The following is a 121896-nucleotide window of genomic DNA, read 5'->3' on the forward strand; positions in this document are numbered from 1 at the left end:
TCTCTTATACTACATGAGGAATGGCGTCAAAAATAAAACCAATTCTTCACCTGCTGCAGATTTGTTAATTCTGTCTCCCAGAGATCGCAGTAAGGCTTGGTTCACATTTATCCTGCGCTGTACGCTGAGTGCTTACACCAGGGTTTCCGTGTAAATCTCTGAAATACGTGATTCAGACGAAATCCCCGGTGGAAGATTCCCTGTAATGAGACAAATGGAGGCATTGTGGACGCGTCTGGCCTATGATCCGGCGGTGTCCGTCTTTTTAGGCGTGCATCAAAGTGCTGTCAGCCACAGTTTTGTACGCCTCTGAAAAGGACACCACTAAACAGAGGCCAGATGGAGTCCAGAGTAACTCTGCTGCCATACACAGTAATGCAGTAGCCATGTTGGATACTGGCATTACCTGTCATTGGACGGCATCATCACGTTATTGGGTTTTATACTTGGCTCCGTACACCTTGTACACGCGCGGCTCCGCTCCGTACGCCTCGTACACGCGCGGCTCCGCTCCGTACGCCTCGTACACGCGCGGCTCCGCTCCGTACGCCTCGTACACGCGCGGCTCCGCCCCGTACGCCTCGTACACGCGCGGCTCCGCCCCGTACGCCTCGTACACGCGCGGCTCCGTTCCGTACACCTCGTACACACGCGGCTCCGCTCCGTACACACACGGCTCTGCTCCGTACACCTCGTACACACACGGCTCCGCTCCGTACACCTCGTACACACACGGCTCTGCTCCGTACACCTCGTACACACGCGGCTCCGCTCCGTACACCTCGTACACACGCGGCTCCGCTCCGTACACCTCGTACACACGCGGCTCTGCTCCGTACACCTCGTACACACACGGCTCTGCTCCGTACACCTCGTACACACGCGGCTCCGCTCCGTACACCTCGTACACACGCGGCTCTGCTCCGTACACCTCGTACACACGCGGCTCTGCTCCGTACACCTCGTACACACGCGGCTCTGCTCCGTACACCTCGTACACACACGGCTCTGCTCCGTACACCTCGTACACACGCGGCTCCGCTCCGTACACCTCGTACACACGCGGCTCTGCTCCGTACACCTCGTACACACGAGGCTCCGCTCCGTACACCTCGTACACACGCGGCTCTGCTCCGTACACCTCGTACACACACGGCTCTGCTACATCCACACTGTAAACCCCTCCTGACCCCACACATAAACTTCAGCTCATCCAGCACCATGACAACCAGCACAGCAGAGTCCTGCATCCACTGAGGCCCCTGATCATGTGACCCCTGACTCCTCCCCTCCTGTGACCTCATCACAGGTCCTGTGTGCACAGAACAGCCATATATGTGGTGGCGGCTCTGCAGGTGGAGGTATGTGGAGAGCCCTCATTACTGGGCGCAGGGGGCATTAACCCCTTCAGCACGGAGACTCTTTTGGGGTCTTGTGTTGCCCCTTTATAAGAATCATAAGGTTTTTGTTCTGTTTCCTGTAATAGATACATACGACCCAACTATGGAGACAGGAAGGGAGGAAACGTATTGTTCTCATAGTACAGGGCCCCATTACTGGTCCCACAGTGTAATGCCCCCATTATGCCCTTTATACAGTATGTATGATGCCCCCCACAGTGTAATGCCCCCATTATGCCCCTTATGCAGGATTTATGATGCCCCCATTATGCCCCTTATGCAGTATGTATGATGCCCCCACAGTGTAATGCCCCCATTATGCCCCTTATGCAGGATTTATGATGCCCCCATTATGCCCATTATGCAGGATGTATGATGCCCCCCACACAGTGTAAGGCCCCCATTATGCCCCTTATACAGGATGTATGATGCCCCCACACAGTGTAATGCCCCAGTTATGCCCCTTATACAGGATGTATGATGCCCCCCACACAGTGTAAGGCCCCCGTTATGCCCCTTAGGGCAGAGCCATACGGCCGGCCGTATTTCTCTTGTGAAGATCGCATCATGCTGTCCGGCACCTCTTCTGACCTGAGCTTGACAGCTGCATTGAAATCCATCATGGTCGGATCAGGATAGGTGTCGGGCCAGTCCATTCAGTGCGATGTGATCATTGCAAGAGAAATACAGCAGTGTGTATCTTACCTTAGGCAATATGTATGATGCCCCCACACAGTATAAATTTCCCACAGTACTGCCACCCCTCACATACAATATAATGTTACCACAGTACCAGCATCCCACCACACAGTATAATATTCCCACGGTACCGTCACCCTCCCCCATACAGTATAATGTTCCCACAGTACCTCCATCCCCTCACACATAGTATAATGTTTCCACGGTACCTCAATCTCCCCACACACACTATAATGTTCACGCAGTAGCTTCGACACCCACACACTGTATAATGTTCCCACAGTACCGCAATCCACCCACACAGTATAATGTTCCCACAGTACCAACATCCACACACACTGTATAATCCCACAGTACCGCAATCCCCCCCCCCCACACACACACAGTACAACCCCTGGCAAAAATTATGGAATCACTGGGCTCGGAGGATGTTCATTCAGTTGTTTAATGTTGTTGAAAAAAAGCAGATGACAGACATGACACAAAACTAAAGTCATTTCAAATGGCAACTTTATGGCTTTAAGAAACACTAAAAGAAATCAAGATTAAAAATGTGGTACTCAGTAAGGGTAATTTTTTTCAGACCAAGCAGAGGGAAAAAATTATGGAATCACTCAATTCTGAGGAAAAAATTATGGAATCACCCTGTAAATTTTCATTTACAAAATTAACACCTGCATCAAATTAGATCTGCTGTTTAGTCTGCACCTAAAAAGGAGTGATCACACCTTGGAGAACTGTTGCACCAAGTGGACTGACATGAATCATGGCTCCAACACGAGAGATGCCAATTGAAACAATGGAGAGGATTTTCAAACTCTTAAAAGAAGAAGAATCGTCATGCAATGTTGCAAAAGATGTTGGTTGTTCACAGTCAGCTGTGTCTAAAATCTGGACCAAATACAAACAACATGGGAAGGTTGTTAACCCCTTTACAACCCAAGGTGGTTTGCACTTTAATGACCAGGCCAATTTTTACAATTCTGACCACTGTCACTTTATGAGATAATTACTCTGGAATGCTTCAACGGATCCCCCTGATTCTGAGAATGTTTTTTCGTGACATATTGTACTTCATGATTGTGGTAAAATTTCTTCGATATCACTTGCGTTTATTTGTGAAAAAAACTGAAATTTGGCGAAAATTTTGCAATTTTCAAAATTTGAATTTTTATGCCCTTAAATCAGAGAGATATGTCACACAAAATAGTTAATAAATAACATTTCCCACATGTCTACTTTACATCAGCACAATTTTGGAACCAAAATTTTTTTTTATTGTGGAGCTATAAGGGTTATAAGTTGACCAGCGATTTCTCATTTTTCCAACAAAATTTACAAAACCATTTTTTTAGGGACCACATCATATTTAAAGTCACTTTGAGGGGTCTTTATGACAGAAAATACCCAAAAGTGACACCATTCTAAAAACTGCACCCCTCAACGTGCTCAAAACCACATTCAAGAACTTTATTAACCCTTCAGGTGCTTCACAGGAATTTTTGGAATGTGGAAGAAAAAAATTAACATTTAACTTTTTTCACAAAAATGTTACTTTAGACCCAATTTTTTTTATTTTCGCAGGGGTAACAGGAAAAAATCGACCCCAAAATATGTTGTGCAATTTCCTCTAGGCACGCAGATACCCCATATGTGGGGGAAAAACACTGTTTGGGCGCACGGCAGGGTTCGGAAGGGAAGGAGCGCCATTTGACCTTTTAAATGTAAAATTTGCTTGAATAATTAGCGGACACCATGTTGCATTTGGGGAGCCCCTGATGTGCCTAAACAGTGGAAACCCCCCACAAGTGACACCATTTTGGAAACTAGACCCCTCAGGGAACTTATCTAGATGTGTGGTGAGCACCTTGAACCCCCAAGTCCTTTACAGAAGTTTATAACATTGAGCCGTAAAAATAAATGTTCACATTTTTCCCACAAAAATGTTTTTCAGCCCCCACTTTTGCATTTTCATAAGGGTAACAGAAGAAATTGCACTATGCAGTTAGTTGTGCAATTTCTCCTGAGTTAGCAGATACCCCATATGTGGGGGAAAACCACTGTTTGGGCGCGCGGCAGGGTTCGGAAGGGAAGGAGCGCCATTTGACTTTTTGAATGTAAAATTTGCTTGAATAATTAGCGGATGTGACCCTGATGTGCCTAAACAGTGGAAACCCCCCACAAGTGACACCATTTTGGAAACTAGACCCCTCAGGGAACTTATTTAGATGTGTGGTGAGCACCTTGAACCCCCAAGTCCTTTACAGAAGTTTATAACATGGAGCTGTGAAAATAAAAAAAATCAAACTTTTTCCACAAAAATGATGTTTTAGCCCCAATTTTTTTATTTTCACAAGGGTAAGAGGAGAAAATGGACCCCAAAATCTATTGTGCAATTTCTCCTGAGCACGCCAATACTCCATTTGTGGGGAAAATACAGTGTTTGGGCGCACGGCAGAGTTCAGAAGGGAAGGTGCACTGTGTGACTTTTTGAACGCAAAATCGGCTAGAATCGAGAGCGGACGCCATGTCGCGTTTGGAGAGCCCCTGATGTGCCTAAATAGTGGAAACCCCCCACAAGTGACCCCATTTTGGAAACTACACCCCTCAAGGATTTTATCAAGGTGTATAGTAAACATTTTGAACCCAGAGGTACGACACAGAATTTGATAACATTAGGTCATCATATTGAATATGTTGTCATTAGTCTTGAGCGCAAGTGCTCACTACTTAAGTTTGCATCGGGTACTCAGGTATGCACCATGTATCACTGGTGCTCAAGTGAAATGCTCGAGTCCCCGCCCGCATGTTTCACGGTTATTAGACACCCCCCCCCAAAAAAATATGCGGGGATCGCTCATGCATGGCAGGCAATCCTGGAGGTTTTTTTTGTCCGCGAAGCATATGGGGCGGAGACTCAAGCACCCGCGATACTCAATGCATACCCGAGCACCCGATGCAAACTCAAGTAGCGAGCACTTGCGCTCAACACTAGTCGCCATATCGTCATCTTTTTTTTTTTTACTTTTGAAAAAAAAAACATCCAACCCTAACTCTAGCCTAACCCCAACCCTAACATTAGCACAACCCTAATCCCAACCCCAGCCCTAGAGTTTATTTTTTACGCCGTTCCTAGTGCGGTATAAGTGATTAGATGACCTTATTCTTCGGGTTGGTGCGACTACAGAGATACCAGAATGATATCGGGTTTTTATGATTGACAGCTGTCACACAATAAAAGACACATATTTTGTAAAATCTAGTTTTTGCATCTCCATATTTTTAGCGCGATAATTTTTCCATATTTTGGCCGACAGAGTCCAGTAACGGCTTGTTTATTGCTTGATGAGTTGACGTTTTTATTGGTGCCATTTTCAGGCACGTGACATTTTTTGATCACTTTCTATTCCAGCTTTTGGGAGGCAGAATAAACAAAAACCAATAATTCAGGAATTGTTTTTTTTTAATTTTTTTTTATTCTACTCCGCATGTGGTAAAATTGATAAGGCAGCTTTATTCTTCGGGTCAGTACGTTTACAGCGGTACCACATTTATATAGTTTTTCTATGTTTTGGCGCTTTTACAAAATAAAAGCTATTTTATAGAAAAAATAATTTTTTTGCATCGCTTTATTCTGAGAGCTATAACTTTTAGATTTTTCGGATGATGGAGCTGTATGGCGGCTTGTTTTTTGCGGGACAAGATGACGTTTTCAGTGGTACCATTTTTATTTATATTAGTCTTTTTGATCGCGTGTTATTCCATTTTTTGTTTGGCGGTATGATGATAAAGCATTGTTTTTTGCTTCGTTTTTTATTTATTTATTTATTTTTTTTACCATGTTCACTGAAGGGGTTAACTAGTGGGACAATTTTATAGGTCAGGTCGTTCCGGACGCGGCGATACCAAATATGTGTACTTTTATTGTTTGTTTTTGTTTTTTTTTCATAATAATATTTATTGATGGGTACATTATATTTTTATTTTTGGTGGATTATTATTTTTTTTTTTTTTTAATATTTTTACAATTATTATTATTATTTTTTTTTTTTTCACTTTTAGACAGAGTTTTTTTTATTTGTTTACTTTGTCCCACTATGGGACTTTCACTTTTTTTATTCTGATCGCCTGCATAGCATAGGGATGGAGCACCATCCCTGTGCTATGCAGGCTGTCAGCATTGCACAGTGAGAAGATAGTTTGGTCATGTACTGCGCATGACCAATAAATCTTCCTGCTGTCTGGTGACCCGGATGTTGTCATGAAGACATCGGGTCGTCATGGCGACACCCGGGAAGCCGCGGTAGACAGCGCTGGAGCCGGAAGAGGAGGTGAGTATTGCGATCACCTCCCCTTAGCCACCGCCGTGCTACCATCAACTTCGATCACAGCATTGCGGGGGTTAATGTGCCGGGAGCGGTGCGGGAGGCCTCCCTGCACATAGTACCGGGTGTCAGCTGTGACAATCAGCTGACACCCGGCGGCGATCGCGCCCGCACAGCCTGTGTGCGCGCGCGATCGCCATGACGTACTAATACATGTCAGGCTCTTAAGTCCCAGGGCACAGATGCGTATTAGTACGTCATGGGCTTTAAAGGGGTTAAAGGCAAACATACTGGTAGACCAAGGAAGACATCAAAGCGTCAAGACCGGAAACTTAAAGCAGTATGTCTCCAAAACAGGAAATGCACAGCAAAACAAATGAGGAATGAATGGGAGGAAACTGGAGTCAATGTCTGTGACCGAACTGTAAGAAACCACCTAAAGGAAATGGGATTTACATACAGAAAAGCTAAACATAAGCCACCACTAACACCTAAACAGAAAAAAAACAAGGTTACAATGGGCTAAGGAAAAGTGGACTGTGGATGACTGGAAGAAAGTCATATTCAGTGATGAATCACGAATCTGCATTGGGCAAGGTGATGATGCTGGAACTTTTGTTTGGTGCCGTTCCAATGAGATTTATAGAGATGACTTAATGAACTTAATGAAGAGAACATGCAAATTTCCACAGTCATTGATGATATGGGGCTGCATGTCAGGTAAAGGCCCTGGGGAGATGGCTGTCATTACATCTTCAATAAATGCCCTAGTTTACATTGATATTTTGGACAGTTTTCTTATCCCATCAATTGAAAGGATATTTGGGGATGATGACATCATTTTTCAAGATGATAATAGATCCTGCCATAGAGCAAAAACGGTGAAAATATTCCTTGAAAGAAGACACATAAGGTCAATGTCATGGCCTGCAAATAGTCCGGATCTCAATCCAATTGAAAATCTTTGGTGGAAGTTGAAGAAAATGGTCCATGACAAGGCTCCAACCTGCAAAGCTGATCTGGCAACAGCAATCAGAGAAAGTTGGAGCCAGATTGATGAAGAGTACTGTTTGTCACTCATTAAGTCCATGCCTCAGAGATTGCAAGCTGTTATTAAAGCCAGAGGTGGTGCAACAAAATACTAGTGATGTATTGGAGTGTTCTTTTGTGTGTTTGTTTTTCATGATTCCATAATTTTTTCCTCAGAATTGAGTGATTCCATATTTTTTTTCCCTCTGCTTGGTCTGAAAAAAATTACCCTTACTGAGTACCACGTTTTTAACCCCTTACTTACCGGGGACGTATTAGTACGCATATTTGCGTACCCTCCGTTCAGTGAGGGCTGCTGCGCTGAGCCCTCACTGAACGGAGCACATGTCAGCTGATTCTTACAGCTGACATGTGCCCGCAACAGCCGCGGGTGGAATCGCGATCCACCCGCGGCTGTTAACCAGTTAAATGCTGCTGTCAATCTCCGACAGCAGCATTTAACGCGCGCTTCCGGGTAGCGCGTCATAAGCCCCGCCCACCGGCGACCCCGTCACGTGATCGCGGGTCGCCGATGGGCGTGCATGACAACCCAGGGTCTGCAGCAGACGCCTGTGGTTGTCATGATCTTGTCGCTATGAGCGCCACCTAGTGGTCGGCGCTCATAGCACAGGACCATTTCTGCTGCATGCAGGGGATCTGCTCGTCCCCTGTATGTAGCAGAGGTGATCGGATAGTTGCTGCTTCTAGTCTCCTATGGAGACTATAGAAGCATGCAAAAAGTAAAAAAAAAAAAGTTTTTAAAAATATAAAAAAAAATAAAAAAATATAAAAGTTTAAATCACCCCCCTTTCGCCCCATTCAAAATAAAATATATATAAAAAAAAAAAACCACATACACATATTTGGTATCGCCGCGTTCAGAATCGCCCAATTTATCAATATAAAAAAAGAATTATTCCGATCGGTAAACGGCGTAGCGAGAAAAAAATTCTAAACGCCAGAATTACGTTTTTTGGTCGCCGCAAAATTGCAATAAAATGCAATAACGGGCGATCAAAACATCGGATCTACCCCAAATGTTATCAATAAAAACGTCAGCCTGGCACGCAAAAAATAAGCCATCAACCAGCCCCAGATCACGAAAAATGGAGACGCTACGGGTCTTAGAAAATGGCTCTATTTTTTTATTTTTTTTTTTTTACCAAATTTTGGAATTTTTTTTCACCACTTAGATATAAAAGAACCTATACATGTTTGGTGTCTATGAACTCGTAATGACCTGTAGAATAAGAAGGGCAGGTCAGTTTTAGCATTCAGTGAACATGGTAAAATAAATAAATAAAAAACAACTGTGGTATTGCACTTTTTTTGCAATTTTACCGCACTTGGAATTTTTTTCCCGTTTTCCCGTAGAGGATATGATAAAACTAGTAATGGCGTTGAAAAGCACAACTCGTCCCGCAAAAAATAAGCCCTCACATGGCCATATTGACCAAAAAATAAAAACGCTATGGCTCTGGGAACAAGGGGAGCAAAAACGAAAATGCAAAAACGAAAAATGCTCCGGGGCTTAAGGGGTTAATCTTGATTTCTTTTAGTGTTTCTTAACCCCTTTACAACCCAAGGTAGTTTGCACGTTAATGACCAGGCCAATTTTTACAATTCTGACCACTGTGACTCACATGAGGTAATTACTCTGGAATGCTTCAACGGATCCCCCAGATTCTGAGACTGTTTTTTCGTGACATATTGTACTTCATGATTGTGGTAAAATTTCTTCGCTATCACTTGCGTTTATTTGTGAAAAAAATGGAAATTTGGCAAAAATTTAGCAATTTTCAAAATTTGAATTTTTATCCCCTTAAATCAGAGATATGTCAGACAAAATAGTTAATAAATAACATTTCCCACATGTCTACTTTGCATCAGCACAATTTTAGAAGCAAATTTTTTTTTTATTAGGGAGCTATAAGGGTTAAAAGTTGACCAGCGATTTCTCATTTTTCCAGCAAAATTTACAAAACCATTTTTTAGGGACCACATCATATTTAAAGTCACTTTGAGGGGTCTTTATGACAGAAAATACCCAAAAGTCACACCATTCTAAAAACTGCACCCCTCAAGGTGCTCAAAACCACATTCAAGAACTTTATTAACCCTTCAGGTGCTTCACAGGAATTTTTGGAATGTGGAAGAAAAAAATGAACATTTAACTTTTTTCACAAAAATGTTACTTTGGACCCAAGTTTTTTTATTTTCGCAGGGGTAACAGGAAAAAATGGACCCCAAAATTTGTTGTGAAATTTCCCCTGGGCATGCAGATACCCCATATGTGGGGAAAAAGCACTGTTTGGGCGCACGGCAGGGTTCGGAAGGGAAGGAGCGCCATTTGACTTTTTAAATGTAAAATTTGCTTGAATAATTAGCGGACGCCATGTTGCATTTGGGGAGCCCCTGATGTGCCTAAACAGTGTAAACCCCCCCACAAGTGACACCATTTTTGGAAACTAGACCCCTCAGGGAACTTATCTAGATGTATGGTGAGCACCTTGAACCCCCAAGTGCTTTACAGAAGTTTCTAACATGGAGCCGTGAAAATAAAAAAATCAAACTTTTTCCACAAAAATGATGTTTTAGCCCCAATTTTTTTATTTTCACAAGGGTAAGAGGAGAAAATGGACCCCAAAAGCTTTTGTGCAATTTCTCCTGAGTACGCCAATACCCCATATGTGGGGAAAATGCAGTGTTTGGGCGCACGGCAGAGTTCAGAAGGGAAGGAGCACTGTGTGACTTTTTGAACGCAAAATCGGCTGGATTCGAGAGCGGATGCCATGTCGCGTTTGGAGAGCCCCTGATGTGCCTAAATAGTGGAAATCCCCCACAAGTGACCCCATTTTGGAAACTACACCCCACAAGGATTTTATCAAGGTGTATAGTAAACATTTTGAACCCAGAGGTATGAAACAGAATTTGATAACATTAGGTCATCATATTGAATAAGTTGTCATTAGTCTTGAGCGCAAGTGCTCACTACTTGAGTTTGCATCGGGTACTCAGGTATGCACCATGTATTGCGTGTGCTCGAGTGACGTGCTCGAGTCCCCGCCCGCATGTTTCACGGTTATTAGACACCCAAAAACAAACATGCGGGGATCGCTCGTGCATGGCAGGCAATCCCCGCAAGTTTTTTTTGGCCGCGAAGCATATGGGGCGGAGACTCGAGCACCCGCGATACTCAATGCATACTCGAGCACCCGATGCAAACTCAAGTAGCGAGCACTTGTGCTCAACACTAGTTGCCATATTGTCATCTTTTTTTTAAAAAAAAAAAAAAAAAACAACCCTAACCCCAGCCCTAGCGTTTATTTTTTACCCCGTTCCTAGTGCGGTATAAGTGATTAAATGACTTTATTCTTCGGGTCGGTGCGACTGCAGAGATTCCAGAATCATATCGGGTTTTTATGATTGATAGCTATCACACACTAAAAGACACATATTTTGTAAAATCTAGTTTTTGCATCGCCATATTTTGAGAGCTATAATTTTTCCATATTTTGGCCGACAGAGTCATGTGACAGCTTGTTTATTGCGGGATGAGTTGACGTTTTTATTGGTGCCATTTTCAGGCACGTGACATTTTTTGATTGCTTTCTATTCCAGTTTTTGGGAGGCAGAATAATCAAAAACCAACAATTCGGGAATTGTTTTTTTTTTAAATTTTTTATTCTACTCCTCATGTGGTAAAATTGATAAGGTAGCTTTATTCTTCAGGTCAGTACGTTTACAGTGGTACCACATTTATATCTTTTTTCTATGTTTTGGCGCTTTTACACAATAAAAGCTATTTTATAGAAAAAAATATTTTTTTGCATCGCTTTATTCTGAGAGCTATAACTTTTTTATTTTTCGGCTGATGGAGCTGTATGGCGGCTTGTTTTTTGCGGGACGAGATGACGTTTTCAGCGATACCATTTTTATTTATATTCGTCTTTTTGATCGCGTGTTATTCCATTTTTTGTTTGGCGGTATGATGATAAAGCATTGTTTGTTTTTTGCTTCTTTTTTTTTTTTACCGTGTTCACTGAAGGGGTTAACTAGTGGGACAATTTTATAGGTCAGGTCGTTCCGTATGCGGCCATACCAAATATGTGTACTTTTATTGCTTGTTTTTTCATAATAATATTTATTGATGGGTACATTATATTTTTATTTTTGGTGGATTATTTATTTATTTTTTTTAAAATATTTTTACAATTTATTTATTTATTTTTTTTTTTTTTCACTTTCTGACCGTTTTTTTATTTGTTTACTTTGTCCCACTATGGGACTTTCACTTTTTTAATTCTGATAGTCTGCATAGCATAGGGAGGGCGCACCATCCTTGTGCCATGCAGGCTGTTAGCGCTGCACAGTGAGAAGATAGTTTGGTCATGTACTGCGCATGACTAAAAAATCTTCCTGCTGTCTGGTGACCCGGATGTTGTCATGATGACATCGGGTCGTCATGGCAACATCCGGGAAGCAGCGGCAGACAGCGCTGGTGGCCGGAAGAGGAGGTGAGTATACCGATCACCTCACCTTAGCCACCGCAATGCTGTTATCGAGTTCGATCGCAGCATTGCGGGGGTTAATGTGCCGGGAGCGGTGCGGAACCGCTCCCTGCACATAGTACCGGATGTCAGCTGTGACAATCAGCTGACACCCGGCGACGATCGCGCCCGCACAGCCTGTGTGCGCGCGCGATCGCCATGACGTACTAATACGGGTCAGGCTCTTAAAGCCCAGGGCACAGACGCGTAATAATACGTCATGGGCTTTAAAGGGGTTAAAGCCCTAAAGTTGCCATTTGAAATGACTTTAGTTTTGTGCCATGTCTGTGATCTGCTTTTTTTTCAACAACATTAAACAACTGAATGAACATCCTCCGAGCCCAGTGATTCCATAATTTTTGCCAGGGGTTGTATAATGTTCACACAGTAGTGTCAGCCCCCCCCACACAGTATAATGTTCCCAGAGTACCGTCACCCCCCCCCACACACACACACACATAGTATAATGTTCCCAGTGTACCGTCATTCCCCATCACACAGTATAATGTACCCACAGTACTCAGTTATCCACCCCACACAATATAATGTTCCCACTGTGCCGCCATCCCCCCACACATGATATAATGTTTCCACAGTACCACCATCCCCCCACACACAGTATAATGTTTCCACACTACCGCCATCCCCCCACACACAGTATAATGTTCCCACAGTACCGCCATCCCCCCACACAGTATAATGTTCCCACAGTACCGCCATCCCTCACACACAGTATAATGTTCCCACAGTACCGCCATCCCCCACATACAATATAATGTTCCCACAGTACCAGCATCCCACCACACAGTATAATGTTCTCACAGTACTGCCACCCCCCCACACAGCATAATGTTCAAACAGTACCGACATCCACACACTGTATAGTGTTTTCAGAGTACTGCCACCCCCCGCCCACACATAGTATAATGTTCCCAAGGTACACCACCCCTCCACGCACAGTATAATGTTCCCACAGTACTGCCACCCCCCCACACAGTATAATGTTCACACAGTACTGCCATCCCCCCATACACAGTATAATGTTCCCACAGTGCCGCAATCCCCCCCACACATAGTATAATGTTCCCAGTGTACCGTTATTCCTCCTCACATAGTATACACTATGTGCAGAATTATTAGGCAAGTTGTATTTTAGAGGATTATTTTTATTATTGATCAACAACTATGTTCTCAATCAACCCAAAAGACTCATAAATATCCAAGCTTAATATTTTTGGAAGTTGGAGTGTTTTTTTTTTTTAGATTTGGCTATCTTAGGAGGATATCTGTTTGTGCAGGTAACTATTACTGTGCCGAATTATTAGGCAACTTAATAAAAACCAAATATAATCCCATCTCGCTTGTTTATTTTCACCAGGTAAACCAATATCCGTGCACAAAATTTAGAAATAAACATTTCTGACATTCAAAAACAAAAACCCAAAAAAATAGTGATCAATATAGCCACCTTTCTTTATGATGACACTCAACAGCCTTCCATCCATAGATTCTGTCAGTTGCTTGATCTGTTTTTGATCAACATTGCGTGCAGCAGCCACCACAGCCTCCCAGACACTGTTCCGAGAGGTGTACTGTTTTCCCTCCCTGTAGATCTCACATTTTATGATGGACCACAGGTTCTCTATGGGGTTCAGAACAGGTGAACAAGGGGGCCATGTCATTATTTTTTCTTCTTTTAGACTTTTACTGACCAGCCACGCTGTGGAGTAGTTGGATGCATGTGATGGAGCATTGTCCTGCATGAAAATCATGTTTTTCTTGAACGATATGGACTTCTTCCTGTACCACTGCTTGAAGAAGTTGTCTTCCAGAAACTGGCAGTAGGTCTGGGAGTTGAGCTTCACTCCATCCTCAACCTGAAAAGGTCCCACAAGTTCATCTTTGATGATACCAGCCCATACCAGTACCCCACCTCCACCTTGCTGGTGTATGAGTCGGAGTGGAGCTCTGCCCTTTACTGATCCAGCCTCTGGTCCATCCATCTGGCCCATCAAGAGTCACTCTCATTTCATCATTCCATAAAACCTTTGAAAAATCAGTCTTAAGATATTTCTTGGCCCATTCTTGACGTTTTATCTTATGTTTCTTGTTCAAAGGTGGTCGTTTTTCAGCCTTCCTTGCCTTGGCCATTTCCCTGAGTATCGCACACCTTGTGCTTTTTGATACTCCAGTAACGTTGCAGCTCTGAAATATGGAAAAACTGGTGGCGAATGGCATCTTGATAGCTTCACGCTTGATTTTCCTTAATTAATGGGCAGTTATTTTGCACCTTTTTTGGCCAACACACTTTTTGCGACCCTGTTGGCTATTTGCCATGAAACGCTTGATTGTTCGGTGATCACGCTTCAAAAGTTTGGAAATTTCAAAACTGCTGCATCCCTCTGCAAGACATCTCACAATTTTGAACTTTTCAGAGCCCGTCAAATCTCTCTTCTGACCCATTTTGCCAAAGGAAAGGAAGTTGACTAATAATTAAGCACACCTTATATAGGGTGTTGATGTCATTAGTCAACACTCCTCCTCATTACAGAGATGCACATCACCAGATTTTCTTAATTGGTAGTTGGCTCTCAAGCCTATGCTGCTTGGAGTAGGTCAACATGTATAAAAAGTATCATGTGATCAAAATACTCATTTGCCTAATAATTCTGCACACAGTGTAATGTTCCCACAGTACCGCCACCACCTCCACCTTTTATAATGTTCCCACAGTACAGCAATCCACCCACACAGTAAAATGATCACATAGTCACGTCAATCCCCCACACAGTATAATGTTCCCACAGTACCGCCATCCCCCACATACAATATAATGTTCCCACAGTACCAGCATCCCACCACACAGTATAATGTTCTCACAGTACCATCATCACCCCCACACACAGTATAATGTTCTCACAGTACTGCCATCACCCCACACAGCATAATGTTCAAACAGTACCTACATCCACACACTGTATAGTGTTTTCAGAGTACTGCCACCCCCGCCCACACATAGTATAATGTTCCCACAGTACATCCCCCCCCCCCACGCACAGTATAATGTTCCCACAGTACTGCCACCCCCCCCCACGCACAGTATAATGTTCCCACAGTACTGCCACCCCCCACACAGTATAATGTTCCCACAGTACTGCCATCCCCCCCATACACAGTATAATGTTCCCACAGTGCCGCAATCCCCCCCACACATAGTATGTTCCCAGTGTACCGTTATTCCTCCTCACACAGTATAATGTTCCCACAGTACCGCCATCACCCCACACAGTATAATGTTCCCACAGGACCGCAATACCCCCCACCCCCTACACACAGTATAAAGTTCCCAGAGTACTGTCATTCCCCCCCACACAGTATAATGTTCCCACTTTACTACAACCCCCCACACAGTATAATGTTCCCACTGTACCGCCATCCTTCCCACACCCGATATAATGTTCCCATAGGACCGCCATCTCCCCCACACATGGTATAATGTTCCCACAATACCGCCATCCACCCACACACAGTATAATGTTCGCACAGTAGCATCACCCCCCACACAGTGTAAAGTTCCCATTGTACTGTCATTCCCCCCACACAGTATAACGTTACCACAGTACCGCCTGAGGTCCTGCAGTTGGAGTAAGTTCTGAGGTTTTACAGTTGGAATAATCCCTCTGGAACATGGTTTTCCCTTTCCCTGCTCCCCTACATGTTTACCCTCGAGCATGTATACATGCATGTAGGGGAGCAGGCCTTACTAGACATCGAGGCTTTGTACAGTAATATACCGCATGAGGATGGTATCAGAGGAGTAAGACATTTCGTGAAATCGAGATCATTAGAGTATAGCAGACATAATGACATCATGGAAGATATCCTAAAATTCACTCTTACTCATAACTTCTTTCTTTTTGACAGGAAGTACTTCCACCAGCTCAGGGGTACTGCGATGGAGAGCCCCTGTGCCCCCTTGTGTGCAAACCTATTTCTGGGCTGGTGGGAGGAAACCACCATATTCAGGGATGATCATAAGTGGTGGCATCCATATATTGGGGTATGGTATAGATATATTGAGGACATTTTTATCATCTGGTCAGGGACGAGAGAACAATTTCTTTAATTTATATAATATATTGAATTTGCTCTGAACTGTTGGATAAATAATAGTGCCTGGTGTTGTAGAGCCATGCAATTAAAGTGCAGAAGTGCTGAACACTGGAATATGAAAGGTACAACCGTTATTTGATAGGGTATAGGGGTGTATCTGTAGCAGAGTGCCTATTGGTATGGTGATACTAATACCTGATCGTATGTGCTGTGGTGTGTAATAGGCTGATGAGGTATTACAAGAATTAGGCTTCCTCCTTCAGAGGCTTTAGTTTATACAGGGGGGATCCGCAAAGATCCTTGCAAATGTTTGGAGTGTATGTTCAGTCAATATGGTATGGTGCTATTTCCAGGATGGTCAGAGCTGGATAGATAGTACGGGCATGAATTGTTTCTAGCGGACCCTTGTAGCAGCGTGATACTGTTGCGGCTGCTGCGGGAGAGAAAGTGGCGCATAGGGAAAGTTTCCAATATCAGATGCCGCGGTCTAGATATAATGCGCAGTCATCAGTATTGGCGAGACCTGTGAAAAGAGTCTTACCTCCGGTAAGTACACAGTCTGTGCGTAGCGTTTGCAGTGCTTGCAATACCTTAGTGCAGCGTGAGTGGGATACAGCTGCTTCAGTGAATATGCCGTCAGTGCGTGGCTGTAGAGGTGATTTCCCTCGGCGGTATCCGGGGGTCCTGAGGGAAGGCACGTGAGGCGATTCTGGCTGGTAGTGTTGATAAGCAGAGTCCCGGCCGGTGACTCGGGCTTCGGTGGTATGTTGCTCGTTGGCGCGCTTGCTTGTGGTGAGGCAGACGGAACAAGCAGGACCTGACGTGATGAAACAGCTAAGGATAGCTGAGAGGACCAAAATTCCAACACTTTTCGGAAACAGTTGCGGTTTCCTTCTTCAGGGATGGTCCTAGGTGGTGTCTCTGATTCTTATATATGCTAATTCTTAATGTGGGTGGTCTTTTTAATCATTAAATGCAAATAGCTCTATCTCACTGTTCAGCCCTCTCGGTTTTAGTGTGTCCAAATGGAAAATCCATTGACTTTCAATCCGGGACATGAGTTTTAGATGGTCGCCCTGTCGCCAATGTTTTGACACCATTTGGATACCTATTATCTGTGTGCCATGAATTTTTCCCCCATGTTTTAAATAATGTTTTGAGAGGGGGTGGCCTGTGAATTTATTCCTAATGTTCCTGAGATGTTCATTAATTCTTACATACATTGGTCGCTTGGTACGTCTTCGTCTTCGAAGTCATTTCTTTTAGAAATCCCTTAAAAGAGGCCCCCCAGCACACTGAGCATTTTCTTTTCAACAGCCTAAAAGGCTTTTTTCCATGCAAAAGATGTTCCGTCTGCAAAATTCTACCTATGCAGAATCACAAAGCCATTAAAAATTTTAACAACGAATTCCCTATTATGAATTTCATTACATGTTCTACTAAGGGAGTCATATATGGTCTCAGATGCCCATGCCATAAATTATACATTGGACGTACCAAGCGACCAATGCATGTAAGAATTAATGAACATCTCAGGAACATTAGGAATAAATTCACAGGCCACCCCCCTCTCAAAACATTACTTAACAAAACATGGGGAAAAAATTCAGGGCACACAGATAATAGGCATCCAAACGGTGCCAAAACATTAGCGACAGGGCGACCATCTAAAACTCATGTCCCGGATTGAAAGTCAATGGATTTTCCATTTGGACACACTGAAACCGAGAGGGCTGAACAGTGAGATAGAGCTATTTGCATTTAATGATTAAAAAGAACGCCCACATTAAGAATTAGCATATATAAGAATCAGAGACACCACCTAGGACCATCCTCTCAGCTATCCTTAGCTGTTTCATCACATGATAGTCATGTGATGTCACGTCAGGTCCTGCTTGTTCCGCCTGCCTCTCCACAAGCAAGCGCGCCAACGAGCAACATACCACCGAAGCACGAGTCACCGGCCGGGACTCTGCTTATCAACACTACCAGCCAGAATTGCCTCACATGCCTTCCCTCAGGACCCCCGGATACCGCCGAGGGAAAACACCTTTACAGCCACGCACTGACGGCATATTCACTGAAGCAGCTGTATCCCACACACTCTGCACTAAGGCATTGCAAGCACTGCAAACGCTACGCACAGGTTGTGTACTTACCAGAGGTAAGACTCTTTTCACAGGTCTCGCCAATACTGATGACTGCGCATTATATCTAGAACGCGGCATCTGATATTGGAGACTTTCCCTATGCGCCTCTTTCTCTCCCGCAGCAGCCGCAACAGTATCATGCTGCTACAAGGGTCCGCTAGAAACTATTCATGCCCGCACTATCTATCCAGCTCTGACCATCCTGGAAATAGGACCATACCATATTGACTGAACATACACTCCAAACATCTGCAAGGATCCATGCGGATCCCCCCAGTATAAACTACTGCCTCTGAAGGAGGAAGCCTAATTCTTGTAATACCTCATCAGCCTATTACACACCACCGCACATACAATCAGGTATTAGTATCACCATACCAATAGGCACTCTGTTACAGATACACCCCTATACCCTATCAAATAACGGTTGTACCTTTCATATTCCAGTATTCAGCACTTCTGCACTTTAATTTGCATGGCTCTGCAACACCAGGCACTATTACGGGAACCTTCCTCTCACTACCCCATACGGGTAAGTACCACACGTGCTCATACTTAGGCCTTTTATCAGGATTAACCACTATCCTCATAACTAAAAAAACTTCCTCCCTCTATTTAGGGCCTACCACCAACCACCATTAGCTCCAAATCTATAGCACCACTTCTAGCAATAGGACTTAAACTCATCAAGTCGGATACACTCAACTCTTTAGCATCGGAGGACAATTTATTCTTCTATTTTCGTCCTAAACTATATTTTTAGTTGCATGATTTTATATTAATAAAGTGTCTTTTAATCATTAATTTTTAATTATTCAATTATTCATTTTTTAGCTCATTTATCCAACAGTTCAGCGCAAATTCAATATATTATATTTATTTACCCTAGATTTTGGGTATTGCCTCTGAATTCGCAGCAGTCCTGCTGGCAAGATCCTTCTAGCGCCACTGTCACATATCCCCTTAATTTCCTGAATTCGTCAGGGAACTCAACATCAATAGAGTCGGCCTTAGATTTACATTGGAGTTTAATTATACGCAGTGGTCTTTCCTGGATGTACTAATCAAGAAAGAACGGGATGGGACCCTAGGAACACTCATCTACCATAAACCAACAAGCACTAATAAACTATTGAAGTGGGATACCCACCACCCCATCCTCCTTTAAAAAAAAAAAAAAAGAATGATATCCAAGGGCCAATTTTTACGGTTGAGAATGAATTGCTTTAATGTCACAGATTTTAATATACAGGCAATAGACATGAACACCAGATTCAGGGAAAGAGGGTACCCACTGTACATTTTGGATTCCGCATGATCATTTGCAGAAACACGGGAGAGACAGAAACTCAAAGTGACCATATCTTTAATATCCTCAGAAAACACTGGGATGTACTTGTGGCCCACCCGGACCTGAGGATGCTGTGGGATCTACTCCCACAATAACTTTCAGAAAGGGTCGGTCTATTGGAGACCGTTTAGTGAATAGTTTCTATAAAAATTTTGGACCCAAGGGGACTTGGCTAGATAGAAGAATCTGTGGTTTCTTTAGATGTGGAGAATGTTGTACATGTAATTGGATGAAACCATGTAAATCTTTCTCGAGTTCCTTCACGGGTAAAATCTCTTTCCAGAGGGATTATTCCAAATGTAAAACCTCTGGACTAGTATATATGGCCACATGCACTTGCCCCCTAGATAATGTAGGCAAGATCAAGAGGGAGTCTAGGAGGAGGGCGTGGGAGCATTTGGGCGATATGTGCCATGGTTGAGACACCCCATTAGCGAGACACGTGAACAGTGTACATCAAGGTGATACCGGAGACATCTCCTTTTGTATCATTGAGATGGTTAAACCCAATGTGAGAGGAGGTGATCACAACAGATGTATCCTCAAAAAGGAAAGCGCGTGGATTGTTAGACTGGATTCACGAGCCCCTAAGGGACTGAATGAGCAAATTTCCTATGTCTGTTTTGTATGAATACAGCCCCATTCTGGATTACATTTCAGAATTTTATACTCTACCTATTGCTACTCAGTTCCCTGTTAAGGCGGTTCACATATTATTGTACTTCATCGAAATATTTGAGCTTCTATATCAGAATTATTTCTTATCAGTTATATCCCACATATACTATTTAGTAAGTAACAAGTGTGGTGATCCTTGTGTATCTCTAATTATGCAATAGGGGTCAAATTTGGCCATTAAGGAATATACTGTGGGCCATCATCCCATATTTTATGTAGTGATAAAGTAGATCTACATGCCTATTGCATGATGGGAGGATGTGCAATACTTGTTTTAGTCTCCCATGACCCTGACCACAGAGACAGGACTTTTCTATATTGGTTGAATGCAATCCAAATTTATGAGGCACTGCAGCGTGGAATGCATGCTTCCAGACATGCATAGTCACAGATAGGTGACCGCGATGCTCTCCAGTGTGGAACGCACAAATCTGGGTATGCGCAATCGCAGACAATGACCCTAGATGCATTTTGGCGCGGAATGCATACCTACGCGCATGCGCAGTCACGTGTACGAGTGGCTCGGCAGCAATCAGTTTATCTGGCATTTCAGTTTAAGATACATCACTTCCGGACATGCACACTAGGGGATGGCCATCATCTGACCTCTAGCACATGAGAAGTAGCGCAGGCGCAGTACATTATTGTAGACAGACTCCATTCTGTATATCCTATGACAATTCACCTCTATGGTCTCCTAGTCTGGGGAGTGGTTTGGATGAAGTGGGATATTTAAACATGGACACCTGGCTATTAGGCACACTATGCTGAACATCATGAATTAACATCCCTGAATCAAGTGTCCTGATGAAGCTGTTGGGGAAACACCTTGAGCCTGATTATTGAACCATTCTCCGATGAGTACTATACTCTTTCCTTTTATATACCTTGAGACATATCTGGTCTTATTTAATGTTTCAGTGCATTTTTTTATATATGTACAGTACAGACCAAAAGTTTGGATACACCTTCTCATTTAAGGATTTTTCTGTATTTTCATGACTATGAAAATTGTACATTCACACTAAAGGCATCAAAACTATGAATTAACACATGTGGAATTATATACTTAACAAAAAAGTGTGAAACAACTGAAAATATGTCTTATGGTCTAGGTTCTTCAAAGTAGCCACCTTTTTCTTTGATGACTGCTTTGCACTCTCTTGGCATTCTCTTGATGAGCTTCAAGAGGTAGTCACGAGAAATGGTTTTCACTTCACAGGTGTGCCCTGTCCGTTTTAATAAGTGGGATTTCTTGCCTTATAAATGGGGTTGGGACCATCAGTTATGTTGTGCAGAAGTCAGGTGGACACACAGCTGATAGTCCTACTGAATAGACTGTTAGAATTTGAATTATGGCAAGAAAAAAGCAACTAAGTAAAGAAAAACGAGTGGCCATCATTACTTTAAGAAATGAAGGTCAGTCAGACCGAAAAATTGGGAAAACTTTGAAAGTGTCCCCAAGTGCAGTTGCAAAAACCATCAAGCGCTACAAAGAAACTGGCTCACATGAGGACCGCCCCACGAAAGGTAGACCAAGAGTCACCTCTGCTTCTGAGGATAAGTTTATCTGAGTAACCAGCCTCAGAAATCGCAGGTTAACAGCAGCTCAGATTAGAGACCAGGTCAATGCCACACAGAGTTCTAGCAGAAGACACATCTCTTCAACAACTGTTAAGAGGAGACTTTGTGCAGCAGGCCTTCATGGTAAAATAGCTTCTAGGAAACCACTGCTAAGGACAGGCAACAAGCAGAAGAGACTTGTTTGGGCTAAAGAACACAAGGAATGGACATTAGACCAGTGGAAATCTGTGCTTTGGTCTGATGAGTCCAAATTTGAGATCTTTGGTTCCAACCACCGTGTCTTTGTGCGACGCAGAAAAGGTGAACGAATGGACTCTACATGCTTGGTTCCCACCATGAAGCATGGAGGAGGAGGTGTGATGGTGTGGGGGTGCTTTGCTGGTGACACTGTTGGGGATTTATTCAAAATTGAAGGCATACTGAACCAGCATGGCTACCACAGCATCTTGCAGCGGCATGCTATTCCATCCGGTTTGCGTTTAGTTGGACCATCATTTATTTTTCAACAGGACAATGACCCCCAAACACACCTTCAGGCTCCGTAAGGGCTATTTGACCAAGAAGGAGAGTGATGGGGTGCTACGCCAGATGACCTGGCCTCCACAGTCACCAGACCCGAACCTTGGGGGTGAGCTGGACCGCAGAGTGAAGGCAAAAGGGCCAACAAGTGCTAAGCATCTCTGGGAACTCCTTCAAGATTGTTGGAAGACCATTTCTGGTGACTACCTCTTGAAGCTCATCAAGAGAATGCCAAGAGTGTGCAAAGCAGTCATCAAAGCAAAAGGTGGCTACTTTGAAGAACCTAGAATATAAGACATATTTTCAGTTGTTTCACACTTTTTTGTTAAGTATATAATTCCACATGTGTTAATTCATAGTTTTGATGCCTTCAGTGTGAATGTACAATACTCATAGTCATGAAAATACAGAAATTTCTTAAAATGAGAAGGTGTGTCCAAACTTTTGGTCTGTACTAATATATATATATATATATATATAATATATATATATATATTTATATAAATATTGTAAGGCAGCGCTAGTCATCATGCTGGGGGACACTCGCTGCATCAGGTCAATTAAAGCACACCAGCCACGTTTTCCAGTATTTCACAATCAAGCAGTTTATTACACTTGATATCTGCTTATAACCAAGTCCAACTCAGTGGCTCGCCGACATACAGTACAGACCAAAAGTTTGGACATACCTTCTCATTTAAAGATTTTTCTGTATTTTCATGACTTTGAAAATTGTACATTCACACTGAAGGCATCAAAACTATGAATTAACACATGTGGAATTATATACTTAACAAAAAAGTGTGAAACTGAAAATATGTCTTATATTCTAGGTTCTTCAAAGTAGCCACCTTTTGCTTTGATGGCTGCTTTGCACACTCTTGGCATTCTCTTGATGAGCTTCAAGAGGTAGTCACCGGAAATGGTCTTCCAACAATCTTGAAGGAGTTCCCAGAGATGCTTAGCACTTGTTCGCCCTTTTACCTTCACTCTGCAGTCCAGCTCACCCCAAACCATCTTGATTGGGTTCAGGTCTGGTGACTGTGGAGGCCAGGTCATCTGGCGTAGCACCCCATCACTCCCCTTCTTGGTCAAATAGCCCTTACACAGCCTGGAGGTGTGTTTGGGGTCATTGTCCTGTTGAAAAATAAATGATGGTCCAACTAAACGCAAACCGGATGGAATAGCATGCCGCTGCAAGATGCTGTGGTAGCCATGCTGGTTCAGTATGCCTTCAATTTTGAATAAATCCCCAACAGTGTAACCAGCAAAGCAACCCCACACCATCGCACCTTCTCCTTCATGCTTCACTGTGGGAACCAGGCATGTAGAGTCCATCAGTTCACCTTTTCTGCGTCGCACAAAGACACGGTGGTTGGAACCAAAGATCTCAAATTTGGACTCATCAGACCAAAGCACAGATTTCCACTGGTCTAATGTCCATTCCTTGTGTTCTTTAGCTCAAACAAGTCTCCTCTGCTTGTTGCCTGTCCTTAGCAGTGGTTTCCTAGCAGCTATTTTACCATGAAGGCCTGCTGCACGAAGTCTCCTCTTAACAGTTGTTGAAGAGATGTGTCTGCTGCTAGAACTCTGTGTGGCATTGACCTGGTCTCTAATCTGAGCTGCTGTTAACCTGCGATTTCTGAGGCTGGTGACTCGGATAAACTGATCCTAAGAAGCAGAGGTGACTCTTGGTCTTCCTTTCCTGGGGCGGTCCTAATGTGAGCCAGTTTCTTTGTAGCGCTTGATGGTTTTTCAACTGCACTTGGGACACATGCAAAGTTTGCCCAATTTTTCGGACTGACTGACCTTCATTTCTTAAAGTAATGATGGCCACTCGTTTTTCTTTACTTAGCTGCTCTTTTCTTGCCATAATACAAATTCTAACAGTCTATTCAGTAGGACTATCAGCTGTGTATCCACCTGACTCCTGCACAACACAACTGATGGTCCCAACCCCATTTATAAGGCAAGAAATCCCACTTATTAAACCTGACCGGGCACACCTGTGAAGTGAAAACCATTTCCGGTGACTACCTCTTGAAGCTCATCAAGAGAATGCCAAGAGTGTGCAAAGCAGTCATCAAAGCAAAAGGTGGCTACTTTGAAGAACCTGGAATATAAGACATATTTTCAGTTGTTTCACACTTTTTTGTTAAGTATATAATTCCATATGTGTTAATTCATAGTTTTGATGCCTTCAGTGTGAATGTACAATTTTCAAAGTCATGAAAATACAGAAAAAATCTTTAAATGAGAAGGTGTGTCCAAACTTTTGGTCTGTACTGTATTACACATATAATGTCCAAGAGCCTTTCCAGTGACAGATATGTCCACTTGGCTCCAGATACAGCCTTCAGCAAGGTAACAATATAAATGTCCACACCAATCAGTGTTTTTATGTTTGCCGGGTTTTAGCTGCTTCAGGTTTGTTCTGCCACAGCTGTGGCTTTACGGCTTCCCAAATGGGGGTCTCCAGCCCTCGTACCTTCAAAGGCTACTGGTATGTTTACACACCTTACATCCAGCCTCTGCCTTCCAGGACTCTTGTCTTCCAAGCCTCTTGACCTCCAAGGCTACTGGGTTCGCTTACACATAAGGATCCAGCCTCTGCCTTTCAGGCTTCACTAAGCCTCACTAGGCTTCACTAGACCTCACACTCTAACGGTGTCCCACACAGAGAACAGGCCTCACGCCTTTCACACCTGTCTCAAATCTACCAGGGTTTATATATCCTCTAGTGCACAGACAGGACCTGTGCTGATGTCACAGTCATGTGATCAGACCTACTCTGTGCACAGGACCTGTGCGATGTCACAGCCATGTGATCAGTTACCTGGTGGATGTACATGGTTGGCCAAAACACAACCCTGGACCATTACAGTAATGCCGCAAGCTGCTGCATTACATATCCCCCCCCCCCTCTGTTCAAACTTGTGGGGTTGAACACATAATATACACACTCACATTATAACCCACAGTTCACACCGAGACCATGTACCTGACAATTGCGCTGCTCAGCCCCTGGAACCTTAGTCATCGACATTAGCCCATTCCTTAGGGACCTACCATTTGTCGTTGTCACTGACTTCGTCAAGTCACATTTCCGGATCGTAACCTTGTCAGACCTCCCCCGCTCCCAGCGGTCAGTCGTAACCTTGTCAGACCTCCCCCCCTCCCAGTGGTCAATACAGCAGTGTGACTCACATGCCCTTGTATCTAAGGTCCGGTTAGACTCCGTACTGTCCCGTACTCTATTGGGTCGTTTGTATGGGCCTCTCAAACCTGAGTTACTGGAGGTCTCACTACCTCTAACTTCAGCTGTAGCTGTTCTGTTATTTAGGGGGCCCTTTCTCTGTCTGGTCTCACAATTTCTAGATGGCTGCCTCCTTCTGCTGCTCAGGCGATGCTGCCTTTCCATTTGCAGTCTGGCGAGATTCAACTGTTCTACCTCTCGCAGGTAGGTCACTCGGTACTCCATCAGCATGCGTATATATGCAAGATTTTCTTCCGTTCCTACAGCGGAGAATGACACCATGCCGTCTTCATCTGGTATCCTTTCCTGACGATCACGTGGACTGCTTACTTTCATCATACCAGACTTCTTTACCATCATCTGCATGGCTCGGCCATTTCTCCCAATAATCTTTCTTACCAGAGCCTCAGGCACCCGGATGACCTCTTCATGCAGACTTTGAGCTTTTCTCATAAGCTCCAGTTGTCTAACGGCTTGTTCCGTCTTCAACCGGAGAAACCGCTTCGTGCGAATACATCGCCAGTGCATGTCACCCTCTTCACTGTGACTTCGGTTGTGGACAGGACCAGCAGCTGTTTAGCTTTTGAGGTCGAGAACACCTTACAGGCTCACACGGCCTTCTTAAACTCTTCATGCACGGACTCACTGGTGCATTCTTCTCTCAAATCCTCGGGTACATCTATGAGGCACTTGTACCGAGAGGTTTCTGTGTCACCAGTGGTCTCCAAACGATCATCTAGCTCAGGTTTCAGGGGCAACTGACTTTCAACTTCTTCACCCTGTATGCTTCCCCTGAGCTGACTCACAGCTACAAATTCAAGAATTTTCGTCTTGACCACTTCCATCTCATACTTATCTTCTGTTAACACACTCTTAGCTCTCCTCAGGTCCACCTTCTCATGGTATAAAGGAGTAAGTGCAACTTTTTTTTCCTTCTCCAAGGAGGCCTCGTTCACTGAGTGATACTTTGCCAGGCGACCTTTGAGCTCGAAAACTTCTTCCTCTAGTTCCGCTACTCGCCTCTCAGCAGCCCATCTCTGAAGCTCTTCCTGCTTCAACTGCTCCTTTAACAGTAGAGTTCCCTCAGACCTCTCTGTCTCCATTGCGCCCACTCGGCTCTCGACAGTCTCTCAGGCTTCTCTTGCTTCAAATGGGCTTGTAGCGACTCCTTGAGCTCCTTGATCTCGGCTCCTACATCCACCGAATCATCCGAGCTCGCATTATTCGAGTAGGTATTTGTTTCATACCTTCCAACTCCTGACCCTGGTCTGTAGCTTCTCCGATAGACTCCTATATCTTTGTCCGCTCAGCTTCCATCTTGCTGATTCTTTCCTTAAGGCATGTCTCTGCCCTCTGGAGATTATCACAGAGCGTCTGCAGCTCCTTCACCTGAGCTTCCAGACCTAGGGTTTTTCTGCGGAGATCAGCATTTTCATCACGGGTGTCCTGCAGAGTGGTCTCAACCACTTGGCGCATGTGCTCTGCATCTGCCTTATCATCCTCTAGTTTTTCTTTACCCTGAGGAGATCCTCATAGTCTCTCTTAATTTGTTGCAGTTCCCCACTGCGTTCACCATATTCCTTCTTGGATTCACACAGCTCCCGGTTGAACTGTTTGCGCCGTCGTTCTAGGTTTTGTTCACGCCCAGAAACTTCATCCTGCAAAGCCTCCTTCTCAAGCTTCAACTGCAAAACCTCCTCCTTGGTTTTGCTGCAGTCCTCATTAATTTCCTGGAACATTTCCTTCCATTGGTTAATTTCCTCGTTGCTTCCCTCCAGGTCTCGCTGTAAGTTCCTCACAATCTGGTATATTTTCTGCCGTTCAGACTCCAGGCTCCGCTGGTCTGAGGACACATTCTCCAGGTTTTCCCATAGTTGGTGCACGTCACTCTGACACTGCTGCCTGATAAGCTCCAGCTCTTGGTCATGACTGGCCACCTCCTCTTTCAGGGCTGTCAGATCCTGATCCTTCTGTCTCAGTACTGTGCCGGAGGTTGCTACTGGCAACGTCACCTCCTCTTCTGCCTCTAAAGGAGGATCCACACTTGAAATAACGGCACACAGTACTACATTTTCTGTATTTTGACTTGCAGCCAAGACTACAGGATCAACCTTTTTGTGGCCCTTGCGCAGTCGACGACGAGAGGGGGACTCTCTCCCCTCGTCTAGCCCCTCCTGACTGAACTCTTTCTACTTTCATAGGGTCACCGTCAGTTGTGGGGTCTGTGTCACTCCCCATGGTGTAGTGGACCAACAAGTCACCTCCCACCTTGACGTCAAACCCTTCTACTGGAGCTACCCCGTTATCAACGGTCAAATTGTAATTTTTAGGCAGTACCAACCCACAACCAGTAACAACTTTTGGTTTTCTATACTCCACGGTCTTGTGAAAATCCGCCCCTTTTTAGACTCCGCCCCCTTTTGAACAACAACAGCGGTAAGGGTATTTTTGCCAAAAAAACAGCAATAGTCTTAGGACCCAGTTCACAACATCTCTTACCACCTCCCCGGGCACTCTGGGACAATTCTGGCGCCCCCGGAGAGTTCATAGAATGGTTCACTGCTGCCATTCTATACGGTGCCCACAGCTCCTTCCGTTCCTACACCATGTTCTGTAGACGTTTCTCAAATACCTGCTGCGGTTTTAACTGGCACTTTAATCGCTCAATAGCTTCATTTTCTTTTGCTGCTCCGTTCACAGCCATCGCTGTACACTATTCACACTAGACTCTTCACACCGCTCTCCCCGGAAAATTTTCATGGCCCCGCCGAGCCACAGCAAACCTGGTTTGAGTGCGAGGACAATTTTTGTAACCCCGCCGAGTTACAGCAAGATGCTTTAATCTTCGTGAACCCGCCGAACCACAGCAAGATGCTTTATCCACACTCGTCGTCCTGTGCAGTTGCCCCTAGCAACCGGGCTGTAGTTGCCCCTAGCAACCGGGCTGCAGTTGGCCGCATTCTCAAACCACATGTAAGGCAGCGCTAGTCATCATACTGGGGGACACTCGCTGCATCGGGTCAATTAAAGCACAAAAGCCATGTTTTCCAGTATTTCAAAACCCAGCAGTTTATTACACTTGATAACTGCTTATAACCGAGTCCAACTCAGTGGCTCGCCGACATATTACACATATAATGTCCAAGAGCCTTTCCAGTGACAGATATGTCCACTTGGCTCCAGATACAGCCTTCAGCAAGGTAACAATATAAATGTCCACACCAATCAGTGTTTTTACGTTTGCCGGGTTTTAGCTGCTTCAGGTTTGTTCTGCCACAGCTGTGGCTTTACGGCTTCCCAAATGGGGGTCTCCAGCCCTCGTACCTTCAAAGGCTACTGGTATGTTTACACACCTTATATCCAGCCTCTGCCTTCCAGGACTCTTGTCTTCCAAGCCTCTTGCCCTCCAAGGCTACTGGCATCACTTACACATAAGGATCCAGCCTCTGCCTACCAGGCTTCACTAAGCCTCGCTAGGCCTCACGCTCTAACGGTGTCCCACACGGGAACAGGCCTCACGCCTTTCACACCTGTCTCAAATCTACCAGGGTTTATATATCCTCTAGTGCACAGACCGAACCTGTGCTGATGTCACAGTCATGTGATCAGACCTACTGTGTGCACAGGACCTGTGCGATGTTACAGTCATGTGACCAGTCACCTGGGGGAGGTACATGGTCGGCCAAAACACACCCTGGACCATTACCGCAAGCCGCTGCATTGAAATATACATATGTAAAATGTATGTATATATGTAAAAAGAACTGACCAGCACATCCTAAATGTGAACAGGTGCAAGCTGCAGAAACTGAATAAGATATACAGTGGTGACCAAAAGTATTGGCACCCCTGCAATTCTGTCAGATAATACTCAGTTTCTTCCTGAAAATGATTGCAATCACAAAATCTTTGGTATTATTATCTTCATTTAATTTGTCTTCAATGAAAAAACACAAAAAGAATTGTCCTAAAGCCAAATTGGATATAATTCCACACCAAACCTAAAAAAGGGGGTGGACAAAAGTATTGGCACTGTGTGAAAAATCATGTGATGCTTCTCTAATTCGTGTAATTAACAGCACCTGTAACTTACCTGTGGTACCTAACAGGTGTTGGCAATAACTAAATCACACTTGCAGCCAGTTAACATGGATTAAAGTTGACTCAACCTCTGTCCTGTGTCCTTGTGTGTACCCCATTGAGCATGGAGAAAAGAAAGAAGACCAAAGAACTGTCTGAGGACTTGAGAAACCAAATTGTGAGGAAGCATGAGCAATCTCAAGGCTACAAGTCCATCTCCAAAGACCTGAATGTTCCTGTGTCTTCCGTGCGCAGTGTCATCAAGAAGTTTAAAGCCCATGGCTCTGTGGCTAACCTCCCTAGATGTGGACGGAAAAGAAAAATTGACAAGCGATTTCAACGCAAGATTGTACGGATGGTGGATAAAGAACCTCGACTAACATCCAAACAAGTTCAAGCTGCCCTGCAGTCGGAGGGTACAACAGTGTCAACCCGTACTATTCGTCAGCGTCTGAATGAAAAAGGACTGTATGGTAGGATACCCAGGAAGACCCCACTTCTTACCCCGAGAAATAAAAAAGCCAGGCTGGAGTTTGCCAAAACTTGCCTGATAAAGCCTAAAACGTTTTGGAAGAATGTTCTCTGGTCAGATGAGACAAAAGTAGAGCTTTTTGGGAAAAAGTATCAACATAGAGTGTACAGGAAAAAAATAGAGGCATTCAAAGAAAAGAACACGGTCCCTACAGTCAAACATGGCGGAGATTCCCTGATGTTTTGGGATTGCTTTGCTGCCTCTGGCACTGGACTGCTTGACCGTGTGCATGGCATTATGAAGTCTGAAGACTACCAACAAATTTTGCAGCATAATGTAGGGCCCAGTATGAGAAAGCTGGGTCTCCCTCAGAGGTCATGGGTCTTCCAGCAGGACAATGACCCAAAACACACTTCCAAAAGCACTATAAAATGGTTTGAGAGAAAGCACTGGAGACTTCTAAGGTGGCCAGCAATGAGTCCAGACCTGAATCCCATAGAACACCTGTGGAGAGATCTCAAAATGGCAGTTTGGAGAAGGCACCCTTCAAATATCAGGGACCTGGAGCAGTTTGCCAAAGAAGAATGGTCTACAATTCCAGCAGAGCATTATAAGAAACTCATTGATGGTTACCGGAAGCGGATGTTCGCAGTTATTTTGGCTAAAGGTTGTGCAACCAAGTATTAGGCTGAGGGTGTCAATACTTTTGTCTGGCCCATTTTTGGAGTTCTGTGTGAAATGATCCATGATTTGATTTTTGCTTCATTCTCTTTTGTGTTTTTTCCTTGCAAGCAAATTAAATGAAGATAATAATACCAAAGAATTTGTGATTGCAATCATTGTCAGAAAGAAACTGAGTATTATCTGACAGAATTGCAGTAGTGCCAATACTTTTGGCCACCACTGTGTGTGTGTGTGTGTTGTGTGTATGTGTGTGTGTGTATATATATATATATGTGTGTATGTATGTATATGTGTGTGTATATACATATATATATATATATATATATATATATATATATATATATATATATATATATATATATATATATATATTTATATATATATAATATTACAGTACAGACCAAAAGTTTGGACACACTTCATTTAAAGATTTTTCTGTATTTTCATGACAATGAAAATTGTACATTCACACTGAAGGCATCAAAACTATGAATTAACACATGTGGAATTATATACTTAACAAAAAAGTGTGAAACAACTGAAAATATGTCTTATATTCTAGGTTCTTCAAAGTAGCCACCTTTTGCTTTGATGACTGCTTTGCACACTCTTGGCATTCTCTTGATGAGCTTCAAGAGGTAGTCACCGGAAATGGTTTTCATTTCACAGGTGTCCCCTGTCAGGTTTAATAAGTGGGATTTCTTGCGGGTTGGGACCATCAGTTGCGTTGTGCAGAAGTCTGGTGGATACACAGCTGATAGTCCTACTGAATAGACTGTTAGAATTTGTATTATGGCAAGAAAGAAGCAGCTAAGTAAAGAAAAACAGGTGGCCATTGGCTTTGGAGTGAAGCCTGGTACCTGAAAGGTCGAGCCTGGATCCTGTGTGGATGTCAGTGGCCCTTGAGGGAGAGCCGGCTTGGTGAGGAGTCCTGAAAGGCAAAGCCTGGATCCTGTGTGGATGTCAGTGGCCTTTGAGGGAACGACGGCTGGAGACCCCTACCTGGGAAGCCACAAAGCCACAGTGGTGGCAGATTAAATGGACTGCAGCAACTAAACCCGGCAAAGGTAATACACTTTGTTACATGGACTGTGTTATGGACATTGATAATTTATTACCTTGCCGTAGGCTGTAACCTGGAGCAAGTGGGCCCGTGTGCCACTTGGCTCGTGAATATTATAGATATGTGTGTCGGCGTGCCACTGAGTTGGACCCGGTGAACTGTGGCTTATGAAGTAATAAACTGCAGCATCGTGAGAAAAATGTAAAGACATTGCACGTGTGCATTGATTGTCGCAGTGAAGCGAGTATCCCCCATTATGATGACTAGCGCTGCCTTACAGTATGTGTGTGTATATATATACATATATATATATAATATATATATATTATAAAAAATGAGAGCGCAGCAGCACTCCATTATGGCCAAAATACATAAAGACAATAAAAACGTTTGATTTAAACTGTTATTACTCAATGAACTTTACTTACAAAAAACGTACACTCTATGTTGATGTTTTTTCCCAAAAAAGCTCTACTTTTGTCTCGTCTGACCAGAGAACATTCTTCCAAAACGTTTTAGACTTTCTCAGGTAAGTTTTGGCAAACTCCAGCCTAGCTTTTTTATGTCTCGGGGTAAGAAGTGGGGTCTTCCTGGGTATCCTACCATACAGTCCCTTTTCATTCAGACGCCGACGGATAGTACGGGTTGACACTGTTGTACCCTCGGACTGCAGGGCAGCTTGAACTTGTTTGGATGTTAGTCGAGGTTCTTAATCCACCATCCGCACAATCTTGCATTGAAATCTCTCGTCAATTTTTCTTTTCCGTCCACATCTAGGGAGGTTAGCCACAGAGCCATGGGCTTTAAACTTCTTGATGACACTGCGCACGGAAGACACAGGAACATTCAGGTCTTTGGAGATGGACTTGTAGCCTTGAGATTGCTCATGCTTCCTCACAATTTGGTTTCTCAAGTCCTCAGACAGTTCTTAGCTCTTCTTTCTTTTCTCCATGCTCAATGTGGTACACACAAGGACACAGGACAGAGGTTGAGTCAACTTTAACCCCTTTACCCCCGAGGGTGGTTTTGCACGTTAATGACCAGGCCAATTTTTAGAATTCTGACCACTGTCACTTTATGAGATAATTACTCTGGAGCGCTTCAACGGATCCCCCTGATTCTGAGAATGTTTTTTCGTGACATATTGTACTTCATGATTGTGGTAAAATTTCTTCGATATCACTTGCGTTTATTTGTGAAAAAAAAATGGAAATTTGGCGAAAATGTAGCAATTTTCAAAATTTGAATTTTTATGCCCTTAAATCAGAGAGATATGTCACACAAAAGAGTTAATAAATAACATTTCCCACATGTCTACTTTACATCAGCACAATTTTGGAACCAAATTTTTTTTTTTGTTAGGGAGCTATAAGGGTTAAAAGTTGACCAGCGATTTCTCATTTTTCCAACAAAATTTACAAAACCATATTTTTAGGGACCACATCACATTTGAAGTCACTTTGAGAGGTCTTTATGACAGAAAATACTCAAAAGTGACACCATTCTAAAAACTGCACCCCTCAAGGTGCTCAAAACCACATTCAAGAACTTTATTAACCCTTCAGGTGCTTCACAGGAATTTTTGGAATGTGGAAGAAAAAAATGAACATTTAACTTTTTTCACAAAAATGTTACTTTAGACCCAATTTTTTTTATTTTCACAGGGGTAACAAGAAAAAATGGACCCCAAAATTTGTTGTGCAATTTCCCCTGGGCACGCAGATACCCCATATGTGGGGAAAAACTACTGTTTGGGCGCACGGCAGGGCTCGGAAGGGAAGGAGCACCATTTGACTTTTTGAGTGTAAAATTTGCTTGAATAATTAGCGGACGCCATGTTGCGTTTGGAGAGCCCCTGATGTCTCTAAACAGTGGAAACCCCCCACAAGTGACCCCATTTTGGAAACTAGACCCCCCAAGGCACCTATCTAGATGCATAGTGAGAACTTGGAACCCCTAGGTGCTTCACAAATTGATTTGTAAAAATGAAAAAGTATTTTTTTTTCCACTTTTTCATTTTTACGAATCAATTTGTGAAGCACCTGAGGGTTCCAAGTGCTCACTATGCATCTAGATAGGTGCCTTGGGGGTTCTAGTTTCCAAAATGGGGTCACTTGTGGGAGAGCTCCACTGTTTAGGCACATCAGGGGCTCTCCAAACGCGACATGGTGTCTGCTAACAAATTGAATGGAAAATCGGCTCAAATTGTTAGCGGACACCATGTTGCGTTTGGAGAGCCCCTGATGTGCCTAAACAGTGGAGCTCCCCCACAAGTGACCCCATTTTGGAAACTATACCCCTCAAGGATTTTATTAAGGGGTATAGTGAACATTTTGAACCCAGAGGTACGACACAGAATTTGATAACATTAGGTCATCATATTGAATAAGTTGTCATTACTCTTGAGTGCAAGTGCTCACTACTTGAGTTTGCATCGGGTACTCGGGTATGCACCATGTATCACGGGTGCTCAAGTGAAATGCTCGAGTCCCCGCCCGCATGTTTCACGGTTATTAGACACCCCAAAAAAAACATGCGGGGATCTCTCGTGCATGGCAGGCAATCCCCGCGAGGTTTTTTTGGCAGCGAAGCATCTGGGGCAGAGACTCGAGCACCCGCGATACTCAATGCATACCCTAGCACCCGATGCAAACTCAAGTAGCGAGCACTTGTGCTCAACACTAGTTGCCATATCGTCATCTTTTTTTTTACTTTTGAAAAAAAAAAACAACCCCAACCCTAACATTAGCACAACCCCAACCCCAGCCCTAGCTTTTATTTTTTACACCGTTCCTCGTGCTTTATAAGTGATGCGATTACTTTATTCTTCGGGTCGGTGCGATTACAGCGATACCAGAATCATATCGGGTTTTTATGATTGACAGCTGTCACACACTAAAAGACACATATTTTGTAAAATCTAGTTTTTGCATCTCCATATTTTGGCCGACAGTCATGTGACGGCTTGTTTTTTGCGGGATGAGTTGACTTTTTCATTGGTGCCATTTTCAGGCACGTGACATTTTTTGATCGCTTTCTATTCCAGCTTTTGGGAGGCAGAATAAACAAAAACCAACAATTCAGGAATTGTGTTTTTTTACATTTTTTTATTCTGCTCCGGATGTGGTAAAATTGATATGGTAGCTTTATTCTTCGGGTCAGTACGTTTATAGCGGAACTACATTTATATTGTTTTTCATGTTTTGGCGCTTTTACACAATAAAAGCAATTTTATAGAAAAAATTATTTTTTAGCATCGCTTTATTCTGAGAGTTGTAACTTTTTGATTTTTCGGATGATGGAGCTGTATGGCGGCTTGTTTTTTGCGGGACGAGATGACCTTTTCAGCGATACCATTTTTATTTATATTCGTCTTTTTGATCGCGTGTTATTCCATTTTTTGTTTGGCGGTATGATGATAAAGCATTGTTTTTGGTTTTTTTTTTTTTTTTCCGTGTTCACTGAAGGGGTTAACTAGTGGAACAGTTTTATAGGCCAGGTCGTTACGGACGCGGCAATACCAAATATGTGTACTTTTATTGTTTGTTTGTTTTTTTTTTCTTAATAATATTTATTGATGGGTACATTATATTTTTATTTTAGTGGATTATTAGTATTTTTTTTTATATATTTTTACAATTTTTTTTTTTTTTTTTCACTTTCTGGGAGTTTTTTTACTTTTTTAATTTGTCCCACTATGGGACTTTCACTTTTTTTATTCTGATCGCCTGCATGGCACAGGAATGCAGCTCCATCCCTGTGCCGTGCAGGCAGTCAGCGCTGGACAGGGAGAAGATTGTTTGGACATGCGCAGTGCATCTCCAAACTATCTTACTGCTCTCTGGTCACCCGGATGTTGTCATGACGACATCGGGTCATCATGGCAACACTCGGGAAGCCGCGGCAGACAGATCTGGAGGCCGGAAGGAAGAGGAGGTGAGTATACCGATCACCTCCCCTTGCCACCGCAATGCTGCGATCGACTTCGATCGCAGCATTGCGGGGGTTAATGTGCTGGGAGCGGTGCGGGACCCCTCCCTGCACATTGTCACAGCTGACACCCGGTACTATCAGCTGACATCCGGCGGCGATCGCGCCCGCACAGCCTGTGTGCGCGTGCGATCGCGATGACGTACTAATACGGGTCAGGCTCTTAAAGCCCAGGGCACTGACGCGTATTAATACGTCATGGGCTGTAAAGGGGTTAATCCATGTTAACTGCCTGCAAGTGTGATTTAGTTATTGCCAACACCTGTTAGGTGCCACAGGTAAGTTACAGGTGCTGTTAATTACACGAATTAGAGAAGCATCACATGATTTTTCATAAGTGCCAATACTTTTGTCCACCCCCTTTTTTAGGTTTGGTGTGGAATTATATCCAATTTGGCTTTAGGACAATTCTTTTTGTGTTTTTTCATTGAAGACAAATTAAATGAAGATAATAATACCAAAGAATTTGTGATTGCAATCATTTTCAGGAAGTATTATCTGTCAGAATTGCAGGGGTGCCAATACTTTTGGCTGCAATGAAAACAACAAAGAGTGAAAAATTTAAAGGGGTACTTTCCGTACCCACAGTTTATAATATTGGGTTCTGTGATTTCTGTGTATGGGATGTGTATAGGATATTAGAGTATAATAAAGTTATTATGGACAGGATTTAACATTGTGCAGTGACTCTGTTTTTCCTATAGTGACGGATATTTCATGTTGCTAAAACTGTGATTTTTTCTTATCGTTTAAACCTTTTTTAAATAACTCTCATCAGTACGATCATACAACATACAAGCCTCTGATTGCTCAGGTGATGCACTGTACTACTGTAGTGCCGTGTATCATCACCTCCTGTCAATGTAATACTATCTGCCCCATGCACATGAGATAAGTGTTGGCTGAACGGTCATTTGGCAGACTGCTATCTCTCCCGACTCCCCCATATACACAAATATTCAAGCTTTCCTGTGGTCTGTATGAGAGAGTCACCTCCATACTCCTCTAGTGGAGGATTATCTACAGAAAGAACAATTGGATTAGCCTCTGAAATTTAGGATGCCAGACACTTCTCTGCCCTGACATCATCTGTTGGGAGGCCCCCAAATACATTATATAGTTGACCAAACCCCCCGAAAATCAGTGCTTTCATTCAAATTCAGTCTAATGTGTATGGAGGCATTAAAAGGTAACTTATTGGATACTGCCCCTGGTTCGGCATAATAGACTTTTGTACACCATTATTAGGCACTTAAGTGTCGTAGTAACTAGCAGCCTCATACTGTTGAGTACTTGGGGGGAGGGGTATTTAGCCAAACTTTGCCAAACCTTCTTAGATGCCATGTCTGCTTTTCACAGCAGCAAGTGGTTAAACTGCCAGGGTTTTTGTGCAGTCACTCCTGTGCCATCCCTGCGGTGTACATCTATGTTCTGGTGCCTAAAAGAGTACGTTTTTTTAAAAACAAATGTTTAACTGTTAAAAAATAACAGAATGTGTCTTATGCTTTTTGTATGTTTTTTTTCTTTTTAAAAGAATTGTTGGTGCCAATTTTTTTTAAACATTTTAATATCTGCTTTTATACTGGTGTTTTTCTTGTAATAAAGGAAAGCCTAAGGCCAGAAATAAATCCCATAAACACTGTACATGGAGACTTTGGTATGACATCAGATATGAGATCTAACGTGATAGAAGATTACAGTCCGGGGAGACTTGAAACATTCATATATACACGGCTGCTGATGGTGATGTAGTCAGTGACGGACTCTAGCCAAATATGTTTCTAGAGCTGTAGTAGAAGATGAAGATGTCGTCCTCATCATGAAGTAGTTATTTCTCATGTCACGTGTAATGAATATCTCCTGCAGTATTGCTAATGCCGATTCCAGTGTCTGTAAATGAGATGAGAATTAGCTTTATGGAAGATGAGTCTATGAGAAATGTATTCAGCTGAAGACTCCGAGGAAGAAACTGCTTGTTATCTGTGGCCTAAAATATATAGGTTTTATTAGTGGATGTAAAGAAGAAAACTAAATACTGCAAAATAATAAATTTCATATGTTTCCCTTATAGCTCCAGTAATTGTATTATTACACAGGATTTTATTTTGTTACATTGGCTTATCTTCTTCTCAATCAGGTCTCTACAATATCAGATCTTCTCGTTGAAGATAAATTTCCTGATTTACCCATCAAAGATGGATATGGAAAGAGACAAGATGACTGAGAGGATATTACACCTCACCCTAGAGATCCTCTTCCGGCTTACTGGAGAGGTGAGAGATTCTGATGACGTCACATTACATCATTCTTATCTATGGGAATAACAGATGGACAGAACTGGAGAGGTGAGGACTCTGGAAATGTCTGTAGTGGGATTTATTAATGTGTCTCTCTATAACCAGGATTACACAGTAGTGAAGAAGACCTCTAGTGAGCGCTGTCAAGACCTTGTGTCTGAGGGATGGGGAATACCCCTGAGTCCAATCTTGGGGCCTCCACCTCACCCCCTGATACATGAGGACATCGATGACCAGAAGATCCTAGAACTCACCTACAAGATGATTGAGCTGCTGACTGGAGAGGTGACACTGCTGGGAATGCTGGGACATTATACAGTAATGCTATGAAGGGATCGGGAGATGACGATATGATTGTATATGTCAGGTTCCTATAAGGTGTCAGGACGTCACCGTCTATTTCTCCATGGAGGAGTGGGAGTATTTAGAAGAACACAAAGATGTGTACAAGGACATAATGATGGAGGTACCCCAGCCCCTCACATCACCAGGTAATAGACAGGACTAAATACACACAGCCTATAATTATCTGTGTGTAAAAGTTAATTTAGTACCTGTATGTGTTTCCTCCAGTTCTATCCAGTAAGAGGACAATGCCACAGAGATGTCCCCGTCCTCTTTTTCCACAGGACTGTAAACAAGAAGATCCCAATGTTCCTGAGGATCATCAGGTAGATGGAGAGAAGGTGTCATGAGATCTCCCCTATGATGTGTAGACGGCTGTGAAGGTCTTGTGCTCAGTCTTGTTTTATCCACCAGTATTATATGTTTTATACTTGTGTAATGAGAATGGTGGAGATGGCAGTATTAGAGCTGATCATAGATGTGACTTCTCCATCTGTCTGTGACTTTTACAATATTTATTTCAGGGTGAAGATCTGACCCAAATTGATACTACAGAGACATATGTGAGGGGTGATGAGTGGTGTAAAGTGGAGATTCCTACATATGACTACCCAGGTGAGTAGTAACCACTAAATGCAGAGAAGTCACAGATTCTTCTCAGTTACAGGCTGTGGCTGCTTTATCGGTGGTGTAGTCCGGCTTTACCACAATTGTGTGATCACCATTTTGCCTCTAGACCACAACATTCTCCTCCGCCAAAATCTGTTCAAATGACTTTGGGCATTGAAAGCCTTTTTCTATAGAATTTACAACCTGGAGGATCCACCTACCCCCTGGGATTAGGACATCCTGACCTTTACCTGCCCAGATCTGTAAACTACAAAGCCAAATGACAGCGTATGTAGAATGAGCTACCAAGTTAGAGAATCCCTCGAAGAAAAATATTATGATTGACCTCTTAGAGAAAGCGGAGGGTAATGATGCTGTTGGCTTCCTAGATCCCTGATATCTTATTGGATGAATCTACCTTCTCTTCCTTCTGTGCTGCTGAATGTCCTCATATGGTCCCTACAAGACCAGGTCCAGTCTTTCTGACCAAACTTCACTTTTATTATCAACAACATTAAATGTACAGTGAGGGACAAGTGTGAATTTCTGTACAATAACAACAGAGTTTCCCTTTATTCTGACTTTTCATTTTCTTTTAAAGTCGTCTAATTTCAAACAGGATTGTGATAAACTATACAGAAAACATTACACCTGTGCCATGATATATCTCTAAGCTGTGTGTGGTTAATGGCTGTTTACATTAATTCATGTCCGCAGCAGATGTGGTGGCATGGCGCGAGCCCTGGATTCTTGGATTCACTCCACATCATAAATTACATTATGTTTCAAATCATAAAGAATTAAGATAACTGCACATTCTCTCCTGAACTGGGGAGCACTGACCTACATCAATGTTGGGGATGTAAGATGTTTTCTTTATTATTTTTAGCCTGCCTCACTTATGTGAGTTTGCAACTCCTTGCTAGTCTTTTTTTTTCTTTAAAAAAAAAAAAGTGTCTCCATTTTCTCTTCCAAATGCTCAAGATCTAAATTTAATACACCTCAGTTCTGCACTATTATAAAAAGATTTCTTGAATGTCTTCTATTTCTTCTTGAAACTCATCTGACAGAAAATATTGTCCCTTACAATAGTTTAGATTCCCAAGACCCACCGAGCCCCATACTCGAATTACCCCAGAGAGGTTTCATCACTAGTTACTCATTTTTTACTCATGAAGACTGTTTTGATCATTTCAGTAGATGTGTTATTGTGTATAGTGACAGTTTTGACTACAGTAGTTAGTGCCCAAAATTCTCTGATTTAACCACTTCCCGCAGACAGTTTTATGTTCCTATCAGGCCCCATTTTTCAAATCTGACGTGTGTCACTTTATGTGGTGATAACTCTGGAATTCTTCACAAAGGATAATAGGAATCAAATGGACCTTACAAAATTATTTTCCAACTTCTCTTGAATCTGACAATTCCCTACGTACGGTTGTATCCTACTATTTGGGCACATGGCAGGTTAAGAAGGGAAGGAGCACCACTTAGCTATTTAAATGCAGATCTTGCTAGAATAGTTTGCAGATACAATATATTGGGGTCACTGTTCATAGTCACCTGGCAGCTGAAAAGATGGCCACTATGAATAGACTTGTCACTATCTACTCTGTATTCTAGATCCCAGGGATTGCCTTGCTCATCACCCTTTAAACCCTCTATATGGATCTAGACTTACACAGAGAACCCTAGGCTTGGGCCACAATGTTATCTGCTGAAGAATGGTCAGGTTGCCAGATTAGAACTAGGAGGGCAGAGAAAATACAAGATGATCAGATGACTTAAGAGTAGTCAGCAGTGATGAGTGAGCATTTCACTATTCGAGATGCTCGGTGAGTACTTCCGGGATGTTCGGGTGGGAGTGCGATGCCCCGCCCCGCATGTTTGGTGCTTTTTAGACAGCGAATAAACATCCGGGGATTGCCTGCCACTCACTGTAATGCCACAGCCATGTTAGTTGTGACATTACAGCGATTGGCTGGCCGCCTAGCATCATCGGGTCTGTATCAGACCGGTGACCCTATGCTCGTCACAGTCTACCCCTCAAACCGGCAGAGTATGGAGAGAATTAACAGTTTATAAGTGAGATATTAGGTATTCCACAGAAATATATACACATCTGAACTAACAGTCCTTCTAATCCAGCTGCATATATTATTCCTAGTGATAGCAGGAGTAGGCAGGCAGAGTTTGTGGAGAGTGTATATAGCAGAATAGGGTCCATTGCACGTTCTGTCTGCTGCTATTACAGATATCCATACATGTCCTATCTATCACGGGTGTGACAGACAGTCGCTCTGGATCTGGCTGTAGAAGGTCACTGCGCTTGGCATTGCAGATGCCTTCTTGATCCTCTCATCTCTGTAGTATACTTATATCCTTCTCCCTTTAGGACTCTGCAGCAACCTCCACCTTCTGCTGCTGATTGACACACCCTTGCTTGGTAGTTAAAAAGTCTCAATTTCTCCAGAGAGTTGCTGGTGATAGTTCTATGTACCTCTGTACAAGCTTGGCTCATTAGCAGTCGGCTAGTCTCGTCTTTGGTGCTCTTGGAGGACAGTTAGCGTTATCTCTCTGGTGTCTGCTGAAGCTAAATGTATTCCCTTTGTTTACCTTGCTTTAGTTTGTAGTGGGGCCTGACTAGCGCTTAACCCGTCCCTTCCCTACCTAGGGCCTAGCTCTAGGGGCATTCAGGGTTTAGGTTCCTGCTTGGCGGTAGGTGCAGAACCTATATAGGGATGGTAGGGTAGGCAGGGTGATATTAGATCTGCGTAGGGGTCTCCACTCCCCCTTTCCCTAGTTGTTTGGCTCGCTTCTCCCTCTTCCCTTTGTACACTTATTCCTTCCTTCACCTTGTATGACAATATCAGGGCTAACTTTTTTTTGCTCTAAATCCTGATTATTTGCTTAAAAAGCAATATAGTACACCTTTTTTACTGCTTCATTTGCTTGTTAGCAGAATACAGCCAGATTTGGTTGATTTTTATTCGCATTGCTGTATTGTGGAAGCAGAGAAAATTGTCTATCATCAGATGTGATCTGATATTACTGCCGTAATAATCGTGACATTTTTTGGAGCATGCCAAATATTACACTCCAGTTAACCCCTTCGCAACCCTGGGATTTTCCGTTTTTGCATTTTTGTTTTTTGGTCGCCTTGTTCCCAGAGCCATAGCGGTTTTATTTTTTGGTCAATATCGCCGTGTGAGGGCTTATTTTTTGCGGGACGAGTTGTACTTTTAAATGCCATTACTAGTTTTACCATATCGTGTACGGGAAAACCGGAAAAAAATTCCAAGTGCGGTGAAATTGCAAAAAAGGTGCAATACCACAGATGTTTTTTTTCAATTTTTTTTTTACCACGTTCACTGAATGCTAAAACTGACCTACCATTATTATTCTCCAGGTCATTACGAGTTTGTAGACACCAAACATAGGTTCTTTTTATTTAAGTGGTGAAAAAAAATTTCAAAGTTTGCTTTAAAAAAAAAAAAAAAAAGCTCCATTTTCCAAGACCCGTAGCGTCTCCATTTTTGGGATCTGGGGCTGGGTGAGGGCTTACTTTTGCGCGCCGAGCTGAAGTTTTTATTGATACCATTTTGGAGTAGATCCGATGTTTTAATCGCCCTTTATTGCATTTTATTGCAATTTTGCGGCGACCAAAAAAACGTAATTCAGGCGTTTAGAATTTTTTTCTCGTTACGCCGTTTACTGATCGGATTAATTCTTTTTTTATACTGATAGATCGGGTGATTCTGAACGCGGCGGTACCAAATATGTGTATGTGTTTTTTGTTTTTTTTATTATTATTTTATTTTGAATGGGGCGAAAGGCGGGTGATTTTAAACTTTTATATTTTTTTAATTTTTTTTTAATATTTTTAAAAACATTTTTTTTCCCTTTTTGCTTGCTTCTATAGTCTCCATAGGAGACTAGAAGCAGCACTTGTCTGATCGCCTCTGCTACATACAGATGATCAGCGGATCACCTTTGTGTAGCAGAAATGGTCCTGTGCTATGAGCGCCGACTATTAGGTGGCGCTCATAGTGATCCACACATGACAACCACTGGAGTCTGCTGCAGACCCAGGGTTGTCATGCCCACGCATCGGTGACCCGCGATCACGTGACGGGGTCACCGATGGGCGGGGTAAGTGACGCGCTTCCGGTGCGGCCTGTTAAATGCCGCTGTCAGAGATTGACAGCGGCATTTAACATGTTAACAGCCGCGGGTGGATCTCGATTCCACCCGCGGCTTTTGCGGGCACATGTCAGCTGTAATAATCAGCTGACATGTGCCCGGTTCAGTGCGGGCTCAGCGCCAGAGCCCTCACTGAACCGGGGGTTACAGCCTTGTGCGTACAAATATGGCACAGGCTGTAAAGTTGTTAAAGTCTGCCAGTTGTATGTTCAAACCTATTCACACTTGGTCGCTGACCAATACCATATCTGTGAGCAATGTTGTCAGTATTACGCCACTTTTACAGGCTCACAATAAAACATACAAAAACAAAGCTAAAATGGATTTTCCTGGAAGAAATATTAAGAAACCTTCTCTGCGGGTTCATGACTTGTATATAAGGCCAAATAAATAACAAAAACAAAAAAGCTGCTCCACACCTCGGGCTATGTTCACACGTAGTGTTTTTGATGCGTTTTTACACTTTCGCATTACTTTCAGCGGTGAAAAATACATTCTCCAGTAAATGTAATTTTAACATTTAACGATCTTATCTGGCCATGTGGTGTGTGAAACATGATCAAACACATCCTGTTTCATTTAAGAAGGAGGGACTCTGAAAGTCCCAAAGCCCGTTTTTACCGGGCCATCAGGTGGTCCTTACTATTGTTAAAGGGCCAGCAGTCGGCTCTCACTATGGTTAGAGGGTCGTCAACCAGCTATGCTTTTCATAACCACACGTTGCTACTGCAATATAACGTATCCATCTGAGGTGGTCACATTTTCTTTTTCGGATATATATTCTGTCAAGTTTGAAATCTTTGTCAATCAGGCTGCCCTCACAATTTATGGATGTCCAGCAACAGGTCACCCTCACAATTTATAGTGACAGCAGACTGTCACCACTATTTATTCGGTCGCCCATGACAGCACCACGTGAGAGAGAGGATCCGCCCATCAAGGACAGGAAACCTACAGGTTAAAAAGGGCTACCCTCTCCTCCCGCCTCAGTTTAGGTTTCCTGTCCATGATGGGGGACCTCGCAGGCTTACCTGCAGAAGATGGACTCCTGTCCCAGAGAGGGCCACAGCAGGTGGTTGGAGCCGGTCTGTCCCGGTCCTCTGGAGACGCCACGGTAGGGCTCAGTGGGGCGCCTCCGTGAGCGTTGCGGCGGGCGCGACATCGCCTCACGGGGAGGTAGATGTCCGCCAGGTGTGGGGCCGCTAGCGGGCTTCCTCCCCCCGCTACAGCTTGCAGGAGATCCAGGTCGCGCCGGCGGGGCACGTGACAGGCGCGACCTTCTGACGTGACTTCCGGTGCGCCGGGCAGGAAGTCCCTGTGACATCACCGGAAGGGGCGGAGCTCGTTTGAATTTTGCGCGCGAGCAGCTGAACGCCGGGGGATTTAAGGACCTGGCGGCGAGGAGCCCACCTGGAACCCACCTGGCCACCTGGGGAGGAAGACCAAGGAGCAGGTAACGCCCTCCTGGAAAAGAAAAAAAAAAAAGAACACACACCCACACATGGTACCGGTATGTCCAGTATATAAAGTGTCTGGTAACATACAGAGGTGCTTCCCAGCCCATTCTTACACTGTAAGCTATGGAAGATTCACAAGAGCTGTCACCTAGGCAACAACATCTGCTGCAGGAGCAGCCCTCTGGGGAGCCCTCACAACTAGTGGCGCAGCGTCATTCCCGGCTAGGGTCTGGTCGTTCAGCTAGAAGAGCTACCACTAAGAGCAGGAAGGACGGTCCGGTGCGGCGTGATTCCTCGCCATGCATGTTGGATTCTTCTGCTTCTACGGTACCGAAGGTTCTGTGGGGTGAGTGGAATCTTCGTGAAAGTTCTACTAATGTTTGCTCCTTCTTTCTATCTATAACTTTCTTTTAGAGCAAGAAATGTTCCTCGAAATCCAAGCACAGAGAGTGTGCCTTATGCAGCTGTCCACTCCCTGATTCATATAGCAAAAGGTTATGCCAGCTTTGTATCAGCAAAATGATGTCGGAGGAAACCCCAGATTTTTCCCTAGGCCTAAGAACTTTAATAAGGGAAGAAATAGGCAAAGCATTGCAGGGTTCAGAGTCTGGGCATATTCCTCAAGAAACCCAGCCGGGTTCAGACTCTGAGCTATCGGTCGCTTCCTCCTCCGCCTTCTCTTCCTCTGACAGTGAGCCAGATAGACAGTGCTTCCCCCTGAAGGAGGTCGATGCCCTAGTAAAAGCCGTCCGATCTACAATGGGGATAGTGGACACGAGGATAGAGAAGTCAGCTGAGGATGTTATGTTTGGTGGTCTGGGGCTAAAGAAAAGAAGGGTCTTTCCAGTAAATTCAAAGGTGAAAGACCTTATTGATAAGGAGTGGAGAAAGCCTGACAAGAAGGGTAGTGTTCCTCCATCCTTTAAAAGGAAATATCCGTTTGAGGATGCTATGTGTTCCTCCTGGTTAAAAGCGCCCAAGCTGGATGTTGCTGTTACCAAAGCAGCGAAAAGAACTTCCCTCCCGTTCGATGATATGGGTGCATTGAGAGACCCCCTAGACAGACGGGCTGATACTTTCCTGAAAGGGGCATGGGAGACAGCTGCAGGAGCACTGAGACCAACAGTAGCAGCTACCTGCACGTCCAGAGCCCTGATGGTGTGGCTTGAACAGATAGACAGTCAGTTGAAGGATGGGACTTCTAGGAAAGACATTATTTCTTCCCTTCCACTGGTTCAGGGGGCGGCCGCTTTTCTTGCTGATGCATCTGTGGACTCGGTGAGGTTGGCAGCAAAGTCAGCAGCACTGTCAAATGCGGCTCGGCGAGCCTTGTGGATTAAAAGCTGGCCAGGGGATTTACAGACTAAGTCCAGACTGTGCACAATCCCGTGCGAAGGGGAATACCTCTTTGGTCAGACCATGGACGACTTATTGGAGAAAGCGGGGGACCCTAAGAGGGGGTTTCCATCAGTACCTCTACCCTCCTTTAAGAGATTGTTCCGGAAGAGGAAATTTTTCCGGAAGAGATATTTCAGGGAGCAAGACAAGTCTGACGAAAGGGGTCGAAAAGGTAGAGGTCTACTCTTTGGTCCGTCTCCATAAAGCCAGGGGATACACAATCAGCCCAGGTGGGAGGGAGATTGTCATTTTTTGTCCCAGCTTGGGAACAGATTTCTCATAGTAATTGGGTTTTAAGCCTGATTAAGTATGGTCTTAAATTTCAATTTAAAGCATTGCCTCACAAAAGGTTCATGGTTGTTCCCTCCAGTTCTTCCCCAGAACGCCAGGCTGCCCTCGTTTCGGAAGTACAAACCCTAATAAGAAAGCACGTCCTGATTGAGGTTCCGGAGGCTGAAAAGGGTCTTGGTTTCTACTCCCCGCTCTTCTTGGTTCCGAAACCAGATGGAAGTTTCAGGACAATCATAAATCTGAAATCCCTGAATAATGTCCTTAAAATACACACCTTTAAAATGGAGTCTTTAAAATCCATAATAAAGTTACTTTTTCCCCACTGCTATATGGTAGTGCTCGATCTAAAAGATGCGTATTACCATATCCCAATTCATAGTGATTATCAGAAATACTTGAGGCTGGCCATTGAAATTGACGGGGTGGTTAAACACTTTCAATACACTGCACTCCCCTTCGGTTTAGCTATAGCCCCGCGGGTTTTTACTAAAGTAATGGCGGAAGTTATGGCCCATGTAAGAGAAAGGGACATTCTAATTATCCCTTACCTGGATGATCTCCTGATAGTGGGGAACTCGTTGGTTCAGTGCGAGACCCACCTGCAGGAGACCATGTCGGTCTTAAAGAGCTTGGGGTGGTTTCTAAATTTAGAAAAGTCTAGACTATCTCCACTCAAGGTACAACAATATCTAGGGGTCATATTAGATTCCAGGAAACAGCTATGTTGTCTTCCAGGAGAAAAAATTGATAGAATCCGGGAGTTGGTAGCACAATGTATGCGTAAACCTTCTATGTCACTCCGTAAGGCCATGTCACTATTGGGAACCTTCACCTCCACCTTTCCTGCGGTTCGTTGGTCACAATTGCATTCAAGAGCTTTTCAGTGGGATGTGTTGTACAATAACGCAGCTTTAGAGGGGCATCTAGACCGTAAGTTTACGCTAGGTCCTCGTGCCATATGGTCCCTTCGTTGGTGGTTACGACAAGACAATCTTGCTAAAGGGGTTCCCTGGGAATGTAGTCCAACTGCAGTCTTGTCCACTGATGCAAGTGCTACAGGTTGGGGAGCTCACTTTGAAGGGAAATTAGTGCAGGGAACCTGGTCAAGCAGTGAGCGACAGTTGTCATCAAATGTTAAGGAGCTTCTGCCGGTGCAGCATGCTGTTAGAACCTTGCTCTTAGGTCTTTTTTCCTTTGCTGGTCACATGACCTTGTTGGCCTATTTAATCCTGCTTCGCCCTTCTGGCTTTGCTGGACTTCATTGTATATCTACTTTCTAGCTAGCCTGTGCTCTGTATCTAACTCTGTTAGTTTGCTTGGTCTACGGACCTCTATGTTCTATCTATTTTGTTTGTTCGTCTGTCTGCTACTATTTCTGTTAGGAGGTGTCCCATATTCCTCCCAGTCCTTAGTACTTGTAGGGATTCCCTCCCCACATCTATAGGTCTCCGTACAGACTAGATTAGGACTTTAGCAGGTCTGATCGCAGGATCAGGTTCCCTGTTACATCGTAGGGATTCAGCTGAGTCCTATAGTAGGGACAGATCTCCTCTCTTTCCTTAGCTTTGGTAGCAGAACATAACAGTAAGTCCAGCCAGCAAATTCTCTAAGGAAAGATTTTTCTGTTCCATCATGGTGTCGGTTCAGGATTTGGCTCATCGCCTGCAGGGACTCTCTCTGGAGGTGGCCGAGCTCCATCAGCACGTGAGTAACTGTCCTGGAGCACATTTCTTGGAGCCTAAGGTATGTTTGCCGGATTTATTTTTTGGTGAACACCGAGAATTTTTTTCATTTAAAAATGCTTGCTTATTGTATTTTCGTTTGAGACCTAAGTCCTCTGGGGATGAATCCCAGCGCGTAGGGTTCATAATGTCACTTTTGCGCAAAGAGCCTCAGGAGTGGGCCTTTTCTTTGCAACCTAGTGATTCATGCTTCAGATCAGTGGATAGTTTTTTTTCTGCTTTGGGACTATTATATGATGATCCTGACCGTGTCGCATCAGCTGAGACTGAGTTGAGACGTTTAAAACAAGGATCGGGTAATGTGGAAAAATATTGTACACATTTTCGTCGTTGGTCCACTCAAACAGGGTGGAACGATTCTGCTCTGAAAAGTCTATTTCTTGCTGGGCTCAGTGAAAGGGTTAAAGACCTGCTAATTGCTTATCCTACACCTGAGGATTTGCAACAGGCTATGCAATTAGCTATACGGGTGGATAGAAGACTGCGTGCTAGGGTTAATGAGAGCAAATCCTCTGCTATGTCAGTTTCTGGTTATGATAATGTGTGTATTAACAGTGGTGAACCGATGGAGATTGGATCGGTGGCACCTCGCTCTCAAGAAAAAGACCGTCGTTTTTCGGAAGGCTTGTGTTTCTATTGCGGAAAATCTGGTCATTTGATTAAAGGCTGTGAGCTTCGTATGAAGAAAGAAAAAAAAATGGTCAGTCACGCCCGTATTGCCTGTTTAAATTCCAAGGGTGTATTTTTAGCTGCTTCCACGATTGCTCAGGAAAAATTGATGGAATTTCGGGTGTTTGTTGATTGCGGGTCTACACTGAATGTAATTGATGGGGGATTCGTGGAAAAACTCAATTTAAAACCTGAACCTTTATCATCCCCCATTGCTGTGGTTTCTGTGGATGGCTCCCCTTTGAAGAATATTACTCTCAAGGTCAGTGAATTTCCTCTCACTATTAATGGTGTTCACCATGAGAAATTGGATTTGGTAGTGTTGAATAACTTGCCTTCTCCAGTAATATTGGGTTTGCCCTGGTTAAAATTTCACAATCCTGTACTGGATTGGTCTACCAGTGAAATTAAATCCTGGAGCCATAAATGTTATGACAAGTGTTGTAACGGGCGTATTGCAGCTTTGGATAGGGGAGAATTGCCTGTTCCTATTCAGGATTTTTGGAGAGTTTTTTCTGAGAAAGAATCGCAGGTTTTGCCTCCCCATAGAGACTATGATTGTTCTATTGAATTTGTCCCTGGAGCGACTCTTCCTAAGAGTCGTTTATTTAACCTTACTATTCCTGAGAGGAAGGCTTTGGAGGAATACATACAGACAAGCTTGGCCGCCGGTCACATTAGGCCCTCTAAGTCTCCTGTGGCGGTTGGATTTTTTTTTGTAAAAAAAAAGGACGGCGGTTTACGTCCTTGTCTGGATTTTCGTGAGATTAACAAAATTACGGTACGCAATCCTTACCCACTGCCATTGATTCCTGATCTGTTTAACCAGTTATTGGGGGCCAAGTGGTTCTCTAAAATTGACCTTAAGGGGGCATACAATCTGTTGCGCATGAAGGAGGGTGATGAATGGAAGACTGCTTTTAACACTCCTGTGGGTCATTTTGAGAATCTGGTTATGCCTTTTGGTCTTACTAATGCTCCTGCATTTTTTCAGAATCTGATTAATGACATCCTTAGACCTTTGATCGGTAAAAATGTGGTTGTGTATTTGGATGACATTTTGATTTATTCGCCAGATCTGGAGTCTCATTGGCGGAGCGTGCGTGAGGTATTACAGTTATTAATGGACAATTCGATTTTTGCTAAGCTGGAGAAATGTGAGTTCGCTGTACAGAGAATTAGTTTTTTGGGCTACATTATCTCCAGCAAAGGTTTTGAGATGGATCCGGTTAAGGTTCAGGCTGTGCAGGAATGGCCTAGGCCTATTGGTTTGAAATCGATACAGAGGTTTTTGGGTTTCGCCAATTACTATAGAAAATTCATAAAAAATTTTTCTAGTATTGTCAAACCTCTGACTGATCTCACCAGGAAAGGTGCTGATGCGGTTCAGTGGTCTTCTGAGGCCATTGAAGCTTTTGTGTATCTCAAGGAGAGGTTCACCTCTGCTCCCATCCTTATGCAGCCTGATGTTACTAGGCCGTTTTTGGTTGAGGTTGATGCTTCCTCTGTGGGGGTTGGCGCAGTATTGTCTCAGGATAACGGGGATGGATTACATCCCTGTGCCTTTTTTTCAAAAAAAATTTCGGAGACTGAACTGAATTACGATATTGGTAATCGGGAATTATTGGCTATTAAACTCGCATTTGAACACTGGCGCCACTTCTTGGAAGGTGCGGAATTTCCCGTTCAGGTTCTTACGGATCATAAAAATCGGATATATCTTGATGCTGCCAAGCGCCTGAATGCCCGTCAGGCTAGGTGGGCACTGTTTTTCTCGCGGTTTAATTTCTCCGTTACTTACATCCCTGGTACTAAGAATGTTAAGGCGGATGCCTTGTCTCGCAGTTTTTCTCCCATAGTCGGTGGTGAGAAAGAGGAGAACATTTTACAAGAAGGTGTTGTGATAGCTGCTTTAGACTCCGTTTTGTAAGATGAGATTCTTAAAGCTCAGGAGAATGCCCCATCTAACACTCCTCATGGGAGGTTGTTTGTGCCTGGGACCTTTAGGAGAGATTTGTTTGTTGAGTGTCACGAATCTCGGTTGGCAGGTCATCCCGGAATCTCTGAGACCAAGAGACTGGTGGGTCGCAGTTTTTGGTGGCCTGGATGGCAGAAGGAAGTCATTAAGTGGGTGCGCCAATGTACTATATGTGCTAGATCTAAGTCCTCACATACTCCTGCTGCGGGGTTGCTTTGTCCTTTGGAGGTCCCCAGTGCTCCTTGGACACATTTGGCTATGGACTTTATAACTGACCTTCCCCCCTCTGAGGGTTTTACTGTCATCTGGGTGGTCGTGGACCGTTTTAGCAAGATGTGTCACTTGGTTCCCTTCGTCAAACTGCCCTGCGCTAAAACTCTCGCTAAGGCCTTTGTCAAGGAAATTGTCAGACTTCATGGCGTTCCTACTGACATTGTTTCTGATAGGGGTCCTCAGTTCGTGGCTCGTTTTTGGCGTGCCTTTTGTGACAGGTTGGGAATTCATTTGTCGTTTTCGTCCGGATATCATCCTGAATCTAATGGCCAGACAGAAAGGAAAAACCAGGATGTTGAGCAGTTCTTGCGTTGTTTTGTGGCAGACAATCAAGAGGGGTGGTCTGAGTTTCTGCCACTTGCCGAATTTGCTCTGAACAATCATACATCTTCTTCTGCTGGTTGTTCGCCTTTTTTTTGTTGTTCTGGGAGACATCCGTCGTTTGGGTCGTTCTCCAAGTTGGGATCTGCCGTGCCGGAGGAGGAGAATTTTTCCGGTGATTTGGAAAGAGTTTGGACGGATGTGCGTGGTAATCTTCAGGAGGCCAACAGAAAATCTAAAGACTACTTTGATAGGAAACGACAGGAGGTTTTGTTCGCTGTTGGTGACATGGTTTGGTTGTCCTCTAGGAATCTGCGGTTGAGGATTCCTTCTAAGAAATTGGGTCCCAAGTTTGTAGGGCCCTTTAAGGTGCTTCAGGTTGTCAACCAATCTGCTGTTAGGTTGGAGGTTCCTACCTCCTGGAGAATTAATCCGGTCTTTCATGTCTCTCTGTTAAAAAAAGCTGTTGTGTCGGATGGTGACGCCTCTGCCTCTGTTCCTCCGGTGGTGGAGGACGGGGAATATGAAATTTCTCGCATCCTTGACTCTAGACGGTATAGAGGTAGTTTGCAGTATCTTGTGGCCTGGAAAGGTTTCGGACCCGAGGATAACTCTTGGGTGAGGTCAGATGATGTTTCCGCGTCCAGACTTATCAGAGCGTTTCACAGGAGATTTCCTGATAAGCCTGGTCCCAGGGGATCCGGAGGATCCTCTTAGAAGGGGGGGTACTGTTAGAACCTTGCTCTTAGGTCTTTTTTCCTTTGCTGGTCACATGACCTTGTTGGCCTATTTAATCCTGCTCCGCCCTTCTGGCTTTGCTGGACTTCATTGTATATCTACTTTCTAGCTAGCCTGTGCTCTGTATCTAACTCTGTTAGTTTGCTTGGTCTACGGACCTCTATGTTCTATCTATTTTGTTTGTTCGTCTGTCTGCTACTATTTCTGTTAGGAGGTGTCCCATATTCCTCCCAGTCCTTAGTACTTGTAGGGATTCCCTCCCCACATCTATAGGTCTCCGTACAGACTAGATTAGGACTTTAGCAGGTCTGATCGCAGGATCAGGTTCCCTGTTACATCGTAGGGATTCAGCTGAGTCCTATAGTAGGGACAGATCTCCTCTCTTTCCTTAGCTTTGGTAGCAGAACATAACACATGCGTTCAACGAGTTCCTTATATATTTACAGGGCCAGCATGTCCGTATACTCTCGGACAATCAAGTCACGGTAGCTTACATAAACCACCAAGGGGGAACCCGCTCAAGAAACTTGATGAGGGTAGCGAACGCACTTCTGCTGAAAGCCGAAGATCATTGTCCCTCTCTTTCGGCTACTCATCTAAAAGGGAAGGAAAACATCACAGCGGATTTCCTCAGCCGTACTTCCGTAAAAGAGGGAGAGTGGTCCCTAAATACGCTAATATTCTCCAGAATCGTAGAAATGTGAGGCCTTCCGACTGTGGTCTTATTCGCAACAAGAGCCAATCGGAAAGCGGAAAATTTTTGTTCCTTAGACCCCAGAGAAGAACCCCTGGCAGTGGACGCCTTCATGGTTCCCTGGAGATTTCCTCTGGCATATGCCTTCCCTCCCATGATCCTGCTCCCAGCGGTGATAAGAAAGATCAGGGCAGACCGGGCCAGATTGATACTCGTATGCCCCTTTTGGCCCAAAAGACCGTGGTTCCCTTGTCTCCGGAAGATGTCCATATCAGATCCCTGGGTTCTTCCGGAGATTCCGGACCTCCTCACTCAGGGGCCACTTTCCCATCCTCCAACCCCGAGTCTACATTTGACTGCGTGGAATTTGAGAGGGTGTTATTGACCAACAAAGGATTCCCCGCAAATGTAGTGAATACTCTCCTGGCTAGCAGAAAACCTGTTACCACCCGTATTTATGCCAGGACCTGGAGGAAGTTTCTGTCCTTTGCAGAAGTTAAGGTGGAGGAGGGGCCCCCTATTGGGAAAATTCTGGAATTTCTGCAGCGGGGCTTAGAATTGGGTCTCTACCAGTACCTTGAAAGTACAGGTGTCGGCTTTGGGGGCTTTATTTTCTTCCAATATTGCAGATAACTATTGGATAGCCCGTTTTATAAAAGCTTCCTTTAGGTGTAGACCCATTACCAAAGTAAAGATGTCTCCCTGGGATTTGAATTTTGTATTAGATGCCTTGACCAGTCCTCCTTTTGAGCCACTAGATTTAGTCTCCCCCAAAATTATTTTCCTAAAGACGGTCCTGTTAGTAGCCCTAACTTCAGCCAGGAGAGTCAGTGACCTACAGGCCCTTTCAATATGCCCTCCATTTACGCAAATTCTGGATGATAGAATTATATTAAAACCTGATCCGGCCTTTCTTCCTAAAGTGGCCACTCGATTCCATAGAACCCAGGAAATAGTTCTCCCGACTTTTTGCTTCCCGCCCAAAAATCAAAAGGAGGAGAGACTTCACACTTTAGACGTTAGGAGGTGCGTACTACAGATATTAAAGTACTTAGAAGTATCACGCGGCTTTAGAAAGGATACGTCCCTATTTGTATGCTATCAGAGGGCTAGAAAGGGTTGTAAGGCCTCAAAGACTACAATCGCTAGATGGATCAAGGAGGCCATTTCCCTCGCATACTCCTCAGGGGATAAAGAGATACCGGAGGGATTGAGGGCGCATTCTACCAGAGCGGTATCAACCTCCTGGGCGGAGAAGACAGGGCTTTCCATTGAGGAAATTTGCAAGGCTGCCACTTGGTCTTCTCCCTCTACTTTCTATAGGCACTATAGATTGGATCTGGGTGGCTCTGCAGATCTCACTTTCGGGAGAAGAGTACTTCAAGCTGTGGTCCCTCCCTAATTTCCTTCGTCTCTGTAATTCTCTCACGTGGTGCTGTCATGGGCGACCGAATAAAGCCTTAGTTACTTACCGGTAACGGGATTTTTCGGAGCCCATGACAGCACCTTTATATTCCCTCCCTTCACTGGTGTTGTGCACTCCCGTAGATTTGATTTCTTTTTGTGCACCCTTGCGGGAAATTGATGAAAAGTAATGTACTTAATGTGATTATGTTTTGTCATAACTAACCTTGGCGGTACTCTCATGCTCTGTTAACTAAACTGAGGCGGTAGGAGAGGGCCGCCCTTTTTAACCTGTAGGTTTCCTGTCCTTGATGGGCGGATCCTCTCTCTCACGTGGTGCTGTCATGGGCTCCGAAAAATCCCGTTACCGGTAAGTAACTAAGGCTTTTTAGACGGCCAGCAGGCGTCTTGGGGACAGATGAGACCAAGATAGAGGTTATTGATAAAGCAGCACATCTTTCAACTGTTTACTGTAATTGGAACGAAGCCTACAAAAAAATAACCCCGTACTTCCAATCAAATATGGTGGAGGTTCAAACATATTTAGAGGTTATTTTGCTGCCATTGGCACAGGGTGCCTTGACTATGTGCAAGGCATCATGAAATGTGAAGATTCCCAGTGGATTTTGGGTCGCAATGTAATGCCCAGTATCATAAAGCTGGGTTTGCATTCTAGGTCATGGGTCTTTCAGCAGGACAATAACCCCAAACATACTTCAAGAAGCACGCAGAAATGAATGGAAACAAAGCACTTCAGAGTTCTGAAGTGGTAATTCCAGCTCCAGTAGCGTCAAGTCTGCCTCCACTACCTCTTACATTCAGAAGCTGTAGAGAAACTGGAAATGACACATTAAATCATTCAATTTTGTTAACTTTGATTAATTTCTGTCAAATATGAAAAATGTTTGCCAACTTTGATGAATTTCGGTCAACTATGATAAATTTCTGAGTACAGATCACTGTAAAAATTATGAATCAGCCACTGAGTGCATGGACTGCGACCAGACTGGACACTCATCTCGAGCTGATGATATCACCTAGCACCTGTCCCTATTGTAAATGCATCTAACAGTAGTATCAATAGGGAATAGAATAGATTTTTTTTTTCAGCAGTACGCAGTATAACGCAGTAGTACCTGGCTGGATCAGTGTAATAATCTATCCATACTGCGATAGCTCACCCGTAAATGAATTTCATATAATAATGGGAAGGACAATTCAAATAGATTCTATATTCTACAGTATTACTTTTCTTAAGGAGTGGGTCTCCTATACTGTTGGTGTGTATGCAGCAAGTTCAAGGGCTGGCAAAAATTAGGAAGCACTCCAATACACATTTGAAGAAACGCAGTGGAGGGTCTCAGTTAAAAATGTATTTTCTATAATTAAGAAGTGGTTCTCCTAGACTGGTAATGCCCATGCACTAAGTGCATGGGCTGAAAAACATTGACCCCTGGGGGGGTATACATATATATATATTATATATGAAGTTAGAGGTAGGTCTCTAAAAATAGTTCCTACGCACATCATAAACACCCTTAAAAAATGATGTAGGCGTTGCATGATAGTCACCCTGGTACTTTGGTGGTGGAGGATGAGGAGAAGGAAGAGGATGACATAAAATCGAAGAAATCCTGAAGCGTATACCCATGTCTAGGTGTGAAGGGGTGCATGGGAATAGACCCCCCCCCCCAAAAAAATAAACCCTAGATTTGAGTTTATGTTCCGCTGCTATTATCTGGTGGTGTTGAGAAGTCTTGTCACATGGGAATTTTTTTTAATAATTCTTCAACAAGTGCCTGAAATGGAATGTCTCCTAAACTGAACTCCTTGTGTATCCTCCCTCTACTAACCTGACTTTTACTAATCTACCTCTAGCTGACTTTGCAATTTCCACAGGTGGTGCCACCATAAATCCCAAGCATCATGCCTGCTGTCTTGGAGTCATATTTGACACACAACTTTCCTTTGTACATGGAGAATAATCACTCATTCGCTCATGTCACCTGCACCTTAAAACCATCTCCAGAATCCGACCTTTTCTCACCTTTGTTACTATAAAAACTCTTCTGCTGCTCTTATTTATTCTCGTCTGGACTACTGCAATTCTCTTCTAATCGGTCTCCCTCTAAACAACTCTCTCCTCTCCAATCCTTTCTCAATGCGGCAGCCAGGGTCGTATTTCTATCAGGCCGCTTCACCGACTCTTCTAGCCTGTGCCAGTCATTGCACTGGTTACCAATTCACTACAGAATACAATACAAACTCTTCTATCTCACCCACAAAGCTCTCCACAGTTCTGCACCACCCTATCTCTATATTCCGACGGGCGTGTTGAAGCTGGTACTCAACAACTGCGTATTTGCGCTTGTGTTCCAAGGACTGGGGTAGGGACAACTGAATGCTGCACTGGGACAAGGACGTGGACGTGCTTGCTGACAGTGATGGTTGCAAGTGTACAACGACAGGTGCAGGCAGGGTGGGAGGCGTGCTAGTTGGGTCCTTTGCTGTCATGTATAAATCCTTTAAAAAGAAGGAAATACCAGATAATCCACACAATCATATACCGAAAATGCCTATATAGATTAGAACAAAACCACAAAAGAGTTATAATAAGGGACCACAAAGATAACCTTTCCAAAATTAATTCAATATATTTTATTAATCAATAAAATTAAAAACCAGACAAGACTGAAGGCAAATTAAAAACGTTAAAAACAGAACCGCTCAGGAGGGGGAAGGGTAATACCCCCAAGAAAATATATACATGTGTATATATATATATATATATATATATATATATATATATATATATATATATATATATATATATATATATATATATATATATATATATATATATTATATAATAATAATAATCCTTTCATAAGTAAATTAGTAATTTACACATTATAATCATTGTTATTTAATCTTGTCTTATTAACCTTTCGTTTACACTGGGGGTATATGTAACCTCAGTTTTCCATATATGTATGACTAATTTCCCATTGGCAGCATTTACTTATGAGAGGATTATTATATATCTATAATATAACCGGGGATGCGTGTCTGTAGCCTCGATAGACTGCGCATGCGCGACGCGCATTCTGGCTCCAGACAGAATCACGCATCCAGCCGTTGCAGGTAAGAGATCGCGGTATGCATAAACAATGAACGCATTATGCGATCTCCGGCGCCATACTTACATACTTACCTGATCCTGAGGAGCGTTGCCACGGCGCCTCTCTTCGCCGGAGACCGGGGCAGGAGTGAGGCGTCGGATCGGCGCATGCGCATAGCGCTATCCGGCTCCATTTTACTGAAGACACAGTTACAGTGTGTCTTCAGCAAAATTGCGCCAGACAGCGCGGTGCTACAGCTCCGCACTCCGCCTCCGGCAGAACATGACGCAGCAGCGCTGGAGCACAGAGAAGATAGGTGAGTATAAGTGTTTATTTTTTTGTATGTGTGTACAGTGTGAAAGGGATGAGGGGGCCACACATACCAGGATTGGGGGGTGAGGGGGCCACACATACCAGGATTGGGGGGGTGAGGGGGCCACACATACCAGGATTGGGGGGTGAGGGAGCCACACATACCAGGATTGGGGGGTGAGGGGACCATGCATATACCAGGATTGTGGGGTGATGGGATCATGCATACCAGGATGAGGGGTACCACACATATCAGGATTGGGGGGTGAGGGGACCATGCATACCAGGATTGGGGTGTGAGGGGACCATGCATACCAGGATTGCGGGGTGAGGGTACCATGCATACCAGGATTGGGGGGTGAGGGGTACCACACATACCAGGATTGGGCATGAGGGGTGCCATGCATACCAGGATTGAGCATGAGGGGTGCCATGCATACCAGTATTGAGCATGAGGGGTGCCATGCATACCAGGATTGGGGATGAGGGGTGCCATGCATACCAGGATTCGGATGAGGGGCCATGCATACCAGGATAGGGATGAGGAGTGCCATGTATACCAGGATTCGGATGAGGGGCCATGCATACCAGGATGTGGGTGAGGGGCCCATGCATACCAGGATGAGGGATACCATACATACCAGGATAGGTATGAGAGATGGGGTACCATGCATACCAGAATAGGGATGAGGGGTGCCACACATACCAGGATTGGGGGTGAGGGGTGCCACGCATACCAGGATTGGGCGTGAGGGGTGCCGTGCATACCAGGATTGGGCGTGAGGGGTGCCACGCATACCAGGATTGGGGGTGAGGGGTGTCACGCATACCAGGATTGGGGGTGAGGGGTGCCACGCATACCAGGATTGGGGGTGAGGGGTGCCACGCATACCAGGATTGGGGGTGAGGGGTGCCATGCATACCAGAATAGGGATGAGGGGTGCCATGCATACCAGGATAGGATGGTGGGGACAGGATGGGATCAGCACATACACCAGGAGGGGGACAGCACATACACCAGGAGGGGGATAGCACATACCAGCATGAGGGACCATATACCAATAAAAATGCTCGCCACCCGGGCGTAGAACGGGTTCAATAGCTAGTGTGTGTGTGTGTGTGTGTGTGTGTGTGTGTGTGTGTGTGTATATATATATATAATTAGTACAGACCAAAAGTTCGGACACACCTTCTCATTTAAAGATTTTTCTGTATTTTCATGACTATGAAAATTGTACATTCACACTGAAGGCATCAAAACTATGAATTAACACATGTGGAATTATATACTTAACAAAAAAGTGTGAAACAACTGAGAATATGTCTTATATTCTAGGTTCTTCAAAGTAGCCACCTTTTGCTTTGATGACTGCTTTGCACACTCTTGGCATTTGTTTCACACTTTTTTGTAAGTATATAATTCCACACGTGTTAATTCATAGTTTTGATGCCTTCAGTGTGAATGAACAATTTTCATAGTCATGAAAATACAGAAAAATCTTTAAATGAGAAGGTGTGTCCAAACGTTTGGTCTGTACTGTATATATACTGTGTGTATGTATGTGTGTGTGTATATGTATATATTATTTTTCTTCTTCTTTGGGGCATACCCTTTCCCCTCCTGAGCTGTTCTGTTTTTAACATTTTTAATTTGTCTTCAGTCTTGTCTTGTTTTTAATTTTATAGATTAATAAAATATTGAATTAATTTTTGGAAATATTATCTTTGTGGTCCCTTATTATACCTCTTTTTTGGCTTTGCTCTGCTGTCATGTGCCTGAGCATGTGGTCAGGCTGCTAGTTTTGCTGCTCCTGCTGATGGTGGCATGGCAGAGGTTGCAAATGGCGTTTTTTGGGGTTAACTGGACATTCTTTAAAAAACAGCCAGACTCGGAAAACCTAGCAGTTGGACTAGCAACTTCCCTGGTATTGGTGTTTTTGGGAAAAATTTCCCGCCTTGTTTCTGTGGCCACCCCACTTCTTCTTCCTGCCTGTTGTAGTACTATGCCTCCCTCCCCCTCTGTGCTGCTGTCCTCGCTATGCATGTCGCCTTGCCACGTTGGGTCAGTGATTTCATCGTCCACCACCTTGTCTTACACTTCCGCACCCTGGTCTTCCTCCTGACTTTCTGTCCATTGTGTCTCATCATTATCTACCTCTTGCGACAGTAATTGCACTTTCCCACCGTCACCTTCTTGTGACCGTGGCTGCTCAAATATTTGGGCATCGCTACATTCGATCTCCTGTTGTTCTGGTTCAAGCGGACCAGGCGAGAGGCCCGAATCTATAAATGGAAAGATGAACAGAACAGCTCTTCGGAGTGTCCAAGTGTGAGATGAGTTGTCTCCGGATCAAGTCTGATGACCATGGTTTTAGGCAGTGACCTGGGGTGCAGAGATGCTTCCAGGGGTCTTCCCCATGCTGTTCGGATATCATTTGAGCACTGTTTCTATCGATTTTGGCCAATTTTTTACGCCCCCTCCAGGGTGGTGGGCGCCGGAAAAATGCTCGGGTTTCCCATTGACTCACATTGGGCTCGTTGCTCGGGTCGAGCACCCGAGCATGACGATTAGTTCGACTGGAGCAGTGAGCACACAAGCATTTTAGTGATCGCTCATCACTAGTCAGTAAACGGACCGGGATCACAACAGGAAACAAATAAACAAGCCGGGAGCTGAGCACATAAGACTGAACCAGAGGAGAAAAAGGCTGTATCTGGCAGCTTCCGGCAATATGCTTCCAGCTTTAGTACAGTGCATTGCTTTCCAATTGGCTGAAGTAGAAAGCAGATTACTCCAGCTGTACAGCACACACACCTATACTTCCAGACTGGATGGTACTACTGGTCCCAGGCATCCTAACCTTAGTGGCTGGACAGAGCCTGCACCACCCAGAGCTTCTGGTGCCCATGTTTCCTCCATTACCAGCGCCGCCTGCCGAATGAATAAGGCGGCTCCTGGTGACAGAGGAAGATGTCGCAGGACAGATCCCAGAGGAGATGGGACCCACCATTTACAGAAGCCCTAATGACACAAAATGGCAGCAAACCAGAGCAGTAGAAATCCCCATAAAGTGACAACATTTTGGAAATTATAACCCTCAGTGAATTAATATATGGAAATAGTGATCATTTTGATTCCACATGCACTTTCCATAAATTAGCACCCAGTGGATGTTGGAGAGTGAAAATTGCACATTTGCCATTTTATTGCCCAACACATAGTGCCCAGATTGTGCGCTACGAGAGACGCATCTTAAATTAAGTGGGTTCTTCTCACTATAGTAATGCCAAATATATGGATGATAAATGTGGTTTGGGCACACTGCAAGGCTCAGAACGAGGGGGGGGGATTTGACTTTGGGAGAGCGGATATTGCTGGATTGGTTTATGGAAGCCATATTGCTTTTCAAAAGCCTTTGAGCCACTAATAATGTGGAAACCTCTGCTTTGCCACTGACAGATGATGGAACTGAGTGGGGACTTATTTTGTGAGAGATGAATAGCAGTTTTTATTGTAACGGGTCCAGGAGGCGGAACCTCTGAGCTACTATACAAGGGGGCGGCCCTTGTAAGGGAGCGGGTGGCAGTCTCTGGGTAAGGGGTAGGTACGACCTGTGATGGCAGAGCCTCCGGGTAGGCTAGCAGGCAGATGGTAGATGTGTACTCCCAGGTGAGCAAGCGAGAGTCTCTGGAATAGCAGGTGGTCACGGCACGTGACGGCGGAACCTCCGGGCTGGCAGGCAGGTAGGTAACGGAGAAGCGCTCCCAGGTGAGCGGGCAAGAGTCTCTGGAATAGCTGGTGGTCACCGCACGTGACAACGGGACCTCCGGGCTGGCAAGCAGGCAGGTAACGGAGATGCGCTCCCAGGTGAGCGGGCAAGAGTCTCTGAGATAGCTGGTGGTCACAGCACGTGACAACGGAGCCTCCGGGCTGGCAAGCAGGCAGGTAGCGGAGAAGCGCTCCCAGGTGAGCGGGCAAGCTGGTCCATAGACAGACTGACCGGAGTTGTAAGGCAGACCGTCGGACCTCAGGCAAGCAGGCAGGTAGCTGATGTGCGCTCCCAGGTGAGCGGACAAGTTGGTCCTTAGACAGACTGACCGGAGTTGTAAGGCAGACCGTCGGACCTCAGGCAGGCAGGCAGGTAACAAGTATTCAGGCAGGAATCAGGCAGGTAACTAGCAGGAAACTGGCAGGAAACTGGCAGGTAACTGGCAGGTAACTGGCAACGGGACCTGAGGGCTGAAGCACAGGTGAGACACAGGTGCAAACAACATTGCTCGGGCACCTCCATTTTGGAGGAGGTGCCTTATATATGATGAAGTCCTCCGGCCATTGGCCGGGGACTCTTTAGGGCGGCGCGCGCGGCCCCTTTAAGAGGAGGGGAGCGCGCGCGCGCGCGCCCTAAGCACAGGGGCCGGGAAGGAGCGCGCGCTGAGAGCAGAGCAGGAGGAGGACGCCGGGACGGAGCGCGCGCTGACAGCAGAGCGGGGGGAGGATGCCGGGCACGGAGCAGAGCGGTGAGAGGAGCAGCGTCCCTGCCTAGCAGAGGGCAGGGACGCCGGCACTACAGTACCCCCCCCTTTAGGCCCCCCCTTTTTTAGGCCAGACAGAAATTTAGCTAGGATGAGAGGGGCATGGATGTTCTCCCGGGGCTCCCACGTTCTCTCCTCAGGACCAAACCCCTTCCAATCTACCAGAAAAAAGGTCTTTCCTCTTACCCTTTTGGTGGCAAGAATGTTCTCTACCTCAAACTCGTCCTCAGCAGAAACCGGAGCAGGAGGCGTACCTGTAGACTTGGAAAAAGAGTTAAGCACCACAGGTTTGAGGAGAGACACATGGAAGGAGTTAGGGATCCGTAAGTTGGCCGGGAGTTTCAATTTATAGGCCACCGGGTTGATCTGACTGATGACCTCCAGTGGGCCGATGAACCGAGGCCCTAACTTATAGGAAGGGATCTTGAGCCGGACATATTTGGACGAGAGCCAGACTTTATCCCCAGGGCGGAATTGAGGAGGGTCCAGACGTTTTTTGTCAGCGTGTCTTTTCATACGCTCGGATGACAGAAGGAGTGCGGACCGGGTACTCTCCCATATGGAGGAAAATTTGTTAACAAGAGATTCCGCAGCCGGATTGTCCACCGAGGTGGAGACGGGAAACGGGATCCGAGGATGCTGACCGTAGACTACAAAAAACGGGGATTTGGAGGAAGACTCGCTCTCGTGATTGTTGTACGAGAATTCGGCCCATGGCAGGAGATCCACCCAGTCAGAATGGTGGGCATTAACGAAGTGCCGAAGGTAACTGGTCAGGTTCTGATTGATCCGCTCCACTTGACCATTAGACTGTGGGTGGTAAGCGGAGGAGAAGTCCAGGGTGACGTCCAGCAATTTACAAGTGGCTCTCCAGAAACGGGAAGTGAACTGTACTCCTCGATCCGACACGATGTGACGGGGCAGGCCATGAAGACGGAAGATGTGGCGGATAAAGTCTTTAGCCAGCTCGGGTGCAGACGGAAGACCTGGCAGTGGAATGAAGTGAGCCATCTTGGAAAAGCGGTCAGCGACCACCCAAATGACCGTACAACCGGCAGAGACGGGCAGATCAGTTATGAAGTCCATCGCTATATGCTGCCAGGGGGCAGCAGGTACTGGCAGAGGTAGGAGGCGGCCGGCCGGCAGGTGTCTCGGAACTTTGTTGCGGGCGCAGGACACACAGGCAGAAACAAAGTCAATTACATCCTTGTGCAGGTTAGGCCACCAGTAGTGCCGGGTAATAAGCTGGAGGGTCTTTTTCTGACCGGCGTGGCCAGCTAGTTTAGACGAATGACCCCAGTGTAGGATCTTCTCCCGATCAGGTACTGGTACGAACGTCTTACCAGGAGGAAGACGATTTAGACTCACGGGAGCCACCTGCATTACTCTGGCGGGATCGATGATGTGTTTCGGATCCTCCTCGAGATCAGACACCAGAAAGGATCGAGACAAGGCGTCCGCCTTGACGTTTTTGTCAGCCGGGCGAAAATGAAGGACAAAATCAAAACGAGCAAAAAACAAGGACCACCGGGCTTGGCGCGGGTTAAGTCTCTGGGCATGCTGGAGGTAAGCCAAGTTCTTGTGGTCAGTGTAAATTATTACCGGGTGAAGAGCCCCCTCGAGCAGGTAACGCCACTCCTCCAATGCCAGTTTGATGGCCAATAACTCTCGGTCTCCTATGGAATAATTGCGCTCTGAGGAGGAGAAGAGTTTTGAGAAGAAGCCACAAGTTACCATCCTCCCGGAAGATGATTTTTGAGTGAGTACTGCTCCGGCTCCAGAGGAGGAGGCGTCAACTTCCAGGAAGAACTGCTTGTTGCCATCTGGGCGATGCAGCACCGGGGCGGAAGAGAAGGCCTGTTTAAGGGAAAGAAAGGCCTCCTCTGCTTCGAGTGGCCACTCTTTGGGATTAGTACCTTTACGGGTGAGCGCAGAAATTGGGGCCGTCCGGGAAGAGAAGTGTGGTATGAAGAGGCGGTAGTAGTTGGCGAAGCCCAGGAATCGCTGAATGGCCTTCAACCCCTCCGGTCGGGGCCATTTCTCGATGGCAGACAGTTTCTCAGGATCCATTTGTAGGCCGGTCTGAGAGATAATGTAGCCCAGAAACGGAAGCGAGGTCTGCTCAAAGAGGCACTTCTCAAATTTAGCGTAGAGATGGTTCTGCCTTAGCCTGAGCAGGACCTGACGAACGTCCCTCCGGTGAGTCTGGAGATCCGGAGAGAAGACCAAGATGTCGTCCAGGTACACCACTACGCAGGAGTAGAGAAGGTCCCGGAAGATGTCATTGACCAACTCTTGAAAGACGGCAGGAGCGTTACAGAGACCAAAGGGCATTACCAGGTATTCATAGTGGCCGTCCCGGGTGTTGAATGCCGTCTTCCATTCATCCCCCTGACGAATACGAACCAGGTTGTACGCCCCACGAAGGTCCAGTTTGGTGAAGATCCTAGCCCCCCTCAGACGATCAAATAATTCTGGAATGAGCGGAAGGGGGTACTTATTCTTCACCGTGATCAGGTTTAGGCCTCTATAGTCTATACAGGGACGGAGAGAGCCGTCCTTCTTTTTGACGAAAAAGAAGCCTGCTCCCGCCGGGGAGGTAGATTTCCGGATGAATCCTCTGGCCAGATTCTCCTCAATATATTCGGACATTGACCGGGTCTCAGCAGCGGATAAAGGATAGATACGCCCACGGGGAGGAGTAGTACCGGGTAGCAGATCGATGGGACAGTCGTATGGTCTATGTGGTGGTAATGTCTCTGCCTCCTTTTTATTAAAGACATCTGCATAAGACCAATAAGGAATCGGAAGTCCAGGTAGATTAGCTGGGGTAGGAGAAGGACGGACGGGATGGACGGGAACCAGGCAGGTTTTATGACAGTCTTGTCCCCAGCGAAGGACCTCTCCGGTTTGCCAGTCTAGCACGGGTGCATGTCTCTGGAGCCAGGGTAGACCTAGCAAGAGGGCGTGAGAGAGTCCAGGCAGAACATGAAAGGAGATACTTTCAGAATGCAGCATTCCCACCTGCAGGGTAATGGATTCGGTGATGAGTTGAATGGGGCGAGGTAAGAGGCCCCCATCCACGGCAGCGACAGACAAGGGTACAGCCAGAGGTTTGGTGGGGATGCGGTATTTCTCAACCAGGGACTGTGAAATAAGGTTCCCGGCTGCTCCAGAGTCAAGTTGGGCTAGTTCGAAATAACGGTTCTCCCCGTAGATGATCGAAACAGACAACAGCAGGGATGGAGAGGATTTATTCTTGTCTAGGTGGACCTCTCTGAGCGAACCTAGACACAGGCGTTTCCCGACCTCTCCGGGCAGGCACGGATCCGGTGCTCCTTACTGCCACAGTAGAAGCAGCTCCCCTCGGCACGGCGTGAGTCCTGACGGGTTTTGACCATCTTGGTCTGGTCGACCTGCATAGGCTCAGGAGAGTGTACCTGGGGAGAGACGGAGGGAATGACGGGTTTCTGGAAAGTAGGAGCTAAACGTGGAATCCTTCTCTCACGGGTGACCTCTTTGGCACGCTCTTGGAACCGTAGGTCAATCCGGGTGGCAAGGGTTATTAGATCATCGAGAGAGGTAGGAATGTCCCGACCAGCAAGTTCATCTTTAATACGACCGGACAGACCCTCCCAGAAGACGGATACCAGAGCGTCGTTATCCCAGGCCAGCTCCGAGGCAAGGGTGCGGAACCGTATGGCATATTGGCCCACGGTGAGACCCTCCTGACGGAGGCGTAGCAGAGAGGATGCGGATGAGGTCTTCCGTCCGGGTTCGTCGAAGACTTTCCGGAAAGCCGAGAGAAAAGCAGGCAAGTTGGACACCAGGGGGTCTCCTCTCTCCCATAGAGGATTTAGCCAGGCCAGGGCCTCCCCGGTGAGATGGGACATGATAAAGGCAATTTTGGCCCGGTCGGAATTAAACTGATGGGACAAAAGTTCAAAGTGCAGGGTGCACTGATTTATGAAGCCCCGAGCCTGGACGGGGTCGCCTCCGAAGCGAGGAGGTGCAGAGAGCCGGGGTCCGGGGTAGGATACCATAGTATTAGTGGGCAGCGGAGCTGCCGGATTGCAAGATATGGCACTGGCGGAGGTTGTTGGTGGATCAGACAGAGTGTTCAGGCGAGTATTAACATTCCGCAGGTGACCCAGGATGGCCTCCTGTTGGGACCTCTGACGGGACAGTTCAAGACAGAGGTCCGAGAGCGAGGGAGCTTGGGTGCCACCGGGTTCCATGGCCCGAGCAAACTGTAACGGGTCCAGGAGGCGGAACCTCTGAGCTACTATACAAGGGGGCGGCCCTTGTAAGGGAGCGGGTGGCAGTCTCTGGGTAAGGGGTAGGTACGACCTGTGATGGCAGAGCCTCCGGGTAGGCTAGCAGGCAGATGGTAGATGTGTACTCCCAGGTGAGCAAGCGAGAGTCTCTGGAATAGCAGGTGGTCACGGCACGTGACGGCGGAACCTCCGGGCTGGCAGGCAGGTAGGTAACGGAGAAGCGCTCCCAGGTGAGCGGGCAAGAGTCTCTGGAATAGCTGGTGGTCACCGCACGTGACAACGGGACCTCCGGGCTGGCAAGCAGGCAGGTAACGGAGATGCGCTCCCAGGTGAGCGGGCAAGAGTCTCTGAGATAGCTGGTGGTCACAGCACGTGACAACGGAGCCTCCGGGCTGGCAAGCAGGCAGGTAGCGGAGAAGCGCTCCCAGGTGAGCGGGCAAGCTGGTCCATAGACAGACTGACCGGAGTTGTAAGGCAGACCGTCGGACCTCAGGCAAGCAGGCAGGTAGCTGATGTGCGCTCCCAGGTGAGCGGACAAGTTGGTCCTTAGACAGACTGACCGGAGTTGTAAGGCAGACCGTCGGACCTCAGGCAGGCAGGCAGGTAACAAGTATTCAGGCAGGAATCAGGCAGGTAACTAGCAGGAAACTGGCAGGAAACTGGCAGGTAACTGGCAGGTAACTGGCAACGGGACCTGAGGGCTGAAGCACAGGTGAGACACAGGTGCAAACAACATTGCTCGGGCACCTCCATTTTGGAGGAGGTGCCTTATATATGATGAAGTCCTCCGGCCATTGGCCGGGGACTCTTTAGGGCGGCGCGCGCGGCCCCTTTAAGAGGAGGGGAGCGCGCGCGCGCGCGCCCTAAGCACAGGGGCCGGGAAGGAGCGCGCGCTGAGAGCAGAGCAGGAGGAGGACGCCGGGACGGAGCGCGCGCTGACAGCAGAGCGGGGGGAGGATGCCGGGCACGGAGCAGAGCGGTGAGAGGAGCAGCGTCCCTGCCTAGCAGAGGGCAGGGACGCCGGCACTACATTTATTATTTTTATTTTCGCCTGCAAAACATTTTTTGGTGGCTTTTTATTTCATATTTGGGAGGCAGAATGAATAAACAGTTGAACACCACACTCCACTGGTTCATGCTTTGAGATTTTCTTTTAGACTGTAAACTGTCATTGTCTTGGTGAAAATTTAAATTTTTGAACATAACATTTTTAAAGACAATTTAAGAAAAAATGTTAAAAAAAAAAAAAAATTTCAACGATTTTATTCAAAAATAATAATTAGTTTTATTCTTACCAGATGACTGTACCAGGAGATCAGAGGGACAGCTGACTTCTTCAATTTTTAAATCAGATGATCTTGAGATCACACAGGATACAACTGAAGCGAATGACTTTACTCCAGATATACCATCATCCCTTCACAGCAAAGATCTGTCATCTGATCCTATGAAACAGGTCCTGTCTTCTGATTCATTACCGACTACTAAGGAAAATCAAAGTCACAAAATAAGCATTAAAAGACGAACTGCTCTTAAAGCAAAGAAGCCATTTTCACATTCAGAATATGGAAATAGTTTTACCCTCGAAAATAATTTTCTTAAACATCAAAAAATTCACACCTCAGAAAATAGATTTTCTTGTTCCAAGTGTGGGAAATATTTTAACCAGAAATCAGATCTTGTTAGACACCAGAGAAGTCACACAGAGAAGACACCTTTTTCATGTTCAGAATGTGGGAAATGTTTTACAGGGAAGTCAAGTCTTATGCAACATCAGATAATTCACACAGGGGAGAAACCTTTTTCCTGTTCAGAATGTGGAAAATGTTTTGTACATAAATCAAATCTTGTTGTACATCAGAGAACCCACACAGGGGAGAAGCCTTTTTCCTGTTCAGAATGTGGGAAATGTTTTACACAGAAATCAAATTTTGTTAAGCACCAAAGAACTCACACAGGGGAGAAGCCTTTTTCATGTTCAGAATGTAGGAAATGTTTTAACCTGAAATGGAATCTGGTTATACACAAAAGAACCCACACAGGGGAGAAGCCCTTTACATGTTTAGAATGTGGAAAATGTTTTAACCAGAAATCAGATTTTGTTAGGCACCAGAGAATTCACACAGGGGAGAAGCCTTTTCCATGTTTAGAATGTGGGAAATCTTTTAACCGTAAAGTGTATCTTGATGGCCACAAGAGAACCCACACAGGGGAGAAGCCTTTTTCCTGTTCAGAATGTGGGAAATGTTTTAATTGGAAAGCGCATCTTGTTAGACACCAGCAGTCACACTGGTGAGAATCCAATTTCATGTTCTTAATGTGGGAAATGTTTTACTTGGAAATCAACTCTTAATGAACATCAGAGAAGTTACACAGGGGAGAAGCCTTTTTTATGTTCAGAATTTTGGATATGTATTAACTGAAAATTGTGTCTTATTAAATGTGTTGTCCCCTTGTCTTTCCTCATGTTTTGCCTCGTTAAAATAAAAACACTCATACTCCGGTTCCGTGCCAGCATTTCTACAGCAGTGTCGGGATTCGCGTTCCCGGGGCTCACGTGAGGTTGTTACGTCATGTGAGCCCCGCTCACAATCAGTGCAGGCTTCACTGTCCCCTCCTTCGAACATATTGAACATCATCAGGAAGCCAGAGCTGCGACTGCTTTCTGACTTCCTCGTGATGTTCTATTTGTCCAAAGGTGGGGACAGTGACGTCAGCGCTGATTGGTCGCAGGGCTCACATGACGTAACACCCTCACGTGAGCCCCGGGAACACACGTGCTGACACCACTGGAGCGGCACCAGCATGAGAGGTGTTTTTGTTTTAATACGTCCAAACATGAGGAATGAGAAGGGATTATCCAAGTAGTGGACAACCTTTTTAAATATCAAAAATCACAAACAGACAGAAGCCATTATCATACCTGGAGTGTGAAAAATTAATTACTGGAAAATTGTATTTTGTTGACCATCAAAAATAACGCCACTCAGATGAAGAGAAACTATATATGTTAAATAATAAGGTACCGATGGATAACTTAATATAAATGGTGAATATCAAGACCAACCTGTACATGTGAGTTCAACAGGGCTTGCTGCACTCAGAAGATAGAATATGTTTCCATGTAGAGACGTTCTTGTATCCGATGATACTGAGTAGTGGTCAGCAGTCCAACAGTGATTACCGCAAGTGTATAGTTAGAGTCCATTTCACTTTAAACATACGATAATCCCTGGTGGAAGAGGTAAGTGAATAGTCGTAGAGCTTATTCCACTGAGTTACAATTGCAGGTTTGCTTTCTCCCGTCCCGTCATGGTCGGTGTATGGAAGCGTGATAGAGAAAACTGATAGTCACAGTTATGCACTGCGCTAACCACAAAGTGAATAAAAAGTTCCAAACTTGTGGTCCCAAAGTAGAACAACATTGCTGGCCGGTCAGGCTGATCTAGGCTTCCCACAAAGTCGACACTGCCCTGAGCTGCAGTGACATTACTAACCACATAAAAATGGGTATCTGCAATCGAAAACATTTCAGAGGATGACGTTCACCTTCTTCAGGGATTACCCTTGTACAGGGCAGTGTTGGCTTTTATAGAAGGGTATCGATAGTGATTGATCTATAAATTGCTAACATTTAATTGTCTACAAATGCAAATAGCTTTATCTCGCTAGTCCCACTGGCATAAATGTGTTTAATATAAAAATCCAGCGGTTCTCCCTTCTCGACATCTGATGTATAAAGTTGCCCTCTCTCCAGTGTGTTCTTACATTTTCTACTCCCCAGAAAGAACTACCTTTTAGTTTCCCATCATATACTAGTTTATAAGGTTTTGATAACGCATATACTGTATATTTACGTGTAATATTATTTGTGTTCTGTTATTATTACACATAATTCCCTTTTTCTTCCTATGTGTAATTTATCACAGGGATATCTAATGCAATAAACTATATCTTTGCTCCGACATGTTATATGATTTTTTATAATAAAATTTCCCTCTATTGTAGTGAAAGTGTATGTAGGATTAGTGTTTTTTCTGAAACAGCACACTTTGGAGGAGGGAGTATTGTAATTACGGACTGGGAAAAATATCACAAAGAATCCCTTAGAGTACTTAAAGATAGAAACACTTACAATAAGATAAAAGGGGACCTCACAGAACATTTAAAAAAAGAGTTAAAAACGCTTATGGACAAAGGAAAAAGAAACATGATTTCATTACACGAACACAAGTATATAAACAGTCTGAATCCATGTACAGCTATGTTTTATCACATACTCAAGGTACATAAAGATGAGACTAATCCACCAGGGAGACCCATTATTTCGGGCATTAACTCTAACTCTAAAATCTAATTTAGCTGAATATCTAAATAATATTCTGCAAAGATCTGTTCCCTCCTTACCCACGTTTATCAAGGATACGAAGCATATACTGGAAATTCTTAAATCTATCCAATGGAAACCCCACTATATAATGAGAGTGTAGTGCCGGCGTCCCTGCCCTCTGCTAGGCAGGGACGCTGTTCCCCTCACCGCTCTGCTCCGTGCCCGGCGTCCCTCTCCCGCTCTGCTGGCAGCGCGCGCTCCTTCCCGGCCACTGTGCTTAGGGCGCGCGCGCGCGCTCTCCCTCCCTCTTAAAGGGGCCGCGCGCGCCGTCCTAAGGAGTCCCCGGCCAATGGCCGGAGGACTTTACCATATATAAGGCACCTCCTCCAAAATGGAGGTGCCCGAGCAATGTTGTTTGCACCTGTGTCTCACCTGTGCTTCAGCCCTCAGGTCCCGTTGCCAGTTACCTGCCAGATTCCTGCCTGATTACTTGCTACCTGCCTGCTAGTCTGAGGTCCGACGGTCTGCCTTACTAATCCTGTCAGTCTGTCTAAGGACCAGCCTGCCCGCTCACCTGGGAGCGCACATCAGCTACCTGCCTGCTTGCCTGTGGTCCGACGGTCTGCCTTCCAACTCCTGTCAGTCTGTCTATGGACCAGCTTGCCCGCTCACCTGGGAGCGCACATCTGCTACCTGCCTGCTAGCCTACCTGGAGGCTCCGCCGTCACGTGCTGTGACCACCTGCCTGTCCAGTGACTCCTGCCCGCTCACCTGGGAGCGCTCATCTGCTACCAGTCTGCTTGCCTACCCGGAGGCTCTGCCGTCACGTGCTGTGACCACCCGCCTGTCCAGAGACTTCTGCCCGCTCACCTGGGAGCGCTCATCTGTCGCCTGTCCGCTGGTCTTCCTGGAGGCTCCGCCGTCACATGCTGTGACCACCCGTTCATCCAGAGACTCTCGCCTGCTCACCTGGGAGCTCACGTCTATCTTCAGCCGCCACAGGTCGTACCAACCCTATACCTAGAGACTGCCCCGGTCACTTGCCGTGACCTCCAGCCCGTTCACTCAGAGACTGTCCCGTTCACTCAGAGACTGTCCCGTTCACCTGCTGAGACTTCCAGCCCGTCTTCCCTGGTCGCCACCCGCTCCCTTACAAGGACCGCCCCCTTGTATAGTAGCTCAGAGGTTCCGCCTCCCAGACCCGTTACAGAGAGCTCTTGATATATCACAGTAATTATAAACCAGAAGGGATGTGATGCAGTTGAAACCTTTTGGGCGTAAGGGATCTCCAAATGCCTTGGGAACAGATTGATTTTATTAAAAAAATCTTTTATGTTTATTTTAACCCACAATTATTTTAAATATACATTTTATGTACAATGTGGAGGCACAGCTATGGGGACAAGATTCGCTCCAAGTTTGGCCATCATATACGTCGGTTGGTGGGAATCACTAACCCTCCCGCTCAGGGGAGACTACGGTGCGGATCTTGTCCTCTGGAAATGCTTCATTAATTATTTATATTTTATATGGTCTGGTGGAGAAGAATCACTTAAAATTACGTTTATTAATATTATTTAAAAATAGATTAACTTGAAATTTACCTCCACCATTAGCAAGGAAGGAAGCATGACACTTGCATTCATGTGAACGCTGTTCTCCGCGCTGACACCTGAGAGTCCTCACAGCAAGCTGTGCACACTGAGAGATTCACAAGTCTGCAGTCATACACACTGACTGCAGACTTGTTATTTTAGACCAGACAACTCATTTAATGAATCTCAAGATGACTGTTGGCACTGCAGTGTGGCTGAAATGGTGCCTCCCAGGTACGACACCATGGAAATGCCATTACCCCTTCAGGTACACAATCCACACTCACGATTTGCTGCAGGGGTGAGTGTGCCTCACAGGGCACTAGGTTAAAGCACTTTATGCAGGACCCAATTCCTACTGTAGTGTGCTTTCCTACAAAAAGTGTGTATGGCAGAGAGGAGGAGGGGGGGGGGTGCTGGGTATCTTCCTCTGGTGCTTTTTAAAGGGAATATGTCACCCCCCTGGGCCTTATATGATCTACTAATATGGGCATACGGGTGATAGAATGTATATCTATTCATACCTGTATGCCTCATATTACAGGTCTTGTTGCTGTGACATTTCTTTTTATTTATCCTGGTTACTGATGCGTTGCAGTCTCAGGGCCTGGGAAGAAATCCCCGCGTCCTGTGTGAATTATAATGTTTTCCCCCTCCCCTGCACGTCACAGTACCCTGTGACGTGCATTTCCGGAGGCCAAATCCTGTGCCTGCGCACTTCACTTTTTACAGAAGGTGCACTTCTTCCTCCAGTCTTTGGTCATAGTATTGCAGGTATCTTGTGCACAGGTGGCGGCGAGTCACAGTGACTTCCCGACACGTGCACAAGATCCCTGCAGTACTATGACTGCATAGTACATGTGCGCCTTCTGTAAAGAGTGAAGTGCACAGGCGAGGGATTTGGCAGTCGAAACTGCACATCACAGGGGCACTGTGACGTGCAGGGGAGGGGGTAAACATTATACTTCACACAGGAAGGGGGGATTTCGTTCGGAACTGGAATGTATCTGACGCGCCCCCTGGGCCAGTGTTGTTTGGGGGATACCCGGAGCCGGATCAGATGGGGGTTGTAGTCTCCGAGTGGCGGTGACCCGGTCCGTGCCCAGGGTGTCAAGCTCAGTGTGTGGCAGTCCTACAGATGTTACTGGATGTTCTTTAGTGTTTACTACGCCACCCGTTGATTTGCGGTCACTACGGCCGCCGCTGCAGCAGGGTCCGCTGAGGCTGGTGGTGTGTGTGCAGCTCAGGTAGTATAACCCCCAACGGGAGGGGTATAGCCTCAGGGGGGTCAGTTGCAGAGGATGGTGGTTGTGGAGGTGCAGTGAGGATGGTAATGAAACTCAGAGTCGGGCTGTGCAGTTCAGGGTTTTTACTTACTGCTTTTGTGTTGGTCACTCCGGCCTTGAGTGACCACCCGAGCCGTGCTGCGTCCACCAGGTCCTGGACTCGGCCAACCCCCAGGTGATTCTGGAGCGTGTTCCTGAGCTCCCTTTCTGACTTGTCCTTCTCTCTGGCCTTCCCCACCAGGGATCCACCTAAGTCCGGCTCCCTCGGGCCTCTTGTTGGTAAAACCCTTGTCTCTGGGTTCCCTGACCCTATTCTTGGTTTGCCTTCCGGGTGGATTTAGTGGGTGGTCGTGGCAGATCCTGCCCACGACCTCCGGTCTCTGGCTAAGGATTAGTGCCCTCCACCAGCTTGGGATCCGGTACCCTTGTGCCAACTCTTCACCCTCTGGTCTAATTTTGGGTTCTTGGAGTTCCCTCTTCTCCCCCTCTGGGTCCTTCTTTTCTCCTCTCTCTCACTCTCTTGGCCTTGGAGCTGGCTGAGCTGCTCTGCTTGTCTGACCAAACCTCTACAAAAGACCCTGTTCTAAGATGGTTCCCACCTTATATACTCCCTCTATGTGTGAGCTCAGGTGACCAGCACCCAATGAGCTCCTAGCATTACCCAGACTGCTCCCCCTATCTGCCCCTACACTACTGGGATGTTCCACCCCCCTCCCACTCCAGCCAGGGACAGACGCTGTCGTACCTGCACATTTCTCTAGTGGGAGTACCATTGGTCTGTCCCCCGGAAATGGGATGTATGTAGTGCATGCAGCCTACTGAGCTCAGTTCCACACTCCATCCTTACCCGGGAGTGGAATACCACACCTCAGGCTTGAGGTGTAATACCCCTGTAGCAGCCGAATCCTCAGGGTGCTACATTCCCCCCTGGTAAATCACAGCACGTCCTCGGGCTGTAAGATATATAAAAAAACATCCAAAACATACAATTTTTTTTTTTTTTTCATAAACATAAACATATAAAACATCACATATATTATCAGCAATAAAACTTTTCATATAAAACTTTTCATAAATAACATCCTTGTAAACACTCTTGCTCCTCCGGCCACGGTGCAACTTGTGACCGGAAAAAGTGCGACAGTCTCCTTTAGAAACACTGTTTTCCTATAAAACCTGTAGAGGGCGCCTTAGAAAGCGCAACTATATACAGGGGGAATATGGCCGCTCTCAGTCCTCGGCCAGGTAGTGGGAATAGGGACACACGGGTTAACAGTTCACTCTTGTCCCAACGGGGACATATTTAAAGCAGCAACAGTTCACTGTACCCCGATGGGTAACTATTTACAGTCTCTTTACCGTACTTTAACGACTGCGTCCTCCTGCTCCTTCTTTGGATTCAGACCCGTCCGGGTCCTCCTGCTCCTCCTCACACCGCAGCTCCTCCTCCGTCAGGCGATGTACATGGAGGGCGTAGGGTCCTTTGGCACACTTGTGCCGGGTGAAGGTGACCTCGTCCCCCACATACAGGTCACGACCTCTGTGTCCCTCCGGCAGATGGCTTTCTACGTCTCTGCGGGTGACAAAGACGTCGCCGGGGGTATGATGGTCTCTTATGAAGCCCCACCCATGCTGCAGGTTGAATTTAATCACAGTCCCGGTGGTACGGGGACCATGAGCTGCACGGGGATCTCTCCAGGTCCGGCTCTTCTGCTCCGCGCTCCTTATCTGTGCTTGCTGTTCCCGGACCCGCCTCTCTCTCCGCTCCTTCTCGAAGACCTCGAGCTGCTGGCGGCAGCACTCTGCACGCTCCGCTGCGGCCGCCCGAGTCTCCTGAGTGAACCCCATGAGGTCTCCTCCGGTGGGGTCCCACTCAAATTGTGCCTCCTCTAGCGGGGGCTGGGTCCTCCTGACGGGCTTCGGAGCCGGAATCAGGGGCTCACACAGGGGCCTCGCCCTTTGGAGTTCCAGTTGGTAGTACTCCTGGGGCCATATGAAGGGCTGCCCATCCGGGCACGTATGCTGGGCGAACAGGTCCTCACACAGGTGCGGTACTTTAGGTGTTATGGGCGCTGTGGTGGTGGCGGCGCCCGGGTTGACCAGGCCTTGCGACCAGGCTTGGGGCACGCTAAAGGAAAAGGGCACCGTAAGAACAGCGGCGCCCGTGGTTACTCGGCCCTGCGACCAGGCTGGTGGCTCCGCGGAGGTAGGGGGCGCTGTTGGAATGGCGGCGCCCGGGTGTACTAGGCCTTGCGACCAGGCCGATGGTATTTCCTGCTTTGCCGCGCTCAGGGTCGAAGCGCGTGACGTCACAGGGGTCGCAGCCGCGGTTTCCGGTTGAGGCCTAGTCTGCGGCGGTGACGATGCAGCGACGGGCACGGCAGGGGGAATTTCGGGCTCTGCGACGGGGAGCTGGGGCAGGCACGCGGTTTCCCGGCTCGGGGTAGAGACGTCCCCTTTACCTGCCTCCATTCGTTCAGCTCCCTTCTCGGCGCCGTCTCCGGCCTTGAGTCCTCCTGCACCATCCTCAGAGGCGGTCTGTCTCCTCGTCTCGGGTGGCGTGCTCCGCTGACGGGTTTCGGTCCGCTGGGCCATCTCTCGGCTCCACTCCGCCAACGTCTCTCGCTGCACCCGGGCCATCCTCCGTGCGAGGCCCTCCAGCGCAGTCTGTGCACACTCCCGGTCTCGGGGGAGCTGTGCCAGGACCTCCACTAGGCCTAGTGGGGTTGTGGCTTGTAGCAGGCTCCTGACCACTGGGTCGGTGCTGCCTGACTCTCCCTCCATCTCCGGGTAGGCTCTCTCTGGACTCCTCTCCAGACTTCTTGTCTCCGGGTGCGCTCTCTCCAGACTGCTCCAGGCGACACCCATCTTTGTTCTCTTGTTCTGTCTCCGCCCACATTGAGGGTGGTCCCGGGGCAACTTTGTGATTGTCAGTCCCAGGGGCAGTTCTCTCACGCTGATGGACACTTCCAGCATCACAGTCTCTGTTGGTGGGCGCGGTTTCCGCTTTTGGCGCCATTCTTCGACCTGGCCCACGATGGGAGGTGGCCTTTTGCCACCCTCTGGCACGCCCATAATGGCGTCCGCTCTTCCAAGGCGGGAAATCTTTGGAAATGGCGGGAATCGTCTCCCAGTGGCGGGAAACTCCATGGATGGCGGGAAAAAGCTGCAAATGGCGGACAACCGGCGGGAAACGACCTGTGATGGGGTCCGTTGGCGGGGACCCTCCGGAACCGGCGGGAGACTTCTCTTTGAGGTAACGGTGAACTTTTCTTCAGGCACGCAGTACCCGGTTGTTGCGGGCACGTGATCCTGCCGACTACGCCAAAGTTGACGCGCCCCCTGGGCCAGTGTTGTTGGGGGATACCCGGAGCCGGATCAGATGGGGGTTGTAGTCTCCGAGTGGCGGTGACCCGGTCCGTGCCCAGGGTGTCAAGCTCAGTGTGTGGCAGTCCTACAGATGTTACTGGATGTTCTTTAGTGTCGACTACGCCACCCGTTGATTTGCGGTCACTACGGCCGCCGCTGCAGCAGGGTCCGCTGAGGCTGGTGGTGTGTGTGCAGCTCAGGTAGTATAACCCCCAACGGGAGGGGTATAGCCTCAGGGGGGTCAGTTGCAGAGGATGGTGGTTGTGGAGGTGCAGTGAGGATGGTAATGAAACTCAGAGTCGGGCTGTGCAGTTCAGGGTTTTTACTTACTGCTTTTGTGTTGGTCACTCCGACCTTGAGTGACCACCCGAGCCGTGCTGCGTCCACCAGGTCCTGGACTCGGCCAACCCCCAGGTGATTCTGGAGCGTGTTCCTGAGCTCCCTTTCTGACTTGTCCTTCTCTCTGGCCTTCCCCACCAGGGATCCACCTAAGTCCGGCTCCCTCGGGCCTCTTGTTGGTAAAACCCTTGTCTCTGGGTTCCCTGACCCTATTCTTGGTTTGCCTTCCGGGTGGATTTAGTGGGTGGTCGTGGCAGATCCTGCCCACGACCTCCGGTCTCTGGCTAAGGATTAGTGCCCTCCACCAGCTTGGGATCCGGTACCCTTGTGCCAACTCTTCACCCTCTGGTCTAATTTTGGGTTCTTGGAGTTCCCTCTTCTCCCCCTCTGGGTCCTTCTTTTCTCCTCTCTCTCACTCTCTTGGCCTTGGAGCTGGCTGAGCTGCTCTGCTTGTCTGACCAAACCTCTAGAAAAGACCCTGTTCTAAGATGGTTCCCACCTTATATACTCCCTCTATGTGTGAGCTCAGGTGACCAGCACCCAATGAGCTCCTAGCATTACCCAGACTGCTCCCCCTATCTGCCCCTACACTACTGGGATGTTCCATCCCCCTCCCACTCCAGCCAGGGACAGACGCTGTCGTACCTGCACATTTCTCTAGTGGGAGTACCATTGGTCTGTCCCCCGGAAATGGGATGTATGTAGTGCATGCAGCCTACTGAGCTCAGTTCCACACTCCATCCTTACCCGGGAGTGGAATACCACACCTCAGGCTTGAGGTGTAATACCCCTGTAGCAGCCGAATCCTCAGGGTGCTACATATCAGTAACCAGAATAAATAAGAAAATTCACAGCAACAAGACCTCTATTATGAGGCATACAGGTAGGTATAGATTTACATTTCTATCACCTGTATGCCCATATTAGAGGTCATATAAGTCCCAGGGGATGACAGATTCCCTTTAAGATGGTAAATTTAAAACATTACAAGTAACATTTAAGCACAGACACTAACAATTCAACAAGACAAGCCTCAAGAATTAGCAAAGGAAAAAACAAGAGGCATGGAATGAAAATGATAGCTAACAAACAGTGCTGTAATCTTCTGCCCTGGAGAGCAGTACATGTGAGGAATCCTTGCTGTGTTATCTGAATAGCAATGACTGACAGGAGAGAGTACAATTTTCCTGCCCATTCCTCCAAGCAGAGGCAAGCTGTGGTCACCTGGGGATTTACAACTCAAAGAGAAAAGGTCTTCACATGCAAAGAAGACAGAAGCTCTCTTGTCACCCTCTGGGGCTCTCTCTTCTACAATTGGCACAGGGCACTGCTTGTCTCTGACACAGGACCTTCAGACTGCAGGGGGAGGGTGGTCGGGCTGCCTTCCTCTAGAGCCAGATGTTATCAGCCTGTGGGCCAGTTTGACAAGGATCTGGACTTAACATCATGGCCCAAGTCTAGGGGTCTCTGTGTATCTGCTCTTCTGTGGAGTGAGATGGCAAGAAGAATAGTCAGGTAGCCGGGTCAGAACCAGGAGGGCAGAGAAAATACAAAATCAGAAGACACAAGAGTAGTCTGTAAACGGGCCGGGGTCACAACAGGAAACAAATACAAAAGCCGGAAGCTGAGCACAGAGGACTGAACCAGAGGAGAACAAGGCTGTATCTGGCAGCTTCTGGCAATATGCTTCCAGCTTTAGTAGGGTGCGGTGCTTTCCAATTGGCTGAAGCAGGGAGCCGATTACTCCAGCTGGACAGTACACACACCCATACTGCCAGACGGGATGGAACTATTGGTCCCAGCAACACTAATCTTAATGGCTGGACAGAGCCTGCACTGCCCAGAGCTTCTGGTTCTGACATCTCCTCCATCACCAGTGCTGCCTGCAGAATTAATAAGGCGGCACCTGGTGACAGAAGCAGACGTCGCTGGAACAGATCCCAGAGGAGATGGGACACACCAATTATGACCCTCGGTGAATTAATCTATAGGAGTAGTGACTCCTATAGAGAGAGAAAATTGCCCATTTGACGTTTTATTACTCAACACATAGTGCCTAGATTGTGCTCCAGGAGACACACAAACCATAAATGAAGTGGGTTCTTCTCACTATAAGGGTATGTGCAGACGATCCGGAGTCGGCTGTGGCCCCGAGGCTGCGGAATAGCCACCTCTGGCTTCCGCTCATTATGCAAATGAGCAGTGGCCGTTTTTCTTTTTTTCTCACGGGCGGGCTTTCCCCATAGAAGTTAGGTCTATGGGGAAAGCCCGCATGCGGACCCGCAGGAGGAAATAGACATGCTGCGGTCTGGAAAGACGCGCCGCATGTCTTTCCGCGGGTGTGCCGCAGACGCATAGTGGGCATGGGATCTGTATAAATCCCATCCACTATGCTGTAACATCTGGCCGCTGCAGATTGCACGCAATGCAATCCGCAGCGAACACTGATCGTGTGCACATACCCTAGTAATGCCAAATACATGGATGCTAAATGTGGTTTGGGCACACCTGCAAGGCTCAGAAGCGAGGGGGACATTTGACTTTATCCATATTGCTGGATTGGTTTATGGAATCCTTGTTGCTTTTCAAGAGCCTTTGAGCCACTAATAATGTGGATAACAAAAGACCGACCGTCACTCTATACATAACTAACAAATAAAATTGCACTCTGCAGTTCTATAGCATGTAAACATGAAATTTAAATTACATTACTGTTCTAGAAAAAAGGAAGAAACAAAAATACTTGGCAAAGAAGTTGGCCTTTTGATGCCGTGGCTGCTGGGCATGCATGAATTGGCCAAATTATGTGCAAAGTACTTTTGTTTCTTCCTATTTCTAGAGCAGTGTTTGCCCCCTTCCTGATTTCTTATTCTTTTGCATGTTTGTCACACTTAAATGTTTCAGATCACAAAACAAATTTTAATATTAGACAAACACAAATTGCAGTTTTTAAATGAAGGCCTTTATTATTAAGGGAAAAAGAAATCCAAACCTACAGGGCCCTGTGTGAAAAAGTGATTTCCCCCTAAACCTAATAATTGGTTAGGCCACCCTTAGCAGCAACAACTGCAATCCAGCGTTTGCAATAACTGGCAATGAGTCTTTTACAACGCTATGGAGAAATTTTGTCCCAATCATCTTTGCAAAATTGTTGTAATTCAGTCACATTCAAGGGTTTCCGAGTATTAACTGCCTTTTAAGGTCATGCCACAGCATCTCAATCTGATTAAGGTCAGGACTTTGACTAGGCCAGTCTAAAGTCTTAATTTTGTTTATCTTAAACCATTCAGAGGTGGACTTGCTGGTGTGTTTTGGATTATTGTACTGCTACATGAAGCAAGTGTGCTTCAGCTTGAGGTCACGAACAGATGGCCGGACATTCTCCTTCAGGATTTTTTTCGTAGACCGCAAAATTCATGGTTCCATTTACCACAGCAAGTCTTCCAGGTCCTAAAGCAGCCAAACAGCCCCAGACTATCACAGTACCACCACCATAACTTACTGTTGTGATGAAAGGGTAGTTATCCAGCAACTCGTGAAATTGACTTAAAAAATAGCCTTTAATTTGAAAAAATTAAAAACATGAGACCATAGTGCAAATAAAAGAGTAGAGGCTTACGCGTTTCGGATACGTAGATCCTTACTCATAGCAGCATAATACAATGTTGAAACATTGTATTATGCTATGAGTAAGCATAGATAGCATGAGATAGCAGCATAATACAATGTTGAAACATTAGACAAACTTTGGGCCACATCATAATCCTTGCGGGTAGGGGGTCTGGAATATCAACTCATCCCCCATCACCGCATATTTGTGCCTACTCAAAAACATATAAACACAGGAGAACCCACGAGTATAATGGCATAAAAAGACTTTATTAATATATGATTCATTAAAAAGTGATAAATTATAAATAGTATTATCAAAGTGTAAACATGCGGATATATGGGTCATATTCAATTACTGAGCTTAAACCGAGAAACAGGGGAAAGAAAGAAGTATTTCCCCACAGGGCTCCAGTAGACAGTGCACAATAATGGAAAAACACAGGAGGAATCAGATGAACCAATCATTAAATTGTAGTTATAATAGACTATCATAGTCGATTCCGTGAAAGGACACAGTCACTCACCCAATAGGCGGGGGTCCAGCTCAGGGGGGGAACAGTGCAGAGACAGGACAGTAGCCAAATTAGAGCCTCGACGTATGTTTCGCCAATGGATTTAGCTTTTTCAAGAGTCTATTATAACTACAATTGAATGATTGGTTCATCTGATTCCTCCTGTGTTTTTCCATTATTGTGCACTGTCTTACTGTGTACGGCAGGCAATCCCCGCATGTTGATTGGCTGTCTAACAGCTGCAATACATGAGGCACAGGGATTCAAGCATTGGGCTTCAGTACCCCCAATGCTGAGGTAAGACCCATACAGAGACCCCTGTACAGAAATATTAGGGCTCCAGCGACATCACATCTATTATACAGAGAATAGCGCTATCTCCATAGCTCTGTACACAAAGACATAGAGATCAGACACGGTCCTCATATTCAGGCAGCTTCTATTTTACTCAAACCCTCTTTATAAGAACAAGATCAGAGTCTCATTATACCGAGCAAAGAAGCTCCAGGGACAAAGACCCCGTCTGGTCCTAACACGCTGGGGGCCCGGATTATCCAGCCACGGGTCCCGGATTCTCTCATTTGTGGCCCCAGCGTTTCTTGTAGAATAAATCCCTTTCTCATCCAGTCCTGCAGTAATGACTTTGTTATCAGGTTTTGTAGGAGGGTTCGTCTGGCTCCATCTTATGTTATCAATATCTGCGCGAGAAACAAGAGACTTCCGAGCGCAGTTTTACCGAGTGTCCAGTGTCAGTTCTTCTACAGTCTGATAAAGAGCCGCGGTGTCTCTGACCGAACCCCGGTGAGTATACAGCTGTATACAGCGTACACACATGGCTCCATACACACACGTGCAGGGGCGTACATAAGAATCATGCCGCCCCCCCCCCCAAAAAAAATGTAAATAATTGGCAGGGTCATAGAAGAGCAGATCCCACAACTTTCTAACCTTTACATAGTAATTTTCCTCCTGCTGAAGTCCTAGATTCCTCTTTCATTGCCCCATAAAGTGTGATGCCAAAAAAAGTGCCCCCCAGACACAGTATGATACCCCCATGGTGAATTCCTCCACATGCACAGTATAATGACCCTACTGTACCCCACTTCCACTCCCAAGGCAAAGTATGGTGACCCCAACACAGTATGATCCCCCAACTGTGACCCCCACACAGCCTTCCATGCAGTATAATAGGCCTACATACAGTATAATGGCCCCACACCTCTCCACACACGCGGTTCCGCTCCGCACGCCTCGTACACACGCGGCTCCGCACGCCTCGTACACACGCGGCTCCGCTCCGTACACCTCGTAAACACCCGACTCCGCTCCATATGCCTCGTAAACAAACGACTCTGCTACACCTCGTACACACGCAGCTCCACTCCGTACACCTCGTACACACACAAGGCTCCGCTCCGTACACCTCGTACACACGCGGCTCCGCTCCGTACACCTCGTACACACGCGGCTCCACTCCGTACGCCTCTTACACACGCAGCTCCACTCCGTACGCCTCCTACACACGCGGCTCCGCTCCATACACCTCGTAAACACGCAACTTCGCTCCGTACGCCTCGTACACACACGACTCTGCTACACCTCATACACATGCGGCTCGGCTCCGTACGCCTCGTACGCGCGCGGCTACGCTCCGTACGCCTCGTGCGCGGCTCGGCTCCGTACGCCTCGTGCGCGCGCGGCTCGGCTCCGTACGCCTCGTACGCGCGCAGCTCGGCTCCGTACGCCTCGTACGCGCGCGACTCCGCTCCGTACGCCTCGTACGCGCGCGGCTCCGCTCCGTACACCTCGTACATGCGCAGCTCCGCTCCGTACACCTCGTACACGCGCGGCTCTGCTCCGTACACCTCGTACACACACGGCTCTGCTCCGTACACCTCGTACACACGCGGCTCTGCTCCGCACGCCTCGTACACACGCGGCTCTGCTCCGTACGCCTCGTACACACGAGCGGCTCTGCTCCGTACACCTCGTACACACGCGGCTCTGCTCCGTACACCTCGTACACACGCGGCTCCGCTCCGTACACCTCGTACACACGCGGCTCTGCTCCGTACACCTCGTACACACGCGGCTCTGCTCCGTACGCCTCGTACACACACGGCTCTGCTCCGTACACCTCGTACACACGCGGCTCTGCTCCGTACGCCTCGTACACACGCGGCTCTGCTCCGTACGCCTCGTACACACACGGCTCTGCTCCGTACACCTCATACACACGCGGCTCTGCTCCGTACACCTCGTACACGCGCGGCTCTGCTCCGTACACCTCGTACACACACGGCACTGCTACATCCACACTGTAAACCCCTCCTGACCCCACACATAAACTTCAGCTCATCCAGCACCATGACAACCAGCACAGCAGAGTCCTGCATCCACTGAGGCTCCTGATCATGTGACCCCTGACTCCTCCCCTCCTGTGACCTCATCACAGGTCCTGTGCGCACAGAACAGCCATATATGTGGTGGCGGCTCTGCAGGTGGAGGTATGTGGAGACCCCCATTACTGGGCGCAGGGGGCATTAACCCCTTCAGCACGGAGACTCTTTTGGGGTCTCTGTGTGGTGTGAACAGTGAGGTAACAGCTGTGGGCAGAATGCGGCTTAGCTGGTTCCCGTCCACATTAGATCCATTCAGACGACTGCAGGATGAAGGACAGAAGTCCTCATATAACCAGGGCTGTGGAGTCGGTAAACCAAACCTCCAACTCCGACTCCCTCATACATGACTCATGTTTAAGTGATAAATTTACTGTAGCACAGATTCATCTCAGCTAAAAGTCTAGACCCTTAGATCAGGAATAGGACAGACATTTATAGGACATTTCATAACTTTCCCAAATTCTTATGAAAAAATATTCCCCAAAAACTGCATTGAACTACTGCACCCAATTTATTATATATTTTAGGAGTTGGAGTCGGTGTCCATTTTATACCGACTCCACCAAAATGGACACCGACACCGACTCCACAGCCCTGCATAAAAAGCCATTATTTCTCTTCTAGTTCCAGCACAATAATGTATATACTAGTGATGAGATCTCCACTAGTCGATCGAGTATCGCGGGTGCTCAAGCCCCCTATATTTTGTGGCTGTTAGCCACTAAAATTGACTGGCCGCATTGAGTCTTATAGAAGACCCATTGATGTGATGCTCTGCACACTGTCCTCTAGAAGCAGTTTAGGGAGAGTTGTTATAGGAGGGAGAGCTTAGATTAATGCCGCCCCCCACCTAAGGCTAAGTGCCCACGATGCAGAAATGCTGCAGATTTTTTCTGCATCTCCCTGGCAGGAAAACGCATGCCGATTTTACATGCGTTTTTCCTGCCGGGTAGAAGCGTTTTTGCATGCATTTCTGTATGCAGGTTATCAAGCGCTTTTCCCAAGCGATTTTAGCATCACTTGGAAAAGTACTTGAAAACTTGGTCACACTATATAAATCCATGCAACCAGCATGGATTTATGTAGTGTGACCAAGTTAATGGTTAAAAAAAAGAATAAAAATGGTAAAAAAAAACTACATTATACTCACCTTCTGATGGCCCGCGGTCTTCTCTCCAGTGCGTCCGGTCTCTCGTACGGCTCGCAGTGGTGTAATAGGACCTTCCATGACGTCATTTAGTCATGTGATAGGTCACACGACTGCCGAATTAAGCGGTCGCGTGACATGTCACATGACTAAATGACGTCATGGAAGGTCCTTTTACACCATCGCGTGCCACCGGGAAGCCAGGACGCATCGGAGAGGAGACCGGGGGACATCGGAAGGTGAGTATAATGTATATTTTTTATTTTAAATTATTTTTTTTTACAGGTTCTATGGTACCCGAGTCTGGAGGAGAGTCTCCTCTTCTCCAGACCCGGGTATCATCCGCATATTGAATCGCTTAATATCCACATGTTCAAATCTCATGGGGATATTAAGCGATTCAATGCAAGTCAATGGCGGCAATTATGCTGCGTGTCCGCAAAATTAATGGACATGCTGTGGATTTTTCCGCAATGATAATCCTCAGCGGAAATTCCCGCAGCATGTGCAAAGCACATGCGGATTATCATTGGGGACCATGGGGCACGTATTACCAAGTGTTTTTTAAGCGTTTTCGCTGCGGAAATTCCGCAGCAAAAACGCTTGAAAAACACATAATTAGCACGCAGCCTAAATGTTATAAAATTGCACCACCTAGTGCCTTTCATGTGACACTAAAGGTTGTTTTTAACCTTTCTTAAATGTATTAAATAATTAATTTAAAAAAATGACATGGGGTATCCCCTATTTTTCATAACCAGCCAAGGTAAAGCAGACAGCTGTGGGTTGATATTATCAGGCTGGGAAGGTCCATGGATATTGGCCCCTTCCCAGCCTTAAAATACCAATCTGGAGTTGCACCAGAATTGTCGCATCACATTAGATGCACTGATTCTGACTCTTTTGCCTGGCTCTTCCTGATTGCCCTGGTGCACTGGCAATCGGGGTAATATTTTTGGGGCTTGATATCAGCTATGTATTGTTAGCTGTCATCAAGCCCAGGAGTTAGTATTGGAGAAGCGTCTATCATACACCCCCTTTACTAACCAAGTGAGTTAAAAGAAAGAAAACACACAAATATTTTATTTATTTTTTTGAAAAGAACTCCCTGGTTCACCGAGAGCCCTGCTGATCCGAGGTAGTCCAAGGATTCTGACGTAGTCACCGTGAGTGACCTATGAAATTTCGTTCTATGAATGATGCTCCATAGTTTGTACTATAGAATTGGTGGACGTCGTGGGAACGTCATGGACTATGTTGGAGCTGCGGGAATAATAGATTGGTGAACAAGGGACTGTGTCTTGTCTTTGTTCATTTAATTCTCTGTTACCAATGTCAGAACCAATACACAAACGTTACATAAAAATAATAACAGACACAAGAAAAAACAAGAAAAAGGGAAAGAAGCAAACAACCACAGCACGTCCATTAAGTTACATTTTTATAACCTATTAATACTAGATATATAATGCACAGGGGATATCGCAGCCAATTCCCACAAGAATAATCCTGGAAACACAGAATTAGAGATGATTATTTCTCTGCAGTTTCTATAGAAATTAAAGGGGTTTTCCCACAAACAAAAGTTAATTTTATAAATTGGCTGTCTGACCGTGTACAGAACATACCACAACTCCCGGGCAGGGGAGGATGCAAAAGTCAATACAGACATTACAGCAGGGGATCAGAGAGGATTCATTTTGTGAGGTAAAACATTTCTCTGCCTGTTTTTAAACAATATTTTACCTCACAAAATGAATCCTCTCTGATCCCCTGCTGTAATGTCTGTATTGACTTTTGCATCCTCCCCTGCCCGGGAGTTGTGGTATGTTCTGTACACGGTCAGACAGCCAATTTATAAAATTAACTTTTGTTTGTGGGAAAACCCCTTTAATACATCCCTGATTCCGGAGAGTAATATAAATACAGCAGAAAACAGAGGAATAAAGTTCCGAGAAGAAGCTTCATAGAAAGACCCTGAAGTTACAGATGTCGTTTAACCCTTTGGGAGGAAGTGTTTCCAGGGAGTAAATCCAGAACTCGTCTCTGTAGAAGTTTACTGCGTTGTGATTGTGAATCCGCTGCGGTCGTCTCTTCTAACACCGACCATCGGAGATCAGAACTTTTCTCACCATCTCCGAGAAATGTCTGGCCACGGTGGTCACCAAACTACTGCTCTTCTTCATTCTTTTTTTGCAGGGGCCTCAGTGGATTTCAGCCTAGATTCATAGAGCCGAATAGACGACCAATGTTTCTTCAGTCTGATTTGAATTGATCGTGACGTTTCTCCAACGTCCACTTTACCGAGTAACCAGAACTGTAGCAGGTAAAAACCACCAATATCCACAGGTGTCCCTTCTAATTGGTGGCAAAACTATCACCTCTAATAATCCTCAAACAGTTCTGGCATGACAAACAGGGAAAAGTGGCCCTTTATGGATTTTAAAGAAAGTCTGATTAGACACTTTAGCTTAATAGTATCAGCTCTAATCAAATGGTTAGAAAGTGATTTACCCTGAAGATACACAAACTGTGGGGTTGTTTTAAAATTTTTATATTTAGGGTGTTTTTGTGTTGCCACCTTATGAGAATCACATTGGTTTTGTTCCTTTTTTCCTGATAGATTCATACGACCCAACTATGAAAGGCGGAAACAAAGGAAACATGTATTGCCCACATAGTATAATGCCTCTTTGTTGGCCCCCAAACACAGTATAATATTTCTTGGCCCTCTGCACACATTATGATAATACAAGATGCCCCACACAATACGCTACCACCCAAACCACTAGATAATGAATGCCTCAAACTTCTGCGTCTGAATCAGATATAAGATCTAACGTGATAGAAGATTACAGTCCAGGGAAGACGGGAAACATTCATATAGGCGGCCGGTGGTGATGTAGTCTGTGACGAACTCTGGCCAAATATGTTTCTAGAGCCGTAGTAGAAGATGAAGATATCGTCCTCATCATGAAGTAGTTATTTCTCATGTCACGTGTAATGAATATCTCCTGCAGTATTGCTAATGCCGATTCCAGTGTCAGTAAATGAGACGAGAATTAGCATCATGAAAGATGAGTCTATGAGAAACGTATTCAGCTGCAGACTCCAAGGAAGAAACTGCTTGTTATCTGTGGCCTAAATTATATAGGTTTTATTAGTAAATGTCAGGAATAAAAACAGAATATTGTCCAATAATAAAAAAAACAAAACATTGCCTTGCCAGTCTCTGTATTTTCTGGTCAGTCCCAACGAACTTGTAATTCCTACAGCTGATCAGTTGCTGAAGCAGTGAGTAACATAGCCAGTGATTGGGAGCATGGAGGAGATGCTTTAGTCAGCAATTCAACTTATGCTCCAGTCCTTACAAGACTAGAGAACACAACATCTACACGTTCTATCTCCTGATATGTTTCCCCTCATTGTCTCCAGTAATTGTATTTTTACACGGAATTCTTTATGATGTTACATCTGCTCATCGTCTTCCTATTCAGGTCCCTACAATGTCAGATCCTCTCCCTCTCAGTGGACATCTTCTATATTAAGAGAATTTTTCTGAATTAAACATCAAAGTTGGATATGGACAGGGACAAGATGGCAGAGAGGATATTACACCTCACCCTAGAGATCCTCTTTCGGCTTACTGGAGAGGTGAGAGATTCTGATGACGTCACATTACATCATTCTTATCTATGGGAATAACAGCTGGACAGAACTGGAGAGGTGAGGACTCTGGAAATGTCTGTAGTGACATTTATTAATGTGTCTCTCCATAACCAGGATTACACAGTAGTGAAGAAGACCTCTAGTGGGCACTGTCAGGACCCTGTGTCTGAGGGATGGGGAAGAACCCTGAACCCAATCACGGGGCCTCCACCTCACCCCCTGATACACGAGGACATCAAAGACCTGAATATCCTAGAACTGACCTACAAGATGATCGAGCTACAGACTGGCGAGGTGACACTGCTGGGAATGCTGGGATATTATACAGTAACGCTATGAATGGTTTGGTGGGATGACCATATCATTGTATGTGTCAGGTTCCTATAAGGTGTCAGGATGTCACCGTCTATTTCTCCAAGGAAGAATGGGAGTATTTAGAAGGACACAAAGATCTGTACAAGGACTTCATGATGGAGGTTCCCCAGCCCCTGACATCACCAGGTAACAGAAAGGACTGTATACACACGGCCTATAATAATCTGTATGTAAAGAATGATTTCAGTCACTGTATGTGTTTCCTCCAGATCTATCCAGTAAGAAGACAACACCAGAGAGATGTCCCCGTCCTCTTCTTCTACTGGACTGTAAACAAGAAGATCCCAATGTTCCTCAGGATCATCAGGTAGATGGCGAGAAGGTGTCATGAGATCTCCCCTATGATGTGTAGAAGGCTGTGATGGTTTTGTGTTCAGTCTTCTTTTATCCACCAGTATTACAGTGAAGGAAATAATTAGTTGATCCCTTGCTGTTTTTGTAAGTTTGCCCATTGACAAATACATGAACAGTCTATAATTTTAAGGGTAGGTTAATTTTAACATTGAGAGATAGAATATCCAAAAATAAAATCAAGAAAATCACATTGTATAAATTAGATACATTTTTTGGGGCATTTTGTAGTGAGAAATAAGTATTTTATCCCCTACAAACCATAATGTGTTCTGGCTCCTATAGACCAGTTAGATGCTCCTAATCAACTTGTTACCTGCATTAAAGACAGCTGTCTTACATAGTCACCTGTATAAAAGACTCCCGTCCACAGACTCCATTAATCAGTCAGACTCTAACCTCTACAAAACCATAAGTAAGACGCTGGGTGAGAAAGAGACAACTGTTGGTGCAATAGTAAGAAAATGGAAGAAATACAAAATGACTGTCAATCGACATTGATCTGGGGCACCATGCGAACTCTTACCTCGTGGGGTTTCCTTGATCATGAGGAGGGTGAGAGATCAGCTTAAAACTACACTGGGGGACTTGTTAATGATCTCAAGGCAGCTGGGACCACAGTCACCAAGAAAACCATTGGTAACACATTACGCGTTAAAGGTTTAAAATCCTAAGAGATGGTCTATTCTCATCAGATCTATATCCACAGGTGTACACCACCAAAATAATCATGTTAGGTAGGGGAAAGGGGAAGTAGGAGAAGTGTGGATATATAGAAATATTTAAAATTCATAAACTTTATTAATTTATTAAAATCCTTTAAGTACAAAATTTCTCATGCATCTATAGATGCATATAAGGTATGCGAAACGCGCGTCAGGGATTATATCTGAGCTATATGAGAGTGTAGGGGGGGGGGTGAGATTAAGCCCTAGGAATATGCACACAATTGCGGCACTCTAAAATAGGGGGAGCCACGTTAGTATTCAAAGCTGCAGCGGACAGCAGAGAGTCTTAAGTGCCCTAACTGCAGTGATCAGCTGTTCGAGCCGACACGCTAAGCACGCGTGCGGTGAGAGAGCTAGGAGATAGCGGACTGCTCCTCACTGCAGCGATCAGCTGTTTGAGCCGGGCACGCTGAGCACATGTGCGGGGAGTGAGACAGGGGACACCAGACTGCTCTTCACCCCAGCGATCAGCTGTTCAGCCAGGCACGCTGAACATCAGTGCTATCATTAGGACCTGACATGTGAGGAGTCGTTCGGCTCAGCGGACTGCTCCTCAATGCTACAAGATATATGATCGCTTGGCAGTGAGGTTTTCCTCCTGCTAATGATTTCAAATGGTGCCGGCTCAGCTATAACAAGTATAAATACACACACTGTGCATTTCATTATGGACAACTGCGGGATTGGGCAGAGAGTTAGTGATGATAGTTGATATCTATCACTGCCATAATATCACTAACCGCTAGACAAATGTCAGCTCATGTATACATGTTAATCAGGTGGTGAACAGTCGTGCCCCAAGGCAGATTCATACATGACAGTGGGATAAAATATTTTGCCATGATAGCAACTAATTTTTACAATCTTCAATTGGATTTGTATAGCTGCTCCACCTGATATTAACATCGTGGCTATTCCAATATATGGGGATATCATGCACACATAACCTCGGTCCTATATTAGAGGGACTGGACTGAGGTGTCCCAAATTTGTCCTACACTACATCTAGCCAGATTTATTAGTGGGTACCATCTTTATACTCCAATAGATGGTTACCTTATATGCATCTATAGATGCATGAGAAATTTTGTACTTAAAGGATTTAATAAATTAATAAAGTTTATGAATTTTAAATATTTTTAGATATCCACACTTCTCCTACTTCCCCTTTCCCCTACCTAACAGGTTTAAAATCCTGCAGTGCCCGCAAGGTCCCCCTGCTCAAGAAGACACATGTGCAAGTCCGTCTGAAGTTTGCCAATGAACACCTAGATGATTCTGTGAGTTATTGGGAGAAGGTGCTGTGGTCAGATGAGACAAAAATTGAGCTCAATGGCATTAACTCAACTCGCTGTGTTTGGGAGAAGAGAAATGCTGCCTATGACCCAAAGAACACCGTCCCCACTGTCAAGCATGGAGGTGGAAGCATTATGTTTTGGGGGTGTTTCTCTGCTAGGGGCACATGACTACTTCACCGAATCAATGGGAGAATGGATGAAGCCATGTACCGTAAAATCCTGAGTGACAACCTCCTTCCCTCTGCCAGGACATTAAAAATGGGTCCTGGCTGGGTCTCCCAGCAAGACAATGACCCAAAACATATAGCCAAGGCAACAAAGGAGTGGCTCAAAAAGAAGCACATTAAGGTCATGGAGTGGCCTAGCCAGTCTGCAGACCTTAATCCCATAGAAAACTTATGGAGGGAGTTGAATCTTAATGATTTAGAGATGATCTGCAAAGAGGAGTGGACCAAAATTCCTCCTGACATGCGCGCAAACCTCATCATCAGCTACAAAAAACGTCTGACTGCTGTACTTGCCAACAAGGGTTTTGCCACCGAGTATTAAGTGTTGTTTGCCAGAGGGATCAAATACTTATTTCTCAAAATGCAAAAAAAAATTATCTAATTTATACAATGTGATTTTCTTGATTTATTTATTTTTTGTATATTCTATCTCTCAATGTTAAAATTAACCTACCCTTAAAATTATAGACTGTTCATGTCTTTGTCAGTGGGCAAACTTTCAAAAACAGCAAGGGATCAAATAATTATTTCCTTCACAGTATATATTTTATACTTGTGTAATGAGAACGGTGGAGATGGCAGGATTAGAGCTGATGATAGATGTGACTTCTTCATCTTTCTGTGACTTTTACAATATTTGTTTCAGGGTGAAGATCTGTCCCATATTAATACTACAGAGACATATGTGAGGGGTGATGAGCGGTGTAAAGAGGAGATTCCTACATATGACTACCCAGGTGAGTAGTGACCACTAAATACCGAGAAGTCACAGATTCTTCTCAGTCACTGATCATTGGTCATGTAGTCCAGCCGTATCACAATTGTGTGATCACCATTTTGCCTCTAGACCACAACATTCTCTTCCACTAAAAACTTTTCAAATGACTTTGGGCATTGAAAGCCCTTTTCTGTAGAACTTACAACCTGAAGGATCACCCTACCTCCCTGAAATTAGAAGATGCTGACCGTTACCTGCCCAGATCTGTAAACTACAAAGCCAAATGACAGCGTACGTAGAATGTGCTGACAGGTTCGAAAATCACACAGAAAAATATTATGATGGGTCTCTAAGAGAAAGTGGAGGGTAATGATGGTGTTGGCTTCCTAGAACCCTGATATATTATTGGATGAATCTACCTTCTCTCCCTTCTGTGCTGCTGAATGTGCTCATATGGCCCCTACAAGACCAGGTTCAGTCTTTCTGGCCAAACTTCACTTTTATGATCGACAACATTAAATGTGCAGTGAGGCCAAGTGTGAATTTCTGCACAATAACAACAGAGTTTCCCTTTATCCTGACTTTTCAATTTCTTTTAAAACCAACTAACTTTAAACAGGATTGTGATAAACTATACAAAAAACATTACACCTGTGCCATGATATATCTCTAAGCTGTGCGCGGCTGATGGCTGTAATATACATTTATTCATGCCTGCAGGAGATGTGTTGGCATTACTTGAGCCCTGGTTTCATGGATTCACTCTGCGTCATAAATTATTATTTATTATTATAATACTATTTATTCCATGGCTCTTTACATTTGAAAAGGGGTATACTTAATAAAAAACAGAACAGTAATCTTGATTAAAAGGAATCACCAATTCAAAATCACGAGTGTGGGAAGAGGAGATAAGGGTGGAGTAGAGAAGGAGATCTTGTGAGGATCAGAGATTGTGTTAAGGTAAGCATTGGGAGACTAGGTCACAGGGGGAGACCCGTTGTGGATGGCTTTGTATGTCATGGTTAGGGTTTTGAACTAGAATATCTGGACAATAGGGAGCCAGTGAAGGAATTGACAGAGAGGAAAGTCCAGAGAATAGCGGGGGGACAGGTGGATTAGCCAGGCAGTAGAGGTTAGGATAGATTGGATGGCTGCGAGATTGTTATAGGGGAGGCCAAAAAGCAGGAGGTTGCAGTAGTCAAGATGGGAGATGAGGAGGGTATATACTAGTGTTTTTACAGATTCTTTATTAAGGAATGTGTGTATCCGGGAAATATTTTTGAATTGGAGTCAGCAGGAAATGGTAAGGGCTTGGATATGATGTTTGAAAGAGAGACCAAATTCAAGGGTTACCCCAAGGCAGCGAGCTTGCAGGACTGGGGAGATTGAGCAGCCATTGACATTGATGGATCTGTTGGGGAGATTGAGTGAGATGGGGGAAAGATGATGAATTCTGTTTTATCCCAGTTAAGCTTTAGAAATCTAGCAGAGAAGAAGGATAAGATTGCACACAGACTTTGTGGGATTCTGGTTAGTAAGGAGGTGATATTGGGACCACAGAGGTAGATATGTGTGTCATCAGTTTAGCCATGATACTGAAAGCCATGGGACTCTATGAGCTGACCCAGGCCGAAGGTGTAGATGGAGAAGATCAGGGTTCCTAGAATTGAACCTTGGGGTACACCAACAGATAGGGGGTGAGATCAGGGCCGGTTTTAGGCAAAGTGGGGCCCTAAATGCTGACATTCTGCACCATCACACTCAAACATTATGGTTGTATTTACATGCACTGAGTTCAGGCCGTTTAATGAGCGTGATCGACAATATTGAAGTCGTTCGACGCTTGTTTCCCAGCCTCTTTACACCAGTTTAGGAAGAATGATGGGGACACTGCTGGGATTTATAAATGTGGAGCACACACACACACACACACACACACACACACACACACACACGTACTCGTCCATCTACATATACTATTAACATATATATACAAGTTAGAATAATGCAATAAAATATATAAACATACATACATGTGCACGGCACACACTTAATACACACACGTACGCGGCACACACACTTACACGGCCCACACATGTAGATGTGTGATATAGATATACACATTACACACAGCTCATATATGCAGAATAATAAACATTCATATAAACACATACAAATCTCTCACAGACAGCACACACTGCACACATTACACACACCTCACATACACACACTGCTTTATGCTGAAGGGAATGAAGATGTTCCTCACTATGAGCTGCAGCTTCTCCTGCTCACAGCAGCACTGTCCCAGCAGACACCTCACTGCCCTCTCCTCTGCTGGAAGCTGGCAGGAGCAGAAGGAGGCTGGCAGGAGGAGGCTAGCAGGAGTAGGAGGAGGCTGGCCGGAGTAAGCTGGCAGGAGCAGGAAGAGGCTGGCCGGAGCAGGTTGGCGGCAGGATACGGCTGTCAGGAGCAGGAAAAGGCTGTCAGGAGCAAGGGGAGGCTGGCAGGAGCAGGAGGAGGCTGGCAGGAGATGGCTGGCAGGAGCAGGAGGAGGCTGGCAGGAGCAGGAAGAGGATTGCAGGAGGATGCTGGCAGGAGCAGGAGGATGCTGGCAGGGGGAGGCTGGCAGGAGGAGGCTGGCAGGAGCAGGAAGAGTATTGCAGGAGGAGGCTGGCAGGAGCAGGAGGAGGCTGGCAGGAGCAGGAGGAGGCTGGCAGGAACAGGAGGAGGCTTCCAGAGGGAGGCTGGCAGGAGCTGGAGGAGGCTTACAGGAGGAGACTGGCAGGAGCAGGAGGAGGCTTACAGGAGGAGACTGGCAGGAGCAAGGGGAGACTGGCAGGAGCAAGGGGAGACTGGCAGGAGCAAGGGGAGACTGGCAGGAGCAAGGGGAGACTGGCAGGAGGAGGCTGACAGGAGCAGGAGGAGGCTGACACGAGCAGGAGGAGACTAGCAGGAGGAGGCTGACAGGAGCAGGAGGAAGCTGGCAGAAGGAGGCTGGCAGGAGGAGGCTGGAAAGCGCAGGAGGAGGCTGGCAGGAGTAGGAGGAGGCTGGCAGGAGGTGGCTGGCAGGAGCAGGAGGAAGCTGACAGAGTGAGGCTGGCAGGAGCAGGAGGAGGCTGGCAGGAGCAAGTGGAGGCTGGCAGGAGCAGCACATCACACAGGTGGACACAGGAGAATTTATCTGGCAGCTCAGTAAGTGCCGGTCTCTATCTCCCCCTCAGGCTCTGTGCAGGAGGACATCAACAATGACCAATGAGTGCTTCTATCACTCTGATGGGGGAGGTTCAGTGGCCGGTGTTCTTGTCCTTCACTGCACGCTCATCTTTCAATGCAACACCTTCACCAAAGGTCCTGAAGCTCTTCAGACTGCAAGGCCTGTAGTGACATCATGATCACATGATCGTGGTCACTACAGGTCCTCAACCAGTCTCTACATCTAAAGCTTCACTGATCATCCTATTATCAGTGAAGCTCCTGCTGTATCTACTGGGGGGACCCCAAGGGAGTGGGGGCCCTAGGCAGATGCCTAGTCTGCCCTGCCCTGCCCTAACGACGGCCCTGGGTAAGATGAGGAGGTGGTGTGAGAGTGGGGGATGCTGAATGTCCAGTCTGTTAGGTATGAATCAGGATAGAGCCAGGTCTTTGATGCCAAGAGATGAAAGAATCTGTAGTAAGAGGGAATGCAGCACTGTGTCGAAGGCAGATGACAGGTACAGGAAGAGGAGGACAGAGTAATGTCACTTGAATTTGGCAGTTAATAGGTAATTTGTGACTTTAGTCAGGGCAGTTTCAGTGGAATGATGCTGTCGGAAGCCAGATTGTAAGCGGTCAAAGAGGGAGCAGGAGTAGAGGTAGGAGGACAGTTCAAGATGAATATGAATATGACAGTGGAATTTGGCTGAAGGAACATTTATCTAATAGGCGAAAACCAACTCCTCCACCATGCTTGCTGCTGGGGTGTGGGGTGTGAAAAAGATAGAATCCTCTATAAGAAAGCGCAGCTAGAGAGACAGTGTCAGAGGGGGTGACACAGGTTTCAGTGATGCCGAGGAAGGAGAGTTTGTTAGTAATGAAAAGATCATGGATGTATGAAATTTTGTTGCAGACAGAGTGAGTGTTCCATAGAGCTCCTGTTAGAGGGACTGGGGGAGCAGGGACTGGGTGAATGGGTATAAGGTTAGAGAGGTTGTGCAAATTTCTGATAGATCATTGATGGGGGTTAGAAATGACTGTGGGAATGTGGTGAGGAGGACCAGGATTTGGAGAGATATTACCTGCAGTGTGGAGGAGCAGAGAAAATGTTAGTAGGTGGGAGGGGGAGAGGGCATGAGGTGGCTGTCTGTGTTTGAAGACCAAGGATTGTGTGTTGAGGAACAGATCTTAGGAGGATGTGAGATGGAAGGAGAAATGACCAGTTCATTACTAGGTGTAGGGATTAGGAGGGTGAATAGGAAGTGTAAGGCTGTGTGCCCACTATGTGTTTTTTAAGCGCTTCCGCAGCGGCAATTCCGCTGCAGAAACGCTTAAAAAACGCTTGGTAGAAGGTCTGCCATGTTCCCCAATGATGATCCGCCTGTGCTGTGCACATGCTGCGGAAATTTCCGCTGTGGATTATCATTGCGAAAAAATCCACAGCATTACCAATTATTTTGCGGAAGTGCTGCGTTTTCGCCGCCATTGACTTGCATTAGATCGCATGGATTACGCATCACTGTATATGTAGATGCGGAATCCATGCGTTTCAATGTGTGGATGGTATAGTGAAAACAAACAGAAACATTGTCTACCTTGAATATGTATCCAGTTACCTTCAGTTCCCTTCTGGTTACGTTCTGGTCTAATTGACTGCAATACACTTAAATGCTGCACTTAGATGACGCACAGCAGACTATGTCATGCAGACGTAGTGCTCACAATATATTTGCTAAAAAATGCATTCAGATGTGAAACAAAGGGGAGAGGCCTCTATACATTTTTATCAGGTAATTAAAGCTGAGCTAGATGCAGAATATAACACCTGCAGGATTAACAGGCTGGAAGTAAAGAAAAGTAGTGAGGGGTGTAGTGCAGTGGTCTGTTTAAAAACATGCCAAGTAAATACAGGAGAGGAAAGAATTTTCACAGGCTTGGAAAATCTGGGTGACATACCTGCATGATGAATAAATAAATGCTGATTAGCGTGCGATGGTGGTAGATGACCAGGTGCAGTCTCTATACATAGTATTAAATTCTGGTTGAATTCATTGCAATACACTTAAATGATGCACAGCAGAATTCCATTTTGTTTTCAATCCTGAGAAATACAGATTACTGCACAATCTCTCCTGAAATGGGGGGCACTAATACTTTCTCTACTCTTCTGGTCAGAGCTCATAGTAGCTCCAATGGTCCACCATAAATAAGTGCATCTCTGGTTTGGTGTTGAAGTTCTCCACTCATACGTACATTGTGTTGGGGATGTAACATATTTTTTTATTCTGTGTTTTTTTTACAGCTTCATTCTGTATGATAGTTTGATTGTGGTTGGATCGGCCTGCCTCACTTATGTGAGTCTGTAACTCCCTGGTAGTCTTGAAAAAAAGGTCTTCATTGCCTCTGCCAAGTCCCCAAGATCTACATTTAAGACCCCTCAGCTCTGCATATTATAAAAATTTCTCTTTGAATGTCTAATGTTTCTTCAAGAAACTCATCTGATAGAAAATATTGGTCCTAACGATAGTTTAGATTGCCAAGAGCAACCAAGTCACATTCTCTAATTACCCCAGAGAGGTTTCACCACTAGTTTTTTTTTTTTACTAATGAAGACTGTTGAGTTTAATCATTTCAGTAGATGTGTTATTGTCTATAGTCACAGTTTTTGACTACAGTAGTAGGTGTCCAAAATACTCTGATTTAACCACTTCCCGCAAACAGTTTTGCGTTCCTATCAGAGCCCATTTTTCAAATCTGACGTGTGTCACTTTATGTGGTGACAACTTTGGAATTCTTTGCAAAGTATAATAGGAAACAAATGCACCATACAAATTATTTTCCAACTTCTCTTGAATAAGACAATAAGGGTTAAGAAGGGAAAAAGCGCCATTTAGTTATTTGAATGTAGATCTTGCTGGAATAGTTTGCAGACACAATGTATTGGAGGCACTGTTTGTGGTCACCTGGCAGCTGAAAAGTTGGCTACCACAAACAGGCTTGGGACTTTCCTGATCCCAGGGATTGCTTGGCTCATCATTCTCTAACCCCTCCACATGGATCTGGACTTACACAGAGACCCCTAGGCTAGGGCCATGGTGTTATTTTGAAAAAAACGGAGAACCCGACAGCATTATCAGTGAAAATATAAAAATCCATTTTATTCAACATTTATCATTCAGAGTAGTGTTGAGCGAATTTGTTCGGCAAATGTTCTAAAGTTTCAAATTCGGCACGAATATGGCACATTTGGATTCTTGATCGTAAAGGCGAGCAAATTTTCTTAAAATCGGAAAAGTTTGACGAATTTGCGCGGGACTGCGAATACAGGGCAACCACGGCATTTTGAACAGTTTTGTTAGCATAGTGCAAGTGTATGATGGGCGGTGACATGTGCCAGGTGAGTGTGGGGGCTGTGGAGAGCTTAGAACAGGTCAGATCAGCTTTGCACTGTTTTTTTTTCCTGTGGGCGGTAACTTTAACTGAGGAAAGCGCGGCCAGCCAATCAAAGCGCAGGAAGCATCTACACTGTCCAGACATAAGGGCTTCTGCAATTGGCTGCAGAAATCACATGTCCTCTCAATATAAAAAGCGGCCATGTTCCCTCAGCGCCATTATATCCATGTCACTGCTGGAGACAGACGCAGCTCAGTGTTCTCCTGTGCAATGAGAGATATTAGCTAGATAGATGGGCGCTTGTGTGGTAGTCAGATAGTGTAGATAATTCCTGGCCTGTGTACCTCTACAACCGCTGGTGCAGCACATTTTTGGTGTTCTTGTGCAAGTACTGAGATTCTGACAGAAACAGAGGGCCCATGCCATACAATAGTGCTGTGCACCGCTGGTATAGAGCTCCATGTCTCAGTATACCTTGAATCTTTTTTTACACTTGCTAATGTAATCAACCAAGCGCAGTGCACCTTTTCATTTAGTGGGGTTAATTGTGCTCTGCACAGTCTGCAGAGCTTCTTATTGCAGAGCACAAAAACTTGTTTTTCTTCTGTTGCTATTGTGATATTGAAAGCTGTGTGCACTAAAGTATTTTTAGTGTCGGATACTATTTTAGTGGAGTTGAACTTCAGGTGGTTTCAGAGTAAAAAAATACAATTTTTTCTCTTGCTACTCCCAGTCCAAAAAATATTTTTTCCTGTGCTAAAAGTCATACAGTGTAATAAGCCAGCTACTACTTCAAATTCAGCTTGTACGCACAGTCAAACCTATATATATTTTTCGTTGGCAAGCGGAGTCCACCAAAGGTTTTTTTACTGTTGATCCAGTCTGCTAAAAGGCAGATCCTATTTTAGTGGCGTTGAACTTGTCCTGGTTTCACAGTAAAAAAAAAAAAAAACTTCTCTTCCTAGGCCCAGTCTAAAAAATATTTTTTCCTATGCCAAAAGTCATACAGTGCTATAAGCCAGCTACTACGTCAGTGACGGTCAAAGTCAGCTGGACGCAGAGCTTATGCAGAGTAACCCAAACATATCTTTTGCTCTGAGTAAAGTGATACAGCTGGCTAGATCTGAGTTTGAAATATTTCTTCTGTTCCTAAAGTAATACAGCAGGGGACATCTCAATTTGAAATTGTTTGGAGAATATCTCGTAGGTTTTATCGGCCTCATGCACACTAACATATTTCTTTTGTCTGTTAGTAACGTTATACGCAGGCCATATCTTACCTTGTCATTTAGTGTCGCTGAAATTCAGGTGTGTGCTGAGGTATTGCTCAGGAAAAAAACATAACTAAAAAAAACAGTGGTAGGAGCACGCTATTATATCTGACAAACATGAGTGGAAAAAAGAGAGGGCGTAGTGGAAGGGGGAAGAGGCTTGGTGTACGTGGGGTACGTAGTAATGTTAGTGAAAGCACTAGTGAACCAACACAAACAGGTCCTATCCAAAGACAACTGACAACTTATGTTAGTGGACTGCCTACTGTAATCCCTTCCTTTGGCAGCCGCACAGCGATACGCCTTGTTGATAAGGCCCAGAAAAAGCAGGTGCTCCAGTGGATGGCTAGCTCTGCTTCCAATGCCCTCTCCTCTTCTTCCTCCACCTCAACATCACACGCAGTACAGTCCACAGAGGTGGCACCCCAATTACCCATGCTTTCCCTCGCGTCACAACTGGCCAACTGCCCAACTGACTGTAGCGAACCACAGGTGGGTGAGTCTGTAGAACTCTTCACCCATTCTACACCATGGGCATCAGAAGTGTATTCCAAACAGTCACATAGTCAAGGGGAGGAAAGCATCTGCACCGATGCCCAAAATTTTTTTAGCTTGGATTCGGGGCAGGGCGAAGTAGGGTCCGAGCAGGTTCCTGACCCTCGTCACCAGACGTTAACCGCAGGGGAGGGAGGTGATCCCGATGAGACTCAGATATCTGAGGCTCATGCGGACTGTACTGTGCTGTCAGGGCAACAAGAGGAGAGGGGTCACTCTGAGGACGAGGAATGGGATAACACATTTGATGATGACTAGGTTGAAGATCCTACTTAGTGTGAACCCAGAGTCACGCAGCCGAGTAGCTCATCTGAGGAGGTGGAGGAGGAAGACGAGGAGGTTACATTTCGCCCTACAGCACCGACACGGAGTGATGCAAGTACGAGGAGCACTGCATCCTTAGCCACAACCGTGGCTGTGGCCAGCAGCGGTCACGGGTCTGCAGCTTCCAGGGGCAGCAAGGGTTGCCTAGCATGGGCCTTTTTTGTCACTGCAAAGGATGAGCCAACTCACGTTATCTGAAAACTTTGCCATAAAAAACTCAGTAGAGGGAAAATCTGCAATAATTTGACTACTATATGCATGAACGTTCACATTCTCAAACAATATTCTTTACGCTGGGAATCTTACCGCACTATAATGTGGACCAGTGCACCTCAACAACCATCAGCTGCCCCATCAAACACATCCGCTGCTTCTTCTTCCTCCTCTGTTACCGTGCCAAGTATTGTCACGCAGGTCTCTCATCACAGAAACTCCGGTTCTTTACCCGCTCCAGTCAGGCTGAGTGACAGCCCGTCAGCTGTAATGGAAGCGGACACGCCTGCTGTGTTTGTTTCACCGAGCACACCGCATGTTTTTCAATCTACCGTAACATCTGCACCTCACTCGCGCTCCACCAGTTTTTACGGTTCACCATACTCCGCCCTCTCTCAGCACCTTAGCTAGCCCTCGGTCCCGCAGTTGTGGTCACGTAAAAGACCACCATCTTCAATCTGTTGGCCGCGGAAATGCTGCCTTTCCGCCTGATCGATATAGACTGTTTCCGAAAACTGATGGCCGTCGCAGTCCCCCAGTACCAGTTGCCCAGTCGCCATTACTTCTCAAGAGAGCTGTGTCTGCACTACACCAGCATGTCGCAGACAACATCACCCGTTCCTTGTCTAAATCTGTGTGTGCCAGGGTGCATTTCACCACAGACACCTGGACGAGTAAGCATGGCCAAGGGCAATATATCTCGCTGACTGGGCACTGGGTGACTCTGGTGGCTGTGGGGGCAGGCAGGGAAGGGGCTGCTCCACAAATCTTGGAATCCCCAAGGCTTGCAGAAGAAACCTCTGTATTTCCCACTTCCTCCCCTGCTTTTGCGTCTTCCACCTCCTCTAGGGCCTCCACCTGCGCACTCAACATCTGCCTTAACGAGACACGCGTTCCAAGGGTGCGGAACGAATACACACCACCTCCGTACTGCGCAGTCAGGGCTCACCGTAATCAGGCAGTCTTCAAATTAATATGCCTTGGAGATCGCAGTCATACAGGTGAAGCGTTGTGGGCAGCTCTCCAGGCTCAGTTTGAGCAATGGCTGTCTCCGCTGAACCTAGAGCCAGGGAAGGCCATGTGCGATAACTGTGCGAACCTGTTAGCGGCCATAGGCCGAGGCAAGCTCGCACACGTGCCTTGCAAGGCTCACGTCCTCAACCTGGTGGTACAGCGATTTCTCCACCACTATCCTGGCCTGGATGAGCTGCTTCACAAAGTACGGAAGCTGTGTGCTCACTTCCGCCTTTCGCACCCCTCATGTCATCGACTTGCATCGATACAGAGGTCTTTGTCCGTGCCAGTTATCAGGTTGATCTGCGATGTGCCGACGCGGTGGAATTTCACTCTGCGCATGTTGCAGCGACTGTGGCAGCAGCAGCGAGCTCTGACGCAGTATGTCATGACGTATAGCTTGGGGCAACGCAGTTCAGACTTGGGGCATATCATGTTTGCGGGGTGGGAACGGATTAAGGACCTCTGCACCCTTCTGCATAGTTTTGAAATGGCTACTAAACTGATTAGCACTGACGATGCCTTCATCAGCATCACTATTCCAGTCATATACATGCTGGAGCAAACTCTGAATAACCTGCTGCATGAGGTGGTGGCCCCAGAAGAAGAGGAGGATGCGGAAGGGATACCAATGTCTCAAATTTCCAGACTGTCGTCACACAGGCTGTTGCCAAGTGACGGTGGATTACAGCGATCGAGGGGGTTTGGTGATACCAGGCAAACTGTTAGTGAATGTGCAAGAGCCGAGGAACTAATGGAGGAGGAAGAGGTGATGGGCGAGCAGCTGTCAGAGGATGAAGAGGATAATTATCCCCTCTCATTTGAACGTGGTTGGCAGGAGGGAACGGAGGAAACAAGTATCAGTGTTACGCAGCCCACAATACAGCCTGGCTTTGGACCTCCTGGAAGAGCCCGACATATGAGTGCCTTCTTAATGCACTATCTGCAACATGATCACCGTATAGTTAGGATTCAAAATAATGCTGACTACTGGGTTGCCACTCTGTTAAATCCACGTTATAAGAGTAAATTTTGCCAGATGCTTCCCGCCCTGGAAAGGGACCCGCTTATGTTAGAGTATCGAAACAAGCTTTTAAGCTACCTTAATAGAGGTTTTCCCCAAGATAACAGTGAGGCACACAGTGTGCATCGCAACTGTAATCTTTCAACCTCCCGCACGTCAGTTCGTCAACACCAAAACATTAGCAGCAGCAGCAGAGTAAGTGGCAGAAGCAATTTCTGGGAGTCCTTTCACACATTTTTTGCACCAGCTCGTGCACCAGCACAACAGAGTACAAGTCTGACACGTGGTGAACGACTGGAGAGGATGGTGCAGGAGTATCTAGAGTTCAATATCAATACCATCAGGGAGGGTTTGGACCCTTTTACATTTTGGTCTTCAAAAATGGATGAATGGCCTGAGCTCGCCTCTCACGCCTTTGGAGGTTTTATCATGCCCGGCAGCCAGCGTTCTCTCTGAACGTGTCTTCAGCGCTGCTGGTGGTGTCTTGACGGATAAGCGCACCCGGCTGTCCCCTGAAAGTGTAGACCGCCTAACTTTCATCAAGATGAACAAGTCATGGATCTCCAAGGACTTTTGCACCCCAATTGCAGACTGTACAGAGTAGGCGATGTTGTTGTTTTGAGTGTGCTGCATTGATCTCTTGAAATTGCAGTCTGTGATATAGCTTCTGTGCCTGCTCTTGCTGCTGCTGCAGGTTTTAGGCCCTAATTTTGGGAAATGTGGCGAATTCTGATTGTGTCTCCATCCATTGGGTTGGCTGTAGTGGAGCAGGTTTGGGTCTGCGTTAAACTACTTGTAGTCTGATTACATTGATGCCACTTCGGTGGTGTTAGGCCCTCATTTAGGGCAATGTGAACACTCCTGGTTAGGTCTCCATCTCCTGGGTTGGCTGTACTGGAACAGGTGTAGGTCTTATTTACACTATTTCTACTGTAGTGAAATTGATTAGACATTGCTAATGTCTGCCACTAATTTTTTAAATGTTGGGAATCATGATTGGGTCTCCATCTATTGGGTTGGCTGTAGAGGAACTGGTTTTGGCCTCCTTTGCAATATTTATACTCTAGTGAAATTGATGCCACTTTGGTGTTTGTTTGGCCCTCATTTAGGGCAATGTGAACACTCCTGGTTAACTCTTCATCTCTTGGGTTGTCTGTTCTGGAAGAGATGTGGGTCTCATTTACACTATTTCTACTATAGTGAAATTAATTACACTTTGCTGGCCTCTGCCGCTAATTTTTGGAAATGTGGGGAATCCTGAATGGGTCTCCATCCTTTGGGTTGACTGTAGTAGAAGAGGTTTTGGTCTCCATGCATTTCTATAGTTATACTGTAGTGAAATTGAGCATTTGGTGCAGATATTGTTCTCCCCAAACAGTACACAAACATGATAAACTCAAAATTGATTTTCAATAAACAACCATCAGCCGCCCCATCAAACACCTCTGCTGCTTCTTCCTTCTCCTCAGTAACCGTGCCAAGTTGTGTCACACAGGTGTCCGACAGAACCAGGTGTATACCCGCTGCAGTTAGGCTGAGTGACAGCCCATCAGCTGTAAGTTAAGCCGACATGCCTGCTGTGTTTGTTTATCTGAGCACACCACACGTTTCTCAATCCACCGTAACATCTCCACCTGCACCTCACTCACGGTCTATCGATTTGTCTGTTTCACCGTATTCTGCCCTCTCAGCACTGCAGCCAGCCCTCAATCCCGCTGTTGTGGTCACGTAAAAGATTGTTTCATCCTACACATGACAAAGCTAAGAGGTTGAACTCCACCATCTCCAATCTGTTGGCCGCGGAAATGGTGGTCTTAGGCCCTATTTTTTTTAAATGTAAACACTTCCGATTGAGTCTGCATCTCCTGGGTTGGCTGTAGTTGGCAGGTATGGGTCTGCGTTAAACTACTTGTAGTCTGATGACATTGATGCCACTTTGGTGGTGTTAGGCCCTCATTTAGGGCAATGTGAACACTCCTGGTTAGGTCTCCATCTCCTGGGTTGGCTGTACTGGAAGAGGTGTGGGTCTTATTTACACTATTTCTACAGTAGTGATATTGATGCCTCTTTGCTGGCGTCTGCCTTTAATTTTTTTAAATGTGAGGAATCCTGATTGGGTCTCCATCTATTGGGTTGGCTGTAGTGGAACCTTCCTGTTGTGTAAGGTTGTGTACCAGTCCTTGCTGCACTCCTGATGCAGACTCTGCCTGCTGCACTCCTGATGCAGACTCTGCCTGCTACACTCCTGATGCCGACTCTGCCTGCTGCACTCCTGATGCCGACTCTGCCTGCTGCACTCCTGATGCCGACTCTGCCTGCTGCACTCCTGATGCCGACTCTGACTGCTGCACTCCTGATGCCGACTCTGCCTGCTGCACTCCTGATGCCGACTCTGCCTGCTGCACTCCTGATGCCGACTCTGCCTGCTGCACTCCTGATGCCGACTCTGCCTGCTGCACTCCTGATGCCGACTCTGCCTGCTGCACTCCTGATGCAGACTCTGCCTGCTGCACTCCTGACAGACTCTGCCTGCTGCACTCCTGATGCAGGCTCTGCCTGCTGCACTCCTGCTGCAGGCTCTGCCTGCTGCACTCCTGATGCAGGCTCTGCCTGCTGCAGGCTCTGCCTGCTGCACTCCTGATGCAGGCTCTGCCTGCTGCAGACTCTGCCTGCTGCTCTCCTGATGCAGACTCTGCCTGCTGCTCTCCTGATGCAGACTCTGCCTGCTGCACTCCTGATGCAGACTCTGCATGATGCCGACTCTGCCTGCTGCTCTCCTGATGCCGACTCTGCCTGCTGCTCTCCTGATGCCGACTCTGCCTGCTGCTCTCCTGATGCCGACTCTGCCTACTGCTCTCCTGATGCCGACTCTGCCTGCTGCTCTCCTGATGCCGACTCTGCCTGCTGCTCTCCTGATGCCGACTCTGCCTGCTGCTCTCCTGATGCCGACTCTGCCTGCTGCTCTCCTGATGCCGACTCTGCCTGCTGCTCTCCTGATGCAGACTGTCCGTTGGTCTGTCCTGGTGTGGCACCTGGCGTTCATTGGGAGCCAAGTCTAACCTCACCATCAGAGGCTCTAGTGAATGGTCCGATGCGCGCTTAGTCATGCCCCTCCAGGCTCTCCGGGGTCCGTGGCACAGTGGTTCCACAAACCATGTCCGTGACAGTGCGCCCTCGCAGGTAGGGTCCTCTCTCCTGTTGTACCAGTCGGTAACCCCTTTTGACATGTAAAGCGCAACTGAATAAATGTCGCTGTCACAGTAATAATAATTATATTGCTTGTACTCTGGATCAATTGATGGCACTTCCCTGGTGTCTACACCTAATTTGATGTGTTTTGGCAGCTTTTGGTCCCATTTCTAAGTGTTGTATATGCATTTTTTTTGTGTCCCCCCCCCCCCCCATTGACTCCTATGGGATTCGGAAATGTTCGACAAACATTCGGCGAATATCAATTTGTTCGGCGATTTTTACCGAACCGAACCTTGACATGTTCGCTCATGCCTAATTAAGAGGCAAGTATATGCAAGGACAACAAAGAGGAGGCAAGCAAAAAGCACATATAATTGTAGTCATAGATATAAATCTGTACATGGGAGACTATACTGGGGGGTTTGTTATGTATAATATTGGAGATAATGGTGAGAGGCAGTAAGAGTTTGTGTGCATCAGACCTATAATAACCCATCGGGCCCAATAGAATATTGCACTGCGCCCTTTGGCCAAAATATGCAGTCTAATTTAGCATACAGTACAGACCAAAAGTTTGGACACACCTTCTCATTTAAAGATTTTTCTGTATTGTCATGACTATGAAAATAATACATTCACACTGAAGGCATCAAAACTATGAATTAACACTTGTGGAATTATATACTTAGCAAAAAAGTGTGAAACAACTGAAAATATGTCTTATATTCTAGGTTCTTCAAAGTAGCCACCTTTTGCTTTGATGACTGCTTTGCACACTCTTGGCATTCTCTTGATGAGCTTCAAGGGGTAGTCACCGGAAATGGTCTTGTAACAATCTTGAAGGAGTTCCCAGAGATGCTTAGCACTTGTTGGCCCTTTTGCCTTCACTCTGCGGTCCAGCTCACCCAAACCATCTCGATTGGGTTCAGGTCTGGTGACTGTGGAGGCCAAGTCATCTGGCGTAGCACCCCATCACGCTCCTCCTTGGTCAAATAGCCCTTACACAGCCTGGAGGTGTGTTTGGGGTCATTGTCCTGTTGAAAAATAAATAATGGTCCAACTAAACGCAAACCGGATGGAATAGCATGCCGCTGCAAGATGCTGTGGTAGCCATGCTGGTTCAGTATGCCTTCAATTTTGAATAAATCCCCAACAGTGTCACCAGCAAAGCACCCCCACGCCATCATACCTCCTCCTCCATGCTTCACGGTGCGAACCAGGCATGTAGAGTCCATCCGTTTACCTTTTCTACGTCGCACAAAGACACGGTGGTTGTAACCAAAGATTTCAAATTTGGACTCATCAGACCAAAGCACAGATTTCCACTGGTCTAATGTCTATTCCTTGTGTTCTTTAGCCCAAACAAGTCTCTTCTGCTTGTTGCCTGTCCTTAACAGTGGTTTCCTAGCAGCTATTTTACGATGAAGGCCTGCTGCACAAAGTCTCCTCTTAACAGTTGTCGTAGAGATGTGTCTGCTGCTAGAAGTCTGTGTGGCATTGACCTGGTCTCTAATCTGCGCTGCTGTTAACCTGCGATTTCTGAGGCTGGTGACTCGGATAAACTTATCCTCAGAAGCAGAGGTTACTCTTGGTCTTCCTTTCCTGGGGGGGTCCTCATGTGAGCCAGTTTCTTTGTAGCGCTTGATGGTTTTTGCAACTGCACTTGGGGACACTTTCAAAGTTTTCCCAATTTTTCAGACTGACTGACCTTCATTTCTTAAAGTAATGATGGCCACTCGTTTTTCTTTACTTAGCTGCTTTTTTCTTGCCATAATACAAATTCTAACAGTCTATTCAGTAGGACTATCAGCTGTGTATCCACCAGACTTCTGCACAACACAACTGATGGTCCCATCCCCATTTATAAGACAAGAAATCCCACCTATTAAACCTGACAGGCCACACCTGTGAAGTGAAAACCATTTCCAGTGACTACCTCTTGAAGCTCATCAAGAGAATGCCAAGAGTGTGCAAAGCAGTCATTAAAGCAAAAGCTGGCTACTTTGAAGAACCTAGAATATAAGACATATTTTCAGTTGTTTCACACTTTTTTTTTAAGTATATAATTCCACATGTGTTAATTCATAGTTTTGATGCCTTCAGTGTGAATGTACAATTTTCATAGTCATGAAAATACAGAAAAATCTTTAAATGAGAAGGTGTGTCCAAACTTTTGGTCTGTACTGTACATAAATATAATGTAGCAAGTACAGTGACTCATTATTCATGTATGCACTGATAGGGGGCAGTGGGGGCAAAATATGAATATATAATGAGGAGGATAAAATATAATATGCCTGGTAATGGTACAAAACTCTCATAAACCAGTCCCCACACAAAATGCTAAAAACCTACCCAGTAAAGTGCCGGGAATGGAAGTGGGTGGTGGGGGGTTTCGGGTCAAGACAAGCCGCTTTCTCAGCGGCTTGTCTTGCCCCGAAACGCTCGTCGGACTTTGGCTTATCTCGACCCGAGCAACGAGCTCAATGTAAGTCTATGGGAAACTCGAGCATTTTTCCATCGGTCCCTCCCCCAGAGGTCTGCAGGGGGCCTAAAAATTGCCAAAATTGCTGGGAACCATGCTCAAATGGCATGGGAGCAGCATGGGGAAGACCCCTGGAAGCATCTCTGACTCCCAGGTCACTGCTGTGAACAATTTTGTCAGTATTACGCCACTTTTACGGGCTCACAATAAAACATACAAAAACAAAACCAAAATGGATTTTCCTGGAAAAAATGTTAAGGAACATGCTTTCCATGGTAATGACTTGTATATAAGGCAAAATAAATAACCAAAAACAAACATGATCCTCCTCACCTTGGGCTATGTTCACACGCAGAGTTTTTGATGCGTTTTTGCACTTTTACATTGCGTTCAACAATGAAAAATACATTTACCAGTAAATGTTATTTTAACATTTTACTATCTTGTCTGCCCATGTATTGTGTGACACATGATCAAACACATCCTGTTTAATTTATGAAGGAGGGACTCTGAAAGTCACAAAGTCTATTTTTATAGGGCCATCAGACGGCCCTTGCTATTGGTAAAGGGCCAGCAGTCGGCCCTCATTATTGTTAGAGGGCCATCAGCTGGCTATGCTTTGTTGTTCCCATTAAGGAGCACGTCTCCTGTACTGTTATAGCATATGCAGTGACTTAAAGGCCTGCCCAAAATTTGGAAAAAAAACAAAACCCCTGTGAAGAGACATAGACCTGATTTAAAAAATAATTTCCCATTATTAAGGAGCTGGTTTCCTATACTGTTATTGCGTATGCAGTGACTGCAAAGGCTGTCTAAATTTTGGACGCATCTCAATACCCCTTTGAAGACACATAGAGGAGATCCTCACTAACAAAATGTTCCCATTATAAGGGAGCGGTTCTGGTATACAGTTTTTGCATACGCAGTGACTACAACGGCTGCCTAAATTTTGGAAAAACCCCAATACCAATTTGAAGACACATAGATGAGGGCCTCAGTAACAAAATGTTCCTATTATAAAGAAGTGGGTCTCCTATAGTGGTAATGCCCATGCAGTGACTGCAAGGGCTGCCAAAAAATTGGACGCACTCCAATGCCCCTTTGAAGAGATGTAGAGGAGGACCTCATTCAAAAAATTACCAAGGAGTGGCTCTCCTATACTGGTAACGTCAATGCATTAAGTGCATGGGCTGAAAAACATTTACCCCTGGGGGGTATACATGAACATACTGTATGTCATACTAAATGTTAGAGGTAGGTCTCTAAAAAAAAATTCCTACGGGCATCATGAACACCCTTAAAAAAATTATGTGGGTGTTGCATCACGGTCATCCTGGTGATATAGTTGTGGAGCATGAGAAGGAGGAGGACAGCAGAAAGTAGACGAAATCAGGAAGCGTATACTCATGTCTGGGTGTGAAGACAGAGGTGCATGCGAATAGAGTTAGACCTCCCAAAAAAGACACTGTATTTGAGTTTATGTTCTGCTGCTATCATTCAGTGGTGTTGAGAAGTCTGGCCCAATCCAGCCCTTGTTCATTTTTATAAGAGTCAGCCTGTCAGCATTTTCAGTTGACAGGTGGATGCGCCCATCAGTTATAATGCCCCTGGCCGCTCTAAAAACCCACTCTGACAAAACGCTAGCAGCAGAGCAGACCAGGACCTCCAAGGCGTAGTGAGCCAGTTCATGCCACGTGTCCAACTTGGATATGCAATAATTATAAGGCACAGGGGAATCACAGAGGACATTGGTACGGTCGGCAAGGTACTCCTTCAGCATATTCGTAAACTTTTCCCTCCTTGTGAGAGTACCCTGTACCTCAGGGCCTCTGCGGTGGGAAGGTCTGAGAAAACTGTTCCACACCTTTGACAGTGTTCACCTGCCTCAGCTGCATTGTATTTGTGTCTCCCTCGCCTGTACTCTTTGGTTGTTCAAGGAACTGTGACCTCTGCCGCCAGCGTTTTCAAATGGGAATGCTGTCCTCGCTATGCATGTCACCTTGCCAGGTTGGGTCAGTGACTTCATCGTCCACCACCTCGTCTTCCACTTCCGCACCTCTTCCTGACTTTCTGTCAATTGTGTCTCATCATTTTCGTTCACCTCTTGCAACAGTAATTGCACTTTCCTACTGTTGCCTTCGTGTGACTGTGGCTGCTCAAATATTTGGGCATCGCTACATGTGATCTCCTCTTGCACCACTTAAAGCTGGCTGGGCTAGAGGCCCGAATCTATAAATGGAAAAGTGAACAGCTCTTCAGAGTCTTCAAGTGTGGGATCAGTTTTCCCTGAGCACTCGGCATGGTGGGAGGAAGGAGGATCAGGGTGAGGAATATGTGGTCCAGACTCACGGCTACTGAGACTTGACCGTGCCGAAGACAGGGTGGTGGTGGCAGTGGCAAAGTGACTAGAAGCATTATCTGCTATCCAACCAACATCCTTTTGACACTGCTCTGGGTTAAATAGTGGTGTTCTGCGGTCCCCTAGTAACTGGGGCAGGAAGATAGGGCGATTTGATTATGGGTGTTTGTTGTGGCACAATTTCGGCTTGCCCACGGCCTTGGCCTCTGCATGCACCATCACCGTCCTGTCCGCTTCCCCATCCATTGCCGCGTACCTTGCCCATTTTAAATGGAGTATAATATCTTGAACGTCCCCTACAAACTGCTGTTTTTGTACCACAGTATTATTTGATACATGTGATGGGACGCCCACGGTTTTAAGCACTGCCCTTCTAGTTTAGTATTGCTCAGCAACCACGTGTGAATAGGTTCACTACCTATCAGGCAGGGTGTGTGGAAGACTAAGTGCAACACGAAGGGAAGAGGGGAAGGGAGCCTAGACTCTAGGGAGAGGGGGAGTGGAGACCACCTTGGCTGATCTGATATCACCCTGTCTCACCTATCGTCCCTATATTGGTTCCTCACCAATTGCCGCATAGGAACCTAAACCCTGTATTTCCCTAGTGCTTGGCCCTGGATAGGGAAAGGGGGCGAGCACTAGTCAGTCCCCGCTAACAACTAAAGATAACAAAGGAGACAAACACGGGGTAAAAGTAACTTAGCTTGAGCCGACTTCAGGGAGTTGACACCAAACGTCCTCCTAGCACCAAAGAGGAAGTAAGCAGACTGCAATATCTCCCAGCCTTCACAAGAGAGTATATGAATATCACCGACACCTGCCAGTAGCAAATAGCAACTATTTAAACATCCAGGCCTGGGTGTCAATTAGCAGGAGGGAGGTAGCCACTGGGTCCTAGAGTGAGGCAGATATAAGAAGGTGTCTGTAATGCCAAATGATGAGATCTTCTGCAACCAACTACAGGGTGACTGTCTGTAAAATCTTACACACCCGTGACACTACCACACTGCTGCCAAACTGTAAATGGAGTATAATATCTTAAACGTCCCCTACAAATTGCTGGATTTGTACCGCAGTAATATTTGATACGTGTGACGGGACGCCCACGATTTTAAGCACTGCCCTACTAGTTTAGTATTGCTCAGCCACCACGTGTGAATAGGTTCACCAACACACTTTTGCTAAACTGTAAATGGATTATAATATTTTGCATGTCCTCTACAAATTGCTGGATTTGTATCACAGTAATATAGGATCACGTCTGATGATGGAAAAGATCTGGCTGTATTCTGCAATGCTAACAAGCAAAAGGAGCAGTAAAATGTTGGACAGTATTGCTTTTTAAAGAAGTAATCAGGATTAACAGCAAAAATAAAATTAGCCCTGATATCTAGTCGAATGGATATCTAACAGGCAGAAGCAGCAGACGGAACGTGCAATTGACCCTATTGTGTTGTATAGTGTCCACAATCTCTGCCTGCCTAACTCCTGCTATCACCACTGAATATATGCAGCTGGATTAGTCCTCAGAATATATAGATATACACTGCTTAAAAAAATAAAGGGAACACTCAAATAACACATCCTAGATCTCAATGAATGAAATATTCTCATTGAACACTTTGTTCTGTACAAAGTTGAATGTGCTGACAACAAAATCACACAAAAATCATCAATGAAAATCAAATTTATTACCAAATGGAGGCCTGGATTTGGAGTCACCACCAAAATTAAAGTGGAAAAACACAGTACAGGCTGATCCAACTTTGATGTAATGTCCTTTAAAACAAGCCAAAATGAGGCTCAGTATTGTGTGTGGCCTCCACGTGCCTCTAGTATGACCTCCCTACAATGCCTGGGCATGCTCCTGATGAGGTTGTGGATGGTCTCCTGCGGGATCTCCTCCCAGACCTGGACTAAAGCATCCGCCAACTCCTGGACAGTCTGTGGTGCAACGTGACGTTGGTGGATGGAGCGAGACATGATGTCCCAGATGTGCTCAATCGGATTCAGGTCTGGGGAAGGGGCGGGCCAGTCCATAGCTTCAATGCCTTCATATTGCAGGAACTGCTGACACACTCCAGCCACATGAGGTCTGGCATTGTCCTGCATTAGGAGGAACCCAGGGCCAACCGCACCAGCATATGGTCTCACAAGGGGTCTGAGGATCTCATCTCTGTACCTAATGGCAGTCAGGCTACCTCTGGCGAGCACATGGAGGGCTGTGCGGCGCTCCAAAGAAATGCCACCCCACACCATTACTGACCCACTGCCAAACCGGTCATGCTGAAGGATGTTGCAGACAGCAGATTGCTCTCCACGGCGTCTCCAGACTCTGTCACGTCTGTCACATGTGCTCAGTGTGAACCTGCTTTCATCTGTGAAGAGCACAGGGCTCCAGTGGCGACTTTGCCAATCCTGGTGTTGTGTGGCAAATGCAAAGCATCCTGCACGGTGTTGGGCTGTGAGCACAACTCCCATCTGTGGACGTCGGGCCCTCATACCACCCTCATGGAGTGGGTTTCTAACCATTTGTGCAGAAACATGCACATTTGTGGCCTGCTGGAGGTCATTTTGCAGGGCTCTGGCAGTTTTCCTCCTGTTCCTCCTTGCACAAAGGAGGAGGTAACGGTCTTGCTGCTGGGTTGTTGACCTCCTATGGCTCCCTCCACATCTCCTGGTATCTGCTCCATTCTCTGGACACTGTGATGACATACACAGCTACCCTTCTTGCCACCGCTCGCACTGTTATGCCATCCTGGATGAACTCCACTACATGAGCAACTTCTGTGGGTTGTACTGTGGACACCGCCTTATGCTACTGTACCTCTAGGGGTTAGAGCAATGGCAAAATGAAAAAGACCAAAACAACAGCCAAAAAGGATGAGAACAGAGAAATGGTCTGTGGTCACCACCTGCAGAACCGCTCCTTTATAGGGGGTATCTTGCTAATTGCCGATCATTTCTACCAGTTGTCTGTTCCATTTGCACAACAACAGGAGAAATTGATTCACAATCAGTGTTGCTTCATAACTGGACACGTAGATTTCACAGAAGTGTTATTGACTTAGAGTTACTTTGTCTGGTTTAAGTGTTCCCTTTATTTTTTTGAGCAGTGTAGATATATAGATATGTTGTGGAATATCTATACTAACTAATAAACAAGCAAATCTCTCCCTCACTCAGCAGCAGCTCTCCCTACTTTGCCTGTTTCCGGGGTACACTGTGAAGAGCATAGGAGCACCAGGTGTGATATAGACCGGATGACGCTATTCGGCCAGCCAATCCCTGTAATGCCACAACCAAGATGGCTATGGCATTACAGTGAGTGGCAGGCAATTCCTGCATGTTAATTGGCTCTCTAAAGAGCGCCAAACATGCAGGGAGGGGACCCGAGCTCCCGCTAGAACATCCCGGAAATACTCGAGGAGGTCCGAGCATCTCAAGCAGTGAGATGCTCATGCGAGTACCGAGTAGTGGCGAGCACGCTCGCTCATCGCTAGTTCCGACATCCTCTACATTACCAGCGCTGCCTGCAGAATGAATAAGGCAGCTCTTGGTGACAGAAGCAGATGTCACAGGAGCAGTTCCCAGAGGAGATAGAATACACCATTTGCAGGAGCCCTAATATGACAAAATGTCAGAAAGCCAGAGCAGTAGAAATTCCCATAAAGTGACTCCATTTTGGAAATTATAACCCTCAGTGAATTAATCTATAGATGCAGTGAATATTTTGACTCCGCAGACACTTTCCATAAATTGGCACGCAGTGGATGCTGGAGAGTGAAAATTGCACTTTTGCCATTTTATTACCCAACACGTAGTGCCCAGATTGTGCTCCAGGAGACACATACACTGTAAATTAAATGGGTTCTCCTCCCTATAATAATGCCAAATACATGGATGTTAAATGTGGTTTGAGCACACTGCAAGGCTCAGAAGCGAGGGGGAGATTTTACTTTGGGAGAGCGGATATTGCTGGATTGGTTTATGGAAGCCATGTTGATTTTCAAGAGCCTTTAAGCCACTAATAATGTGGAAACTTGTTTTTCCACTGACAGATGGTGGACCTGAGTGAGGGCTTGTTTTTTGTGAGATAAGTAGAAGTTTTTATTGGTATTATTTTTGCCTTTGGGGGAGAAAATGGCTAGAAGGTTGGAGGAGTGTTTAAACTAGGGATTGGGGGGGAGGGTATTCATTTTATAGGTGGGGAAGATAGTGCAGATAGTGACCTGGGCACAAATAAAGAAATTGGGGGTGGGGTTAGAACAGTCAATAAAGTAAGAAGGAATAGAGGTACAGAGAGATACATAAAATGCATGTACACTAATCCCAGAATCCTCACCAACAAAATGGAGGATAAGGGTGGAGATAAGGGGAGGGGGAAAAAATAATAAATTACTGATAGGAGTTTGTTATAAGTCTCCAAAAATAATGGAAGTAGCGGAGAATATCCTCGTAAAGCAAATAGATGAAGCAGCGACTCAAGAAGTCATTATTATGGGAGACTTCAACAACCCTGAAATACATTGGGGGACAGAAACATGTAGTTCAAGCAAAGGAAATAGGTTTTTGACTACTGTGAGAGACCATTACCTTTCACAACTGGTTCAGGACACAACAAGAAGGGGGGCACTGCTAGACCTAATATTAACCAATAGGCCAGACCACATATCAAATATACGAGTTGGGGGGTCACTTGGGTAATAGTGATCACAAAATAATACGTTTTCATGTAACCTTTAATAAGATGTATAGTAGAGGGGTTACAAGGACACTAAACTTCAGGAAGGCAAATTTCCGACGGTTAAGAGATGATCTTAGTGCAATAAACTGGGACAATATCCTGAGACATAAAACTAGACAAAGCAAATGGGAGACATTTATTAACATCCTGAATAGGACCTGTGTACAATATATACCCTATGGGAATAAACATGCTAGAAATAGGAGGAAACCACTATGGCTAAATAGAGCTGTAAGGGGCGCAATAAGTGACAAACAGAAAGCATTTAGAGAACTAAAGCAAGTAGGTAGTGATGAGGCATTAAATAAATATAGAAAATGAAATAAATTATGTAAAAACCAAATCAAGGCAGCAAAGATTGAGTCAGAGAGAATCATTGCCAGAGAAAGTAAAAATAACCCCAAAATAGTCTTTAACTACATAAATAGTAAAAAACTAAAAAATGATAGTGTTGGCCCCCTTAAAAATAGTCTGGGTGAAATGGTGGATGAGGATGAGGAAAAAGCCAATATGCTAAATGATTTTTTTTCAACCGTATTTACACAAGAAAATCGCATGACAGAAAACATGATTATTGATAACAAAAATTCTCCAGTAAATGTCACTTGCTTAACCCAGCAGGAAGTACGGTGGTGTCTAAAAATCACTAAAGTTGACAAATCCCCGGGCCCGGATGGGATACACCCGCGAGTACTGCAGGAATTAAGTAACGTCATAGATAGACCATTATTTTTAATCTTTAAAGATTCCATAATAACAGGGTCTGTACCACAGGACTGGCATATAGCAAATGTGGTGCCAATATTCAAAAAGGGGACAAAAACTGAACTTGGAAATTATAGGCCGGTAAGCTTAACCTCTACTGTGGGTAAAATCCTGGAGGGTTTCCTAAGAGATGCTATACTAGAGTATCTGAAGAAGAATAACCTCATGACCCAATTTCACCATGGGTTTACGAGGGACCGTTCCTGTCAAACTAATCTGATCAGTTTTTATGAGGAGGCAAGTTCTGGACTGGACCAAGCAAATGCAGTGGACGTTGTGTATATGGACTTTTCAAAAGCTTTTGATACGGTTCCACACAAAAGGTTGATACATAAAATGAGAACAATGGGGATAGGGGAAAATATATGTATGTGGGTTAAGAATTGGCTCAGTGATAGGAAACAAAGGGTGGTTATTAATGGAAAACAATCAGACTGGGTCTCAGTTAACAGTGGGGTACCACAGGGGTCAGTATTGGGCCCCCTTCTTTTTAACATATTTATTAATGACCTTGTAGGGGGCATACAGAGTAATATTTCAATATTTGCAGATGACATTAAACTCTGCAGGGTAATCAATACAGAGGAGGACAATTTTATATTACAGGAGGATCTATGTAAACTAGAAGCTTGGGCTGATAAATGGCAAATGAGCTTTAATGGGGATAAATGTAAGGTAATGCACTTGGGCAGAGGAAATAATAATAATAATAATAATAATAGTATAATTATATGCTTAATTGTAAAACACTGGGCAAAACTGTAACTGAAAAAGACCTGGGTGTATTGGTGGACGACAAGCTCACGTTTAGTGGCCAGTGTCAGGCAGCTGCTGCAAAGGCAAATAAAATAATGGGATGCATTAAAAGAGGCATAGATGCTCATGAGGAGAACATAATTTTACCTCTATACAAGTCATTAGTGCGACCACACTTAGAATACTGTGTACAGTTCTGGTCTCCGGTGTATAAGAAAGACATAGCTGAACTAGAGCGGGTGCAGAGAAGAGCGACCAAGGTTATTAGAGGATTGGGGGGTCTGCAATACCAAGACAGGTTATTGCACTTGGGGTTATTTACTGTGGAAAAAAGAAGGCTTAGGGGTGATCTTATTACTATGTACAAGTATATGAGGGGACAGTACAAAGACCTTTCTACTGATCTTTTTACTCTGAGGTCTGAGACGGGGACAAGGGGGCATCTTCTACGCCTGGAGGAAAGAAGGTTTAAACATAATCACAGACGGGGATTCTTTACTGTAAGAGCAGTGAGACTATGGAACTCTGCCGCATGATGTTGTAATGAGTGATTCACTATTAAAATTTAAGAAGGGCATGGATGCCTTTCTTGAAAAGTATAATATTACAGGTTATAAATACTAGATTCCTTGATAGGGCGTTGATCCAGGGAACTAGTCTGATTGTCGTATGGAGTCGGGAAGGAATTTTTTTCCCCAATGTGGAGCTTAGTGTTTGCCACATGAGTTTTTTTTGCCTTCCTCTGGATCAACAAGTTAGGCTATGGGTTGAAATAGATGGACTTAGTCTTCCTTCAACCTTAAAAACTATGTTACTATGTTACATAACATTGTTTAGTGGATTTTTATTCCATATTTGGGAGGCAGAATAAACAAACAGTTGAACACCACGCTCTACTGGTTCATCCTATGAGGTTTTCTATTAGACTGAACTATCACTGTCTTGGTGAATAATAATTTTTTTTTACATAAACTGTCTGTAAAAATAGCAAGTTAAGTAGAAATGTTTAAAAATATGAAATTCAAGGATTTTTAATTAAAAAATAGTAATTGGTTTTATTTTTGGCAGATGACTGTACCAGGAAATCAGAGGGACAGCTGACATCTTCAATTTTCAAATCAGATGATCTTGAGATCCCACAGGATACAATTGAAGTGAATGCCATTACTCCCGATTTACCATTATCCCTTCACAGCAAAGATCTATCATCTGATCATTTGAAACAGCTCCTGTCTTCTGATTCATTACCAACTACTAAGGAAAATCAAAGTCACAAAATAAGCATTGAAAAACAAACTGCTCCTAAAGCAAAGAAGCCATTTTCATGTTCAGAATATGGAAATAGTTTTCCTCTTGAAATGTCTTTTCTTAAACATCAAAAAATTCACACTGCGGAGAATAGATTTTCTTGTTCCAAGTGTGGGAAATGTTTTAAGCAAAAATCAGATCTTCTTAGTCACCAGAGAATTTACACAGGGGAGAAGCCATTTTCATGTTCAGAATGTGGGAAATGTTTTAGAGGGAAATCAACTCTTGTTGCACATCTACGAGCTCATTCAGGGAAGAAACCATTTTCATGTTCAGAATGTGGGAAATGTTTTATATGGAAGTCTCTTCTTGTTAGTCACCAGAGAAGTCACACAGGTGAAAAGCCTTTTTCATGTTCAGAATGTGGGAAATGTTTTCTATGGAAATCACTTCTTGTTAGACACCAGAGAAGTCACACAGGGGAGAAGCCTTTTTCATGTTCAGAATGTGGGAAATGTTTTGTAGACAAATCAACTCTTGTTAAACATCAGAGAAGTCACACAGGGGAGAAGCCTTTTTCCTGTTCAGAATGTGGGAAATGTTTTAACCAGAAAGATCATCTTGATAACCATCAGCGAACCCACACAGGGGAGAAGCCTTTTTCCTGTTCAGAATGTGGGAAATGTTTTATACAGAAATATAATCTTTTTATGCATCTGAGAACTCACACAAGGGAGAAGCCTTATTCCTGTTCAGAATGTGAAAAATATTTTAGGAGTAAATCAAATTTTATTAGTCACCAGAAAATTCACACAGGAGAGAAGCCTTATTCCTGTTCAGGATGTGGAAAATGTTTTAGCCATAGATCAGATTTTGTTAGGCACCAGAGAACCCACACAGGGGAGAAGCCTTTTTCCTGTTCAGAATGTGGAAAATGTTTTAGCCGTAAATCAGATTTTATTATACACCAGAGAATTCACACAGAGGAGAAGCCTTTTCCTGTACAGAATGTGGAAAATGTTTTAGCCATGAAACAGATTTTGTTAGTCACCAGAGAACCCACACAGGGGAGAAGCCTTTTTCCTGTTCAGAATGTGGAAAATATTTTGTGAAGAAATCCTCTCTTATTAGTCACCAGATCAGTCACACATGGGAGAAGCCTTTTTCATTTTCTTAATCTGGGCAATGTTTTACATAGAAATCAACTTTTAATAAACATCAAAGAAGTCACACAGGGGAGAAGCCTTTTTCATGTTCAGAATGTTGGAAATGTTTTAACCAAAAATTGTATCTTCTTAAAAGGATTGTCCACTATCAGGACAACCCCTTGTCATTCCTTATGTTTGGACTCATTAAAATAAAAACAGTCATACCACCCTCCTGTGCCGGCGCTGTTCCAGCAGTGTCAGGACTCGCGCTCCCAGGGCTCACATAAGGTTGCTACATCACACGAACCATGTGCCTAATCAGTACCGACTTTACTGTCCTCGCCTTTGGATGTATTGAACAGCAACAGGAGGCAAGGACCTCTGGTCTCTGACCTCTTATTGTTCGATACGTCTGAAGGTGGGGACACTGATTCCAGCACTGATTGGGCGCAGGACTCACATGACGTAACAACCTCACATGAGCCCTAAGAACACAGGTGCCAACACCGCTGGAACAGCACTGGCATGGGAGGTTTGTGCAAGTGTTTTTATTTTAACAAGAACTAACATGAGGAATTAGAAGGGGTTGAAATAATAGTGGATAGAAAAGTGAAATTATTTTAGAACTTACCATATTTTTGGTCTATAAGATGCACTTTTAGCAAGAAAAAAGTCTTGCTAATAAGTCAGTGCATCTTATAGACCTGTAGGCAGCTTCCTGAGACAGAGGAGAACAATGAGGCAGTGTCCTTCTTGATCACTCAGAGAACTGCTCTCTCTTCTCCAGCCCCACACTTATCTAACTCAGTGGTGCAGAGCAGGAGAGGAAGGTACCGGGTCTTTGCACAGAGGCTGCACTTCCTGACTGAGCAACTGTAAAACTTTCCACCCGACTAGCTCAAGGATCTTTCAGATCATATAATCAATCATATGACCTGGAAGGAACTGCAAAATTGGGTAATGTATATGCAATGTATGTGTATGCAAATGTGCATATGTAGTAGAGCTATATGTATGTAAGTGTGGATATATAGCTGTGTGTTTATGTAGATGTGCATACATAGAGCTGTTTGTGTATATAAATGTGCATATGTAGCAGAGCTGTGTTTGTATGTAAGGCTCCCTTCAGACGTCAGTGTTTCCAGTACGTGTGGTAACAGTTTTCACACGTACTGGAAACACTTATACATGCACTCCCATTATAATCTATAGGGCTGCGCACTTGTGCTTGTGTCCATGTGACACACACTTAGACATGTCCATTATTTTCTGTCTGCATGGCTGTCAATACGTGACGCACCTGTGCACAGTGTTAGTTATCGGATCACTTGGTTGCACATAGAGGTAGACACTAGAACACTGTCTCTTTAATTTTTTTGTGGTTTATTAAGAGCACTGCATAAACCACGGCAACATTAGCAAAACAAACATGATCTTCCCGGACTAACAGGAAAAAGCAAAACATAACGTATAGCACAGCTCTTGTTGCTATGGGAAACTGCCCACTTCAGGAACAAAACAACCTAAGGTTTATCTTCCCTTAACATGAACACCACAGCTCCAGAGCTTGTGCCTCCAGACCCACCCCACACCAAATGCTCTAAATGGCTGGGAATTTATTCTCCGAGTTCCTCTCTCTCTAC

General features: G+C 45.5%; 1 pseudogene; it reads left to right on the forward strand.

Annotated features, from left to right (window-relative positions):
* Nucleotides 1–1300: 1300 nt before the first annotated feature.
* On the forward strand, nucleotides 1301–120506 carry LOC141270596 (uncharacterized; annotated as a pseudogene).
* Nucleotides 120507–121896: the final 1390 nt, after the last annotated feature.

The sequence above is a fragment of the Phyllobates terribilis genome, unplaced genomic scaffold, assembly GCF_046119375.1.
Source record: "Phyllobates terribilis strain yellow unplaced genomic scaffold, ASM4611937v1 Scaffold_5__5_contigs__length_657084704, whole genome shotgun sequence".
Classification (NCBI taxonomy): Eukaryota; Metazoa; Chordata; class Amphibia; order Anura; family Dendrobatidae; genus Phyllobates; species Phyllobates terribilis.